This window comes from Pelodiscus sinensis, chromosome 7, assembly GCF_049634645.1.
Source record: "Pelodiscus sinensis isolate JC-2024 chromosome 7, ASM4963464v1, whole genome shotgun sequence".
Taxonomy (NCBI): Eukaryota; Metazoa; Chordata; order Testudines; family Trionychidae; genus Pelodiscus; species Pelodiscus sinensis.
Genome location: NC_134717.1, coordinates 27,269,197 through 27,413,375, shown reverse-complemented (window position 1 = coordinate 27,413,375; position 144,179 = coordinate 27,269,197). Strand labels below are relative to the sequence as shown.

The 144,179-nt window shown below is 41.6% G+C and overlaps 1 long non-coding RNA gene across 1 annotated transcript; it reads right to left on the bottom strand.

The window, feature by feature from the left end:
- Positions 1-54,221: 54,221 nt before the first annotated feature.
- On the bottom strand, positions 54,222-118,615 carry LOC112546223 (uncharacterized). The gene is made up of 3 exons (XR_003089869.2): positions 118,123-118,615; positions 72,353-72,485; positions 54,222-55,972 (listed from the first exon to the last, which is right to left on the bottom strand). It is a non-coding gene; the product is annotated as an uncharacterized LOC112546223 (long non-coding RNA).
- Between the last annotated feature and the right edge of the window lie 25,564 nt (positions 118,616-144,179).

Below are 144,179 nucleotides of genomic sequence, written 5' to 3'. Positions count from 1 at the left end.
CTCTATTTTCATAGAATTAATCTTTGATAAACCTGATTCAGATGAAGTTTTATGACTCAGACCAAAAATGTTCAGTCACAATTCAAGCCTTGTTTTCAGCAAAAGAATAATTGCTGTTTCACCAGACAATCTTCATCCCTTTATCTAAGTGGATTCACTTGCAGTATTTCAAACTGTTTGTTCTCATAAATATTAGGCTGGAAACCCTATATTCAAGAATGCAAACACAGCAAATACAAATCCATTGTCAGCAGCAGAATGGAATGCTTTTTACTGGAGCACTTCTCAGTAGTAGAGAGACGTTCCCCTTCTCTCCCGATTTTGAAGGTGGTGCATGTAAATGTAGATTTCTCATTGATATTAAATGGAATTATGTAGTTAAATGCCTCTCCTCAATAGACCACAGGTCATTAATGTCTAAACTCTCATTTTTCCGAGGTTTCATTTCACTTGTAATTCAAATAATAATGCAACATAAAGTCTACATTAAGCTTCCTCCTTCATCTTTCCTGACACTAGGGCTTCCTTCTAGCACTTTCTGTCCTAGCACTCTCATTTCTTCTCCCCTCTGACTTATATCTCAATGGCGTCAATGAGTTTAACAGCTTTATGCTGCATCCTTTCCTTCTCCAGGGCAACACCAAAAACATGTTCACCTTTCCATTCCTCAGGTGGAGCCCAATTCCAGAAGACTGTCTCCTTAATGGTCCATGACCTCCAAGGCATTCTGTTGAGCCCAACAAGGCAGGAAAGTGCTCACAGTCTTTTCTCAAGGCATCTATGGCACTTTATAGCATACAATCCTGGGTAACGTGAGGGACACTTCCTTAAACCTAGCTCACATGTCCCCTTGCTCACAGCAGGCCTGTAGCTGAGGGATATGACTCCATGGATATAGGGAATCTGAACAGATGCTGCAGTCTGTACCAGTGGAACTCTGAATAAACTCTCCTGTGGACAGAGCCCTAATGCTATAGTTCAGACATTATTTCTCCTAATGGCATGGGTACAGAGCATGATTTGTGCACTCTGGACTTTCTGTCGTGGCCCACAAATCTCCCCATAGTCACACAGTTTATACAGGGACTACATTTCTTCACGTGCCCAAATTGCCCCCTGTGAAAAACTGGAGGCTGGGGAGGGGGGAGGTTGGCTCCACATCTAGTTTAAGAGGGCACCTTTGTGGCTTCCCTGGTGATGCATCCAATTCTCTTTATTATTTCCAGATGGACTCACTACTCATTGTCCTTCAGATTTAGGATGCAGCTGTGGCCATGGTCATTGCTCTTACAGCCCAGATAGTCCTCTAGCTGTCACACAGCTCAGATGTCTGGGCCAGCACACCTGAAATGCATCCTGCCCAGTAGGCTTTATTTGTTCTGCTCAGATACTATAATGTTCTTTAGCTTCCTGGTATTTGGGTCTCAGATTTGAATCAATCCATCTAGCACTGACCTAAGGGCATTGCCACAAACCTAGTGGGGATTTTTTTAAAAAAGGCCTCTCATTAAAAAGCTTCCAGTGTTTCCGCTCCCCCCACTCCCCCACAACTTCAACTGGTCCAAAGATACTGGTTTTCATGACTTCATAGCCTGTGGCTGATTCCTCACCAAGGACCTTGTGTGATCTTCTTCTCTCTCCTGCCAGAAAAGGGGAGAAACAAGAAACCCAGGATATATCCTCAAATGGACCTGCAGCATCTTCTTATTCAAAATTGACAAGGAAAGACTTTGTGTCATCTTTTGGACTAGGAAATGCTACTAGCCACCTGGCAGGTGCAACCAGGTTAATGAAGCTCTCAAGATGCCGCTTCTTGGTCTCTGGCTGCTGTGCTGCATGCCAGACTTGTTCACATTTATGGAATTGTCACTGGTGTGGCTAGTAACCAATTGTCACTGGTAAGTTGGACCTGCTGCTGTTTTGTTGGACTCTGTCTTGGGTTCAGTGCTTCCCCACAAACTGGGTCTTCAGGTTGGGCAGCTGACTGGTGAACATTGTCCTTTGCTAGTGGCTCTAGCATAGGACTAAAGTATGCATTTGTTGTTGCTTCAATTGTTCCTCCAGTCTTTTCAGGACTTTTCCTATTTTTTCTCTTTTAGTCCAGAGACCCACATTCCCTATGGCTGTGTCTAGACTGGCAAGTTTTTCCGCAAAAGCAGTTGCTTTTGCGGAAAAACTTGCCAGCTGTCTACACTGGCTGCTTGAATTTCCGCAAGAAAACTGATGATCTCATATAAGAAATCAGTGCTTCTTGTGGAAATACTATGCTGCTCCCATTTGGGCAAAAGTCCTTTTGCGCAAAAGGGCCAGTGTAGACAGTTCAGATTTGTTTTGCGCAAAAAAACCCAGATAGCGAAAATGGCGATCGGGGCTTTTTTGCGGAAAAGCGCATCTAGATTATCATGGACGCTTTTCTGCAAAAAGTGCTTTTGCGGAAAAGCATCCATGCCAATGTAGATGCTCTTTTCCGCAAATGCTTTTAACGGAAAACTTTTCTGTTAAAAGCATTTGCAGAAAATCATGCCAGTCTAGATGTAGCCCATGTGTTTGGTACCAATTGTGAATAATCTGAGTCCAAATCATTCAAATTTTAAATAAAGTGACATTGTTTTGAAAGGATGATGCCTACATGGACTCTATGGGTATATCTACACTGCACTGTAAACAAACAAAAGGAAGTTTTTCTTCACGCAGTGCACAGTCAACCTGTGGAACTCCTTGCCAGAGGATGTAGTGAAGGTTAGGACTTTAACAGGGTTCAAAAAGACCTAGATAGATTTATGGAGGTTGGGTCCATCAATGGCTATTAGCCAGGATGGGTAGGAATGGAGTCCCTAGCCTCTGTTTGTCTGGAAATGGGTGACAGGAGTGGGATCACGTGAGGATTATCTGTTGTGATCCCTCTGTCTGGGGCATCTGGTATTGGCCACTGTTGGCAGACAATATACTGGGCTAGACAGACCTTTGGTTTGACCTAGTATGGCTGTTCTTATGTTCATGCTTATTTCAGAATAAGCTATTCCCGAAGAAATTCTCTGAAATAGCTTATATTGAAAGAGCATGGCTACACTACAGGGAAGCCTCAAAATTAATCTGAGGCAGGCTCCCTAATGTGCCCATGCAACCTCGATTTAGAGCACTAGGAAGCACTGGGGAGTAATTACTTAGAATGGTGCTGGTGAGGAGCTATTTCGAAAAATAGCAGGGGAGCGTCTACACAACTGCTATTTTGAAATAGCTATTTTGGAAGAGGAGTTATTCTTCATGGAATGAGGTTTACAGAAGTCGGAATAAGCCGTCCATTATTTTGAATTCATTTTGAAATAAAGGAATTTCTGTGGAGATGCCCACATTTTTATTGCAGAATAACGCTAGTTATTCCAAAATAAGGCTGCTGTGTAGATGTACCCTATAACAAAATTGCAAACAGACAGTGTAAAAAGTGTGAAAGGCTTATTTATTTCATTTGACATCTCTTCATATTTTAATAATCAATTATTTCTCTCTGTTTTCTAAAGGTAGCTTCTTTCTTTTTCTTTCTTTCTATCAGGAAGTTTCTTGATGCAATATTTAACATCATGGTCTTAAGGGACTTCATTTGATTGAAGACAGGAGCTTCATTTTGACAGCTTAATGCATTGTGCATTATGATGCCACTGCATCCTTCAATTTGTATAGAGAAATCTGACACTAGATCTGCCTTTCAAATCCTCAATATGACATAAAAATGATGCCCCTGTACCTCTTGCCCCAGTCTCTTTTGCTATATGAGATTTTGGTCCTCTGAAATCTTTTAGGGTTTCGGTTAATGTAATCTGGTGATAAAGAAGAGAATAAAACAGGCATTTGGCTTTCACTGATAACTACTTTTTTGACATATGGTTACTGGATTATTGTGAAAAGCGCATTTAGTTGAAGTAGATTACACCTAAGCTTGTGCCTTTGATATCCAGTGAAGGCAGCAAATCTTTCATAGGATACCTTTTTAATATTCTGGTTAAATTATTTTAAGCTGTTGAATAAATAATAGCTAGCACATTTGGGAATCATAATTATGTTATGAAAAGAAACGCTGTGCTGTAATGACTATAGGCACTTGCAAAATATTTGGTAAGTTAGTTACAGAGGAAAGCTGATAACATTTTTAGCTCTATAATGAGAACATATTGTAGTTAGAATATTTTGATGTCATTAATAAGGACTTCAGGACCAGAGGTTGCATATATAATGGATTACTTGTCAGCACAATATAATATGTGCTCCAGCAAAAAATTTCATATGACATTTATGAGGCATCATGAAAAAGAGATGGCAAAGCACTCATTTTTTTGCATTGTTATTTATGTTAGCAGTTATTTGGGAAAGAATATTAACTAGTTTATGTTAGTGCAATCAAACTAACTGTTGTGAAGGCCAAGACTACAACCGGGTTCAAAAAAGAATAAGGTCAATTCGTGGAGGATAGGTCCGTCAATGGCTATTAGCCAGGGTGAACCGCGATGGTGTCTCTAGCTTCTGTTTACCAAAAGCTGAGAATGAGTGATAGGGAAGATATCATCCTTCAGTTAATTCCCTCTATAAAACAGGAGACTGGGCTATGTGGTCCTTTGGTCTGACCCAATATGGCCGTTCTTATGTACATGCAATCTCCCCAGGAAAGAGCTGACTACTGAGATGGGGACATTTTTAGAGAGACCTACAAAACTTCCACAAACTCACAAGGCAGGAGATATCATAATATATGCGCTGGTCAGATTAAAGGACCTGGAAGTGTCTTGGAAACATACTTCCTTTATTAGAAAGTTCAGCAAATAGGGGAATAGGCCTCACTTCCTCTAACTAAACATTTAAAATATATTTTTCCAGCATAACCTTTAAAAAGAGGCACCCCAGAGTCTTGCAGGCCACTTGAGCCAGGAAAAAGGCTCTGCCGGATTTGAAGATTTATTACCAAATCATGGTGAAGGGAGAATGTGCTGCGGAGAGAAGTATCTTCATCCATTATTCAATAGAGACATTCCATAGCCATCAGCTATTCAAGCACTCAATTGTATGGATGATCCCTCCTCCCCCAAGTTTTGCTGTCAGGAATTCTTTATGGTTTTCATAATTTACCTTCAAAAAATGGAGGGCTGAGCCCATCCAGAGTAACCCAGAGGAGGCTTGTCAGCTTTTGACTGGGAAAACATTTATGGTTTTTCAAACTTTCAAAGTGACTGCAGAAGACAGTAAAGAGAGATGATATCCTTTTTCTTTCCCTTCTGAGTTGATTGCAACTTCTCAGTTTGGTGCTGCATGGGTGTGTGTGTGTGTGTGTGTGTGTGTTTTTAAACAAGAGTTTCTGTAACAAGCTGACCTCTCTGTTGTACAGGCTAGCTTGCCTCAAAGCAAGCATCTGTGATGATCCATGGCTGGAATGATAACTCATAAATCAAACCTAGGTTTAATTAAATGGAAGTCAAAACAATGAAAAACGCTTGTAAGTTTTTACAGAGTATGTGAAACATAGTGTACTGCAGTCCAAGGGAAAATGAGATGCTGTCACAGACAGTGTTGGAGCCATGCAAAATCATTTATCCGACTGTCCTCTCAAATGCAGGGTGTAAAATTTTAAGGATCAGGATGAAGTCTGAGGCAGACTGCTGTACTGAAGACTAATGAGAGGACACTAGTATTACTGGCCCTAGACAGACCAACATAATGCCAATGTTAAATCTCATTGGTATGTAGTGAGTATCAAATGGTGGATGCCTCCACAGTGGCACTGAAGGCAGCCCCCAGCCTCATTTTTTCTCTTCTAGGCATTTGCAAATCCCTTCTTTACTATGGGCTGATCATTCACCCACAGTCTCCACCCCATGTGAAAAGGTGCTGTGACAAAGCCCCTTGTTAGCTCCCATGGGTTCTGCACTTCTTGATGGTTTCTTGTGTGCCTTAGAGACTCACAGTGACCCCTTTGTTTCCTTGGGACTTCCCCAGAGGCAAGGATCATTCTCATCACAGGCAAGTCCTGAGTTGGGGAGAGGGGGGCCAGGGAAAGACAAACTCTCTTTTCCTGGCATTTGGTGTGTTCCCATTTCCCCAGTGGGGTAATCCTCCAAGAGAAGGGGGATGGGAGTCCAGGCCTGCCCACTCCACTGTGGTTCAGGGGCCCTACAGGAGAGGCAGCTGGCAGGGCTTCTTGCCCCCACCCTAATACAGCTACCTCTCACCTGGGCCACTTCACTCACCACTGCCTTTTATTATCTTCTGCCTTTTTACCATAGGGTAGGACTCTATGCACCTCTCAAAACTCTCCCACCTTTGCCCAGGAGGAAACCTTTTATAGGGACCCAAAGGCCTTAACTAGCAACAGGTGCTTAATTAACCCCTGTTGCAGGCTGACTCCTAATTAGGCCTCCATTGTCTGCCCTGATTGCCAGGCTGTGTTCAGATGAGATTAATTGGGAAACAAGAAGGCATTAACCCACCTCCCAATATAGCTGCCTTCTATAAGATTTTTGTAGTTCACAGGCAGTTGTCTGCCACAGTATCCATGCCTGCAATATCATCCCATGGCTGACTGCAGCATAATGTGTGCACCTGCCTCAGTTACCCTCCTTCAAAGTCTCCAGTAACTTCATTGAAACATATCCACTGGTCCAGGGGTGGCCAACCTATTCCAGACAAATTGCCATGAGAGCAGTGGAGACAGCGTGAAGAGCCAGGGCAAAGTTGTTGAGCAAAAAAAAAAAAATATACCAATTGTGGCTCACAAAAAAAGAGCATTGGGAAGGGGTGCAAGCTCAGGCTTGTGGCTGTGAGGGTGCAGGAGTTTGGGCTGGGGTGCATGAGGAGCTCAGAGCAGGGAGGCTGGGAGTATGATGGGCTCAGGACACAGATTTTAAGTGTGTGGATGGTGCAGGATTTTTGTGGCAGAAGACTGGGGCTGTGCGGGTGTAGGAATTTGGGGATGTGAGAGGCTCAGGACAGGGGGTTCCAGTGTATGATAGGCTCAGGTTTGAGGTCTGGGGGATGCAGGAGTGTTATGATGCTGCAGCCAGATGGGGGCTTGGCCCCAATTGGGGGCTTGTTGGCCAGGCTTCATTTTTAAATAAAATATTATGTGAAATACAAAATGTTTCAGTGTTGTCTTTATTGATGAGAGGGGTGGGGAACCCGTTTTGAGTCAGGGGTCACTGACCCACAGAAAAGTCAGTCGGGGCCACACAAGAGAGATGCAAAAAAAAAAAACTGCTTCAACCCCCCCCCCCCAAGCCTCACTAATGTGGCCCCAACTGTGCTGGTGAGGACAGGGTGCTGGGGCAGGGTGCTGGTGGCTGCTGGGGCTGGGTACTCATGGGGGGTCTGGCCAGGAGACAGCTGGGACCAGTACCTGGGGATCCTGGGTCTCAGGAAGTGCGCAGACTGCTCTTCCCTTCCCCTAAACAGCTGGTGCACTTCCTGAAATGCCCAGTCTGTCACTCAGCCAGGGACTTCCTTCCCCACTGCTGCTTGCCTGCGCAGGGTGTGTGTGTGTAGGAGTCCCAGGACTGCGTGCCAGCTCCAACTTCTCAGGAGGCGTGCACTCTTCCTTTGCTCCCCACAACAACCACGTGCTTCCTGAGAAGTTGGAGCTGGCAGTCCCCCCCACCCCTGCCACCCATGCAGGCAGGCAGCAGGGGGAAAAGTCCCTGGTGGTGCGACAGACCCAGCATTTCAGGAAGCGTACCAGCTGTTTAGGGGAGGGGAAGAGCAGTGTTCTAACCCAGTCCCCCGCCCCTTCCCCAGAGCCAGGAACCCCCCCACTCTACCCCAATCCCTCCCTCTTTCCCTTCCCCAAAGCCCAGCACACACCCCCAACCCAATCCCACTCTCCTCCCTTTCCCCAAAACCAGGCACACATCTCCCCCATCCCAATCCCCCTCCCCCCGCTCTAACCTAATTCTCGGTGCTGCCGCTGCCACTACAGCCATGCGTCTCCCTCCAGGCACTGGGGCACATGCACTGAGCAGCTGGCTTTGAGCACGAGCTGACCGGGAAGCCATGCGCAGACCCATCCTCCTTCTCTTCCCTTCCCTTCCACTCTTCTTCCTGCCCTGCTGTAAACCAATCCCCCATTCCCCCAACCTTATGCTCGGGTCCCAGAGCCAGAGCCACTGTGCTGCATCCAGGATGCCATGTGCACCACCCTCACCCGATCCCTCTTCTCCTCTCCCTTCCCCAACCAACCTTATGCCGGGGTCCCGCAGCTGCTGCCTGTGCTCAGCGGCTGGCTGCTCGCACGTGCAGGCTGGGACGCTGTGTGTGACATGGCCTGCACATGCAGGATATGACGTAGTGCTCAGGGGGCCATGAGCAGAATGGCGCGGGCTGTGAGCACTCATGCGGCTCCCAGCGGCCCAGCTGTGAGAGCGGCTGAACCTGAGCGGTTCCACGTTCTGTCCTGGTTCCATCAGAAGCCGCAATTTTTTTCTTCATGAGCTACAAGTGGCTTGCAAGCCTCGGCTTGGCCACCCCTGCACTAGTCCATCAACATGGCTCATTCAAATATAAGAATGGCCATCCTAGGTCAGAAAAAAGGTCCATATCGGCCGATATCTTGTTCTCCAGCAGTGACCAATGCCAGGTGCTTCAGAAGGAACGAATAGAACAGGTAATCACCATGTGAACCAACCCTTCTCATCCATTTCTAGCTTCAGGAAGCCAGAGGCTAGGGCTGCTCAGAGAATGGGGCTGCATCCCTGATTGTCTTCCCTAATAGCCAAATAACAGACCTGTCCTTCATGGATGTATCCAATTATTTTTTGGATCCTGTGATGGGGAAGACACTCCCCGCACTGGCACCAGCGCCCCTAATGAGGCGCCGGGTGGCACGGCTGAAGAGGGCGCGGGGTTAAGCGCTCGGCGGGATGGGACGCCACCGAGATGGGAGACAGGGGCCGGGCAGCGTGTGGTGGCGGGTGCGCCGCCCGCGGCAGACGCTAAGACCCGGGAGGAGGAGGCCGGGGGGTAAAGGGCGAACTGGCACGTCTTGGACGTGCAGGCACATAAAGGGGGCAGGCGTCAAGGGAACAGGGCTGGCGGCATTCGCTCTGCACCCGCAGTTAACGCCGGGGGTGACGTCGGTGGACCGGGGAAGGAGCGCTGGACCCCCACAGCCCCGACCGACCACGGGGCAACCCACCCCGAGAGCCGGAGGACGGAGGCAGTTGGTGGTTGACCCCGCCTTCCCAGCCCAAGGAGCACAGGTGGACGGGCCCGCCAGAGGACCCGAGCCCGGCAACGGCGCGTGAGTGGGGCCGCAGGCAGCGAGCCCTCCACACCCCTGGCTGAGGGCAAGCCAGGGCGCAGCGGCGCCGGCCTGAGGGCAGAGACACCAAGGGAGATAGAGGCACAGACATGCAGAGTTGCGGGGTGCCCCCACACTCCCACCTGAGGGACCTTGCCACAGATCCCATTGTAGTTTTGGTTTTTGCAACATCCCCCAGCAACATATTCCACAAGGCGACTGTTCATTGTGTGAAGAAGTACTTCCTTTTGCTTGTTTTAAACCTGTTGCCTATTCATTTCACTGGGTGACCTCTGGTTCTTGTGTTATGTGAAGGCAAAGGTGCCAACTTCTGTTCTAGCTGTGGGGGGATGGGGTGGCGAATGCTCAAAACCCTCTGCCCCTTTCCAACACCTCTCCCATGGGTGTCACATCTGCCTTTGCCCTCCCTCATGGAGCCTCTGAACAGTGAGAGAGAGCTGTTTCTCAGCAGGCGAGAGATGCTGAGATGGAGGAGGAGGCATCACCAGTGGCATCACCAGTGGACAAGAGGCACTGAGGGGAGGGTGTTCTGCGGGAAGCGTGGCTGCTGGGGGATACTGAGCACTAGCTAATTTCCCCTCCTGGGTGCTCCAGCCCTGGAACACTGATGGTCTGTGTCTAGACTTGCAAGTTTTTCCGCAAAAGCAGATGCTTTTGTGGAAAAACTTGCCAGCTGTCTACACTGGCCGCTTGAATTTCTACAAGAACACTGACTTCCTACTGTCTGAAATCAGTGCTTCTTGCGGAAATACTATGCTGCTCCTGTTCGGGCAAAAGTTCCTTTTGCACAAAGCTTTTCCGCAAAAGGGCCAGTGTAGACAGCTCAGATTTGTTTTGCGCAAAAAAGCCCCGATCGCAAAAATGGTGATCGGGGCTTTTTTGCACATAAGTGCATCTAGATTGGCATGGACACTTTTTTGCAAAAAGTGCTTTTGCGGAAAAGCGTCCGTGCCAATCTAGACGCTCTTTTCCGCAAATGCTTTTAACGGAAAACTCTTCCATTAAAAGCATTTGCGGAAAATCATGCCGGTCTAGATGTAGTCTCTGTGAAGGAGAAAATAACGCTTCCCCCTTCATTTTCTCGACACTATCCACGATTTTACAGATCTCTGTCATCTATCCCGTCATCTCTAAGCCAAACAGTCCCAGTTTTTTTAATTTCTCCCCACGCAGAATCTGTTCTATGCCCTTAATCATTTTTGTTGCCCTTCTCAGTACCTTTTCCATTACTAATGCATCTTTTTTGAGATGGGGTAGCCAGAACTGCATATATCCGAAGGGTGGGTGTACTATAGATGTATTCTGATATTTTCTGTTTTATTATCCATTTTTTCCCCTAATCATTGCTAACATTTTGAGCATTTTTGACTGCTGCTGCGGATTGAGCAAATGTTTTCTGAGAACTATTTACAATAACTCCAAGGTCTCTTTCGAGTGGTAACAGCTAATATACATCCCATTATTACCAACACATAGTTGAAACAATCCACAAAAGTCCCAAACATAGTCCATTTCACATCTCAATGCATACATAATCTTTCCCATTATACGATACTCCACCTACCACACTCAAGCATCTTCTGCCACACTTATGCTCCTTGTCAGTCCTTCTCTGACTTTGCCATGACAGGCACTTCAGCCCTTCCCACAGGCATGCAAACCTCTACTCCCAGCAGGAACCCACACAACCTCTTCAGGAACCTCCCTTACTCCCCCTGGTCCTCTTCGTACTCTCCTGGGTCCAGCTCTCTGTTATGTAGACATAAACAGGCAAGCCCCTATGCTGCTCCCTGTTTACAATCCTCTCCATCTTTGGGTTTTGCTTTTCAGCTTAGACATCAACAAGCAATTCTCTCTCTTGCTCTCTGGCCTTCAGTCCTCTGATCCTGCTTTGCTGGCTTAGAGATGTCAGCCAGTAAACTCTTCTTGATGCTCTCTTGCCTTCAGCCTTCCCCTGTACCATCCTGAGTCAGGCAGTTCTCCTTTGTCCCTCCTTGAATCTTTCAGTTAGTGCTTTCAGGCAAGTCTAACTCAGCAAGCTTCTCTAGATGTCTGACTCACCTGATCTCCTTCTTCTTTTATATAGGTCAAGTTTCTTTCTTTAAAACCCTATTCAGAGGTAACCGATGAGTCACAGGTGCACTAGGCTATTCCCTCATAAAATACCAATGCCACTTTGTAGGATAAAAATGAGTATCATAACTTTGTGACTTTGAAATATTTTCCAAGAGACTCATGTTTGATATCCCGTACTAAAGTGCATCAAATGGTTATGACTGGAGACAGACAGTTGGTTCAGATTTAGATTAAGTTCCTAGCAAACTGGGGGAATGCGAGTCAGTCTGACCTAATATTATGTTGATTCCAAATTAATTACATTTGTTATTTGCAGGATCTGTAGTAAATTGAGTTGTGGCAGTTATGTGGCTCTTTCGCAGAAGCAATTTCAGAGATCATTAAATATATCTTATGTTGGCTACACATTACATTAACCCCTCCAGTGCCTCAAGACAATATGGCATACATATTGTCAATTGGACAAGCAATTTTATGGACCTAGATGGTAAAGGCAATCCAGTGAAGATAAATTCAGGAAATGTATGATTTTACTGAACAGGTCTGTTGTGCAGTATAAAAACAGGAGGATTAAAAAGTCTGTGTCAGGCTTATAGGAACATAAATACTGTTCTAATGGAATAGGCCAATAGTCCATCTATACCAGCAACCTTATATATAGTATAGAGTGGCCAATGCCAGATGCTTGAGAGGAAAAGAAAAAATAATAATGCACATAAATGTGCCATTCTATACCACAGGAGAAAATTGCTTCTTGTGCTCAGCTGGTGAACAGGTCAGGTCATGAAGCACAATGCTTGATAGGCTTTTTAAATGTGTCTAGCTAATGCAACTGCTGGTGCTAGTTTTATGCATGTGAATGACTGGTTCTTATTTTTGGAAAGTACTTAGCTATTTCCTTCACGGTTAGAGAAAAATGACACATCACAAGCCTATCAAATTCTAGGCTTGCCATCCTAGAATCTGCACATTATAAAGGATAGTTTTGCAGCTGGTGCATGTGCATAATTCCCAGTAATGCTAATCTTCTAACATACCATGGTTCTAGTTTGAAACAAAATAATTTTCCCAGGAGGTTCAGCACAGATCATTGACAGAAAAGAAGAAACTGAGATGAGTGGTCAAAGCAAATGTAAACAAGAGAGTCTGCTTATGATCAAACCCGAGTCTCTTGAAAAACATCACTAGTGCATGCAAGTTGTCCACTAATATAGGATTGTGCTTTTATGCGTTGCCCTGCAATGGGGTATTGCAATGGAAAACCACCTTTTGGGAGGCATTATGCTTCAGGTAGGTACAAAGGCTTTCCAGACTGTGCTTGATCTGCCAAGGGCCACCACCATTCTCCTAGATATGTGCTATCTTGAGAGGAGCACTATATAGCTTTTCATGAAGACAGAGTTATGTTTCCACATCCCTTGACTTTGCCAAGGGACAGAAACTATAACAACGATTGGAAAGCCAGGAAGGTTACATTTTAACAATACTAAACCTAACAAATCAAAGAAAAGCTGTAGAAACCCCAACAATTTTAACCAGGCTGCTCCATGTGCACATCTATGATCATCACTAGATCTGGTTTAAATGTTTCGCATATGTTTTTTAGGGTAAAAAGAAATATCTAGTATATTTATATCACTTCCGCTTCAGACCCTGCTTGTTATAGACCCTGGACTCTGGCCTCTGATACTCATTTGCTGTCTATAACCTGGCATCTGATTCTGATCATCTGAACCTGGTTCAGCCCAACACTCTATTTACTTGCCACTTGGGGGCTGACCATGACCTTCCACTCAACTCGACCATTACTCTGTTATCTGGCTGCCACTTGCAATCTGGTGCCTGACCCTAACTTCCAGGCATTCTGACCCAGCTTGTTCCCAGTCCTGCTTCTTCCCTCCTGACTACAACTTAGCAGTTCACCAGTGTACCCAGGCTGCCGATGGCCTGGCTCTGACCTGAAATAAAGGTCCCCTGGTGTGTTCTTTTAATAACAATACTATGTTAAAGACCACCAGAAGAGTTGACATGGGCATCACATGCATATAGACTAGCTTTACTGTTTCTGTGCTTCAGCTCCCCCTCTGTAAAATGGGGATCATAATCCTTCCCTACCCTAGAAGGATATTGTGAGAATAAATACATTAACGTTCGTGAGGTGCTAAAATACTATGGTATTGGTTACCATGTAAGTACCTGAGATGGTTATTTTAGATGTATGTAGACGATTTATATCAGGGATCAGGGAGATGGAACTTTCTTCATGTATGGCATCAATAAGACCACAGTTCAATACTGGAAAGATGCCAATAAACTGTGGGGCATTTGGAAAAGTCCAGTAAACATCTGATTTATTCTTGTGGGACAGACTATTTTGATAATCTGTCCCAAACTTTAGACAGTTTGGTGGTATTTATTAAATTGTGGAAGAATATCCCAAATGAAGTGATGGGAAGTCTTAATTAAAAACAGTTGGGTCTGGGTAAAGAACTATATTGAGGAGCAATTCTGCATTGGAAGGGGATGGAGGAACAATTTTCCCCACTCTAATTGTAAGTGACTTACGTGTAAAACACAGAATGATAAAGGAATCAGAAGAGCAGAATCACATACTGAAAAATCATATTCACTATTGTCTGAATAATATGTAGTGCCAATAACTTGATCATAGGCTGGCTAAATGTTCTTGTATGAAGCAGTGGTTCTTTAGCACTTTAGAGACTAACAATCCACTTCTTCAGATAACAAATATGGAGCAAGAAGCACAGAGGGTCAAATATAAAGCAGAAAAAGAGGGGAGAAGAGGAGGAGAAGGAGAAAAAACAACCAGTCATTTAGAGTATTCATGGTAAATGAGGCTAATAGAGTGGGCTTTAAGTGTCCAATACTTAGCTTTTGATGTAATTTGGGTGTTGAATATAATGGCCTATCCAACAGATGTCTTTGTTCAGCCCCTGGCTAAATATGTCAAATTTGTATATGAAGGCCAGTTCTACAGTTTCTTTCTAGTTGGTTCCTGAAATTATTCTGTAAGAGGATGGCCACTGTTAGATCCATTAGTGAGTGTCCAGCAAGTTAAAATGTTCTCCAACAGGTTTCTGTGTGTTACCATTTCAAATATCTGATTTGTATCAATTAATCCTTTATCACAGAGACTATCTAGTTTAGCCAGTATACATGGCAGCAATATACACTGCTAGCACTTGATGGCATATATCACATTAGAGGACGTGCAGATGTATGAGCCTCTGATGTGGTGGCTTATGTGGTTAGGTCCTGTGATGATATTGATTGTATAAATGTGTGGACATAGCCAGCAACAGAGTGTATTGTAGATGTAGGTTCCTAGGTTGCTACAGGACTACTCATTGTTTTTAAAGCTTTTTTAAAAGTTATAGACTAACATGGCTACCCCTCTAAGTCTTGTATGAAGCAGGCACACAACTAGTCTTTCTAAGCACACACCTAAAACTAGCAAGGAAATTGAAGGGAATTTGGTATTGAACTCCCATTAACGTTCAATTCTAGGTATATTTTTCAATTGTTTTGGTTAAAGAAAGTTTAATTCATGGCATTTTAACTTTTTTTATTTGAAAGAGAAAGTATTGATAATATGGCTATGCAGGTTACCCCACTGTTCGTATGAAATTATTTGGATTTACACTAATGTAAACTGAGAGCTGGACTTGACCTATTACTCCCATACCTGACAAAGAGGAAAATAAAGAGTTTTGAAAGATTAGCCCCCTCAAATTACATTACAACCATCAGCAATGAAGGTCACATGAGGATTTCCATCTTGTAGAAGCATCAGATAAATGTTCACCAACCTATTAGCATGAAATCCTGGGAAATGCATTAGCAAAATAGGATTAATGGCATCAGGGCAGATGTTGATGATTGTAGATATGACTATCCGAGGCTCCATGCCAAAAAGAGAAACTGCGGTCTTTTTGTGTCTGTTGAGAAATAAACTGTTACAAACACTGTTCATACAGGTGGATGCTGAATTTTACATTAAATCTTAGTTCCGTGGCATGAGGGGCTCAGTTTATCCATTTCAGTCATTAGCCAGAACTTAGCAACTGCAGACTGTATAATTCCATTGTACTGTCCAGCTGGTTTTTGCTAGGTGACCGAGAAGCCAGGGTATTATCATTTGGGAAAGAGGATTTGAGGTGATAATTGGAAATACAAACTGTCACGGTAGCTAAATAATTGGGTCTGCTGAAACTTCCTTTAATTGAGAAGGATGTGTGGAGGCACCCCTCCTGACTGACTGATATAACATGTGGCACAGTGAGGATTGCTCAACTTGTGTGTTAGATTTTTTTTTCAATGTCAGTGTGCATGTCTGAATGAATGTGCCCATCTACATGCTTCTGCCAAAATACACTGTATACCTGTGTGACAAATAATTATCAGAACAAAGCAAATTGTACACTACCGGATTGTCGTGTTGTCAAAAGAAAATACTTTATCTCCTGTGCAGGGCTTGGGCACTATCAGGTTCAGATTGGAACAAATGCTTCAGTGAGCAACTTTATCTAATCCTTAAAAAGAGGTTTGGATTGTCTCGGTAGAAATAAACCTTTTTAAGAACCTAAGAACAGCCATACTGGGTCAGACCAATGGTCCATCTAGCTCAGTGTCATTTCTTCTGGCAGTAGCCAGTGCCAAGTGCTTCAGAGGGAATGAACAGAAAAGGTAATTTATCAAGTGATCCATATTTTGAGTCAATTGGCTATTCATCCAATGCTCAGTATTACTGAAATATTTCATCACAGAAATTTCAGAAGCATGTACATTACTCTGCTCTTCAGTGTGATCTTCCCTACTGACTGCTCCTTACGAAAGGATTAACCGGAAATAAAAACTGTAAAAGATGAAGTAATCAGGCATAGATTACAACTCAGTCACAGAGTAACACTACTAATCTGTACTTTGCTAATCCACAACCTCCATAATTCACTTGCAAATTTATTCAATAAAATATATTGTGAATTTGGTTTGCTCTTTGGCTTCCTGCTATATGAATGGGGCTTCTAGTTGTGATTAGTCATATAAGGATTAATACTATTCCCCATGTGAATGAGAAATCTCTTTAGTATGATCATTTGCTCTGTTAAATCTTACTGCATGCACACTACAGCTTGACACACCAAAGACAGCTCTTCACCCCAAATGCCTGAAGCTCAAGGCCCCATCCCACATATACTATGCATGTGGCTAGTTTTGCACATGTAAATAGTTCTACTAAACTCAGTGAGTGAAACCACAGGATCTGTTTTAAAATATGTGCAGCCTTGCAAGATTTGAGTTGCCTTTAGGCAGTCATTTTTATTGTTGAGAAAGTAAATTATATGTATTCCCCCCCTCCCTCCCCACTACCATCTATCATTATGATAAAGGGTGAACCAGTAGATTTCATATTTGGTCTAGTACCTTTCCCTGACAATTGTGCAAAGTCTATATGGCTGCTGAACACTCGCTTCCTGGAAGCATCTGTGCTAGTAAAACTCAAGTCTCATGAATATTCATGCAAAGCAAACACAAAATGGCAGCAAATGCCGCAAAACTGAAGTCATTAAAAGATTTGCATAAATATTCATGGATAAATATTTGCAGTCTCTGCCCATCCTGCCTCTAATATTAAATAGACTACCACACATTTACTAATGTACTAGACAGTAAGTAGATTTTCTGAGTAATTAAAACCAAGCTAACCATGTCAAGGTAACATTCTTTTTTTCTTTTTTCACCCTGATCTGAAGCCTAGTGGAGTCAAAGGCATATTTCCATTGACTCAGGCCCCCACTTTCTTGCTAGCTGGCAAAATTCACTCTTTCACAATGGCTCCTGTCATTAGTGCAAATTAAAAATGTTATGTTGTATTCCTTTATTAAAGCCCTCCAACTACTGTATTAGCTGGTGTTCTGCCTGGCAAGCTTTTCACATACTTCCTTTCACTGCTCTTTGCAAACAACATTGTGAGATGTTCTTTCATGAAATTCAGTTAGGGAAATTTTTTCCCTTTTAGGAGCTTATGTGCGTTTCATATAAAAAGCTAGCATATTGAATACAAACCTTTCTCTGTGTGGGGAGAAAATGTTTTGTTAGAATAGGCAACCCCTTTTCTCATAATCAATCTTGCATGATAAATTAGTGTTTAATACTCTGCAAAGCTCCAAACAACTATAATAAAAAGGAAATTTCAGTGACTGAAAACCACCAAAATACATGAATCCTGTATATGCTCATGGATAACTGGAAATTTCTGAGGAATGTTTGATTTTTTTAAAAAAAATTATATTTAATTCAGCTACTACTTCCAAATCCTAATCTGCAGAGAGATGTTAAATTTTATTAATGTCTTGATAGTAGCTGGTAAATAAATACATCTTTCCATCAGTGACAATAGCCCCAAAAGAACAATACAGTTGCATAGTACAATATTCATGAATGTCACTATAAAGTGTCTGAAAGGTTACTCTAATTATTCCTTGTAGATCTCTATGATTTGGCACAAAAATAATAAAGGGCAAATTAAATGTCACTCCAGCTAGTCACTCATTATTCAGACATAAAGGGATAAATCCTAAGTCCTTTGTGAGGCAAGAAATCCTGTAAGTCAATGAGCCAGGATTTGGCCCATTGTGTTTATTCTCAGGAGCTACAAATGATCTAAATTATCAACATGCATATTCCAATGTGGCACATTCCATTTTTGCAGCACTGAAAAAGAGCTCTTTTCTTTACATAATGAGGTTGTCAATATAACCACTTTTTACATATTGACTTATTTCTTCTGGCAGTGCTTTGTTTCCTTATATCATTTTCCTTATGGATTTGTTAAATGATTTTATTCTGTAAAATATTTACATCAGTGATGGACAACCCGCATCATGGGCCGCACACCGTTCATCAGAGTAAGCCACTGGCAGGCTGCCAGAAAAGTTAGTTACTTTGCATCTGCAGGAACAACTGCCTATAGCTCCCATTGGCTGTGGTTCACCCTTCCTTGCCAATGGGAAGCAGTGCAGGGCACAAAAATCCTATTTCACACATTGGCTGCTACTTCACACATGGGCTGGGAACTGAGTGACCAGTGGAAGCTATGGGCAGCCACACCTGCAGATTGAAGGTCAGCAACCTGTCTGAAGGTTACCAGTACTTTATCCTGATGAGCGCAGGTTGCCCATCACTGGTCTATATTGTCTTAGGCTCCTTCCAGCCACTTTCCAGGATAGGAGTACAGAGGCACCCTGCACCAGCGATGGCTTTTTGATGTTTTGTGCTAGATTCTGATCTTACATTAGTGTAAATAAGAATTAATTTCACCGAAAGAAATGTTAAACTAAGGCAAAATCTGAATAATGTCCATTGTACACAATAAATAGCATCCTGACCCCATAGAAGTCACTTGGAAAACTTCTATTGACCAGGATTTGGCTTGAGTAGTCACTACTGTGACTTTTAAAAGCTTTCTATTTACTGGTTCCACCTCACTGCCTGATGTAGAGGAATGTGTGGCAATATTCCAACCCTTGCTCCAGCCCCATTGGCTAATCAAGCAGTCCTTACATACTGGGAGTGCAACTGTAACTAGCCCACTGCAGGGGCACAAGGTTGGGTGATGGCTTATTACTCCTCCTTGGAAAAAAACTAGTGTCTGTCTTGCCTTGTGACTTTTATTCTGGCTTCATTGTGATCAGCTGACAGTAACTTCCTATTGTGCTATCTTATGTAAGGGTGTACAGGAGTACAAAGTAATAAATGAAATAAATTCATGAAAACATTGCATCATGAGCTAATCTTATTGTGTGGGAGATTCATTATTGGCTTCTTCAGGTAACCAATTGACTTTTGAGACACAAAGCAGACAGGTTTATTTTGGCACTGGACTGTGTTGTCAAATAAAAATATAGGGAGCAAGAGCTAGAGTAATGTGATGATTACTCTAGTGAATTTGGGAATTGGCCTCTTTGTGTGTTGTTTTGTAGGTTTGTTTACATTTTTCCCTACATTCTCCGTCACTTCAGAATCTTTGTTCTGTCTCACTAGCCAGACGTTGTTAGAACTACCAATCCTTCTTCAGGAGAACTTGCTTGCATTGCTCCAGGTCACTCTGCCTCCTGTTCTTGGAGAAAAATAGAAGGATGCAGGATTTGAAATTATGTCAGCTCCTTTAGGACTATAATAATATGAAAAAATATGCAGGGGCTGTGGCTATGTATCTTCCAGCCTCTGTACACACATTAAAAATCCCTCCCCCCCAACTCCTCTCCATAGATTCTACGGTGCCCACATGAGAGACTGGGTAAGAGACAAGAGATTCAATGACTTGCCCAAGACCACTCAGCAAGATTGGCTCCTAGCTCTTAATCCTATGTTCAGTCTACCAGGGTTATGACACTCTCAGACTCTGAAGCCCCACCCCCACTTGATATGCTGAGAAAAGGTGCTCAAAATAATTATTGTCAACTCGTCTGTTGAGGCACTACTAAAGGAACTATGTCTCCTAACATGACGTGCTCAACACCTAATTCAGTGAGGGGAATTGATCCCACTTGGGGCTTTTCACAACACAAGCAAGAGTAATAAGATCCTCCCAAGGTTTCTGTTTGCAGACTAGCAATGTACAAATGCTTTTCAGTTTCTGCTCATGAGACTGTGCCCTTCTGATCAGCTGGGCCCGCATTTTCAAGCCTCAGCCTCCATTTTTTAAAGCATTAGTAACTGTGGACATAGAATCATAGAATCATAGAATAATAGGACTGGAAGGGACCTCAAAAGGTCATCGAGTCCAGCCCCCCGCCCTCAAGGCAGGACCAAGCTCCGTCTACACCATCCCTGACAGATGTCTATCTAACCTGTTCTTAAATATCTCCAGAGAGGGAGATTCCACCACCTCCCTTGGCAATTTATTCCAATATTTGACCACCCTGACAGTTAGGAATTTTTTCCTAATGTCCAATCTAAACCTCCCCTGCTGCACTTTAAGCCCATTACTCCTTGTCCTGTCCTCAGAAACCAAGAGGAACAAATTTTCTCCTTCCTCCTTGTGACACCCTTTTAGATATTTGAAAACCGCTATCATGTCCCCCCTTAATCTTCTTTTTTCCAAACTAAACAAGCCCAGTTCATGAAGCCTGGCTTCATAGGTCATATTCTCTAGACCTTTAATCATTCTTGTCGCTCTTCTCTGTACCCTTTCCAATTTCTCCACATCTTTCTTGAAATGTGGAGCCCAGAACTGGACACTGTACTCCAGCTGAGGCCTAACTAGTGCAGAGTAGAGTGGCAGAATGACTTCACGAGTTTTGCTTACGACACACCTGTTGATACAAGCTAGAATCATATTTGCTTTTTTTGCAACAGCATCACACTGTTGACTCATATTCAACTTGTGGTCCACTATGACCCCTAGATTCCTTTCTGCCATGCTCCTTCCTAGACAGTCGCTTCCCATCTTGTATGTATGGAACTGATTGTTCCTTCCTAAGTGGAGCACTTTGCATTTCTCTTTATTAAACCTCATCCTGTTTACCTCTGACCATTTCTCTAACTTGCTAAGGTCATTTTGAATTATGTCCCTATCCTCCAAAGAAGTTGCAACCCCACCCAGTTTGGTATCATCTGCAAACTTAATAAGCGTACTCTCTATCCCAATATCTACATCATTGATGAAGATATTGAACAGTACGGGTCCCAAAACAGACCCTTGAGGAACTCCACTTGTTATCCCTTTCCAGCAGGATTTAGAACCGTTAACAACAACTCTCTGACTACGGTTATGACTACGGACATGTTCCTGTGTTTGCCATTATTTGTGCTTTCCAGTATAAGCTATTATATTCGTTAATATGTGGGTGTAATCAGCTGTATTGTCAACCCCCCCAAATCATGAGAGAGTCTGAAAAATCAAGACTTTTCATAAAAATACAAGATGTGCAGTTCTTTTTCTTTGCTTTCCATTTTCTGACCATTTAGGGGGTACTCTGGCCATATTTTCTCTGCTTCACAGGGCTAGACACTTCTTTTTCTAAATGAAAGATGAGATTCTCATACAATCAGGCTACGTCTACACTGCAGCGCTATTTTGGGCTACCGGAGGTATCCTGAAATAACTATTCCACATCTTATGAGCACGCCCATTATTTCGAAATATAACAGGCTCACTATTCTGACGTCCCTGTAAACCTCATTCCATCAGGAGTAAGTGATGTTTCAGAATAGTGATTTATTTAGAAATAAGAGCTGTGTAGACAGTGCCAAATTTCAAAATAAGCTATTTTGAAATTGACTCAAAATAAGCTACACAATTTGCATAGTTCAAATTGTGTAGCTTATTTTGAGCTACGGGTGCAGTGTAGTTACACCCGCATTTATCACCAGGAACCGGGGGCACAGATGTCATGAGACTTTTGCTAAAATTACAAGTGTGTAACAACAAATCAGGGACTTGGCTGTCTAAGTGGCCCACATTCAGGTCATAAGATCAACCCTACAGACATAGAGACTCACTTAAGGCTAGAGCAAAAATGCCCTTTTGTATAAGTGATTTCTTTCATCACCATTAAAATGTGTTCCTGTGTTACCATCATCACTCACATCACAGTGAAGTTCCAGACATTTGCTGCATGTATCAAATATTGTTTCCAGCAATCAGCTGCAATGGACTACCTGTCTGAATCAAAGTAGATCTAAGCAGCTCTGCATTGTTTTATTTTTTTTAGGCTGGTAAATAAACTTTCCACAAGAATTTTCTTTGTCAGTGCTAGAGACAGATTGTTTTCCCCCATCACTTATTTACAATGCTGAAAGATAGTTCAGAAAATGACTTGGATTTAAGGAGCAATACAACTGGCTAACACTTTCTTATGGGCTGTGTCTACACTGGCATCCCTTCCGGAAAAGGGATGCTAATGTAGCACTTTGGAATAGGCAAATCCACAGGGGATTTAAATATCTCCCGTGGTATTTGAATTAACACGGCTGCCGCTTTTTTCCGGTTTGGAGATAAGCCGGAGAAAAGCGCCAGTCTAGACGTGATTCTCCGGAAAATAAAGCCTTTTCCGGAGGATCTCTTATTCCTACTTTCAAGATCCTTTCAAGTAGGAATAAGAGATCGTCTGGAAAAGGCTTTATTTTCCGGAGAATCACGTCTAGACTGGCGCTTTTCTCCGGCTTATCTCCAAACCGGAAAAAAGCAGCAGCCGTGTTAATGCAAATACCACGGGGGATTATTTAAATATCCCCTGCAGATTTGCCTATTCCAAAGTGCTACATTAGCATCCCTTTTCCGGAAGGGATGCCAGTGTAGACACAGTCATGGAGTATAGCTTTTAGGATATCTTTTTACAGGTCAGAATGAGACAATCAGATGAATTAAAATAGTAGTTTCATAAACACAATAATATATTAATGTGTTTCCACTTACACACATTTTCCAGGCAATCAGCCTTCAACCTAGAGAAAAAGCATGTGTTTATCCACATTCTGCCAACATTATCACTGAGATTGCTCAAGGAAACATCAAACACCTGTTTAGTTAGCAGCCTCTGACTCATGAGTAGAGAGACATAGAGGATGCCAACCACTGGGAATGTTATTTTATTGGTAGCTCTTGAAGGGAAGGATGGATTGTACAAGAAATAGCTGAAATGACCTCTGACTTTGTGTACTGTAGACAGCATGTTTCCAACATTTTTGGAATTGTACAGAATCATATTACTGTGGTCGGACCCCTTTGTCAGGAACCCATACTAAAACTCCAGCAAACCCTGAAATCTTAAGATCAAAAAAGAAACAAAAACAGATTTTCTTTAAATGTTCCATATTTCTTTTAAAGTTTTCTTTATTTTTTTCTCCATATTTTTTAAGGCCCTTGTTCAACACAGCACTGAAGCACATGTTTAAATCCATCTTTATTTGGGCAAAACACGTCAGTGTAGCTGCTTCTAGACTGGCAAGTTTTTCCGAAGTGTACCGGTAGTTCGGAATAGGAAGCCTAATCCGAACTACCTAGTTCGTGCCGCGTGTAGCCGCGGGCATGGAGTGTGAACTAGCAGACATTTAAAAATGGCGGCACCCGGCAATATGCAAATGAAGCCCGGGAAATTCAAATCCCGGGCTTCATTTGCACCTCCGGTTGCCTACATTAACCACCCTAGTTCGAACTAGGGTGGTAGTGTAGACATACCCTTATTTAGTTACCTAAATATGGACTGAGGAGACTAACTTTAGGCCACCATTTTATATAATTTTGACATGCTATATGTCCTATTTATGCTGTTTACCGTAATTTAGCGAATATAACCCATGGGTTATATTTGTTTTTACAAACCCAGAATCCCCTCCCCTCACAGGGTATAATCGGGTGCAGGGTATACAATTTTTTTTTACACACCACCTGGTTCCTGCGCAGCCTCCAGCCTCCGGGCGGTGAGCGCTCCCCCGGTGCGGGGTATATTCGCTAAAAGACGGTACATATACACACACGTGTGCACACACACACTATTTATGCCCACATGTGGTACAAGGGGATAGGGCTAAAAACCCATATGGTTGCTATTTGCTGTAAGTGATGCTGGAAAAGGTACTTGAATTACAGATCCCTCCTTTCCTCTCCACTGGCAATAGGATTCAATATTTTACAGCCTTTTATAACCCTAAAGTAAACTAAGTATGTGTCAACTGTATGCCAAAAAGAACACATTTGGGGCACCCTGGGACAGTCCTTATTTCTATGCTCAGTTCTTGTATTCTTCTACTTTGGCACTGTTTTAATGAGGCTTTTTAATGTCTTCTTTCTTGAGCCATCATGCTAAATAACTGTTGTGTTGTATAGCAGTCTTTTTATTAGCAAATCAGTGTCAGAGAAACCCTGACACATTTCACTAGATGCATTGGGTAATTCTGACACCAAACTAATTCTACACATGTAGGCTTGAGTTTCATCTAGCTTAGCAGCAAATGCATTAAAGAGAACTTATATAAAGCAAAAAGAAAAATGCTTCCTCAATACAAAATTGCAACGTAAGTTGGAAAAAGTATCAGTGAGACCCAACATGCTAGAGACTATGAAAAGAAAAGGAAATGGAATACACAGCACATTTTATATGCCTTTTTTGGCAAATCTTTGGATATCTCACACCTACAGAGTTGAGGTATTGCCAGTCTTCGGGCTGTAAAGATATTCCCTTAACCTGGCAAATTTTGCCATCTACATACCGCTTTGGGTCATGAAGATTTGAAGGCAGAGGGTAGCTGGATAATAACCAAGCAATAACAATAATAAGATTTTTTCTCCCTTAAACCACATCTGGTTTTCGTTTCCTCAACTGACACATCCTTTGAGATGCATTCCTTCTAGCTAAATTAGTCATACTGTAAGATTAAAAAAGTTTAGTATATTTTCAGTTTAAATCAGCCTGTGGCAAGTGCAGCCGGTCTGATGGCCGAGTGCTGTGATGTGCCCAGTGTGGGCACTCAGGGCACTCCAAGACAGGACTGCTTTGCAAGCGGGGCACCCCTGAGAACTGTCTGTCCGGGGTGGGGATCGGGTCCCTTTAAGCACAGCCCTCGGCTAGCCTGAGGCAGCAGCTCCACGCTCTAAGTCCTCATCTGATGCCCTGCCGGCACTGCTTCCGGCCATCCTTAACCCCAGTTCAGGGTCCACTTAATCTACAAGGGAAATATGACTCTTGATACAGTGGTTACAGTAGAAAGAGAATCAGATTCTGGTACTCCCCCAGATATATCAGCAAACAGCCCATTGAATCGTATTCTAACCCAAGTTCTTTCCACTACAATGAACAAATGTTTGTTAGCACATCTGAGCCTCTCAGGGGATCCAAGGGAAGGAATGTGTAAAACTGGAATTCAGTTTTATGTTTGTAGAATATGAAAAATTACTCAGTGGGAAAAAGTTAAGGATTGGTGTTGTCCCATTTATTATCCACAGCCCAATGGGTAAATGGTATATTTTAATCAAGTTTTAAAAAACTACTTAACTAGAAGGAAAATCCCAGGAATAATTTGTAACTGATTTCTTAAAAGATGACCAGCATAATTGTCACCAGCATAATTGTTGCATGGCAGATATGTGCAGATCCAATTAATTAATTTGGGGGCTATAGATCCACATGTGATGAGGGCAGGGTTAGGGCCTTGTTGTACTGGATAATGTATAAACATTGGATGCAGTCCCTCCTCCGGAGGGATTATTACAATAAAAAGGTTAGTAACTTTGAACATGAAATTGATAGATAGAATAGATGCAGTCGTTATTACATTAATATTTGGCTAGAAGTCTGTAAGAATGTCTCTGTTTTGAGTTAATACCAATTCCTCTGGGTATAGAAGCTAATGGATTCCATGGAAAAGGAAACAAGAAGTATTGGGTGATATCAGAGCTAAATGTCATGATTATGAGGTATTTGCTACTTTAAGACTGGAAATCATGGGCCATACTCTTGGCTGGTGTTAAAGTGTCTCTGCTCTTCAAAGTTAATAGTAAAAGCTGATTTACTCTAGATGATTACTTGACTCCAGAGGTAGTAACCTCTTGAACAGAATAGCAGCTGCTTTTTGCAAAGGGGTTTGACAAGGAGAACTACCTGCTAGCTAAATATTATTGAAAATCTCCTGTGGAAGTAGAATGCTAATGTACATGTCACATTAAGTCTGAACCTATCCCTAGCAATTTGCTCCCACTCATAAAAGAAGTAAAGTTCTCTTCTTTGGGTACTAACCTGGGATTTGGCTAGACTTGGTTTCAGTTCCTTACATTGATTTCCTAGATGATTCTTGGCCAGCTCCTTGGTTTCTCAGGATATGTCTACACTACAGAGAAGATTGAAGCTGCCGCTGTCAATCTTCCAGGGTTTGAAATAGCAGGTCTAGTGGAGACCAATAATTTGAACTGAGAGGAGCAATCCAGTAGATGCTGGTAGTCCTGCTTCCATGAGGAGTAAGGGAAGTTGAAATGCGAGTATTTGACTTCCTGCAGTGTGGACAGCCCCAAAGTCGAGTTAAGGTACTTCAGCTACACAATTAAAGTAGCTGAAGTTGAGTATCTTAATTCAAACTTATTCCATAGTGTAGATATACCCTCAATGCCCTCACTATAAAATGTGGATAATAGCATTTTGGCTTTGCAGAGAGTTGTAAGGATAAATTGAGCAATAAGACTTTCAGATACTAAGGTAACAGCATCCTTGATACAGATCAGTTAGATATCTACTCTGATCTATTTTGATAGGTTAGATTGTGCCTTGTAGAGCTCTGAGCAGAGGGGAATGTATAGTCTCATCCTTCTAAAGGTAGTCAGGGACAGACTGTGCTTCAGAAAGGCACAATCCCAACCCAACATGCCCATTGTCCAATGGAGTAGGTGAGCCAAACCATCTTTTGGAAGATACAACCTGCTCTTCCTTGCTCTGCAGGAATAAGCGATCATGGTGTGGGATTGGGATCACAATCTTTGCCTCTTCTCCAGCTCTACCTCCTTTGGATTGATGTGTTCATCTAGGGCCTCGTGGAGGGATCAATCATTGAGCAGGGACACGTGGCTATGACACATATTCTGGGTACGCAGTGTCAGTGGGAAAAGATTTCTACATGCTTCATTACCACCACCATGCAGGAATAGTGCTGGTTCAGATAAGGTTGTGCATGAAAGCATGAGATAAAAATGAAATGGACAGGACAGGGAGCAGAGGGCTAGACCCTGCAGTTAGAAAAATGCAGCAGCATGGTACAAAATGTACTTCTGTCCAGCAGAAAAATGAGAGGGTAGCGTGGAACAAAGCACTCCAGCATCAAGGGATCCACATCCATTTCATATCTGCTCAGTCATGCACACACTGTGTTGATATCCTCCTTTCACCCCATAGGAACAGAGCGGGTGCACACAGAGGCCTGCCTGTCCTATCATAGCACAATCCATCTCCCTGAAATCCTAAGTATGGAAGTTCATCATTCTTTTTCACTGAGCCTTCAATTGAATGAAGTTCCATTACCGGCGTGTGTGGGGAAAGCAAGGCAAGAAGCAGTGCTGGAAATTCATTCTTAAATTTAAGCGAATTGCCAGGCAATAACCGGAGAGGTAGACTAAATATCTCAGCCTGACCTCAGATTTATTCCTCATTCTCCCTTTTAAAAAATTAATCCTATGAGAAGATATTTTCTACAATAGTTTCTGAAGAAAGCACTTGATGATTTAGTAGTTTCTGTGTAATATGCCTGCTGCTGCTGCATATGCAGTCTGATTTCCATCTGAATTTGGACTTGTGATGTATGCTAATGTCATACTGTAAATTTTAAAGAGAAAAATGATACTTATTTTTTATTTTTGAAAAGCTATTTGTTTTATGTGCCCTCACAAGAAATAAACTATTGCTGAATTTTATGACTATTTTGATTTTTTTTCCAGAGAGCAAGTTGAAATTATTCAAACCATAGAAACCCTTTTAGATATATGAATGGAATAAAACAGTGGCACACAAGCCTGAATCAAAGCTCAGTGAAGTCAATTGGAGTCTTTCCATCAACTTTATTCAGTTGTGTACCAGGCCCACAGACAGACAAACTGTTTATTATCATGGTTTAAGGACAGAGTAAATATAGTGAATTTATTGGAGTCATTCTATTTTTACACTAGTATAATTTAGATTAGAATTTGGCCCAGTCATAGGGTATGTCTACACTATAGAGTTTTGTTGGAAAAACGGCCGTTTTTCCGACAAAACTTGAGGAACACCCACATTGCAATTGCATTCTTCTGCAAGAAAATCAAAAGAGCAGAGGGGTTTTTCTGGCATTGGTAATCCTCAATCTACAAGGAAGAAGACTTTTTTTGTGAAAGAGCTCTTTCCCAAAAAGGCATGTGTGGACGAGGAAGAGGGAGTTCTTTCAGAAGAGGAAAGAGGAAAAAGCACAAGTGCCCTGGTAGCCATTCTGTCCATCACAATCACAGCTTACATGCAAGAGAGTGTCCATTCAGTCTGGATGCTCTCTTTCAAAAAAGCAGATCACATTTTTGATGCACTTTTGCAGCGTGGACACTCTTTGTCGGAAGAAGTTTTTCCAGAAGATCTCTTCCAAAAAAAGCTTCTTCCAAAAGAAGCCTATAGTCTAGACATAGCCATAAAGTAGAATACTAGGGTTGTCATGTCAAAATAATGACTCACTGAGTCCAATATCTCACTTCTGGTAATTTCCACAATGCACCTTTCCAATCAAGTATTCATTAACAAGGAGACAGAGCTCTCTGGCCTCAGCTGATGAGCAGTTTCCACACTTACGCCTAAAAAACGAAGATCATATTATCTTTTTTGATCTAGCTTGTTTAAATGAAGATTTTATCCTTGATCATAAAATGTCTAATTTTAAAATAATCTATAAATTATTCACCTTAATCCTGTATTTTACCAGGAATGAGCATGACAGAGGATCAGACACTATTAAAATATATTTCCAACTTCTATTTTAACTGTGTCACATTTTGGTGACAATGCAAGACTTATGAAAGGTACCAGATAAAACTAACAACCTTGGAGAGTGAAGCCCTTCATTTATTTATAGCAATAGCACAGTTTTGACAATATGCCTCAGTTTTCATCCAGGAGGTCTACTCATAAGGTGAATAGATCATTGAGTCTCCATGTCTATTTCCTGCTTTTGATCTCTCTCTTGAGTCCCATCAATGAATCAGCATAGTTCCTGTTTTAATTTTGAGTTTTGAAATGTGGATTTCTTTCCAGAAGTAATAGATGAAGATCACTATCACCTATCCTATATTGCCTTTTAATTTGGGGAGTCAACTTTTGTTTAGTATGAGAGTTAAGATCACCATGCTGAGAAGCCCACAAGACCTGATCATGTAGCTTTCACTGCATTCTCTACTTATCATAGTGGTTAGTCATATTATTTATATTTTTTTGGGTACTTGGGAAACAGTTGCACAATCCATATGAATTTCAGAATGAGAAATTGCACCATTCTACATATTTTTGTTAGTATGTAATTTTTATTCAGCCTGTCCTGTGGTTTGGCTCTGGAAGTTTAAAGATGATGTTGATTGGTTGCAGCAGATTAACAGTGAACCTCTTCTGGTGCCAAAGATTGCTAATTAAGGAAGATTTTTTTGAAACATGAACCCTCATGCCCTAGAGGGTAGACTGAGACTGCCAAATTAACATCAGTCAGACTGGATCCGAACATGTTTTCCATGTGTACCAATGCAGTTTCCTAACCTTTTATTTTCATCTACTCTCTGAATTTTGTGTCCTATTAGATTAGTTCATCGAGACTTTATTGACATTTTCAGAGCCAGCTAGCTTTTCATCTTCCTTTTCTCCTTGAGTCTGCTCATTCATCCCTGTCTTTATATAGCCCCTCATCTGTACAGCATATCAGGGAGTTGACTCACACATCCTTGGTGATGGAAAGATATTTCTGTCACAAGCATTAAGCAGTGAGGCATACTCAGCAGTTAGAATGGAAGCAAAGAAGCCTACGCTGCAGACCAGAAGGAACAAAGAGTCTGAAAGTATTAGTGAATGGGTACTGAAATCTATCAAGTCACTTGAACTAGTGTTTTACTAGGAGAGTTGGTACAGTAAGTACTGCAGGTCCTTTCAATGCAAAAATAAGAAATGTTCTGCAGAGCTCAGAAGCATTTTCTTCTCTTAGTTACATCTCTTTATATCCCAGTAGATGGCTCTTTCACACAGTTTTCTTTGTAAGTGAGAAATAAACTCCCAGCAGCCTCTCAGCCATCCAATAAAACTTTAGTTTGTAGTGCTCAGGCATATAATGAGTTTCTTTGAAAACAGGACATTGCATCTCTCCTTCAATGGATTTTTTGTAAGTTTTCGGCCACATGAATCATGAAAATACATAGACTACTGTGCCCATCAGGCTGGAGCGTGAGACTATGAACACAGAACAATGCATTGTAAGTATCCTTTTCTTTTGTCTCAAAAAATCTTTCCCAGTAAAAAGCCTCCTGTGACTGAGAAATTCTGCACAGAGAAAACTCTAAATTGCAAAATTCAGACATTATTAATAGAGTAATTAGTATACATCCTGTCTTAGAAAGAAGTAAGATGCCTAAATAAATAATTAGGAAGGAAAAATTCAAGAATTCTATTGTAAATGTTGACTTCAGTCTGTTGAAATGATGCCTGATTAGTGTGCATTTGGAAACATAGTACTGTATTTAGATTAGGGTAGCTGTGGAGATATCAGGCACGGTTTGTTAAGGTGACCATCAGAACATGGCAGCAAAGGGAAGTTGCCAAATCATGCATTTCAAGTGAAAATGATTTGAGTTTAGAGTTTAGTGTAGGCCCCATGTCATTGCCCTTGCTTCTTTGCAAGGGAAGGGAGATGGGTGATGGCATTGGCAGGAAGCCATTGAGGTCCCTGAGTCATGGTATACTTAGGACTACAGAATGCCTTAATTCAGCCCTTACCATAATTGAAATTGGTTCCAGTACTATTTTTTACTATTAAATAGGCCAGTACTTCCTATGGCCAAGTCAATTATTATTTTCCTCCACTTTGCTCATGTATATGAACCATAAGCCATCATCTGGAATATATAGGGCAATGGGAACATTGTTTTTGACTTTTTCTTGATGTTTTAAGCATGCTCAGTCAGATCTATAAAACTAAGCCTACAAAGCGGTGAGCCTGGTTTGCATATTCAGTTTAAAACTGCCACAGACTTCATCTAACAGCACAGAATTAGCATCACTGAAAGGCAGATGCTTCTAGAGGAGATTGGCAGACAGGCAGAATACTGACCAAGAAAGCTGGGACAAACCTTAATTCCTACAAATGTCTCACAAGATCCTTGAAGGTGATGCTAACTGGACATAGGTTTATAAAATCCCATCTAAAAGACCCTTATGCGGTAAATTGAACAAGTTTCATTTGTCTCATTAGGAACGATGAAGGGGTCTGAATTCAGACCTATTGTTTCAGGAAGTGTAAGTATGTCAGAACCAATACTCAGAGAACCAAGCCACTTCCATCCCCACCACTTGCTGTGGCTACTGGAGCTGAAAAATAAATAAATAAATAAATAAATAAATAAATAATATTAATAAAAAAAATCTCACACCAAATGTGTGTGTGTGTATGGGGGGAGAGAGATAACAAGAGAAAACACTAAGCCAAAATAATTGCATTCAAATTCTGACTCACTTAAATAGCACTCCAAGCCAGCTTTCTCCCACCACGCTCCAAAAAAAAAAAATTTTTTTTAAATTATGATTTTTGGTATAAACAAAGATTTCCACACAAAATGTTTTTATTTGGTCTGAAAACTAATTTGGAAAGCCTGCACATCTACACTGCAGAGAGGCATGGAAATGTAGCTCACTCTTGCCTGACTTTAAAGGGATTGGCTGCTGAGTCTAAATGAAATGAAAATGTCACGTCAGCCTGAAGCTCTGTAATTCTCCAGAAAGAAGACAATGCAGAAAGACCAAACTAACACAACTGTTACTGCTTCTCCGGTAGGTATTAAACAATAATGGCACTTTCTATAATAAGGGAAAACATCTCCCCTTTCCTACTGCAAAGCAGCAGTCCTATTGTTTTAGTAAAATAGTTTCTCAGAGATGGAACTAATTGGCATTGCCTCCAAGCCTTTCCTTTCTTCTAGCACAAAGTTTTAAAGTACTGAAGGCTTTCTGAGAAATTCACTTTCACTAAAAAGTACTACTCACTGCAATTTTTGAGAAACAATAATTACTATTACTACAAATAACTGTATCCTTGCATGACAAGCAAACTGTAGGCAAGGCAAATATAAGGTGAATGGTGGAGGCCACATCTAAACTTACTGTGGTAGAGGCTGATCTTCTGTAAGGACCTGCTAAGTCAAATGCTGAGGGCACCATAAACTTCAGCACCATACCATACTCCTTGATTTGCAAGGAGTAAGAGAAAACAATGGGAGTGTTTGCTCCCATCAACCTCCCACTGTGGAGACGGTACCAAGCTTGCTTAAGGTATGTTGACTCGTGTTGAGTTATTTACATAGCTGGAGTCACATACCTTAAGCCAACCTTCTGGGTCTAGTATAGACATGGCCTGAGAAAGCCCAGGCAGACTCTGATTGCATTTGTGCTGATTGCATTTGTGCATTTATTGCAGGTAGGGGGGGTTGGGTATCTTTCCCTTTTTCACACTTTTGCAAGAACTAGAGCCAAAATCCTGCTGTTCTTCCTCCCTGAATGTAAGATCATAGTGCCAAGACCCAAACCACACTACCAATACCAGAGGAGGCCTGTCTGGGCAGAAGAGCCTCATCGCTTTCTCTACTGTCTGAAAGGAGCATATGCCATTCCGCTGTAAAGGATGCAGTAACTTCTGTGTGTTCAGCTCAGCACACATGGAAGCACTCTGTCTCCATTTGACCTCAGCAGGCAGAATGCCCCTGGGAACTCTTACAGCTGTTAGCTGGCTATAGTTTTCAGAGCAACAATATAGTCCATTAGATCTCCTGTAAAGCACAGCATTGTGCAATGTTCTGTAGTAAATGGCTCCAGGGTAACACGCTGGGTGGATTAAGATGTTACAAAAGAGAACCAGTTCTGTTAAAGGACTTGACTAGTACCTGATTTTCTTTGTTTCATATTTTTAAAAAATATAGTGACTGCTGCTGGTACTTGTTCAGAAACTCCAGGTGCTTTTTAACGGATGTAAATTAACACCTGAGGACAATGGAGAAATGCCAATTTATAATTGCTGACAAGCTGGCCATCAAGTTTAAAATTATTAGGCAATTTTATTAAACTCTACATTGTATAAGAGACACATAGATCAGTCATAAGAAGGCAACTATTTTATTATGATATTATTAAAAACAAGGACTCCGATTACACCTTAAAGACTGACAGGTGTCACAGGACTACTCGTTGTTTTTGCAGATACAGACTAATACGGCTAGCCCTCTGAGACTATATCATTCACAAGGAAAAAATATTGATTTCATAAAGTTGCCAGTTAAAAACAAAGGTTAAAAAATGGGCTGAATGCTGGTGATCTTCCATGCAGCATTTTGTATAATAATTGGAATGATCTATTTTGTAGAATATCACTGCAGCTATTGTACAGAGAAGAGGGGAGTTGCTGTATTAATTTAGATGGAATAAAGTTATCCAAAAAATCAATGGTGTTAACAAAATTCTATCACTATCCAACTTTAAACAGTTTTCTGCAAGATTTTGGGGGGCTGGTGTACAGAGACCTGAGCCCACTTAATACCATGGAAAACACACCATTTAAATCCTTTTATTAGAGATCCAGAAAAGAATGGTGGGGGAGGCAAAAGCATTTCAAATGTAAAGCATTACATTGGCTTTCATTTTATGTTCCTTTTCCCTTTAGCTGTAGAGAGTATTTAGAAATAACCCCAATTCCCCCTTGTTCCACAGTCTCTTAGACGCTATTTATTAAAGATTGTAATAGTTGCATTTCTGGGGAAATGAGAGGGAGTTAGCTGAGATGGATTGAAGCTGTTGTTGCTGTTGTTAAAATCTGGTCACATTTCTACAGGACCTCACTCCTCCCACACACACACATAAGAGAACAGCAAAAAGAGAATAAGCAGCTTCCCTCTCTAGTGTTGCTTTCACTTGCAACCTCACCATTTCTTGAAAACAGGCACGTCATAGTCTGATCAGTCACTCCAAAGCCTAACAAACTTGTACCAGTATTGGGATGTTTGGGGCATTGTTTTTAGTTGCCTTTCCAGTCACAAGTTCACAGCAGCAGTGTTGGCTGGCTAAGCTATGGTCTGATTAATCAAAAGGAAAAAAAGCGAGGGAGAGATGTCACAAAGAATAAACAAAGTAGGGAAGGAAAAGGGAACACACAGAGGGGTGGGAAGCAGTCTCATAATAAAGAGTCTCAGATCCCGGGTGCTGTTTAGAAGTAGAGATATCATCTGGTTCTCTCTATCTGTCCTGGTTCTACCAGGACATCTCTCAGGATAAGAATGACAAAGGCCTGAGGTCCCTGGAGATGGGGGTTCCAGCCATGATTTTGATGCTCACTTTAGTAGCCAATTTTTCTCTCAAAGTTTCCTCCTTTAAGGATCCAAAAGGGACTGAAGGTTGAAATAGCCCCTCTCATTATTTTGGGCACCGATGGGCCTAGTTTCCAACACACCGATTTTCATTCATTAATTTCTGGTTCCACATTTTTCCTGTTTACCAACCATACTCTTAGCATAGTCCTTGAGTTATATTAGGAGGCCTTTTGTTTGGACTGTAGCAGGGTGTAACATGAAGTTGGCAAGACACCAAGGGCTGTTGTCCATAGTCACATAAATATGTATTCTTGTCAAGCTGCTGGTCATTATGCACAGCATGCACAAATTCTCCATGACGTGTTCAAAAGCACTTGTCATTGGCCTGTGACAATGAAAGATGATGATAAAACTTTCATTGACACCAATAGGATCAGAGTAGGCCAATGATTTTTGAAAAATCAAACCCACCTTTCTAGCCTTGACACAAGTACTGCTGATAAGGGCCTTTGCTCTCAAGCAGGACTATTAATGCTGTTTTTGCAGTGTGTATGTGAACCCATATATAGAGGGGAGATTAAACCACTTGTTGTCTCACTGATCAGAATTTGGCACTATGTAATTAATTGTATAGGTGGCACAGGTAGTGCTGCCTATAAAGTTGCCTGTTTTCAGAATTTTTCCAAAAGTTGGTTGTGAATGCTGAAATGTTCTATGCCAGGAAGTGTCTACCTCAAGTAGAATATTTTTGGGACGTTTTAGCACGAATGGTTCAGTTAGCTCTGGAGAACATGTTTTGGGAGAAAAATTAGTGTATTACTCTTGTCATTCTCTCTAATATGCTGGTGGGCTCTCCACTATCTAAATCCTTTAGAAGATACAAGTTATAAAAAGATTGTAAGTGCTTGGAACAAGCCTGTTTACTCAATAAATAATCCACTGCCTTTTCAGTTTGTGAGGAAGTAGTTGCAGCAAAAGGAATACTGTGAATATGAATGAGGGCCAGAAAGCCTCAGCTGTGAAAAGGAAATTGCTCAGCTTCCGTGTGCTGTCTTCTCACCATGCTTGAGTTATAGTTGTAGTGAAAATTGATGAAATATCCATGTAGAAATATCTGTGCTAGGAGATGTAGGATAGTAATTTGTATAGCGACATGTAGCACTAAGCACATTCTCTAATACAGTAGCTTTTAACCTTTCCAGGCTACTGTACCTCTTTCAGGAGTCTGATTTGTATTGTGAACCCAAGGGTCACCTTACTTAAAAACTATTTGCTTACAAAATCAGTCATAAAAATGCAGAAGTGTCATAGCATGCTATTACTGAAAAATGCCTACTGTCTCATTTTTGTCATGTTATAATAAGATAAATCAACTGGAATATAAATACTGCACCTAATTTCAGTACATAGTATATAGAGCAGTACAAACAAGTCATTGTATGACATTTTAGTTTGTACTGACTTTGCTAGTGCTTTTTAGGTGGTGGTTGTAAAACTAGACTCATGTCTAAATGAGTTGATGCATCATGTGGAAGATGTCTGCATAACCTCAACTGTACATGTATTCCTAGTTGAGAGCCACAGCTCTAACATACAGGATGGAAAGACTCTATTGTTACTGATAATGCCCCATCCTGATTAGTTCAACAATCTCCCATCCTATGCAGCCCTTCCACCATGAATTCCTTCTTCTGTATTACCTGATATATTCATCATATCTCCCACTTTTGTTTGCACAGTAAGCATAAGCTCTTCTTCATTTTTAAGTCATCTAAAATGCTTCTCTACTTTTAGCCCTTCCTTCACCTTCTCTACCCAACCTACTCTCCTTACTTTTCCTTGTATTTTCTTTACACGATTGACTTCATATCTTCATTCGGTATGACACATCAGGCTTTTTCTTCAAAGTGGAGTGATGAAATGTCATAATTTTATAGGGACAGCCCCAATATTTGGAACTTTTTTTTATTGGGGCCTATACCTCCCTACCTCCTCCCAAGTTTTCACACTTGCTCTCTGGTCACTTGATAAGAAACCTGCACAACACTTAAAAAACTTAAATTCATCACGTTTCTAGGCACTAAATATCATAGATTCCATAGAGATACTGGATATATGGCTTAGTACAACAACCCAGAACACACAAGGGCTATGTCTATACTGCTTTCTTCTTGCGCAAAAGCCTGTGCAAATGAAGTGTAGATTAGCATATTGCCGCAACTGTGCCACGGTAAGCTCTCCCACGCAGCTGCTCTATGCCAAAAGGAGAAGGCCCTTCCACTGATATAAATAAATCGCCCCCAGTAACTATATCAGTTGGGGAAGCTTAGTCTGCATCTACACAGCACGCAGTTATTTTGAAATAATGTCAAAATACTGTCAAGCTTGAGGACTTCTTACTCTGACTCCTGTAACCCTCATTGTACAAGGAGTAAGGGAAGTTGGAGGAAGAGTGCTCTATTTTGAAATAAGTGCTATGTAGAAGCTCCCAATTTTGAAATATGCTACGCAATTGACGTAGCTCAATATGCATAGCTTATTTTGAATTAAGCCCTGCTGTGTAGACACACCCTAGTAGACATAGCACTGTGCACATTACAACTTATGCCAGCAAAACGTATGTCACTGAGAAGGTGGTTTTTTCACAGTCCTGAGTAATATAAGTTTTGCCAACATAAGTGGTAGTGTAGACATGACCTTAGTTTTCCAGACCTGAAGAAGTGCTGTGTGTGACTTTGAAGCATTTTTCTCTCACAAACAAAAGTTGGTCTAATAACAGTTATTTCCTCACCTACCTTATCTCTCCATTATCCTGGGATCAGCATGATTACAACCATACTGCATTCATACCTTCAGCTACAGTGCCCCTTATACTTGGCATAGTTCCCTCTCACTCTCTCACCTCTTTCAAAAATATCTGAATAGTCATCTGTTCCAAAAAACACCATTCTGTTTTGCATTGCATCTGTGTCTTTCTTTGAATTATATTTAGGGTAGGAACCATGTTCTTTGTTTTGATCAGTTTACTCCTGACCCCAACTCAAAGTTCCTGATTAGTTGATACCTACAATTGGTGGATCAAAATCATTCAGCCAAGAAAAAGCTATTCACAGACCCTAGGAATAATGTCCTTAGGCTATTTCTATACTACCAGGTTATTTCAAAATAACCAGCCCCTTATTTTGAAATAACAGGCTTAGTAGTGTGGATGCTCTGCTTGTTATTTCAAAATAAGGAGAGTTATTTCAAAATAACTCCCCAGTGTAGACATGCCCACTTCTTCGATCATCAAACCCATTTCACACCTAATGGAGGATTGTTCTCTACATTATATTATCTTGTGCTTATTCCAGCCTAATTTTTAAAAAATCCGATAAATGTCAACTTTGCTAAAAAGTCACATAAATGAATGAGAGTCAAATACAGCTTCTGTGTGTGATACTATATTTTTAAATCAATATAGTTTTCCTTATCTCTAATCAGGCTTCTTGGAGAGATTTTTAGTAAATTGATGTAAATTTCAGACATTACTAAAGTTATGGTACATAATGTACTTTAATAGTTCTAACTTCTGTCACACATTTTTAAGATCATTTTAATTCTAAAAATTCCATGAGCTCATTCAGTTGGCACAAAGCAGAGGCTAACATTCACTGAGCAGAGAGTCACCAAAAGTCCCACAAAAGAAAGTTTTCAAAGGAAAGTGACAAAAAAACACTTCATGGACTTTTTAAAAATGTGTTCATTGTACATGCTACAGAAAATTTCATTATCATGTGAACTACATAATACCATTTTAGAATATTTGAGTATGTGAATAATCCACATTTATTAACTGATTAAAGTGTCAGCTAATCTAGATAGTCTTAAACTTTTTCATGATATGAAGACCACACATTTTAAAAGAAAAATTGTCACATGCATTCCTCTCTCACTCATTTACAATTGCACTGTGTCATTTGTGATCACATAAGAGTCCTGTAGTTGCTACAGTCATTATTTTCAAGGAAAAGTACAGGTGAATGTATTTTTAGGTATCTAGTAATGCAAGTTGGCTGGTGGAAACAAAGAGGAGAGTCAAAACCATATGAACATAGAGCTCTTCCTGTACACTTTGCCAGTTTCTGGAATGTTGGATTGAGCATCTAGGACAGGGGTGGATATGTGGACTGCCAGGGTTAGCTCCTGGTGGACTCTCACCACTATATTTACCTACGTGGCCACAAGTACCAGTGATTGCAGCTCCTGTTGGCTGCAGATCACCATTTCCAGCCAATGGGAGCTGTGGGAAGTGGTGTCCCGGTCCATGCCACTTCTTTGGAAGGGTTTGTGTTGATATACTCTATAGTTTCATAAATCTTTGTCAGTAGTGATGGCATTGTTCATCTCAGGCACAGGGAGAAGTCACCCTGGGATTGAAGCACACACAAAAAAAAAAGCCCAGGACCCAGGCCATGGGTGAAATATGACTCCAAGTACCAAGCATCTGGGATTAGGCTGGAGCCACACCTCAGGGGAAAGACTGCATATAATATGGGAGCCACTGAGCTAAACTAATATATTGTCATCATCATCATCTCCTTATTCCATTGCCAAAGTTGGCTGGGCTCGACGTTATGAGCAGATTCCATCCACATTTGTTTGGAGTCATCATCTGAGCCTTTTGTGGTGTTGTCTGGGTGGTTTTATAGACTGTGCTATACCAGTCTCCTTGGATATGTACAGCCCCTCGCTCCATATACTTCGGCTGTGTCTAGACTGGCCAGTTTTTCCAGAAAATCAGCCACTTTTCCGGAAAAACTTGCCAGCTGTCTACACTGGCCACCTGAATTTCTGCAAAAGCACTGACGATCTCATGTAAGATTGTCAGTGCTTTTGCGGAAATAATATGCTGCTCCCGTTCGGGCAAAAGTCTTTTTCCGAAAAACTCTTGCGCAAAAGGGCCAGTGTAGACAGCTCAGATTTGTTTTCCGCAAAAAAGCCCCGATCACGAAAATGGTGATTGGGGCTTTTTTGCGGAAAAGTGCGTCTAGATTGGCACGGATGCTTTTCCGCAAAAACTGCTTTTGTGGAAAAGCGTCCGTGCCAATTTAGACGCTCTTTTTCGAAAATGCTTTTAATGGAAAACTTTTCCGTTAAAAGCATTTCCGGAAAATCATGCCAGTCTAGACGTAGCCTTCTTCCTTTAAAAACGGCTCCAGGTTGTGGAAATGGGGTCATTTTAGCAACAAGACCAAACCCTTGTAGTCAGCAACTTTTGATGATTGTAGTCATACCCCTCACCATTAATTTTCTATGGATGTTGTCTTTTCTTAGTCTATCGAACCTGGTCGTACCTAGGGCTTGGATACTGATTTAAAGTTCCAAACATTTTTATTCAGGCATATGAATGCTGTGCTCACAGCAGCTATCTGCTTGTTGATGTCATCTTTACAGCTATTGTCATATGTTATAATGGAACCCACGTAGAAGAAATCATCTACTTGTTCAGTTTCTGCATCATTAATGACTAGTTTAGTCTGTTTCTTCATTTGGATGTTACCATTATTTTGAATTTCTGTTCAATTTTAATCCTCATTCTCTGCATATTGTATACAAGTTAGTTGTTTTTTTTTATTATATTCCAACAGAAAAGAGGCTGCAGGGAGAATATCTGCAGTTTAACTCTGGGAATAGAAAGTAACACGATCAGGAAGGTCAAAAAGGAAGCCCAGGGAGAGATTTGGCTTCAGGATCCTCTCCTGAGTGGCATGAGAGTTGTATTGTTGTGTCTGCATGCACAATATAAAGTAAGCTCCTATCCAGAAATGAGGGGTGCTCCATTGAAGTCCACAGACTCTGTGGAAGCAGCAGTCCACCAATACTGAGCTCATTGCAGGATTGAGGAGTCAGAGAGGGAGGTTTACAACATTTCTAGTGCAATCATCGGAATATAGTTAGTAGGCTGAAATCAGACATTACTCTGGGTATTGTGAGACCTAAAGAACTTGCTCTCTAAGACAAAGTTGGCTTTGCAATAAGCCAACCAATACAGTCTGTGGTATTAGACAATAGACTCAAGCTAATTAATATTTAATAGGCTTATAGATCTTCTTCTCAGCAGCTGGGGTTTTAAATAAAGATCAATTTGCAAAAGTGTTAATTAATTCCTATTACACATCAGACTGTAGTTTCTCAGAGGATTTCCTTTTGGGGGATTACAGGAAAATATTCAGTTACTCATCTTGATCACACCATGTCACTAATTATTTGAGAAGCAATTTTTTTTGACTCAAGTCTACATGTTTTTGAAAAAAAATTATCTGAATCTACCGTATTTTAGATACTAGACTGTGCTACAGAATGGTCATATTAAAGGCAGATTCCAAGCTCACACTCTCTCTCACATTATATATAAACAGTATGTCATGCATTCTTAAAAATCCGGTCTCTTTCTCCAGTCCAATGCTCTGTTGGAAGCCAAAGCTGGCATGTTTACAGCTACAGTATATAGAAATCTGAATCTGCCTAAAGTGCTTGAACCATACACATTTTTAAAATTAACGGTGCTCCTTTGGGGATTAACATGCCAGTTGTGTGAGGGACTGTGTAGTCACTGCCCATGGGGAGGGGAAACGCTGGAGGAAAGGAATTATGCAGACAGCAGTCCTGCACATGCACTGGCGCATGTTACTAGATCAAAGGCCAGCACTGACAGAGCTCTGCTCTAGGGAAGCCTGCAGCATTGGCTCATTCTTACTGCCAGAAGATGCTGCTCAAAGCATTTGTATCTAAATGCTCCAGTAGTAGCTGGGAAAGTGCCCCCATTTAGAGTGCTTGTAAAATTAAAAGTAAATCCCCCATCTCTTTGGATATCTAGAATAACATTCACCCCTCCACCCCCAAAAGAAAACCCTTTTACCAATAGGGATCATAATCAGTGTAACCTGTAAGCCATACGCTTAGGTGGCCACCCAGGAGAGATTCAGATGCTGCCCAGCTGATTAGCAGAGCACTCACAGCCATCCACACCTGGCAGCATATGTTTCTACTGGTGGTACACATCTATACAATCATTGGTGCAGATAACAAAATGTATTCTGCAAGTAGATGGAAAAATTAGAGGGAACATTGATCATAATTCAGTTTCCTTCCATTAAATATTTATCACAGGTAGGTTACACCTCTGAGTTGCTTGGACAAAAACATGCAGTTGTGACAGTGAAATGCAGGATTTTTAGAAACTCCTTACTTCAGATAACTGTAGCAATGCAGAATAAACTTAATAAACCAGTTCTTCAATAAGCAGGAGCAGCACTTGCACTCAGCCTGTTAGAAGAAGCCCAGAAACCCAACATTTCTAAGAGTAGTCACTAATTTGGGATCCTCAGGTTTTGGGAGGCTAGTATGTCTGAGGAATTTGTGGTTGTGATCCTGCTGCAAGATATGATGCTCTATCTGGCAGACATCCCTTTCAGATGGACACAGTAACTCATAAATCTAGTTAACAGTGGACAAATAAGTCCTTTTCAGTGAATTGCAGCAAAAAGTCCATTGTACTATTGTACACATTCCTGTAACACTCTGCTGACATTCAAGACATCTTGGGACACTTTGCAATCCCCAACCCAATCTTGAAAACACATTGCTGAAATGTCTATACTACTCAGGGAGTTACAAGAGCTTGACCTCTTCTTTCACAATTACCTTTGATTCCCAGAATCCCTTTCAGAATTTCCCATGAGCTACTCCTTCAGGAAGTAGTGCCAGAAATTCTGCAACAGGCATCCAGATGAGTGTGCAAACACAAAATTTAACTAGTAGGCTATGTGAAGGTATTGAGCAGAGTTGTACCCAAATCAGGGTGGCTACTGTGAAAAGTGTTCTGCTTCTGTTTATACCAGGGAACTGCTGCCAGTTCAATTAGCAATAGCACATTTCTTGGGTATAGAGATCCACACTAAGGGTAGAACTGAGCCTTGCATATAATTATAATTGACAAAAATTAAGTGCAATTCAAAGCAGGAAAATCGATACACAGTGGCTGTGTCTACACTGGCCTCCCTTTCGGAAAAGGGATGCTAATGTAGCACTTTGGAATAGGCAAATCCGCGGGGGATTTAAATATCCCCCGCAGTATTTGCATTAACATGGCTGCCGCTTTTTTCCGGCTTGGAGATAAGCCGGAGAAAAGCGCCAGTCTAGACATGATTCTCCGGAAAATAAAGCCTTTTCCGGAGGATCTCTTATTCCTACTTTCAAGCATCCTCTGTCCACGGCGAGCCTATGCCCATCACGGGCAGAGGCTGCTTCATGGCAGCCTCCCCAACCCTCACTCTACCTCCATGGCTGCTTCTAATAGAGGCAGCAGCATGTGGTAGGGAGAAGCGAATAGTCGAGTTGAGCTTAGGCTTATTGGGTAGTCAACTACTCAACTACTCGCTTATATCCCTAATTAACTCTGCAGCAAATTGCTAAATAATCTATAGAATTTGAAATATCCTACCTCTGTAAGAGCTCAAGTCCAGTATGTGCATACTGAAAATATAGCCCGGGAGAAGCATAACAGCTGTGATGAGCAGAAAATCAATTAGGAATTTTGACACAGTGATGTGCTCAAGCAATTAGTCTTGTCCTTAGCTAGGAGCCTATGGTTGTACTATGACTGTCACTTAAAACTCTTTGGCTACGTCAAGATTGGCATGATTTTCCGCAAATGCTTTTAACAGAAAAGTTTTCCTTTAAAAGCATTTGCGGAAAAGAGTGTCTAGATTGGCACGGACACTTTTCCGCAAAAGCCCTTTTTGCGGAAAAGCATCCGTGCCAATCTAGATGCGCTTTTGCGCAAAAAAGCCCCGATCGCCATTTTCGCGATCAGGGTTTTTTTGCGCAAAACAAATCTGAGCTGTTTATACTGGCCCTTTTGCGCACAAGCTTTTGCGCGAAAGGATTTTTGCCCAAACGGGAGCATAGTATTTCCGTAAGAAGCACTGATTTCTTACATGAGATTGTCAGTGTTCTTGCGGAAATTCAAGTGGCCAGTGTAGACAGCTGGCAATTTTTTCCGCAAAAGCACCTGCTTTTGCGGAAAAACTTGCCAGTCTAGACACAGCCCCTAAGTGTCTTGCCTTAGTGACACAAATATGTGTTTCCTTCCTTTGGAAAACAGACACATATGCTCTCTTTGCTTTGCATAATTTCGATCAACAATAATTATGGATGGGTACTTGTCCTGTTTTTTTAGCATCCTTCCAAAGATGAGCACAAAAGACAATGTAGATTTTCAGCAAGCTGTCTTTTGGATCCAGGGTTATCTGAGATAAAGGAGGAACATCACACCTGTCTGAGAGCAGATTATGCAAAATTCTCCTAACAGATATATATGCCATACCTTCATGCTGCACCTATCAAGCACCTATCAGTAGCACTCAAGCTAGGAGGGGGCCTGAGCCACAGTACATGGCAATAAAAAGACCCACAACTTGTTTGTGGCTGGGTCAACTGATTCAGGATAATCAGGCTCAAGCTCTAGGGCCATAAAACTGCAGTGTAGATGTTCAGGATAAGGCTGGCACTTGGTCTCCGAGGGTACGTCTAGACTACAGGCTTCTGTCGACAGAAGTTTTGTCGATAGATACTGTCGACAAAACTTCTGTCGACATAGAGCGTCCAGACTGCAGGACGCTCTGTCGACAGAAGGAGGCAACCGGAAGTGCTTTTGAAAGGTCACAAGGGCAGCCATAAAGCCCTGGCATTGCTGCAAGCTCTCTGCAGAGACGTGTGCTTAAAGGGATACTCCTGGATAGCCGTTGCTTTGCTCCTGCTTCTAGCTTGCCAACCTTTACAGGGAAAGCAAAGCTGCTGCAGTTTTCCTGGCTCTGGTTGCCTTGCTTTGTTGGACACCACAGCTGTGTATTATCTGGTTTGTCTGTTTTTGTTTGTTTGTTTGTTTGTGTGTTTGTTTGCTTGGGTTTAGACTTTTTGGTTTTTTTTGTTTGTTTGTATTTTTGTTCTTGTGTGTGTTTGTTTGTTTTGGTCTTTTGTTTGTGTGTTATTTTGGCTTCTTTGGGCATGGAACCTGAGCTGCCCCTGTGCAGGCGATGGCCCCACACCATGCTGCTGGAAGCTCTGCTTCATGCTCAGGAGAGCATGCTGACCTTTGCAGAAGAGCTGGATCCAGAGGCCAGCTTTGAGCCCCTCGCTCAGAATCCAGCTGCAGCCCTGCTGCCCCTGCCCCCCAACTTTTTCCTGGAGAGGCGGGTTTGGAGGCTGGACACCAGTTCGGACTGGTGGGACCGGCTAGTGCTGCAGCAGTGGGACGACGATCAGTGGCTCAGAAACTTCTGGATGCGGAAGGCCACCTTCCGAGAGCTCTGTACCTGGCTCGCCCCTGCCCTGCAACACCAGGACACCCACTTGCGGCCCGCCATCCCCCCGGAGAAGCGCGTTGCCATTGCGCTCTGGAAGCTGGCCACCTCCGACAGCTACCGCTCTGTGGGGCATCAGTTTGGTGTGGGGAAGTCTACCGTTGGGGCCGTCTTGATGGAGGTAAGTCACTCTCGGGGGACAGTCCAGGGGGCAGTCAGGACCAGGCACAGGGAATTGGGGATAGGGTGGCACAGGCAGAAGCCCTCTCAGCCTCCCCCTGCCATGGTGCAGGGCCAGGGAAGGGATTGTCTGGGGGACAAAGGGGGAAGCACTTCTCATCAGGTGAGCCAATCCCTCTAAAGTCCTGTGCTGTGTGTTTCTATTTCTCCCGTTCTGCAGGTGGTGACGGCCATCAATGCGGAGCTGCTCCACAGGACTGTTCGCCTCGGAGACCTGCAGACCATCTTGGCTGGATTTGCGGGGCTGGGGTTCCCAAACTGCGGTGGAGCACTGGATGAGACCCACATCCTTATCCGTGCCCCGCCCCATCGAGCGGCACAGTACATCAATAGGAAGGGCTACTTCTCTATGGTGCTGCAGGCTCTGGTCGACCACAGAGGACAGTTCACGGATGTTTGTGTCGGGTGGTCAGGCCGTGCACACGATGCCCGTGTGTTCAGGAACTCCTACCTGTACCGCAGGCTGCAGACTGGGGCATTCTTCCCAGAGAGGAACCTGGCTGTCAGGGATGTGCAGATGCCTACGTGCATTGTGGCCGATGCGGCCTATCCCCTTATGCCCTGGCTCATGAAGCCCTACACCGGCCACCTGGACGCGAGCAGGGAACTGTTCAACTCCCGCCTGAATAGGGCTTGCTTCCAGGTGGAGTGCACCTTCGGCCGTTTGAAGGGCAGGTTTAGGTGCCTGCTGACGCGGCTGGACATGGGAGAACACAACATCCCTGATGTGGTTGCAGCATGCTGTGTGCTGCACAACCTCGTAGAGAGGAAATGGGAGGCCTTCCTCCCTGCATGGAGGACACAGATGGAGATGGAGGGGAGGCAGTTTGGGCAGCCCCGGACAGCTGCCACCCGGCAAGCCCACCAGCTGGGCCTGCGCATTCGGGAAGCCCTGAGGGAGCAATTCTCACAGGGAGGCCCCTGATTGTCCCCAGGGACTTCCACATGTGGGATTGCCCCATATCCCTGGTGCCTTCCTCCCTGCAACCCCTCCCTGCCCCACATTCACCCATTCTACTCAGTCCCCACTCACTGAGAATGGAGACAGGTGATGTTGAAAAATACAGTACACTTTATTTAACTGTTTCTTTGTAACAATTGAAAATAAATAACTCTTCAATTCAGAGACAAAATAAAAATGTTTGCTTTAGAAAATAAAGTGCTTAAAAAAATGCTTCCCTCAGTTTGTGTCACTGGTGGGAAGGGGGAATGTGAACGTGGAAGGGGGGAGAGAGGCTCAGGGCTGAGGGGGCTGCCTGGAGGCCGAGCTCCTCCTGTTTTGGCTCTGGCGGCCTTGTCGCGCCCGGCTGTGCGTGCGGGATGCCACAGAAGGGGGCTGAGCAGGAGGTGGGGCTGGGGCTGAGGAGGGGGCAGGCTGAGGAGGAGGAGGAGGGGCAGGAGCAGGCAAAGGACCGGGGAAGGCCATGGCCCCCTGGATGGCAGCACAGATGTCCCTGCGCTGCTGCCTAAATTCTAGCAGCAACTGCCGGCGCCACTCGGCATCTGCCTCCAGCCTCCTTTCCATGGAGTCCTTCATCTCGTGAAGGACTCCAACATGCTGGTGCACCAGCTCTAGATAGATGCGCCAGTGCCTACAGGTGCCCTGCGGCCGTCTGGGTTGTCGGACAGGTGGGGCGCCCCCCTCCTGGTCAGCTGGTCCGGCTGTGGAGGACTAGAGGGAAAAGTCGTCAGTCATGCATGCTCACCCTTTCCCTGAGAGGACATGCCCTCCTTCTTCTCAGCAGGCAGTGCCTGTGCTAGGGTCAGAGGCTGCTCATGTGTGTCTCAGTAAGGCATGGTGCGGCCTGGCCCAGGCGGTGTGCAGGCCACTGTCATACCCCCCCCCCCCGCCCCCATGCATCCCCCATGGCTGAGCAACACGGATGAGTGTCGGGCCACAGTCAGGGTTCCCACAGAGTGCAGAGAGGCCTGCAGCTGTGAGGCTGTCCCAGCGTCTCCAGCCCATGCCTGCATGTGGCATCCCTGCCTGCAGGAACAAGCGGTGCCTAGCAGCCGTGTGGATGTAGGGGGGTAGCACGGTCCTCCCTGAGGGCAGCCATGGTTGTGCCCTCTCCCTCCCCCCGGCCCTTGCTCAGCATGACATGTTAGAGCACTGCACCGTCCCCTTTGCTCCCGCCTGCCCTGCCCTGCCCTGTGTGTGTTGGACCCTCACAGCACTCACCTGATGTTCCCTTCCCAGGGTCCGAGGTGGTCTGGGAGGCCTCCTGTGTCTCGAGGCCTGGCTCCTGGGTGCTCTGGGTGCCGTCCTCCTCCTCGTCTGCCTCCTCCTGGAGCTCCTGGTCCTCCAGCAGGTGTTCCGGCTGCTGTACAACGGGGGTCTCGAGCACAGACTCCAGCAGTCTCTCAGGAGGCAGAGGATCCCCTGCCCGCAGGATCCTGTCCAGGTCCTTGTAGTAGTCACTGGAGTACGGCTTTTCCCCAGAGCGGGAGCTCTGCTCACGGGCCCGGACATACCCCTGCCTCAGCTCCTTCACTTTCGCCCTGACCTGCTCCAGTGTGCGGGGATGGTGGCCTTGTTTGGCCAGGTCTTCTGCCATTCTGGCAAAGATGTCGGCATTCCATCTCTTGCTGCACTGCATGGCCTGGAGGGACTCCTCCTCAGCCCAGAGGCCCAGGAGGGCTTTTATCTCCGGCCCTGACCAGGAGGGTGCCCGACGCTTCGAGCCACGGGGTTCCCGGGGGGATGATTCCCTGGAAGGACCTGAGGGCTCTTGGGGGGTTTGTCCCTGTGACATAGCTCGACCTGAACTGAGCAGTACAGCCCTGGTCTGCTCTGGAGCTCGCTTGCTGCCAGAGTGCTGCTCCTGGGTGCCTGTGCCTTTTAAAGATGGCTACCGGCAGGAACAATAGAGTTGCAAGCTGTGGCAGGAGTGTCCACCAGGGGTTCTCCCTGGAGGCCTTTTATGTCGACGTAACTTTTCCCCTGCGTCCACACTGCTGTTTTGTCGACAGAACTACGTAGACAAAGGAGTTATTCCTCGTAGAATGAGGTTTACATACGTCGACAAAACTGCTGAGTTCTGTCAACGTTATGTCGACAGAACTCAGCGGTAGTGTGGACGCAGGTATAGTTTTGTCGACAAAAGTCCACTTTTGTCGTCAAAACTCTGTAGTCTAGAGACAGCCCGAGAGCCTGCAAAGGGGGAGGATCACAGTGCCAAAGCCCAAACAGCTCCACTGCTTGAATTTTCGCCCTGCTGCCTCAGTGCTCAGAGACTTGATGCCTCAAGTTTTTTGTTGCTGTGTAAATATACCCATAGAGATGTAGTTGTGTTAGTCTGGTCTGGCTGAAACAAAAGACTTTATGCAGCACTTTAAAGACTAACAAGATGGTTTATTAAATGATGAGCTTTCGTGGGCCAGACCCACTTCCTCAGATCAAGTAGTAGAAGAAAATAGTCACAACCATATATACCAAAGGGATACAATCAAAAAAAGTGAACACATATAAAATAGACAAATCAGATTTTAGAACAAAGGAGGATGAGAGGGAGATATACCCACTGTGACTGACCCCTAGAGAGGAGTATAGGAGGAGGTGAGAGAGTCAGGGGTCTTTTTACCATATATTCTTCCAACACACTAACAATCTCCTCCTCAGTTAGCAAGTGCACCTCATGTGATCCATTTTTAAATGAATCATTAATCTCATTAATATAATCTGTGATTTACAGCAATCTTAATATAGCAGCCTTGGAAGCAAAGCCAAACTGCAGCTCAGGCTAAAGTTAGCATTTCCATTATAAACTTGAATGATCAAGATTTAAATACGATGACAAAGCAAAAGTTCATCTGGCTGAAACTTAATAAGTATTGCATGTCTTTTCACTTCACTACCTAATTTTATTTAAAAGGGTAACTGAAAAATCTGGTTTTGGAGAGTACAGTCTATACAGTCTATATAACAGGAGTGTTGTGAGCAAGACACGAGAAGTAATTCTTCCACAATACTCTGCACTGATTAGGCCTCAACTGGAGTACTGGAGTATTTTTTTAGACAGCACATTTCAGGAAAGCTGTGGAGAGATTGGAGTGGGCCCAGAGAAGAACAACTAAAATGATTAAAGGGCTAGAAAATATTGCCTATTAGTAGACTGAAATAACTGGGTTTGTTTAGTTTGGAAAAGAAAAGAATGAGCGGGGACATGATAGCAGCTTTTAAGTACCTAAAAGGGTGTCACAAGGAGGAGAGGGAAAAATTGTTCTCCTTGACTTCTGGTAATAGGACAAGAAGCAATGGGGTTAAACTGTAGCAAGGTAGGTTTAGGTTGGATAGTAGGAAAAACTTCCTAACTGGCAGGGTGGTTAAGCACTGGAATAAATTGCCTATGGAGATTGTGGAATCTCCATCATTGAAGATATTTAAGAAAAGATTTGACAAATATCTATCGGGATGATCTAGACGGTGCATAAAGTCCATAAAGGCAGGGAACTGGACTTGATGACCTCTCGAGGTCCTTTCCAGTTCTAGTATTCTATGATTCTAAGATTCTAAAACTTACTGCAAAGTTACAAAAGTATTGCACAGAAACTCCTTTAGGTGCATGAGAAATGCCTCAATGTTATCTATTCTAGGATTTTTTTTTTAATGAGCAGATGTATTATTATATGCTTCAGTTGTTTCTGCAGTTATTTCTTCAGGTTATTCAAGATCAGGGTCTCAGTGCCCTAGGCACTGTAAAACAGAGCAAGAGACAGTCCTTCCCTAGAAGAGTTCACAATTCAATTAGACGTGACAGACAAAGGATGAGGAGCAAGAGATGTAACACAGAAAAAAGAAAGATGGTTTAGAATTGGAGATTTGTAAATGTTTATAGTGGGTGCAGGGTTGTTTGGGGGTGCTTTTAAAAGCCTGAGCCTCTAAATGTTACTCATGTGACTAATCCTCACTTCAGTGAGTAGCCCCATGAAACGGTTGGATTTCCCATGATTACTTATATTCTTGAAGAGGTGATATGGCATAAAGTAATTACAAACATTCCTTGGAATAATGTAATAGGGGGTGTGTAATCCAGGAACTAGCAGGTACAACCTGAAGTGCATAAGCATCAATGTGGAGAACATCTGCAATAGCACCTGTATATTCAGTGGCTGACTATTGTGCACCAACATGGAGCAGATGCATTCACATGTGATTTGTGGATACAAGGTATTACAGGAACCCTTACAATGACTCCAACACTAGGACTACCTGTCCTGTCTAACATTGCTCCCCTGACGATATGCTGAACTGCCACAACATTCTGTGAAGCCACGGAAATAGATGTCTTCCTAACCACTAAGACCTTGACAATGCCCCAGTCTCATACAATCGGGCTATGATAAGAAAGAGGCTTGGGAAGTAGATTGGGCTAAACAAGACTTAAAAAAGTAAGGACCTTGTCCAGAATCCCATGCAGAAGGTTCCTGGATTTGATGACCTTCCACAGGCATCTCGCTTAATTTGACCAAATTTGAATCAATCATGACATCTAATGCACAAATGGAAAATCAAGGACTTCCCATTGGCTGTGTCTACATTGGAATCCCTTTTTGGAAAAGGGATGCTAATGAGACACTTCGGAATTGCAAATTCCGCGGGGGATTTAAATATCCCCCGCGGCATTTGCATTTACATGGCTGCCGCTTTTTTCCGGCTTGGGGTTATTCAAGTAGTACTTGAAAGTAGGAATAAGGGATCTTCCGGAAAAGGGTTTATTTTCCGGAAAATCGCGTCTAGACTGGCGTTTTTCTCCAGCATAACCCCGAGCCAGAAAAAAGCGGCAGCCATGTAAATGCAAATGCCACGGGGGATATTTAAATCCCCCGCGGAATTTGCAATTCCGAAGTGTCTCATTAGCATCCCTTTTCCGGAAAGGGGTGCCAATGTAGACACAGCCATTGTGTGAGTGTGGTTCCCTATGACAGACCATTTAACATAACATTGCCTACTGCAATAAATTCTGCTACTCCTGATATAGCTATTTGGCTTGATCATCTTCCTATGAAATTCTAGTTGCTGCTCTACACCAGCCATATGAAAGAAGAATTGAGTATGAAAGTGGATGTTTCAAAAGTTATTCAGACAGAGTCTTTGGTGTTGTGGAATGGACAGTAATTAATCTGTTGGTTTTATTGCAAACAAACGATTCCCATGACTCACTTGCTACTTAAAATAATTATTTTAATCATGTAACATTTTCATTGAATCCCCATGGCAAAGGGAATTTTAGTGTTAACTTAAAACAAAACAGTGTATTCGTAATTATAAATGAGGGAGGAAATGAAGACGTTTCCTATTGAATCACATCCTGCAAGAGAGGCTACATTATCACAGCTGTAAGTAACACTGGTTCATGCTTAAGTCCAAGCACAGAGACATGTTAAAACAGGTGGGGAAGACTTTCGTTGATATTGCATGGCACAGTGTTGCATTAAATGACTTTTTAAAGCTTCTTTGGTAAAAATGTATGTACTACTTTTCAACTTTCCAAAAGAAATTCATGAATTGAGAGAGATTCCTGACAGATTAATAATAATAAGTTAATTTCCATGCCATCTGCTAATCAATTTTCTGAGCAGTACTTTGCTTTAACAGAAGGCTTGCTATCTGCCAACAGAAAACAATGATATTCATCTAAACTGTTTTAGAAGACTGTATTTTAATATATTTTTATTGCCACATCAGCATGGACTTGTTGCACAATCTGTGGCTGGCTTTTTAATTCTTTAAGAATAGTGATAAAATTTGTCACCAGAAACAGGTACAAGGAACAGCTGTTGAGGGTTTGCAAATCACATGCTACTCAGTTCTAAAAAAGAGCAAGCGATATTTTTTTTACAATATCCCAAAACATCCTATTGATTTATAACATTTTGGTGAAGGGAAGGGGGAATTCCATGGCTTTAGTCTGGATTTATACCATTGTAAACAACAGCTGTACTGGTCCACTGACTACAATCAATATTTGTGTCTATATATAGAGTGATCTATGTATATATTTATAGGTCATTATGGGGAACGAGGAAATTCATTTTCCCATTGATGTAATTGTCTCAGGGGCACAGATTTGCATATACACCTTCCATTGACCTCCTGACAATACGCTGTTATAGCCAGAGGAAAATCAAATCCAGAACATGGGCATGTTCCTGGCTTCTGTTTGACTGTGAAACTGGAATGGGTGCAGAGCCGGCCCAAGCTACGGGCTGACTGGGCGATAGCCTGGGGTGCCCGATTGTAAGGGGTGCTGCGCGGTGCTGCGGGGCCAGGCGGGGGTGGGACCACGCGCATCCACCGCATGCCCAGGGTCTGGGGCATAACAATGAGCCAAGCACCCGGGGGTGTGCCGCACGCCCGGGGCACAAGAATGGCTCAGGCCAGCTCTGAATGGGTGATAGGGGATGAATCACTTGATGATTACCTGCTCTGTTCATTCCCTCTGAAGCATCTGACATAGGCCACTGTTGGAAGACAGGATACTAGGCTAAGTGGATCTTTGGTGTGATCCAGTATGTCTGTTCTTATATGGTTAGATGGGGGAAACATAAAAGCAAGTGGCATAGCCATCAGGGAGCAAAAACAGAAAACCTTTTACACATATTTCTTGAGTATAAATTTTATCTTTAGGTTTAAATCTTATTCTCATTATTTGACTCAATAAAGGAATTGCCCAATATGAGCATGCTTAGAATAGCCTTTCCTGACATGAATCTAGCATGATAATGTGACAAGGCTGCTGCATACTTCTGGAAGGCTGCTGCATACTTTTTTTTTTAAGGCTATTGCTTTTATTGGGGTAGACTTTGGTGGTCATATGAGCTGATACTTACAAAACATAAGTAAAATAAGGCACACCATGCTTTAAGAAAATCGGTGCGTGGGTTGCCAGGGATAAGTGCCTAAATAAAGAAGTAGTACTGGCTTTATGAAGCACACAGACTGAAATAATAAATACCACCCATTGTTTGTAAGAAGGAGTCAACTTTGTTTTCCTGTCTTTTGAAAGGTCAAAATCATCAGTATGCAAAACACAGAGTTATTCTGAGGCATGAACTATCTTATCTCTAAAAATCATGCACAAGTCATACAGCATGGGAGCTGCAATTACCCTTAACACCAAATAGGAAGGTGTCTTTTCATACTGTTGTTTGAAGCTTTTGCACTGCTGTGATAATGTAGCCTCAGTTGCAGGATTAGTATAGAGAAGGTTCCTCTTGATTTCCTCTCTGGCTGCTGCCCAATATTATGTGGCTACTTCAGAACTTAATGTCAGTCAGTGAATGCACAGGGCACCCCATGTAAGTCTTGGCAAAAGTGACTTTTAGTTCCCTTTGCATTGCCCCGATGCTAGGATTTCTAACTGACATCATCTGCCCCTGGGATAGTGATGCTCCCATGGCTGGCAAATGAATTAAGAGCCACTTTACAGTGTTAGGCTATGTCTACACAGCCAGGTAGGGATGTATTAATGTTGCAAGAGCATTAGGACCTGCAGCCTAAAGCCCTGGGCTAAGGCAGACCCAGCAAAAATATCTGCACTGGCTGGCTACTTCCTTATCGGTAAGGTATTCCAGGGTGCACCAGTCTACTTTCACCTCTGAACTAGTGCCTCATACTGCAGCCTATGGAGATTTTGGATAGATATTGACCCAATGGAAATGACCCTGTCTACACTGTCCTCTTGGGTGCTGACACTGAACATGATCCTGGAGTGAGGCAAGAATATGAAGTCACTGTTCACAGCCTCTCTAGGTAATGCAAGTAAAACAGTTTGGCAAAATATAAGGGGCTGACATATCTGCACGATTGGGGAATGGCACATGCTTTGACCTCCTCAGAAATTTTAGAATCTTATCCTGATCTCACATTGGTATAGATCAGGAGTAATTCTACTGAGTTTTTACAGCAAAATGACTTCAGAATCAATCCATATTTATCCATAAGAACATAACAAAATAAGAACATACGAATGGCCATACTGGAAAGGTCCATCTAGCCCAGTATCCTGTCTTCCAACAGTGGCCAATGCCAGATGCCCCAGAGGGAGTGAACAGACCAGGTAATCATCAAGTAATCCCTCCCCTGTCATCCATTTCCAGCCACTGACAAACAGAGGCTAGGGACACCATTCCTACTAATTCTGGCTAATAGGCACTGATGTACCTAACCTCCATGAATATATCTAGTTCTCTTTTGAACCCTGTTAAAGTCCTGGTCTTCACAACATCCTCTGGCAAGGAGTTCCACAAGTTGACCATGTGCTGCATGAAGAAAAACGTCCTTTTGTTTGTTTTAAACCTGCTGCCTATTAATTTCATTTGGGGACCTCTAGTTCTTATGTTATGGGAACAAGTAAATAACTTTTCCTTATTCACTTTCTCCATATCTGTCATGATTTTATAGATCTCTATCATATCCCCCCTTAGTCTCCTGTTTTCTAAGCTGAAAAGTTCCAGTCTTTTTAATCTCTCCTCATATGGCACCCATTCCAACCCCCCTAATCATTTGTGTTGCCCTTTTCTGAACCTTTTCCAATTCCAATATATCCTTTTTGAGATGAGGTGACCACATCTGTACACAGTATTCAAGATGTGGGCGTACCATCACACAACGAGTATTAATGTCACATGAGCTAGAACCAGAATACGCCATTTCTCCTCATAGGTCCAATCTGTGGGTTTCAATTCTTGTTGTACATGTTAGGAATACCTGGTTCAAAATAATTAAAGCCGAAACCAATGTGCTGATTGAATAAATAGGTGGGACTGTGTAAATAAATCTTGCAGCATTCATTGAATGTATAGTAACTCAGCTAAATCATATAATGCTAAAATGTCTTTCTGTATAGCTCACTGGTTTATCACCTCCTCCCCCCCTTATTACTTTTCTCTCACAGCTGCTAGTTAATAGAAAGCAGCAATATGATTGTTTCCTACTTTTTGACTTATTGTGTGTGTGTGTATTTGTAGACTCAGGATATTATGCTGGGGATCTATGGATTGTTTTATTCAGTTTATTTGAAAGCAGAGCAGGAAACACATTTAACTCTAGTCAGCATGGGAATAGGTCACATAACACATGCAGCCATGAACCTTTCATAACAAATAAATATAGGCAGGTGTGAAAGAAAATGAAGTCCATATGTTTAAAATGAATTGGGCAGGTAGAATTTTACTAACATGGCATAAACGTAATGTGTTTCTACTTTTGCCTGAACATATCATCAAATTATGAGCATGCAGAAACAGAAGCTTTTGTACAAACATAATGTTTTCATACAACACTTTTAAATTATCTTTCCATTTGATTTTCAATTATATAGAAGCATGCATGGATACAAGTGTACAGAAAATTCAATCGGATTTGTGTATACATTTCTGAGAGCAGAATTTTGATCATTATCATTACCATCTCCAGTTTATAAAATGCAAAAAGATCGCAAACACATTACAAATAGAGGAATCACTTCACTCCTTCGTGAAATGCAGTCACAGTTCCATACCTTTTGAAATTCCATGCCTTTTGAACAGCATACCAGGACAATACAGAACAGTTAAAGACCGGAAGTAAATACTGTGTCCACTTGAAATCCAAATTGTCTCTCAACGTTACTCTTCCATTACTTCTTTTTTTCCAATATGGAAAGAATAATGGCAGATGCTTATCTGGATATCTGATTATGTAGTGCACTTCTGAACTTTTTGTCATATCTGAATGGATACATTTTACTTCTATTTTGGGGTCAATAGCTCATTGTGGGGTTGGAAGACACAGCTCGGGCATGATTCGCTATAGGTGCATATTAAGACAATGTTAAGGGCAAAGTCTGCCGTCCTCATTCATGTTGAAAACAACCTTAACTCTCCACAAGTCCTTCTGCTGAAACCACCAAGACTGCTTACCAGAGAGGGGGTGAAAGAGATACGCTTTCAAGCTACATAGAGATTGTTTGAAACCTGTGGAATGAAAATGACATAAAAATGTTGATTTTTTCATGGTTTTCCCCTTCCTTCATTTTCTGACCAGCACTGATACCTGTTTAGTAAGGCACTATTCTAGAGGAATAAAAATGGCAAAAATCAAAAGTGGTATCAAAGGGGATAGCCCATAATGACAATGTCAGAGAAAGGCTACAGAAGTGAGCCAGCATTGGTCCTCGTTGTGGATGTATTGGGCAACAGAAGAAGCCGCAATCCCCCTGGCACCTGCACCTTCCTGGTGCCTCCTTTCCTCACTGCCCCTGCCCTCCTTGCCCTCTTTCTCCCTGGTGCCCAAAAAACTGACATAAGGGATACCAGAGAGAGGCAAAAATGGCTCCTTTATAAAACATACGTGCTTCCCAGAACAAAGGGAACAGCCCCTTGCCTGGCTATGAGACCTGAGCAGGCAGGGAAAAGGCCACACATGTCAGATGCAGAGCCAATGAAAGGAACAATGGCGTTGGAGCGATGATGAAAAGTATCTTCTTGTCATGAACTGATCAGCACTCTCTGTCTGATGACATAAGGGTCTTTTGTGCCCAGCGATATTTTAATCAATAAGTAGTTTGAGGCATTTTTACATTTCATCTTTATTTTGCCGTCCTACGGCATCTTAACAACAAACAGCTTTATTTGGGCATAAGCTTATTTTTGATTGCTGAAAACGGAAAAAAATCAATTTTTCGACGAAAATTTTCAACAAAAACGGACACTTTTTGCTAAAATTTCTCTTTTTTCTATAAGGACATTTTGCACACAGAAAATATTATTATGGAATGTTGTGACCAGCTTTAGCCAACATCCTGTTTTCATCAGTGGTCTTCAGATAAGAGAAAGTCAGCACTGACACCTCCTCTGTGTGAAGCAGGGGATGGCCGAAATAAGTCTGCTTTGGCCAAATACAGGCTGAGCCTCTGAAATACAGGTCTCTTTGGTCCAGCAACATCTGAGGTCTGACACAACCACAGATCTTGCTGGACAAGAGAGCCCCAATGGCTGGAATCCGGGGCTAGCTAGGAGTCTGATGATATTGGGACTGGCCAGGGCTGGGAGTGCAACTGGGCGGGTGGCAGGAGGGCTGGCAGCAAGGGAACCAGTGGTCATGAGCTCCAGTCAGGACTGGAAATGCAGGGCCAATGGCCAATAAGAGAGCCCAGGAAAGGGGGCCAGTGGCCAGCAGAACAGCATTGATCTCTCTTGGTTCAGCAAACTCCCTGGTTTGGGACCAGGTCCTGAGGGTGCTAGACCAGGGAGGTCCAACCTGTACTGAGCAAGTGGCCAGAGAACAACCATCTTGGGCATCCTCAAAGAATTTTGGCTTCAGTTGCACCTCTGTATATTACAGTTATTTGTAAGGACAAAACCCACCCCTTCCTTGTATTCCATTCACAGGGCCTAAAGAAATGAACAACACTGCCAGAGACAGAAAATCTGCTGGGAAGGTGATTGTAACAGCAGAATCACAAAATCCCTCCAATGTCTTATCTTCTGGACAGGACTATGCAGAAAGGGGTTTGGCCCCTGTGGTTAGGAGAGGTGAGGAATCAGCTCGTCCCTTCTGCAGCTTGTCTTGATGGGAATCTTCTAAAATCCCCAGTAGAGCTGAAAGCCGATTTCTCCTGACATAACACCTCAGGAATGTGGCACTAGAGATTCCACCTACCCTCTCCTAAGACCAGATCACTCTTGTATTAACAAGACTTGGGTATGGTAGAATTAAACTACATCCACATAATAATCAACATAACCCTATGTTAAATTACACCTACACTTCATTGCCACTGTATTTAATTGAAAAAGTCACTTATTTTTCAGTGACTTATTGTTACTGTGCCAAATGACCAATACACAGACAAATGGATGTATTATTACAATTCTCAAACACATTATTCCAGTGGTACCAAAACATGCACATTATTCTTGCAAACTCAGTCGGTGTAGACCAAATCTTGCCACCAAACCTCATGTGCAACTTTACTCTCAGTTTGGCAGGTCACAGTATGATGGCGGCCAAAAGTGTGGCTGAAGGACAGGAAGCCGTAGCACATGCACATGTAAAATGTAAAAGCACTTTTTCTAATTCCAAGGAAATTCCAGACCTGGCTATAGTGTAAGATTTGTTTTTGCTAGGTGGAGGGGAGTTGATTTCTAACATGGTTTCAGCATTGACTGTTGCATGTGTTCTTGTGTGTAAGGAAAGTGTGAGTGCAGCACCAATTCTCCTGGGCCATGGGTCTTCTCTGCTGAATGACTCTTACCTTAAGACATTTCATTGTCATGGAGAGTAGGAGAAAACGAACTTCCTACCAGAAAATCACTAGAGTAGAAAGATAGATACTGCCAGGTTGTTTTCACTGTTGCATGATATTATTGAGGAGCAAAGTGGTTAGTAAGATTCAAAGTTGAATCAGACAGTTAAGTGGCCATAGATCCACTAGCATGGGTAAAAATTACAAGGCTTATCAGTCTTCATGCTTCAGGGTGCACTGTGCTCACCAGCTGGGCTTAGGAACAAATTCCCTGTCCGTGGCCACAAGGCAATATTTCACAGTGGATTGTTGTTACCTTTCCTGGAAGTGTCAGACATAGGCCACTGCCTAAGGCAGGTTTTTGGGCTTGATGGACCTTTGGTCTGATCTTGTGTGGCAGTTTGTGTATGAATAAAAAATTCATGGATTTGTGGAGCCTAACATTTGGTCATCAGCAGGAAGGAGGAATGACCTTGTAGTTTAACAAATTGCATGTGACATTTCAGGGTTGCACATCACGTGTACCCAATTCAAAGAGTTCACAATCCTGGAGGTACACTATGGGCTAAATTCAGTGCTCAGCTGTTCCAGTACAATGCCAATGCACTCAAAATACCTTGTGAAAAATAATAGTCTGATATTCACAGTAAGTTTCCTGGAAGTTACTCAGTTCTGAAATCAAAATATGTAAGTATTATTGTCCAGCAGAAAGCTCATGTTCTGAATTCTGGCTACAGACAGACACCAGAGAGACACCTTACCTGACACACATCTACTCAGAGAGACATTTTGAAATGGTAAATAAGCATGAATGGTGATGTGCAGTGGTCTTTTTATGTCACAAACTCTATTTCTATTTGCCACCAAAATGATCATTTGTCACTATCAAAGACAACTATCAGAATAGTGTGCGTGACATACATACACATAGAGAAATTTAAAACTTGCAAGTTCAAGCTGTGTCTACAATCCAGCTGTGTTTCTCTTGGTTGTGTTTATGTCTTCAAGCTTTTTAGTCAAAGCAATATTTGAATATATTTTGCTCTGTCTAGAGATGCACAAACACGGGAAACCTTTTATTCATGGAAATTTCAAGAATCAACCATGACTGCTCGGAAAAACCACATGGCATTTTCCTGTATAGCAAATTATGCCACTTTCAGGTCCAACAAGCTCCTGGAGGACATGCCAACTTCAAGCTTGCTCTCAGGTTTGCAATGAGATTTGGACACAAAGGATCATTTAAACCCAAAACTTTTCAAACATTACCTCTTGAGCAGCCACATGATTTAATTCAGATATCCACAGGCAAAGTGACAACCCTTCTTTCAACCAGTTTGGCAAGACTCAGTGTACACTTCCTGCTCTGCCTTTATCCATTCTAATAAAGTAAAGCACCTGCTTGTGACTGCTCCAGCTTTGTACAAAACAGCTTGTTCACCATGCGTGGCATAGGAGAAGGACAGAGCACCACTGAGAGTGCCCCCAGAAAAAAAACAAACATCCTTAAGATTTGCAGTGCCAGAGATGACTTGTTGTGTGGACAAAAACAGTCAAGATACTTGCAAGAAAAACAAGGAAAAAAGCTAAAAATAGAGTTTGATGTTGTTGCATGTATCTTCCCTTTTGCTAATCTCACAGGGCTTCATAAACTTTAGAAACTCTATACATAGTGGTTGCAAAAATAAAACAAAGTGAAGAAATATGTGTTTATTTAAAAGGTGCATGAATGGGAAGTAGGGAATTCGGATTTTGATGCATGCATAATACAGGAAGAATTTATAAATAAACCATGGCATATGGGGATTACTTTAATCTTTCAATCTATAACTTCTGGTTCTTTTATTATAATATAGTACCTGGGAAATACCACATGAAGAAAATATTGTTATGAATTTTAAACTACTAGATTTGGAAGCTAATAGATGGTCTAAACTATGCCACAGTAAATCCCGTAGCACAATATATGTGTTTATGAAAGCTTCTGTGTGCCATCATTGCACAAAGGTATGACAGATACTAAACTTAAGCAGCTTATATATTCTTTTCTTTGTGTTAAGTTGTGCTAGTGACTACGGAATACTTCTGCAAACATTTTCTTGCTCTCTAATTAAGCCTCACATCTAATTTTAATACAAACACAGATATTGACATATCATCAGGAATTTCTTACTGCTTCTTTTGTCTACATTTTGATCAAATGGAGAACCACATGATATGATAGTAATATTTGGACTGACCTTGTTACATGCGTGTTAGTAGTAAAGCTTAGGAAATTTCCTTTGGGAAAGAAAGAACTATTCCAGAAAAAAATTGTTAAATATAAAATGGTTTCAGGAAAAGATTATTAACTCACAATTGCCCCACAGACATGTATAACTTTTGAGGAAGTCTGAATTCCATTGTGATTTTCATCACTTAGTCTGTACTGTTAGCAACACAGCCTGAGATCTCTCCATTAGCCTCCAGAGTGGCTACAAAGGAAATATAAAACAGATGAGGTATGTTTCCTCAGACCATGAGCTGAACCAGTCCGTGAGGTCCTGTACTCAGGGGGAACTGAGCACATGCAGCAACACTTAGATCAGTCTAAACTTACAAAGCTTTGACACCAAGAAAAATGAGTGTTATTTACACTGGCGACCATTTGGCTGACAGCATTTATAAGGTCAACCAGCTGGGCTGGAAACCTAATTTAGTATCTTCTATAGTCACATTGCATTTATTCAAGAACAAACGCCATTTTTTATTTCTTTAGAACCTCTTTATTTTCTGATATACAGTTAGACCAGAATGAAACCTGGAAACCAATAAAAAGACACCACTTCCTTTGTGATTGTGTAGCTCTATTACAGGGCTGAGATTAAGTTGGTAATTGTGGTAGCTGTTCAGATGTGAACAAAATGTGCAGTATATAAAGCAGGTGTCAGATTGCAGCATGAATCCGGCTCCAAAACTCTGAATGTAAGGTAAGGAAGAGAGAAAATGACATGAGGGAAAAGGGACAGGAACCAGAGATGTTTGCTTAAGAAATGTTTTTATTCAAAATGATAAATGTTTCAATCCCTCACTGGAAGATTTCTGATGCAATGCATGAAAGGCCCTGTTGAAAAGAAAGCAGGGTAACTTATGGTATCTCAATCAAGGTGCACTATACAGCTGCCTCATAGCAGATGTCAGAAGGGCACTGCTATGAAATACCCTCCAAAGGCATTTGAAAATGCTTGATGTGCTCATGCTTACACAGATGTCAGATGTTCAACATGCTTCCACAGAGAGAATGATGGCACACACAGGATTTCTGAAGAGAAAGGCAGAGATGATAAGGTACTTTTCCAATGTGGTGCCTGGCTAAACATAGAGACACACATTCAGCCCTCCAATTTTTGAGAATAAAGAGTGCAAGCCAGTGTTCCCTCTAATTTTTCCATGCATGTACAGAATACATTTTGCTATATGCACTGAGGCATGTGCAGATGTGCACCAGCAGTAGGAACACATGCTGCTGGCTGCTGCCAGCTGTGGGCATTCTGCTAATCAGCTGGGCAGCATTTGAATTTGTCCTGGGTGGTTGTCCAAGGGCTCAGTTTACAAGGAACGCCAGCCGGGGTAATCTTAAGGACTGGCAAAGAGGTGTGGCTTTTTCATGTCTAGGTCACTGGTCTGAATCTAGTTCGGTTCTGAAAATTGCTGCCACATGCCAATTATTCAGTGATTTTGATGAAAGAAAGTTTATGGCTTCAGGCCATATCCTATTGAACAACTTTCTACATCACAAAAGCTACTATTCCTTGGTGTTAGTCTCAGCAGAAAGGTCAAGGACTCAATTTGCATGAAATCTGATCTGCCTTTCTAGCTTGTAACCACAGTGCTTTGAGGGCAGCACTATGGAACAATGATAAGCTAATGTAAGAAAACTAAGGGTATGTCTACACTACAGTGCTAATTCGAACTCACTTAGTTCGAATTAGTTAATTTGAACTAAGCTAATTCGAACTAATGCATCTAGAACTAAATACTAGTTTGAATTAGCGTTTTGCTAATTCGAACTAGCGCGTGCACATTAAGTGGACCCTGAAGCGGGGTTAAGGATGGCCGGAAGCAGTGCCGGCAGGGCATCAGAGGAGGACTTAGAGCGTGGAGATGCTGTCTCAGGCTAGCCGAGGGCTGTGCTTAAAGGGTCCAGACCCCCACCCCGGACAGACAGTTCTCAGGGATGCCACGCTTGCAAAGCAGTCCTGGCTTGGAGTGCCCTGAGTGCCCACACTGGGCACATCACAGCACTCGGCCATCAGACCGGCTGCACTTGCCGCAGGCTGCCATCTGGGGAGAGGGGGCAATTGCGGGGGCTGCAGGAGAGGTTCCACCCCAGAAGCCCGCAGAGCCAGCCCAGTCCTCCCCATTGGGGGCTCGTGCCCCATTCCTCCCTCACCTCCTTCCACTTACCCTTCCCTAGCCCCCCTGCCTGATGTACAAAATAAAGATAACGTTTCTTCCAACATTGACTCTGTCTTTATTGAACAAAACTGGGGGAGACTGGGAAAAGGAGGTGGGAGAGGGGAAGAGAAAGGCTGGGAGAGGGAAGGGCAACTAAAATGATCAGGGGTTGGGAACAGGTCCCATATGAAGAGAGGCTAAAGAGACTGGGACTTTTCAGCTTAGAAAAGAGGAGACGGAGAGGGGACAGGATAGAGGTCTCTAAAAGCAGGAGTTGGGTGGAGACGGTGCATACAGAAAAGTTCTTCATGAGTTCCCATAAAGAAGGACTAGAGGACACCAAAGGAAAGGAATGGGTAGCAGGCTTCAAACTAGTAACAGAAAATTGTTCTTCACAAAGCAAAGAGTCAACCTGTGGAACTCCTTGTTGCAGGAGGCTGTGAAGGCTACAACTAGAACAGAGTTTAAAGGGAAGTGAGATCAAGTCATGGAGGTTGGGTCCATAGAGTGCTATTAGCCAGGGGGTAGGAGTGGTGTCCCTGCCCAAGGTTTGTGGAAGGCTGGAGAGGGATGGCACGAGACAAATCGCTCGGTCACTGTCTTTGGTCCATCCTCTCCAGGGTACCTAGGGTTGGCCGCTGTCAGCAGACAGGCTACTGGGCTAAATGGACCTTTGATCTGACCCAGTACGGCCATTGTAAGCTCAGGGCTCAGGGTCGGGGGTCTCAGTGGACCCCCTTGATTTTCATGCACACCTGCTCCTGGGTGGCCAGGCTGGCAGCTCTCCTGCCCAAGCCGGCCACTTTCCTGTGCCTAGTGCGGAGATCGTGGCTCGAGCCATGCCAGGTGCAGGGTCTGCTGGCTGGGTGCTGGCAGGCTTGCACCTGGCACGGGCACTGTAGCCAGCCCGTGCCCCTTTAGGAGGTCCGGGGCCGGGAGGGAGGCAGTAGAGTTTCCCTGGTGTTGGCCAGAGTGGCCACCAGGGAAACCTGGGGAGGGCTAGCCTCCCACTAGTTCGAATTAAGGGGCTACACACCCCTTAATTCGAACTAGTAAATTCGAACTAGGCTTAATCCTCGTGGAATGAGGATTACCTAGTTCGAACTAAGCACTAGTGTAGCGCCTATGAAAGTTAGTTCGAACTAACGTCCGTTAGTTCGAATTAACTTTGTAGTGTAGACATACCCTAAGGGTCTAGACAGCAGGGGTATTTCGGGATACTGGAGGTATCCCGAAATAGCTACCCCACGTCTTTTAAACATCACCATTATTCTGAAATATTTTTTGAAATAACGGGTGTGCTATTTCGGCATCCCTGTAACTCTTGTTCCACGAGGGTTAAGGGATGTCTCAAAATAGCACATTATTTCGATATTTGGCACCGGGTAGACGTGCCAAATTTTGAAATAAACTATTTCTAAATAAGATATGCAATTTGCATAGACAAATTGCATATCTTATTTGGAGTTTAGGATGCTGTGCAGATGCATCTTAATACTGCTTCTAAACTTGTGTAAGTAACTGGGACAAACCCTAGTCATTTGCAGGCAGAATTGAACCTGGGATCTCTCGAGTGTATGAGCCTCTACTGCATCAACTAAATGCCAATTGCCTCATAGGAAAGGCTGTAGAGATGACTCATTAGTCTCTTTGTAATGGAGTCAGTGCCTAGGAGGTATGTTGTTGTACATGCCACACCTGTATATGAGGACAGATTCTTAAATCTCCAGAACAACCCTTATCCATGATGTTCAAAAAATGCACTGAACATTAAAAGAGAGAGAGAGCACATATAGCTCTGTGCCTCAAGCAGAAAATTCACCAAAATATGAAGCTGGGCTGATCACTTAAACAGAAATTTGTATCTCTTGACTTCAAAATACTTTACAAAGGTGGATAAGTATCATTACCCTCATTTTATAGCTTAGGAAACTGAGGAAGAAGGAGTTTTTAGTGACTTGTCCTTGACCAGACAATGAATCAATGAAACAGCTGGGCAGAAAGTTACACTCCCAATAAGATTCACAATACAATATTTCTTTTGGGAAAGACTATATATTATATATATATATAGTCTTTCCCAAAAGACATATTGTAAATATATATAGAGAGAAATATAGAAATATATAAATAAAATAAAGAATATATATAAAGAAAACCAAATTGACTTGGATATGTTCTTGGATATGTTCTCCTTGGCATATTTTCCGTTCGCATTGGCATATATGTTCATATTTCTCTTACAGCAGCAATGATATCAATGTTAAGAAGTTCAATCTATTCATGTGGTATATTTAGAACTCAATATCTTTCATAGGAGTTATGAGCCCTTTTAAGAGGGGAATGGATTCCTCCTGTGATCACAAAGGGAACCCAAAAGTGCCACATACAAGCACTGACAGAAAAAAAAAGAACTGCTATGTTGCATGCTTGGACAGCAAGCTGAATGTGGTTGACACAGGGAAAAAAATCTGAGCACATCTCTATTGTGACTCACATAGCCAAAGGGGTGCCCTGACAGACACTGACATGGATTAGCATTCATGTTTTATATCCAGGAGGGTTTTCTGGAAGGAAATCCCTCCACCCCTGCCCAGGGCACAAGCTGAACAACAGCTAGGTTCATGAACTGAAAATTTAAGATTATCCAGCCCTGACTCCACCCACAGCCTGGGATTTCCTGTTGATTTCATAACACTGGAAATATCAAATAAGCATAAATGACAGGCTGTAACCCAGATGACGGAAGCCAAATCCCAAGCTGCAGGCAGGTAAAACAGAAAGTTTTAGGGTGACTGTGGCAAAAAAACTGGTACAGACTCTTGAGCACCTAAGTAGAACAAAATATTGCCATGAAAGTCAGATACTGTACAGGAAATAATTATCACTCCACCAAATGGAATGCTGAACAGGGGAAAAATCAATCACAAACAGCTGTATTCTGTTTTACAGAAATGTGGAGCACAAAAGCCCTGGGAGCCATTGTTCATTCAGTTGCCCAACAGACTAAACCCTGTTATAGTCTTCCCTGGCTCCAACCTAGTCTCTCTGCTAGCTGCCAGCAAGTCACACAAAGTAATTAAGAATGGAACCCTGAGAAATATAAAATCTCCTTTAGCCTAGTTGAAAAAAATGCATATAAAAAGAATTAAGATTTTGTCCAACAATTACCTAGAGCTTTCTGCACAGCTTTCTACTTTCTATACTTGGAACAGACATGGCTGAAACTTTTGGCTCCTAGAAAGCACAAATAAGCTGTAAAAAGAAGCCAAACCATGTAACCTAACTGTGCTGAAAAAGAGAAGGATCATAAATGCCTGGCAGAGAGTAAAGATTTCCATACTCCATTGTGTAATATCTTTTTGGGCATGTCTCTCCTAGCCCTTCCCATATGGGCAGATTCTCTATTTACACTAACACCTCTTCTTTTATGCCACTCAGGACTTTTGGGGACTTCAAGGCTATCCCAGCTTAGTGCAATGAAAATCTGGCCCATAAAATTTGCTTTTGCAAAACAATAAATGACTGGACTGACACTGCAGAGACAGATTCTGAGTTCCTCAAGAGTATCTATCATTCCCCCAAAGTGCTATATTCTTCAGCAGTGCTTTCAGAAATGTCTGCATAGCACATTTGTAGGAATAGATGAATATCTGTATATTCTCCTAACAGAAGAGTTTTCTAATTTATCCACCGCAAGCATGGAGAAACCTGTGCCCACAAATGTTATGCTCAAAACAACTGAGACTGCTGTGCACATTTGCCTGGCTTAAATAAAAGCAATCTATTCTGCAGAGCTTCTCTACAGTGCCATAAGGAAGCTGGAAGGCTCAGCATCCCAAGAGAGGCCAAGAATGGAGAGTCATCCCAGCACCCAAAATGAAGCAACCATCAAGCAGAAATCTGTAAGCCTTCTAAGTTAAAAGGAGGAAGCTGTGGGGACGCTAACACACATTGAGGATGATCAATAATTAACATTCTCAAAAATCTCTTAAAATCATTCAAAATACCAGGCCCCATAAGATTTGTGCAGCCAGCAGCAATTGCAGCAGCTCTGCTTTACTGGGTAGCATTAGCGTCTGGAATCAGATTCCAAACACTAATAACAACAACCATAGACTGCATTTTAGTCAGTAACAAATTAATCCTTAAAATATTCCTGGGAGGGAGGCATTTTTGTCCCTTTTTTCCAGATGAGGACACCATGCCCTGGTCTACAGTAGGGATTTATTTCAAACTAACTCCCCTTAGATCAAATTTATAAGCGGAGCATACACACTATCAAGCCCGTTATTTCAGAATAACAGACCACTTATTTCATAATCTGTACAATTGCTTTTCTCAGGGAATAATGCTAATTTTGAAATAGTTATTTCGAAATAGCGGTCGTATGGATGGTGTGATGCCGCTATTTCAAAATAACTACTCCCCAGAGTAATTTGAACTAATTACTCCACAGTGCTTCCTGAGGCTCTCATTTGAGGTAGCTCATCCATATTAATGACGCCTGCCTTGGACTAATTTTGAGGCTCCCCAATAGTGGGGACATACTATTTCAATTTTGTAAAATAAGGAGTTATAAAGTCGAATTTAGTTATTCCTGCTAAAGAGGAAAATCTTGTCAGAGTTTAGGTACTGTACTGAAGGGTGTTTTAGAGAAAGACAAGATGGAGAGTAGGGATTGGAATTTAGAAGTTTTCTAGCTCAGATCACTAGACCACATGTCATTCTCATTAAATTTTGCTTTCAGTCAAGAGCAATGAGCTATAGAAGAACTGCATTTTTCATGAAGCACATGCTTTGCTGATGGTTACCTTCTGATAGTGGACTATTGAGACTGTGAAATTCCCCCATAAAGTAAATTTCTTTTTGACTTTTTGTGTTGCCACAATAAGCTTATTAGCCTGTTTCTCTCTCTCTCTCTCTCTCTCTATACACAGTTTCATATATAATTTAGGAAACTGTGCATAGCCATAAAGCAGCTTTAATGTAGTCTGAAATACTCACTTAAGTTACATATTAAGATTCATGATATGAAGGCGTCTGTGCTGGGTCTGAAAAGGTTTTGGGGAACTTTTTAAGCTAAGTTTGTTAGGGTATGTGTACACTAGCCCCCTAGTTCGAACTAAGGAGGCTAATGTAGGCTTTCGAAGTTGCAAATGAAGCCCGGGATTTAAATATTTCGGGCTTTATTTGCATGTTCCTGTCTGATCGCCATTTTGAAATTCCACTAGCCCGAAGTAACTGCCCATGGCCACACGCGGCAGTGAAACGGCAATTCAAACTAAGTCCTTAGTTCAACTTAACTGTTACTCCTCCTAGAATGAGGTGTAACAGTTAATTCAAACTAAGGACTTAGTTGCCGCAGAGAGTTACTTCGGGCTAGTGGAATTTCAAAATGGCAACCGGACGGGAACATGCAAATAAAGCCCGGGATATTTAAATCCCAGACTTCATTTGCAACTTCGAATGCCTACATTAGCCTCCCTAGTTTGAACTAGGGGCTAGGGTAGACATACCCTTATGTTGTTAAACTTTGTGCTGTTAAAACAGTAATCTGCTGAGACTGGCTTTGTGGAAACCTCATCAAAGTTTAAATAAACAAGTATTTAAACAATGTTAGAAATTGGGGTGATGCCTGAAAGATTACCCTGGACTTCAGCATTTACTCTGGTAATATTTTTTCTCCATGAATAGGCAGGGGGCAAATGGAATTTATTGTAGCTTCTGCTGCTATTTAATTTATACCACCTACAATTTGTGTACATATCTAAACTCCACTAAATCATTTTTTTTGCTGTTACCCCTTCTCCCTTACCCCTGTCCTTTTGTCTTAGTTCATCCAACAATTATATCCTGACTTTTAGATGTTAAGTTCTTTGGGCCAAAGACTGCCATTTACTCTTGGCTGAGGTCTCTAGATGCTGCTATAATAAAGAAAACAACACCAATGACAACATCAATAAAATTAGACAATTAATCCTGGGACCAAGTGAGCCTAAAAAAGTTCAGCTCCTAAATCAGCCTTCATTACAAGTCAAGGGGGGTTGGGCTCCTAACTCAGATTTTTTAAAAATTCCAGGCTCAATAAATAATAAACAGATGTTAAAAAAAAAAAAAAAAAAAAAGAGAGAGAGACTGTTTTCAAGACTATCTTTGGCTTCAGCATTAGATCTTTTGGGACAATTTTTCCTGGAAGAGTTTTCCGTTGGAAATTGTAGTTTTGTCAAAGTCTAAATGTTTTGCAGCCATGTTTTGATTTCAATGAAATCTGAAACAGGAAAAAGTCAAGACAAATAATTGTCACTTTGTTGTTTGGATTCTTTCCATTTTGACTTTTCTATTATATTAAAATATTATTCAGATATATTGAATTATATCAAACACACATGCCATACATGTAAAGTGTATGTATTATATTTTAATATGTTATGACATTATCAACATGAAATGTTTTGATAGTGCTGGAGAAAAAGTAACTTTTGTTTTGAAGGAACTCTGGACTTTTCATTCTAATTGAGAAGTAAAGCAAAATTTTTAAATATCGGAATTTTGGTTTCCAGCAAACTCTGTATAGTATTTATTCTGTGCTAAATTCCCCATCCAATTTATCTTTAATAATATGGACACCATAATTTTACCCAAGAGCCCTCTTCATCCATTTTAGCTAGTCTCAAACACACCAACCAAAGCATTAAATTTATAATCCTCAGTAATATCTTGTTTTGGAGGTAAACATAACTTACATATGTGAATAAGACACATTAATGCTCATGATTTTCAAATATGCTAATGGTATATTTTTCAAAAATAATTATAACCTTGCCCATTGTGTGAAAGCAAAAAATACACAACCCACCGTATTTACATTATCCATCTTCATAGTTCAAATTCCACAATAGTTCCCACAATTGCAACTTAGTAAGTATTTCCTAAGCACCGCTAAGCAGTTTGTGGGATGCATGCCTGTGTGTGTGGTCATGGGGAGAGTCTGCTTTGAATGAGAAGGTAGATTTCCCCCAAGACATATATGAATTGATTGTTTATAAAGAAGAAATATTTGAGAGACTCTATCTGCTCACATATTCCATTGAACAGGAGTCAGAGGAAAGTAAAAGTTCTCAGATATTCACTGCATAATTCTTTTTTTCTTTAAAAATGCATTCCCATTTATTGTTGGCAGATTCTCCTTGTGCTTTTTGTAGCCCAGTCTCTGTCCCCATCCCCGATTGGAAGATAACAATATTCTCTTAATTTGAAGGACCTCAGTCACCTTAACATCCAAGATGTGCTCGAGATGGTCTATAAAGCCCTTCTAATTCCCAAAGCCCTATGAGGATAACATGAGAATAAATGATATATGCTTGTTTTTCTCACACTCAGCCTTTAATGGAATTGTGAACTTGATGTAACTTTAGAAAAATCAATAGTGGAAAATTGATTATTAAAAACAAAAAATTTTCAGAGAGCTACAGTTTCATACAACAAATTCACATGACAACTTACATAAAAATATATCATTATATTTGTAATTTGAGCATGTGGAGTTATGTATTCATAGTGATAAGAATATAAACCCAATAATATGGCTTTTTTAAGGTGTCTTAATTTCACTTATGCACCATTCCTATTCTGGTTTTCATATATGTGCAGGAGTCCATTCAAATGGAGCTCATTAAGAAGGTTTGGGAGCTGTAATATGTTGAATAATACTATTTACATATTTCAAGTTGCAGAATTATTCATAGATTCCAACAGAATATGAGAGAAATCATTGCTGGCATATGAAAATACACTCCATTAGGAGTCTGTTTTTAACGTATATGTAGTATACATTAAGGCACATATTTTAAAGAAGATCTGATGTGAAGAACAGGTTATTACATGAAAAAATTGTACAATTAATTCAAGTGGTAATACAATAAGATAGATTCCTTGTTTTATGATGCTATAAAAAGGCAAAGAAAATACTCTTAAGGAAATGTATAAAAATTCAGATTTTTAAAAAAATTGTCGTTTTAATCCAGTGCTGAAGTAATTGGGTTTTAAGAGAAAAAAAGAGTAAAATTTTAGTCTTGGATTATATATTCACATTGCTCATTGAAGTCAGCTGAAAGCCTGCATGTGTCTGAGCCTGGATGAAAGGATGGCTAATAATTTTAAGTTTTGCCATAGAACAGCAAATCAATGAGATTGAGTGTACCACCACCACACAGAAACACAATTAATGCAAGTCATCACTGTATATATTAAAGAGACCCTTTAAAAGTCAGATTATAATATTGTAGAAGGCTGTATTTATGAACTCTGACAGTGTTGTAAAAAATCTATGTCCAGCTAGAATTTCATGGCTTTGTGTCGCAGAGCCATGCTTAGAATGTCACAGCAGTAGAAAGGTGATCTCAAAACCTCCTCTTCCAAAAGTGAAAATCCCTAACACTTGAAAACATTCTGTAGCTCTAACAATACCATCATCTCTGAAACCCAGTTAAGTAATTCTGAATCCATCCATGTACTCATACATACGCCAACCAGTCTGCTATGGGGATGCCAATCAGCGGCTCTTTGACATTTAATGTGTGGCTTGCGAAGTCCTTCATGAACCACCATTCTCCGCCAATCAGATTTGTGGGAGGGGGAGAGTTGGGGCTTCTGCCCTGCAGCAGGCTGGTGGCTAGGGGCCTCTACTAGAGATGACTTGTCCTTGCTGAATGTAAGGGGACCCAATTTAAAGGTTCACCCTCCCAAGTGCTTTAGACATGCCTCCCTCCTTTTACCATTAGCAACCCCTCCCTGCAGCTGCTAGCTGTTTGCTGCTGCCTCTCCCCATGGCTGCAGCTCCCAACTTGCTGGCTCCAGTGGCTGCCATGCAGGGAAGGGGCTAGAAAGAAACACGTGCCTCAACAGGGCCAGCAAACCCTGGTAAAATCTGGAGAGGCAAATGCATGCAATGCCATGTGATCCCACCACGTGTCACTTCTGCCTTCTGTTCAATGGGGAGGGGTGTCTTGGGGGGCTGAAGTCCTGAGCCCTAACTTTCAAACTTTTGAAGGTTGTCATATGTGGCTCAGAGGGTCAGTAAGTATGGGCATCTTTCAATTCCATCATCATTCAAACATATAAGGACTTTTAAAAAGTGCGCTACACACCAAACAGAATTTGACAATAGCTTTGGCGTTGTTAAGATTTAATGCATTAATAGTACACCCATGAGATTTTATAAGTGTTGAGCACTTATTGATCCATTATAATGGCTCTCAATAACCCCTGAAATTTTACTGTATTATAGAGTACTTAAGGACTCTTCAATATATGTGTTAATCACAAAATAAATACTAAAATTGCCTGGAATAATCAGCATGAAAATTCTCAGTGAAAAATATTAGTGCAGAAAAGAAGTTATTGAAAATGCAACCTTTAAAAAGAATGTCAGTTACTTGAAGAAACGTGACTATATTATATATTAAAGATTTCTCAAGTCTTCATGCAGAGCATATGTTTGGGTCAGTGAACAGTTATAATGAATAGGAATAACTATTTGGCAGATATACATACAACTAACAATTAGAAATGACCAAAAGTGTAATATGTTTTTGAAATCAGGTTCTAGCACCAAAAAAAACAACAACAACAACAACAAAAAAAACCACTTTCTGAGGAGGGTACTTACATAATTTCTCTTCATATCTTAAACTGGCTCCATGATTCCTGCTCATCCTTGCTGGCCAGAAATACTTAGGAAGTAGATTTACTCAGTGGAATATATGAGGGCCTTGTCCTTCGTTGGCACTATTATGGGGATGCTGATGAAAGATAGGGAGTGAAAAGGAAGATGGAGAATGAGTAACATGAAAGGAACAAGAAGCACCCCAATATTCCAAATAAATAATTCCTATCTTGACTTTCCAAGTCTGAAACTTTTTCAAAGCCCACCGAAGTCAACAAGAGCTGTTAACTTAAATGGCTTTTGGCCTAGACCTATGGCAAGCAAACTGAAAACAGAAGAGGGACAGGTATTCTATTTTACTGAGCCCTGTATGTCTCAGCTTGAGCCTTTTAAGGCATCTAGATATGATGCTTGCTGATCTCAAATAAAATGCAAGTAGTAATAAGAAATTAATAATACATAAATGCCAAGTGGCCTCTCTTCGAATTAAGAATTTCACAATGAACTTATTATAAAAGACTTATTTATCCTCTTTCTTCGATAGGCTGTAAGTCTCAGTAATTAAGAATCATTAAACACTGATTATGATGACTACTACCTGACCTTTCAATTAATAACAGTAATTTTTTTAAAAGAGAAAGAAAGAAAGAAAGAAAGAAAGAAAGAAAGAAAGAAAGAAAGAAAGAAAGAAAGAAAGAAAGAAAGAAAGAAAGAAAGAAAGAAAGAAAGAAAGAAAGAAAGAAAGAAAGAAAGAAGATAGGGATTCAGGTCAACATCAGTTGCCTGGGAAAGGATTTCTGTAGAATCAAGCTAAAAAGTGAATGATTTGGGGTTTTTTTCTAGTCAGACAAATCCTGTTAGAGTTCTTGACCACACATTCCAAGTAGAACATTGTCAGCTGCTAAGTATTTTGTGGTTGTTTTTATCACAGTTAGTTTGTGGGCGAGTAGGTTAGAAAATGGCAGCTTGCCAATAAAGGCTGCAAAGTGAAGCAACGAGTTCATTTTATGAGAACTCAGATGCCTTCAGAGGGCCATTGAAGTGCATGAAGTCATTTTTGTTAATGAAGTTATAGATTAGCTGAGCATAAAAACATATACAATAGCTCCTAAGGCCATGTCTACATGAAAAAACTATTTTGAACTAACTCTTGATTTTACAAAATTGAAATAGCGTGTCCCCACTACAGGGAAGCCTAGAAATTAATCTGAAGCAGGCTCCATTAATGTGTACATGCTATCTCGACTTAGAGCCCAGCAAGCTCTGGGGTGTAATTAGTTTAAATTACTCTGGGGAGTAGTTATTTCGAAATAACTACCAGAGTGTCCACACTAACGCTATTTTGAAATAACTATTTTGAAATAAAAGTTATTCCCCAGAAAAGTAGGAGTACAGATTTCAGAATAAACGGCCTCTTATTTTGAAATAATGCACTTGGTAATGTGGATGCTTTGTTTATAAATTTGACCTAAGGGAGTTATTTTGAAATAAAGCCTTTATGTAGATGAGGGCTAACATAGCAGCCATAATTAAAGATAAATTAACAAAGCAGAATAGATTGGGTCTAGTTGCATACCTGTGCCACCACCCATATACTAGCTGAGAGGGGAGCAACTACCATGAAAAACTTTCTAGATCCCAGGAGCATTCTTGAGAAATTGACATTATCCTAATTCTATCTCAGGATAGATTTGGAGGGTTTGATAAGTAAATTCAGTCCTGACACGAAATGTTCACTCTTTCATGCAACATAATTTACAGTGACAGAACTGCTCTTCGAAATTCACTATGGCCAAATACTAGCAATATACAATGTTCTCAAGAGAGTTTTTCCTCAAAGAGAAATCTAGGCAGTAGCCCACTACAACAGACTATAAGCACAAAACACTAACTAGTTCTTTATATCTGCCCAGCGTTTCTCTTCTCTGATGCCTAATCCATTTGGAAAGCTGGGTCTGCATACCCTTATCTGATGGCTACAGGATCTGTCAAACAAAGTTGGATTTAAACCATTTGTGCTTCAGAAAATTTGTGTTGCACAGCTAGTAAAAGCCAACTTGTTATTCACAGCTGAAAACGTCACTGTACTATGCTGAAAGAGCTGTTACTATTTTCAAGGCATACTCTCTATAAGTTTCAAATCATACATTTGATGCAATTTCCATGTACAGAGTGGAGAGTATCCAGTCTTTGACTGGAACAGTCACCTCTCCCCCATCACTACAGTATATATGGAAGTTAGACGTCTGTGGAATCCTTCACTGATTTGAGTGTACACCAATAGTGCTGATTAATTTAAGTGGAATGTCTAAGACTTACTGATTCCCAGATTCACTGCCATTAAATGGAGACACATATTGCCTAGGGAGGTTGTGGAATCTCCATCACTGGAGATATTTAAGAATAGGTTAGACAGACAACTATCAGGCAGATGGTGCTTGGTCGTGCCATGAGGGCAGGGGACTCAATTTGATGATCTCTCAAGGTTCCTTCCAGTTCTAGTATTCTATGATTCACATGCATATGTCTGGTTAACAGGTACTACCAGGTTCTGAATACTCCAACTCAAACTAACCATGCAGTGTTGTAGCTGAAGAAGTGTTGCTGGATATAAAGAAGAGCTCTGTATAAGCATAAAAGCTTGTTTCTCTCACCAACAGAAGTTGGTCCAATAAAAGATGAAGGACTTGACTACACTACAGAGTTTTGTTAACAAAAGACAGGTTTTGTTGACAAAATAGTGAAGGTGTTTACACTGCAATGTGACTTTTGCCAGCAAAAATGCCCTATTTTGGTGACAAAATAATATAACCCCCATTGAAACATAAGGCTTTTTGCACACAAATTTTGTTGACAAAGTGGCAGTATAGACACCAGACTTGATTTTATTTCTTTAATTGGATTCTAGAATGTGTCCCACAATGCCCATCCTGACTGCTCTGATCAGCAATTTGAATTCAACTGTCCTGAAGCCAAGTAAACCACCATCCACCCCTCCCCTTTAGAAGCCCCAGGAATTTTTGAAATTCTTGAAATTCGGCATGGAGAAGTCTCACTGCATATCCCATTTGACCATAGTGGATTATTGTAGTAAATGCTCTCCTGCTAGGATCCCTGAGGAGGTTGTGTAGTCCCAGCTGTGCTTGATCCATATGAATTTTGATATTTATGAATAGATTCCTCAAGGTTTGTGTGAAAAGGGCTATGATTGAGACACACTGCAGTGCAGAATGAAAATAAAGGAGTGAAGGCAGGCATGCCATAAGGTGAGGGAGGCAAACCATCATGCTGGTGCTGCACCTAAGACCTATTAGCTCTATAAGGAGCTGGATACTATCCTCAATGGCAACTTGACTGCCACCACCAAAAGCTCTATAGGTACTTGGACAGGCCTGGAGGTGGTGGAAAGAGGACCTTGACCTTATCCAAAGGATGAAGTCATTGATGAAGAGGTGGAGTTAGACAACAACGTGGATCTTCTGGTGGAGTCACCCAGTGGGGCAGGCAACTAGGAACGGTTCATTACTCTGGAAGAGACTAGCCAGTCTCAGCAGTTGCTCTCTGGTGAGCAAGATGCAGGAGAGGAGATACCTGGTAAGTGGATGTGGTCTGTGTAGTACAGAGGAAGGTTCAGGGGATACAAAGGTACAAAGCTGTGTTTCTGTGTGCTGGACATTTTCCTGTGCAGCTAATCAGTAGAGAGGAATAGGACGTTGATGAGACCAGGATTTCATAGGAATCCTCCAGAGAGATCTTTAGGAAAGTTTTCTGAAGATCCTCTGCTGATGGCTCCTTGGAAGATCTCCTTTGTTCCTTCCCCCATTGTAGGATACTTTCCTGCTCCATTTGGCTATTACGTACTGGGTACTGCCGTGGGGGTAGGGGACTGGATTCAATGACCTTTCAAGGTTACTTCCAGTTCTAGTGTTCTACGATTCTATGATTCTACGTGTACAGGGACCAAAGCAGCACACAGGTGAGCATCATAGGTATCAAGGCAGAAGTCACAAGTATGTAGTAGATATACCCTTTCTTCCCTGCTTACCCTCAGCAACAATGACCTCCAGCTGTGGAAAAGTGTGGGAGAATTTTAGAATTTTTCCCTAGTCAGCTTCACCTCATTACTGCACCCTTGCAGACTAGTCTTTTCTCCATGTGAAGCACACACTCCTCACCCGTCTCCCCAGCAAACACTTGCCATGCTTTGGGTGGTCATTGAGATGTGTGCTTGCCAAGAGACAGTGAGAAAGTGATTATTATGTTACCAGAGATGTATTTCTCTGAAATGTTTCAATGCTGGGCATGAACTTAACAACCATCCTTCTGTGCATTGTTCCTTGTGCTTTGGCAGATATGGCCTTGAGGAACACATCAGCCACGCATCTCTTTTAGATAAGAAAGCACATAAGATGGAGTAAAGAAGACATGTACCAGGAGGTACTGCACTTCTTCACTGCAGAGAAAAGGGAACACAGGGAATGCTGGGAAGACGAAAGGCAGAGCAGAAAAGAAAATCAGGACTTTGTTAAGGTGATTAAAGTCATAGAGGAGAAAATGCAGATACTGAATTCAATTGTGCAAGCAGAGGCATGCCTGCCCTCACCTGCAGCACATTCACAACTCTTTTTTGCACCCTATCCCACCAAGCACTGCCACACAGCCCTTTCCACTATCTGGGACTTCTCAGTTTCCCTTTAACTTCATCTCCTTGGACAACTTTCAGAATGATAGCAGGACCTACACACAGCTTTAAAAGTGTTAGTCTTTAAAGTGCTACATAGTCCTGTATTTTGCTTTCCATGGTACTTCTTTTCCCAGAAAACCTCTTTGTGTGTGTGTGTGTGTGTGTGGTTTCTTGTGCAATAAAAGCAAAGGTTTTGAACAGTAGTGAATCTTTATTTGTTTACTACAAATTGAGATAGCCGGCACTACCAGTATGTACATATTTTAATCCTGTTCTTACTGGAGTGTAAGCCCCCAAATTTCACCATTGCTTCCTAGGAAAACTACATGTAATATTAATTGCAGTACCAATCACAGATATACATTACTGGTTCTCATTTTCAAAGTGTTGCATCAAAGTCTCCCTGATTCAAATTGCCCTCCTCAGTGCTCCTCTGATAGCCCTGGTATCTAGCTGTTTAAAAGCAGTCTTTCTTGACCACTTTACCCCTGAGCAAAGATTATGCAACATACAATATGCAACTATAACCATGGGAATATTATCCTCATTAGGGCCTAACCTGCCATAAAATCATCACCAGTGCACTTTTAATCTGCCAAAGGCACATTCCACTGTCATCTGGCACCTACTCAGCCTGTTACTGGACCAGTCCTTACTGCTGTTCAGGTTTCCCAGGTAAGGTTTCATGAGCTATGGCTATAATGGATACATTGGGCCTCCCAGGATCACCATGGGCATTTCAACATCCCCCACTGTAATCCCGTGGGCTGTAAAGAAAGTCCCCATTTATAGCTTTCTATAGAGGCCAGTGTTCCTGAAGATGTGTGCATAATACGTGCACCTGCAATACCATGAAGCAGTTCCTCTTCCTGTTGAGGTACTCCACCACAAGGTGGTCTGGTGTCAAAATTAGAATGTGGGTATCATCTATCATCCTTCCACAGTGAGGGAAATCCATTTCTGCTAAAGTATCCACTATTTCACACACATTTTCCAGGGTCATGGTCCTTCATAACATGATGTGATTAATTGCCCTGCACACGTACATTAACACTGCCCTAGTTGTCAATTTCCTGACTCCAAATTGATTTGCAGCCAACCAGTACCAGGCTGGAGTAATCAGCTTCCACACAGATATTGCCATGCACTTCTTTTCCAATGAGGTAGCTTTCCTTCTGGTGTACTTGCATCATAGTATTTGCATCAAGCTCCACATACTGCTCATCATCCCAGACCTTCATGACAATGCGATCCCACCATTCAGAGCTTGAGCCCAAACATGACGGTCCAATGCCAGATTTTTCATGAATGCCAAAAGCAATCTAAAGTTGCTCCTAAACATAGCATACAGCATGTCAGCTAAATAGGAATCTTCTTCAGTTAGGAACTTTGTGATTAACTTTAATACCATCCTCAGTGTCTTAATGACAGTTACCAGGGAATAGAAGAAAAGTGAAGGATGCATTCCTTCTGATAGAGATGCTGGGGTACACAGGAAACAAGGACCACTGAAAAATGCTATGAAAGAAAACTGGAAGCCCATGCAATGCGAGACAGACAACAATTCATTGTGGGACACTGAGCCTGGTCACAAGGGGTATGTCTACACTACATGGCTCCGTCGACGGAGCCATGTAGATGAGCTTTGTAGATTTAGCAGAATGAAGCAGCGATTTAAATAATTACCACTTCATTTACATCATAATGGCTGCCACGCTGTGCGGATCAGCTGTTTGTCGGCACAGCGCGGATGTCTGGACGCTCCGTGGTCGACATCAAAAGCCTTTGTCAACCACCCCGTTATACCTCATGGGATGAGGTTTACCGGGGCGGTCGACAAAGGGTTTTGATGTCGACCGCCGAGTGTCCAGACTACCGCGCTGTGCCGACAAACAGCTGATCCGCACAGCGTGGCAGTCATTTTGATGTAAAAGAAGCGGTGATTTAAATAATCGCCGCTTCATTTTCCTATGTCTACAAAGCTTATCTACGTGGCTCCGTTAGTGTAGTGTAGACAACCCATGTAGTGCATGTAGTGTAGACAACCCAAGATGTGCTGTGATCAGTTGTGCCTTCCCATAAGACCTAGCAGCAGAAGGTATTAAGCTGGACTGTGGGATAGGTACCCACAATGGTAGTTGATACTTTTTCCTTTATATACTCATTCTTGCATACATTATATAATGGTAAATTATTTTGATGAGACTTGTAGTCAGGACTTTAACAGTAGCCTGCTTGATTACTTTACAGAGTGAGAAGTTCATTACATCACCCATTTTGCACATATATAGTAGATATTGTAGATAAGATTGTTTAGATATTTACTGAGAGCTGGATGTGAATTAGAATTTCCATTCTATGGGAAATGCCAACATATCAAATTAAAAATTGTTCCACATTAGAACAATGAATTATTTTTTTAAAATCTTCCACACAACCAAAACTTTAAACAATTTCAATTTGGGAGCACAGAAATGTTTTATTTTCATACTGACCCAATATTTTATTTCAATTCATTTTGCTTTGACTTTTATATTGTTATAAATACAGACATTTATATGACATACATAACTAATGCAGCCTTAATATAAAACAATGTAAAGGATTTTGTTTTGACTTTTGAAATAAATAAATTTAGACTTTTTCCCATGAAAAATTTTATCAAAACCTAAACATTTTTTTCAAATTTAATATTTCCTCTAATCTAACAAATTAGGGACCATCCAAAAACTTGAAAGACCACATCCTACAGATGAGTTGTTGATAATGAAACCCTTTTCAGGATGACACTGATGCTATCAAAATCATCAGCACACTTTTTAGGAACAATACAAATGTTTCCAGTAAGGATTTAATTTGTGACGTGCATCACCTCTTTCCTTGTTTCTCATTATAAAAAAGAATTCTTGTTTACATGGGGGAGGGGGGAGAGGAAAAAATGTCCGTCCCCAATGTCTCAGACATCCTTAACTCTTATGCTATGAAAGAACCATATTTTTTCTATAATATTCCTTATCTACTCTAGGTCAATTTGTATTTCCAAAGAGAAATTATATATTTTGTCTTCTGACAGTGGCCAGTGCTAGATCCGTCAGAAGGAATGAATAAAACAGAGCAATTTCAGGTGATCCATCCCCTGTCATCCAGCCCTAGCTTCTGGTAGACAGTCATAGGGACAGAGCATGACTATCTGGGCTATTAGCTGCTGATGGACCTATCCGACATTAATTCATTTACCTCTCTTTGAACCCAGTTATAATTTTGGCCTTCACAACATCCCATGGCAACAAGTTCTGCATGTTCACTGTGTGTGGTTCTAAGCAGTGTTTCTTTTTATTTGTTTAAAAGTTGCTGCCTATTAATTTCATTGGGTGTGTTATGTGGAGGGGTAAAGAACACTTCCTTATTCATTTTCCCTGCATCATTTGTGATTTTATAGACTTCTGTCATATTCCCTCCACCCCATTAGTGTCTTTTTTCTAAGCTGAACAGACCCAGTCTTTTTCTAAGCTGAACAGTTTCCTCATGTGGAAACTGTTCTATATCCCTAATAATTTTGTTTCCGTTTTCTGTTTTTTTCCCCTACATTCTAATATATCTTTTTTAACATGGGGCAATTAGAACTGCGCCCACCACTCAAAGGGTGGGCATACCATGAATTTATAGAGCAGCATTGTGCTGGGGCATCATTTCAGATCTTGGGTTGGGGGAAGGGCAACTTTAACCATGATTCTAGGGGCTACTTAGGCACTAGAAAACTCTAGATTTTTGCTAGATAAGGCAGCAATTAGCTGACAGGCACCCTGAATCAAATTCCTATGTAAAAGAAAGACAAATAAACATTAAACCCACTCAGCTCTAAAAACAACAGATTCTGACATCTTGTGATAAGTCACTTATGGAACACTCTTAGGTTTAAAATTTAATTATATATTCTTACTTTGTTACTAACTCTGTGGAGAGAGAAAGAGATCTCATCAGGACTCCTGGGTTCTATCTCAGCTCTGGGAGAGGGGGGGGGGTCAGATAATCTGAGTTCTGTGTAAGAACATCAGAATGGCCACTCTGGGTCAGACCAAAGGCCTATCTAGCTCAGTATCTTATCTCTTGACAGCGGCCAATAGAAGCTAATCTGATTGGTCAGGCATGACTTGCCCTTCGTGAATCCATGTTGACTATTTCTGATCACTTTCCTCTCTTCCAAGTGCTTCAAAATAGATTAGTTGAGGATCCCCTCCATGATTTTTCCAGGGACTGAGTTAAAGCCGACTGGTCTATAGTTCCCTGGATCGTCCTTCTTCTTTGCCTTTTCCCAATCATCCAGGATCTCTCCTGATCTCCACGAGTTTTCAAAGATAATGGCCAAAGGCTCCGCAATGACATTTGCCAACTCCCTCAGTACTCTTGGATGCATTAAATCTGGGCTCATGGATTTGTGTATGTTTACCTTTTCTAAATAGGTCCTAACTTGTTCTTTCCCCACCAAAGGCTGTCCACCTCCTTTCCATACTGCATTACCTAGTGCATTTGTCTGGGAGCTGACCTTGTCTGTGAAGACAGAGTCAAAGAAAGCATTGAGTACTTCAGCTTTTCCCACATCATCTGTCACTAGGTTACTTCCTTCATCCAGTTAGAGCCCCACACCCTCTCTGATCACTCTCTTATTGCTAACATGCCTGTAGAAATCTTTCTGGTTACTCTTCACATTCCTTGCCAGCTGCAATTCCAATTCCGCTTTTGCCTTCCTGATAACTCTCTTGCATTCTCAAGCAATATATTTATACTCCTCCCTAGTCATCTGTCCAAGTGTCCACTTCTTGTAAACTTCCTTTTTGTGTTTAAGCTCACCAATGATGTTTCCGGTAAGCCAATCTGGTCACCTACCATATTTGCTTTTCTTGCTGCGCATTGGGATGGTTTCATCTTGTGCCTTTAATAAAGCTTCTATAAAATATTGCCAGCTCTCCTGGATGCCTTTCCCATTCATGTAAGCATCCCAGGGAATCCTGTCCATCAATTCTCTTTTCTGAAGAGTAAAAATCTGCTTTTCTGAAGTCCAGGGTGTGTATTTTGCTACTCTTCTTTCTTGCTTTGGTCAGGATCCTGAAATCTACCATCTCATGATCACTGCTTCCCAGGTTGTCACCCACCTCTACTTCTCTTACTAGTTCCTCCCTGTTTATGAGCAGCAGGTCAAGCTGCGCATGGCCCCTGGTCAGTTCCTTCAGCACTTGTACCAAAAAGTTATCTCCAGCATTCTCCAAAAACTTCCTAGATTGTCTGTGTACTGCTGTATTGGTCTCCCAACAGATGTCAGGGTGATTAAAGTCCCCCATGAGAACTGGGGTCTGTGATCTGGAAACTTCTCTCAGTTGTCTGAAGAAATCTTTGTCTACTTCATCCACCTGATCCAGCAGTCTACAGCAGACATCAATGACAACATCACTCCTGTTGCTTCCACCTCTAAACTTAACCCATAGACTCTCAATAGTCTTTTCTTTCTCTAAATACTGGAGCTCCGAGCAATCATACTGCTCACCTAGGTGGTGGCTAAAGCATTGAAATCACTAGGAGATGAAGTCACTGATTTGGCCTGGAGCCAGACCCATTGCGGCCAACAGGACTGCTGACGGGAGTGACCAGTGGGTAGCCAGTAGGAGCAGTGGAAAGTGGCCAGCAGAGTGGCTGGTGGGAGTGACTGGCAGGTGGCTGGTAGGAGCAGCGGTAGGCAGCCAGCAGGGGATTGGTGGGAGTGACCAGCCAGGAGGGGCAGCACACAGATGGCATCACATCAGGCTCTATGAGGGAGGTCATCAGGGTGATGTGTCTGGGTCTGCACTGAATGGACAGAGCTGAAAGTGGGGTGTTTGAAGCGGGGTTGTACTAAAAATCTCTAGACAAAAGACTTCACCCTGCAGACCCTGTGTATGGTACCTTGCTCACAGGTTGTTTGTGTTATGGGTTTTCACTGTTTGTGTGTGGTCCTGTAGCTTGCCTACTATGATTAAACAGACTGTTTCTATCTCTGACTCAGTGCTTGCAAGAGGGAAAGAATTGCCTCTAAAGGCACCCAATAGGTAGGCTGGAATTTTCCCAGTTTTACTCGGTGGGGGCTTGAGCCAGTTTTAGTCACCTTGTTGAAGGGACCCTCCCTAGACATTGAACCCGGCCCTTCTGGTTGTCGACTGGTACTGGCAAAAGGGTTACAATTGATTAGGGTAAAAGAGAAAAGGAAAATCTTTTGCTTTTAAAAAGAATTATAGAGAGGATCCACCAAGATATTGGAACATTAATACTGTGCAAGATGTGCACAGCTAAAGTATCCTATCCTACTTCCAAGTTAGTTATTATCAGTTTGACAATGACTTCAATGGGAGCAGAATCAGGCCCAATTCATTGTTTTTTCCAGGTATTCTCAATGGCTCTCACTTAATGAATTGTTTCTTTTCAACCAGTTGTCCTTCATCTGACCCCACTCTGCACTTAGATCCTGTTCTGCAACCCAAACATACACAGATTCTGATGTGATTCAGATTCTGATACCCATGGATATCTGATGGAACAGTACAGAAATCACCACTGAAAAACTTACCTGGGGGAGCTTTACACCGGTGTACATGAGAACACAGTTCAGCCCCTTTTAAATATCCAAGTAACACGAGCAAGATAAAATGCATTAGGATATTTTGAGGATGAGTTCTCCTCTGATCAGTGTGAAAGTAGTGCTCTCTCACTGATGTTTGCTGATTGATGCAACACATTTATTTTACCTCTTTTTACTCCTGTTAGCACTCCAGAGCCAACATAGCTTCTCTATGCCGCTCCTCTGCAGCCCCAACCAGCCTCAGCTTTTGGGTAGTGTAAAGGTGACTTTAAAGGCACCTATTCTTCCCATTTCTGGTTTCGTGCTAAGCACATCTTGATAACTGTCTTCATAATAAACAAAATCCCAGAGTGATTAAATTAATGGGCTAGTCTTTCTAGAGCAATTAAGCCATGATACCTTGGTGAGGTAAGGAGGAAGTAACGCTCTGCTCCCAGTGCCCTATGCCTGTCAATCCATGTTAACATAGCCCTTGTCTACACTAGGGAGTTATTTTGAAATAACAAGCACAGCTTCCACATTACCAAGCCTGTTATTTTGAAATAAGGGACTGGTTATTTTGAAATAATAACACCTGCTTTCCACAAGGAATAATACTTATTATGCTCCACTGCTGCTATTTTGAAATAACTACTCCCCAGAGTCATTCAAAGTAATTGCTCTCAGTGCTTCCTGAGGCTCTAAGTTGAAGTAGTGCTTCCACATTAAGGGTATGTCTACACTGCCACCCTAGTTCGAACTAGGGTGGCTAATGTAGGCATTCAAAGTTGCAAATGAAGCCCGGGATTTAAATATCCTGGGCTTCATTTGCATCTTGCCAGGTGCTGCCATTTTTAAATCCCCGTTAGTGCGGACTCCGTGCCCATGGCTACACGCGGCACGGAGAAGGTAGTTCGAATTAGGCTCTCTAAGGGAAGTGGAAGGTAGAGTGTTCTTCCTTTGACTTCCTGAAGTGTAGACAGCACCAAAATTCGAGTTAAGGTACTTTGACTTGAGCTATGCAATTAATGTAGCTAATGAGAGTATCTTAATTCGACCTTATCCCATAGTTAGACATATCCCTAGTGAAGACATGCCGTAAGGGTGATGAAGGCAGGTCCTTGTATGATAGCACATGGGACATGAGCACTACATAGGAATGGAGTGTCGATTGACTCATACATTCCACATGACTGCTGTATCTTTTTCCTCTGAATAAGTCCCATCATACTGCCCTCCAACAGAGGCACAAACATATCCACTTGGTATGAACAAGTGCACTTTGTAGCCACTTCCAACCCTGTATTTTGAAGCATATAAAATCAAATAGTAAATGATGGCAAGCGATGACAAATTACAGTGCTGTGTTTAAGAGATGCATTGCTGACAATGCAAAGTTTTTTATACTAATATTAGTTTCAAGCTGATTACTATTAATCACTGTCTAGAGTAAATGTAAGCTGAAAAGCTATAAGAAATTAAAACCCCACCAACTGTAGATGGCATGTTAGGCTGAAAACAAATCTGCTTGGTTGTGATCAAGAATTAAAATACTGTGCAATTTGAAATAAAATTGACAGGATGCATAGTAATACTAATACTAAGGTAGTGTTTGCATAGGCGTTGGAACATGGAAAACATGACCTAATTCATAATTTATTCTTAAAAAATAATTCAGAGTTCTGTTTAGGTTTCTTACCTTTATGGTTCTGGGGTGGCGGGGGGGGGGGGGGGAGGGGTTGAGGGAGGGGAGAGGTGAAATGGGGCCTAGAGAGCTTTGATAATTTCGCTGAGGACTATTCTCCTGGACTGATTCAGAATGAAGCACAAACACTTCAGTAACAGCCATAGACCCAGTTCTGTTAGTGACCTAGTTTCTATCCCCATCATCCTGCTGTATACCCAGTATTTGAGCTGAGGAAAGGATTTACCTATATGGTGTTAAACATAACTCCAACACTGTCAGTGAGTAACATGTGTCTAATTTGTGGTTATTGTTTCATAGTGCTCTATTTCCAAAGAATGTCTAATAATAAAAATTTAGCTGTTGCACCAAGCTCTGGGTAATGGATGTCCAAGCAATGGATGTTAAGAATTTATGAACAAGGTGCAAATCAGTCACAAATGTATCCAACAGCCTCTAAATTACCATGTACTGTAGTCAGTCAAGGCAGTTACAGTGGTTAGGCACTTGGTTCACAGCACTAATAGCCATAACTTGCAATAAGATTCCTCCTAGAACTGAGGAAATTAGGACTAAGGGTATGTCTACACTACTACCCTCGTTTGAACTAGGGTGGTTAATGTAGGCAACCGGAGTTGCAAATGAAGCCCGGGATTTGAATTTCCCGGGCTTCATTTGCATATTGCCGGGCGCTGCCATTTTTAAATGTCCGCTAGTTCGGACTCCGTGCCCGCGGCTACACACGGCATGAACTAGGTAGTTCGGATTAGGCTTCCTATTCCGAACTACCGGTACACCTCATTCCTAATCCGAACTACCTAGTTCGTGCCGCGTGTAGCCGCGGGCATGGAGTCCGAACTAGCAGACATTTAAAAATGGCGGCGCCCGGCAATATGCAAATGAAGTCCGGGAAATTCAAATCCCGGGCTTCATTTGCAACTCCAGTTGCCTACATTAACCACCCTAGTTCGAACTAGGGTGGTAGTGTAGACATACCCTTCGAGAGGTGTTGTGGCATGACCTAATCTGAAGCCAGCCAAGTTAATTGTACACAGAATCTCAGATCCTCTGAGCAGAAAATATGCAGAATTATAATCAACTGATATTTCTGACTTTGATATGGATATTTGGAAATGTTACTACAGGTTGTGGATATGCAGAACGATGCAAGAGAAAGAGTGAATTACAGCACATCTAACATCATGCTGATTAAAAAAAGGATATGTTTGCTAAACAAGATTTGCACTCTGCTTCCAACCATTGTTGAAGTTAAACTGAATTGGAGGAACTGAAAGAGCCAAAGGAGAATGTAGCTGATCCAAGGTTCTTCGGGAAATATAGAAAAACATAAGCAAGCTAAGAAATAATGATATATACTTGGACAAGTCTAACAGAAATGAAGTAAAATCTTGCCCTAATAAATATGGAAAAGGCTGTGCTGGTAATTTTCTGAGATGTGCAGTTAAATCTGTATGTCACAGCAAATCTCATTTGAGACATTAAAAAGAAATGAATGTGTATTGATCAGGAAATGATTTGTAGAAAAACAGGGCCAAATCTTGACCCGACAGTGCTTAGTGGCATAGACCGAGTTTCCCACAGCTGCACAGCTCAGTTTAGTTCTGCAGCCACTGTGTCTACTCACATTCTGGGGCCTGTGTGTGTGAGGGGTGTTCCCACTGCAGGGATAGACACAGGGAGCTTAAAACAGATATCTGACACCACGGAAGAATCCATGACTGTACTTCCAGACTTCTTTGCATGGCAGCTGGACACAAGGAGTTATGTGAGGAGAGACAATGATTCCCTCAATTTTCCACAAGCCACAGAAGTAGTTTTCTTCTGGACCAAGTGGGTGGTGGCCTGAGGGGGTGAAAAAATTCTGACTAAGACCCTGTCTATACTAGGCCCTGCTGTCGATCTAATCTACATTACGTCAGCAATGTAATTAGGGTAGCTGAAGTTGACGTACTCACCACGGGGTTTTTGTGTGGCGTAAGATAACTGGGGCTGCTCTCCTATCAATGCCAGCTACTCTTCTTATCCTGGTTGAGTACCGGCATTGATGGGAGAGTGCTCAGAGATCTAAGTGGACATGCTAAATCGACAGCTGGTGGATTGATCATTGATGCGTCAATCCTCAGCATAATGGAGCCCTAACTTCTTAAACAGAAATGCTTGCTGGGTGAGTGGGGAAACAAACCCTCCTTCAACTCCTTAGTACTTTGAGTCCAACCATGTGGTGGCAGCACTTGTTGCACTGATGGATTAAAGTGGTCATTTTACAGAAACAATACCTGGATTTGACACAAATGCTGCCTATCTCAATACAATAGCTAAACACTTAGGCTACATCTACACTGGCCCCTTCTCCGGAAGAGGCATGCTAATTTTGAACTTTGGAATAGGGAAATAGCCCCCGCGGGATTTAAATAAACATGGCCACCGCTTTTTTTCCGGCTTGGGGAAAAGCCGGAAAAGAGCGTCTAGACTGGCGCGATCCTCCGGAATAAAGCCCTTTTCCAGAGGATCTCTTATTCCTACTTCAAAGGAATACTACTTCAAAGAGATCCTCTGGAAAAGGGCTTTATTCCGGAGGATCGCGCCAGTCTAGACGCTCTTTTCCGGCTTTTCCCCAAGCCGGAAAAAAAGCAGCGGCCATGTTTATTTAAATCCCGCGGGGGATATTTAAATATCCCCCGCGGATTTCCCTATTCCAAAGTTCGAAATTAGCATGCCTCTTCCGGAGAAGGGACCAGTGTAGACATAGCCTTAAAGCTGTTCCAGGTTGCTCTAGATACTGGCTAACCAAGTCTGACTGTCAGCCAGCCATTTGTACAATTGGTACTTTCCTACCTGAAATGCAGATTTTTTTAATAAAATCATTATAGATGCCGAACATGCTGCTGTACAACTTGTTCAGAAGGAGCAGTCAAAACACTTATTAACACTAATTGCAGACTCATTATTTCACAATGTGACATGTCATGTCATGTACGGTAATGTCATAACAGAACGTAACCAGATGCCGCATAATACAATATGGCAGAATGTGCACAAGGTCTGGAAGAAAATTGCTAATATAAAATGCATTTAAACTGCTAATGTAAAGATCAACCGCTGTCACACCAGAAGATGGGTGTTTTATGCCTAAAGCATTTTAGAGATATGTTGAAAATGAAAACTCCCCAGCTGATTTCTAACAGCTAAGAGTTTTCTGGTATATGTAGTATTGTTGTAGTATGCCAGTTCCAGGATGTTAGAGGAATGGTGAGTGAGGTAATATCTTTTATTAGACCGACTTCCTTTGGTGGGACAGAAGCATTTGAGCTACATGGGCATTTCTTCAGGTATGGGTAGGGTACTAGGAGTGTCACACCAAAACCAAAATCAAACAGGTAAGTTAGCATAAGTAGTTACTCTTAGGATATAAACTAACTGCTTATGCTAACCTATATGGTCTTGTATTTAGTTAGCTGTAACAGTCTTAGTACCCTTCTCAGACCTGAAGAACAGCTCTGTGTAGCTTGAAAGTTTGTTTTTCTCTCACCAAAAAAAGTTCAAGAAAATATATTATTTATCTCATGCATCTTTTTTCTTTTTCTGGTATGAGATTTTTTTCTGTCATTTCACTTCTGTATTTCCAATCTTCATTCACAGGCACTTGGTACAAGATTTTCATATATGTGTTTAGAAATTAATTGGAAACCATAGAAATACTTCTGATTTTTGTTTCTTTGGGGATGGGTTAGTGCAGTGTTTCTTAAACCTTTTAAAACCGAGTAACACCAAACAATAATTTTGTTTTATGAGAAACACCAGGGAAGAGTGGCCAATTTCAACTCTGTTGTTCTCCACAGCACGCCTCTGACTGCCTCGCAGCACACAGTTTAAGAAACACTGGGTTAGTGCATGTGTTTTGATTCTAGTCATCAACCTAGTTTTGGGATTCAAAATGCATCCTGCAAGAGTTCTGTTCAACCCACTTGAGCACTGAGAAACATAGCCAATCAGCAAGGCAGTCCTTGTTAGGAATGCTGGATTTTATTAGCAGGTACAGACACAATGAGCTTAAATGACTATTTAGAAACCATTTTTTTTTACAGATATCTAGGCACTGATCCTTATAGCTGAGGTCTGACTTGACAGGAGTAGTTAACACAGGGAGGGAGGCCTCATTTTTTTTGGAAGATAGAATTAGGGAAGTAAATGAATCATTAGGTTGAAAACAGAATGTTTGTGCTAAATAAGATAAGTAAATAGCTCAGTAGGCTAAGATGATAGTGTGTCAGAGCCAAATAAGATAAGAGGGAGAACACTCAGGCTATGTCTAGACTGCAGGCTTCTTTCGAAAGAGGCTCTTTCGAAAGCATCTTTCGAAAGAGCCTCTTTCGAAAGCATCTTTCGAAAGAGCCTCTTTCGAAAGAGCGCGTCTAGACTGCAGGCGGATCTTTCGAAAGAGAAATCCGCTTTTTCGAAAGAGAGCACCCAGCGAGTCTGGATGCTCTCTTTCGAAGACGGCCTCTTTACATTGAAGAACGCCTTCTTTCGAAAGAGGAACTTTCGAAGGAAGGCGTTCTTCCTCGTGAAACGAGGTTTACCGCCATCGAAAGAAAAGCCGCGTTCTTTCGAAATAATTTCAAAAGAACGCGGCTTGAGTCTGGACGCAGGGGAAGTTTTTTCGGGAAAAGGCTACTTTTCCCGAAAAAAACCCTGAGTCTGGACACGGCCTCAGTGAACTATTTATTATGAACTGGATAACATGGGACCAAATAAGTTAGGAATATAGAGATGAGGTAAAGAGGAAGCTGAACCATAGGAAGCACATTCTGTACAACACATGCTGCATACGACTGGTTCCTGCAAAGTAACCAAAGCAATCAAAAAGTGTGCAATTCGGTATGTAGTAATGCAATTAATTGTGTAATGCAGGGGTGGCCAACCCAGAAAATGAAGAGAACTGAAACAACGTCGGAAAAAATGTGAAGAGTCACATCAGAAATTTTTTTGAGTAATTTTTGTTGAGAGAGAGAGAAAAAAATGCTGCCACTTTAAAAGACAAGGCTTTTTGGCCACATCAGGCTCCCGTCAGCCGATGCCATCTTGGTGATACCATTTTGAATCGCTGCACCGGACAGCTCCCTTGCCCCGGTGAGCACAGGGAGCCGGGGACCATTTCTAGAGGTTCAGGGGCAGCTTCGCAAGCCGGGGGGAGGCTTCATAAGCTGCACTTTAAGGGGGGGAAGAGCCGCATGAGGCTTGCAAGCCACGGGTTGGCCAAACCTGGTGTAATGCATATAAGGGAAGAGGTTTCTGTTTAACTTTGAAGTGTGAGGTACCCATTTTCTCAAGTGATTTAGGTACTTTAAAGGACCGTATTTAAAGAAGAGCTCATCTAATTTAGCCATTTAAATCTGAGATGAGTGAGACAATGGATGCTGATGGGTTATAAATGCTTTTGAAAGTCTGATCCTTATTTAGATGCTAAAATGGTAGGCAAGCTCTTTTGACAAATCTGGTTCCAATTGTGAATTTCTGGTCCTTAATCTCATTGAAATCAAGGGGTCTTACAGTCTTAGGTGTCTAAGTCACTTTTGAAATTTACTTAGACACTTAAGGAAAGCTTACCTTACATATACGAGACACATAGATATATAGGACATCATGCCTTCAACTACCCATAGAACAGGATTAACAATGGAGCTATGTGAAACTATAGTTTTGTTTAAAAAAAACTTCATGCAATCCCTTGTCTTCAATTTTGATCTGTGTAGTGTCTGATAAATGAAGACAATGACAAAGCAAAATTCCAAAAACTGCAGTTTCATTTAATTTTTCTGTGTAATGGACACAACACACACATTTCACATGACTTGATGTGAAATTATATATCACACTACATTATATCCACTCAAAATGGGCTCCGAGTTCTCTATAAAGCACTGCTTTTGTTTTCATTCAGATTATTTGAATTAGAGCTGTGTGAAGAAGAGATCTTTTTGGCTTGCTAGTAATTAAAAAAAGAAAAAAAAAAGAAAATGCTGTGTTAAAGTAAAAACACTTTTTTTTTTTTTTTTTTTTACATTTTCAACCAAACAAAATTATATGGGAAAATTTTAGGCCAAGTGAAATGTTCTATTTGTATATTTTTAAATTTAAATTTTGTTAAAATATAATTAAAGGAAATTTTTCAATAAAATTGTTTCAAATTGAAAATCAAAATATTTCATTTAAAATATTGAAAAAATGTTTTTTACTTTTAGGGTTTGTTTGTTTACTTGTTTGTTTGTTGAATGAAACAATTTGGTGAAACTGACAGACATTTTTTAAATGTTTTGGTATCACTGAATCCTCAAGGCTGTTCCCCACTCCCCAAACTTTGATCACCTGATTTCCCTTTTCTTTATTTGATATATGAAAACTTTTATGTGAAACATTTCAAAATCTTGACAGCATCCTTGAATCCCGAATAAACTATCCTTGCATAGGATACGCATTAGTAAACATCTAGGACTGGAGTCTGAGCTCATTACAGTTCATAGAAAGACTCCTACTGGCTTCAGGGGGTTTTGAATCAGGCCCTTGACTTTGTTCTTAATCACATTTTCCTTTCACTTGAAGATGGTTGTGTAAAATAAAGGGTAAAGTGTTGTCCTTCCTTTACAAATACTAATATTATGCTTTTGAATGCCTGTATAAATGTCTAACATGAACAGTTTTCAAACCCTAATAATGTCCAAAGGACACTCAGACAGCTAAGATAGACACAAGTACTGCCATTTACCTTTCCAAATGCATAGGGGGAAAAGTGTATATTCATTACAGATGTTTTGAGTTTTTTGGATGGAAATTATCAGCTGCACTCAAGCAAAGCAATGCGTGACTTTTGTAAAGGGACAGCTCAGTGCACAAACAGCACTCTTTATTTACAATACTGTAGGTTAGGAACATGCTGCTTTATTCATCTATATACAGAGTGGGAGAAACACACATACAGATCAAACAGGTTGTAAGGAAGGGGTGGAGCATGGTGTGAAGGGGTGGAGCATAATCCGTGGAGTAGCCCAGTTAACTGCTTGATGATCACCATACTATATACTTCCCCTCTTAATTTACAGCCTGGGTATAGGGGTTTTTTTTTTCAAATAACTTGAGGCTCTTCCACTCCATATTGGTTAGCACCTCTCTGAGGCAACCAGGGCTGCCTCCAGAGCAATAGATCCACTTTCCCCACTGACTTCTTGTACAGAAATTCTATAGGTGCCTATATCTCAGGTGTTCCTATTGAAACTGCTTTCTCTCTTAACCTTCCTCCAGAGCAAAGGCTCTGGTTCTTGCACATCATTGCACAAGTGGACATGATCCTGATGTCATCTTACGACTGGCCCATCACTTAAATAGACTTTAAAAGATGAGGATCCAGTTTGCTTCACGTTAATAACCCAAATCATAACATCATAAGAAGGGCCATACTGGGTCAGACCAAATGTCCATCTAGCCCAGTATCCTCTTTTGACAGTGTCCAATGCCAGGTGCCCCACAGGGCGTGAACAGAACAGGTAATCATCAAGTGATCCCTCCCCTGTCACCCATTTCTAGCTTCTGACAGAGTCTAGGGACACCAGAAGTCCGTGTGTGGTACTGGTCTGGCTGAACTTGTCACAAGTGCAATTGAGGTCATTACGTGTACTTCTAGCAATTTCAGACTGAGCATCCTCTATGATTAGGAACATTTTCTCAAAATATGGACTGCAAAGTCTATACACAGAATCTGGGGATCCTGGCCATTCGTAGTGCCAGTGCTGGGGTCTGCTGGTGTAACTGATATTGGTGTCATTACATTACATGTCCTCATCCATGTCTGTCCACTAAAAATAACTCCAAGCCAAAGATTTCTTGTGGAAATCCCAGGATGTTCTTCATGTAGCTCAATCTGGACTTGATCTTGTCCTTATAGGGAAATAACAACTAATGCCCCACAGTATATGTCCGTTCTCTTTACTCCCTCTGGGTATGTCTACACTGCAAAGTTAATTCGAAATAACAGCCGTTATTTTGAATTAACTTTAATAGCGTCTATACATGCAAACCACTATTTCTAATTAAATTTGAAATAGCAGAGCCCTTAATTCAAATTTGGTGAACCTCATTCTACAAGGAGTAACGCCAAATTCGAAATAGCTATTTTTAATTAAGTGCTGTGTAGACACTTAATTCGAAATAGGGGGCCTCCAGCCCTTCCCCGGGAGCCCTGGTGGCCTCTCTAGGCACAACCAGAAAAACTTACTCTCCTCTCCCCCAGTCCTGGAGCTATTAAAGGGTAGACCCTGGCCACAGTGCCTGTGCCAGCTCCAAGCCAGCCCAGAGCCAGCAGTGGCCACCAGGGCCCCTGATCCAGTGGCCCCAAAACATGAGCCAGCAAGCCACTGGCAGCCAGCCCTCCACCGCTCCTCAGGAGCAGTCTGCCAGCTCCCAGGAGCCTGACACGGGCTGGAGAAGGCAGGCGCCTTCCTGGTCCAGGGTGGAGATCATGGACCTTATTCAGGTTTGGGGGGATGCCCTCAACTTCCATGATCTCCACACTAAAGGGAAGAACGCGGCTGTCTATGGCAGGATAGCTACCAGCCTGGCCACCAATGCAACCCAGGAGCAGATTTGCCTGAAAGTTAGGTTGGTCCGGTGAGACCCCCAACCCTGAGCTTTTCCTCCCGCTTCTTCCCCTTGCTTCCCCCTTCCAGCTCCCTCCTCCCAGGTTTCCCCCTTCCCTCTCACACCTCCTTTTCCCAGTCTCCCCAGAGGTTCATCCCTCCCCCCAGTCTTGTTCAATAAACCCAGTATCTATTTTTGAACAGACGTGTCTTTTATTTGACATCAGGAAGGGGGGCTAGGGAGAGGTAAGTGGAAGGATGTGAGGGAGGAATGGGGCACGAGCCCCCAGAGGGGAGGACCAGGGAGGCTCTGAGGGCTCCTCGGGGTGGACGCTCTCCCTCAGGGCCTCCCCCGATGGATCCCTCGGATGGCAGCCTGCAGCAAGTGCAGCCAGGATGATAGCAACGACCCCACAAGATGCACCGGCGTGCCCAGGGGCACCTCTGGCTCCATGTGGCTGAGTGCTGTGGTGTCCAGAGTTCAGGCACTCAGAGCACTCCAAGACAGGACTGCTTTGCTGTCCCTCATCAAGGTAGACAAGCAAGTGGGGAACCCTGAGAACTGTCTGTCCGGGGTGAGGGTAGGGTCCCTTTAAGCACGGAGCTCAGTTAGCCTCAGGCAGCAGCCCCACACACTAAGTCCTAACCTGATGCTCTGCCAGCACTGGTTCCGGCCAGCCTTAACTTCAGTTTAAGGTCCACTCATTGTGACGTGCTATTTTGAAATAGCAAAACGCTATTTCGAAATAGTTTTTGTGTATAGATGCATTATTTTGAATTAGCTTAATTCTAATTAACTATTTCAAATTAAGTTAATTCGAAATAGCACTGTAGTGTAGACATACCCTCTCATACTTCTGGCCTACACACACTCCTGCTGTATCTGTGACATGTCCAGCTTCCTACATACTTCACCCCCACCAACAGCTGTCAGCAATGCCTACATCCATAGAATGGGGCATTTTCCCATCAGAGAGGCTTGATTCAGAATGATTTTCTCAGATGCAGGTGATCTTATTTGGTTTAACCATGGACTGCCCTCCTTTTACATCCTGTATCTCAGTCTCAGTCAGTCCACTGAGGACATAAGGAATTCTTGCTTTAAAAGTATTTTGACATGACCCTATCCTCAATAGAAAGAATGGCTGTAACAGTCTCCAAGGTCCCTAATCATCTTTAAAAATGGCTGGGTGAACTTTCTGCATAGCTGGGCTTTTGCTAGGCTTTAATTTCCACCCACTTCCATTATAGAGCTTTCAACACAAAATGCAAGATCTACTTTGACATATACCCATCCAACCTCTCTATCACACTCCCAGAACACTGTGCCCACAAAAGTTTGCTCCACTTCAACATTGCTGATCCCATTACCTCTTGATTCCTAAATTCTAGTCATGCATCTGAAAACTTTGCATTGCATGCCTAATTAATTAATTAATGGGATCAGACCACAGCACTCTGAGATGATGAAAGCAATAGTCCTGGGTTGCCCCAAGAGGAAAGATTTGGATTAAACTTGCACAGCATGCAGGACAGAGGTTTGCCAAAGTAGGCAAACAGCAATGAGCTTGGTAGCCTAAGCTTGTGAGACACAATCTCTGGTGAACAAGTTAATGCAGCTTTACTATTGATTTAGCAATTTGTTCTGGCTTCACGGCTCAATATCATGAAGGTTTGCCTTGCATGCTTTCCATGCCTGCTGTGTTTGAGGTCTGGTATCCTAATGAGTTTTTTCTTTCTTGGTCTGTTGCACTCTAAAATACTACTGGGGGTAGAATTCCTGACTTACTCAACAGTATTTGGAATGAGCTAGTAAGGGCAGTAGAATCAATACACTGGTGTTTGAGTTCACTGAGCCTTTACTCGGGCACATGTCTTGACACCAGAATAATGATGTTGCATTTTAAGAACTGATTAATGGACTTTAAAAAAAAACCTGTCCTGTTCCAAGTTTTAGCACATGTAAGATGAATTTACTGCACCTGTCCAAACAAGAATGTGCTTCTATTCCATCTGCATTATTTTCTGTCTTGGAGCATGATCTACTGTGTTAGGTATGCATATGCTTGAAATAACCTCAATGTATGCTGAACTTTCACCCTAGTCTGCTCACAAGATGCCTATTGAGATACACACCTGCCTTTAGCCTTACTTGTGTCACTTTCCCAGTGGGGTAGGCAATGCATGCTGAGAAAAACAAAGTGAGAACATGTATTTATATTTGTTTCATTCATGGAAAGCTCAGGTGTGCAAGTTCAAAGATCACTTACTTTAAGACCACAGAAAGATCCCCCTCTATTACACACCATGACTTTGGTAAAAAGTAGAATCAGTGCATGAAAAATTCACCCCAGGTTTTTCACAAGACTCTGTGCAATGGAAACAAGATGATGGGAATTTTAGTCATATTTGTATAGACCTCCTGCCAGAATTAACATATTCTATAAAGTTACTAGTTTTTCATATTAACACTGAGTATTGGTGCATTAATTTCAAAGATACATGAGACACAATAGCAAATGAAATTGCTCAGATTAGAGAAGTTATACCAGGGGAAGAGTCTGGAGGATTCCTGTTACACAGGAAAATTTAAATGAGCAGCAAGTTATTACTTGAGATTTAAATTTGAAATTTTTCCCTTAGCAAAGCAGTTCATAGTTTGTTAATGGCAGAAGAATGATTTGATGTAGAATATCTTAACTCACTATACATTGTAGCAATTAAGGGACACATGGTTTTCACTGAAGCAAATACGAGCAATATACATAAACCCAAGAGAAGAATTTTCTTTACCCACTCACTTTTCTAAGAACCACGAGAAAGCATCTGACCCAATATATCTGAGTGGGCTTATGAGCAAAAAACCCCCAAAACCTAACAAAAAACAAACAAACAAACAAACCAACCAAATAAACAAACAAAAAAAGGAACCCACAGTTTTTACTGAGTTCTGTGGGATTTTTGCCTGAGTAAAGAGTAAAGCTTTAGTCTTAACTCTGATTTGTCTGGTTTTTGTATAGCAGGCTCATTACACTTACCCTAGGTTTTGTGGGGAAAAAATCCATTTTCTTTTCAGAGTGGAGCTTTTCTTTTGAAAAGGAAAACTAACTTAATCCTCCTGAGTCACAGGAGGGGAGATATGCTGGGCCAGGTTCTGATTTTTAATTTATTTGAATCTGGATTAACACTGTCTATTTCAGTCAGGCTACTCCATATTTATAGCACTGCAACTGAGATCAGAAACTGGCTCGCTACCACCAATTTCTGGATGAGAGGTGAGTTTTCTTGTGCTATCAAAAGATGATTATCTGAGTGCCTGGTTGATTTTTGCTCTGTGCTATCACTCTTGCTTTCAAGTAAAAGATGAAAGGTTAGGTCCTCATTTCCGGTTGAGCTCTGCACACCATAAGCATTGAAGGGGTACAAAGGTACCTTATGCTAACTTGGTAGTTCTCCTGATACAGGAGACAGCTAGGGAATGGTTTTGCTCTCAGTGCAACTCAGAGCAGACTCAGGGCTGCTCTAAATTATGCTCAGCCAAAAGGTCTTGAAATAGCTTTGCTGGAGGTTCCTAAAGTGCAGCAGCATTCCAACCATATCCCCTTTACCCAATCTGAGCCATACCCCATTTTGCTTTTTTGGCCAGTGACTATTGGGGTGATGGTGTAGGATTGACTATGCAATCTTTATATTACACAAGGATTTCATTATATAAAGAAACTCATCGCCTGCCTATTAAAAGAATTCTACGTTTGATTTGGGCTACCAGTGTGGTGCAGAGCAGATTTAATTTGGGACAGGAGTAGATAAGATTAAAATAAAATAAATTTAAGAAACTTGAGTCCAGAAATGCATGAGAATTCTTAGTACAGGCAGTCCCCGAGTTACGTGGATCCAACTTATGTTGGATCCGCAGTTACGAATGGGGCTTTTCCCGCCCCGGAGGATGGGAGCGGTGGGATGCCCAGATGAGCCACGGTCCCACCACCCGCGTCCTCCAGGACGAGAAGAGCTGCTCCCCGTCTCCCTGGTCTGCTGGTCAGACCAGGGAGACACGGAGCAAAGCCGCGGAGGACGCCCGCAGTGGGACAGCCCAGTCGCTGACCAGCAGACCAGGGAGACGGGGAGCAAAGCCTCGGAGGCCGCCCGCAGCGGGACAGCCACGGCGCGTCTGGGCTGTCCCGCTGCAGGCGTCCTCCGTGGCTTTGCTCCGTGTCTCCCTGGTCTGCTGGGGGGGGGGGGGGGGCGCAGCTAGTGCCCCCTCCCCCCCAGCAGACCAGGCTTTTCTGCCCACGACGCCTGGGGTAGAGTAGCTGGGGTGCTGCTGGGTTGGTCCCGCAGCGCCGCTCCTCGGCGCTTCCGGACCAACCCGGCAGCACCTCAGCTGCTCTGCCCCAGGTGTCCTGATTCAGCCGCTGCTGGTCAGTTTCAGCAGCGGCTGAATCAGGACGCCTGGGGCAGAGCAGCTGGGGTGCTGCTGGGCTGCTCTGCCCCAGGCGTCCCCAAGTCAGCCGCTGCTGAAACTGACCAGCGTCTGACTACAGGAAGCCCGAGGCAGAGTTGCTCTGCGCCCGGCTTCCTGGAATCAGCCGCTGATCAGTTTCAGCAGCAGCTGACTTGGGGACGCCTGGGGTTCTTAAGTTGAATCTGTATGTAAGTCAGAACTGGCATCCAGATTCAGCCGCTGTTGAAACTGATCAGTTTCAGCAGCGGCTGAATCTGGACGCCAGTTCCGACTTACATACAGATTCAACTTAAGAACAAACCTACAGTCCCTATCTTGTTTGTAACCCGGGGACTGCCTTCAATTATAATTTTGTCATACTTTCCACATCTCGTAGCGATCATACACAGAAATAATGATAATTTTGTAGCAAAGTGAGACCAGAAAGGTGGTGAATTAACTTCTGTACTTGAAGATCAAATATTCCCCCACAAAGCAGAAAATGAATGAGGTCCCTTTGAGTTATATTCAGGCTCAGTTAAAATATCAACAAGCTTGCAGGAAAATTATATAACCTCCAAGATGACATCTCTTATCAAAAACACTCTTGAAGAGAAAAAACTGCTATGGAAATGGAAAATTTAGAAAATTAAGCAACTTGGAAAAAAGCTATCACAGTGAGACATCAAATGAAAGACTGAGGAAAATGAAATATAATCATAATTAAATTTTTAACATGAAAGCAGAGCAGGGTTTGTTTACACTAAGCAAAGCAAAAATATTATGAATGTGGCAATGAGGCTGACAAATTAATGGTTTGCCAAGTCAAGAAATTAGAAAGTTCAACTGGAATTTCAAATGTAGAAGTAACTACAGTAATGCAAACTTCTGACCCTACAACAACAAATGCATCCTCTGAGGCCTCTTGTAAGAAGCACTATAAATGTGATCTTCTTAACAAAGATAAGTATGATCTATTCATCTCAAAAAATTACATTAGCAAATTTATTAAGAAAGGAAATAAATTGCCTGATGCATCTCATGAAATGATGGAAGCTATAAAGTGTCTAATGGTAAATATTCTGGCAAAGTCAGCCTGAGGAAAAATTGTAAAATATACAGTGATATATTACTGTCACCACATACATAACTAGGGGCATGTCTACACTGCCACCCTAGTTCGAACTAGGGTAGCTAATGTAGGCATTCGAAGTTGCAAATGAAGCCCGGGATTTAAATATCCCGGGCTTCATTTGCATCTTGCCCAGTGCTGCCATTTTTAAATCCTCGTTAGTGCGGACTCCGTGCCCGTGGCTACACACGACACGGAGTAGGTAGTTCGAATTAGGCTCTCTAATTCGAACTACCGTTACTCCTCGTGGAACTAGGTGTACCGGTAATTCGAATTAGAGAGCCTAATTCGAACTACCTACTCCATGCAGCGTGTAGCCTCAGGCACGGAGTCCGCACTAAAGGGGATTTAAAAATGGTGGCGCCAGGCAAGATGCAAATGAAGCCCGGGATATTTAAATCCCGGGCTTCATTTGCAACTTCGAATATCTACATTAGCCACCCTAGTTCGAACTAGGGTGGCAGTGTAGACATACCCTAGGATAATAGTGTACACGGCTCCCAAATTTGGTTAGGACCCAGCAAACTGTAGATGCTCTCTGTTAAATGTTCACTATGAAATACCAATGTACTTTCTGAGGTACTGTAGCACCCCAGCTCTATTTGTAGACAGTGGAAGCTGTAGGCTCATAGCACTACATAGCAATGAAAATCAGGTAATAAGGCTCAAGCATTAGCTGGATTTGCTAGTCTTACAGTAAACCAATAGCAAGGAATATGCAGGAAAAGAAAATTTTCCTCATTAAATTTTCAGACTCTTTTGCCCCTGGGTTCTCCCTAGTCCCCAGGGAACAAACAATTGTTTGTCCCCAAAACAATAGATCTGCCAGTATTTGAGGCTCTATGCTCCAGGGTTTCTGATCATCCCTCAGCTCCTTGACATTGTGGTTCCATTACTTTCTCAGTCTCATTTTCTGGTGGTAAAAGGAGTTTTGCCTCAGTGAGAACATAGAAGTTAGTGACAAGGTTCAGGGCACTTGTATTTGTATTTCCCCATGTGATCTATTATGTACACCTGCTCTAGGTTCTTGGCTCCTTCTCCTTCACCTCTCTTGGGTGGAGACATACATCTCTCTTCTTCCTGACCAGGGCACTTCCAGGCTTACAGTTTATTGGTATGTGTGATATCCCCAGAAAAAGACAGTCTGGCTAAGTGGGCCTGCTTTGCTCCTTTCCACAGAGATGGTACACGATGTAATTACTATAGTTAAGTTTCTACACAGCACTTTCTAAGGCAACTCTTTTATTCTTGATGTGAAAAGATTACAGAGAAAACAATAGAAGAGCCTACACACATGGCGACAAGCTTACCAGAGTTCACCCCCTTATTCCAGCAAGGGCTCTACTGGTGATTAGTCCTTGAAACCAACACAAGGGCTTTTCCTGTGGTCATAAGCTCATCAGGCTTTTCCTGTGGTCATGAGCTCAGGCCCTCCAGTCCTTCCCAGGAAGGATCAGGGTCCTCTTTGGACAGAAGATCCTGTCCATTTGTTGGCTCAGGAAGAAGATCTTGAGTCCATTTATACTCAAGCTATTTTTCCAAAAATGCTCTTTGTTGGTTTCTGGAGAATCATGTTTAAGCCATTATATGCAATCCTTTCTCCTGGTTGTGGTAGCTCTCTATGGCCTGGTCTACACTATAGGGTTAAGTCAACTTAATTTACGCAATTCCAGCTCTGTTAATTACATAGCTGGAATTGAAATATTTTAAATCATGTTTTGGCACTGTTCACATAGTGGAAGGTCAACAGGAGCACAAACTCCCATCAACTTCCCTTACTCCTCATGAGGAGCAGGACTACTGGCACCAATGGGAGTGCCCTCTCATTTCGAATTAGCAAGTCTTCACTAGACCTACTAATTCAAACCCCAGAAGATCAACTGCAGCAGTGCCAGTCTTCTCTGTAGTGTAGCCAGTCGATCTTCTGGGGTTTAAATTAGTGGGTCTATTTTGGCAGGCAATGATAATTGTAAACATCATTTGTTTTGTAGGTTTGCATGATCTCTACATAATAAAAATGACTTAGAAATGTTTTAGTATTTTTAAGGACACAGATTCCCTGCTTTCGAGCAGATTTTCTTGAGTTCTTGGGACAGAAAGGAAAATATTTCATATAAAATCTTTCTTATTAGAAAATGAAAGCAAACACCATGTCCGCAATACAGATGGGTAAGAAGAGCTGTTTCTGCTTTTTCTAACAGGAAAGTATAGATCAAATATAGTCAAACTACAGATTATATCCATTTATTTATAATGTAATAGTGAAATTAACATATCAAAGTTATGTACCATGTGCTAGATAGTGAAAAAAAAACCCAAACAAGAGATGGCTAGAATACAGTAGAACAGAGCTCACTGCAGCTGTCTGGTTAATTCAAAGAAAATGGGGATCAAGGTGTCCTAAGGCATTTGTCAAGGAAACAAGGTGCACTGATGATGGTAGGCAGGAGAGAAATAGAAATAGGGAGGGTGCAGAGGAGGCTAAGGAGCTAAGAGGTCACATGAAAGCAGAGGGGTTCTGGGAGAGATGCTGTCCTATTGTAAAAACAAAATAGGGGGTAGCGGCAGCGGCTGGGAAAACTCATGCACTTTCCCAAAACAATACTTCCTTGATGCCAGACATGCCAACTGAGTGTGTGCGCATGCATGTGCACGTGTGTGTATGAGAGAGAGAACACATGAGAAACATTATGAAGCATGCACAATTCTAAGCCTCTTTAAAAAAAAAGACTGCAAGCAGTACTCTTCCTCCTTTGTACAGTATGATATCATCTAATGTGATCATTTTAAAATCAATTGCTTCAACTGTGATGCAAATATGAAGGAAAACGAAGCCCTTTAATTAACTCCAAAGCCATTTACAGTATATATACACTAAAAAGCAATAGAGATTGCTATTAAATCACTTGTCATAGTGCATCTTTCTTACAAATCGTATTTCCACTGGAGGAAACATCAGCCAGTGGTATCTCTGTGGAAGAAAACTAAAAAAAGTAACAGTTTTTGTGTCTTCCTCCCCCAAAGCTTTCTCTAAATTATTCCTTGAATTCCAGTCTGAGGCTGGTACAATATTCCCACTCTATTCCATTAATATTAAGTACAACACAACAAATATTTAAAGTTATGAGGCAAATTTGTCTTTGGTTTAACTCCATCTACTTCAGTCAAGTAACACAAGGGATACATCTGGATTATGCTGGCTGGGATTTGGAGCAGTCCTTCTATCTGTGTGCATGTTAGTGTAGAGCAGGTCTGGTTATGCAGCAGGGTGGACAGCCTCAATGGGCCTCTGGGCACAGCAGGGGAGTGGCCTTGTTCCACACCCCTGGAAGGGAGGCGTCAGGTGGAAGGGATCGGGCTCGGGTACCTTTCCCCAGGCAGCCCTCAGTGCCACAGAGAGTTCCAGCTGCATTTTAAAGGGTCTGGGGCTCTGGCTGCAATTACCGATGCAGTAGAAGTGGCAGTGGCTACTGAATTTAGTGGGTATTGCTGAGCCTGAGTGTTGTGCCAGATTTGTCACTGGTATCAGTCAGAGCAAGATTGGGCCTGTGAACCCTAATATTAATGGATTCCATGACAGACATTCACTCTCTCAAAACTTTTTTTTTTGGCTTCAGACTGAACACAGAAAAACCATGTTAATTCAACTTCTATGAATGTATAATTTTATATTTGCATAACATCCTGTATAACCCCTTTTTTGCATGATGTAACATTGGTAATGTTTGCAAATCCATGACCTGATCTGAGACAACAAATCGACTGGCATATTATTTGAGACTTAACATATAGGCAGAAATACCATGTCTCGTGTTGTAGATTTAGTTACCACTGAAAAGCACAACTGAATGTACAAGCTTATGGGACCTACGCTGTGACTATGGATCACATTAGGTTGTACTGTCCCTTACTCCTAACTTAGTCCTGGTCTAAACCAGGGAGTTACTTCAAAATAACGCCCCTTATTTCAAAATAATAAGCGGAACATACACACTACGAAGCTTGCTATTTCCAAATAACAGGCTGGTTATTTAGGAATCTGTATCCCTGCTTTCCTCAGGGAATATTTCAAAATAGGTATTTTGGGAGTTATTATTTCAAATATTTCAAATTTAGTTATTTCAAAGTAATTTCCTAGTATAGACTTGATGTTAGTATGCTTAACTTTGTATTCAGTGTTAAACTGAGGTTGCTTTATAAGTAGAAGAACTTTAGCATTACAGGCATTTACAGCATTCTCAGGCACATGTATTTCTTTTTTATTTGGTGTTGTTTATCAGTGAAATTAAGATTCCTGGCTATAGAATAAAGGAATCTTTCAGATTTATTTCTTTCAGAACATGTGGAGTACATTTGTGTCCTAGCAGGCAACTACATTGTTCATGTGCTTAATGTAAGTCTTAGTGCCAAGAGAATGTAGCAAGATACAGATCTCTTGGCATAAATTTGTAACCTTATTGCAAGGAATAAAAACATTTTTTCCAGCATTTTGTTCCTATATTTTGTCTGGAAGATTCTTCCTGTTTGTTCCTCCAAAGTTATTAGCCAATTTCTCTGGCAGTTTTGGAATAACAGATACACTGCAAAAACCTGGGACCAGATCTTCTACTGGTATAGATCAGCTTTACAGGGTATCTGGTTCATGGTCCGGACAAATTTCAGTCTGAATCACAAAACATTTGTCCATATCTAATCATCACAGTATTTGAGCTTTTCGTTTGTCACATCTTGTATTTATCTTGTATTTATACTTTCTCAGACATGAAGAAGAGCTCTGTGGAGCTTGAAAGTTTGTTTCTTTCACCAGCAGAAGTTGGTCCAATAAAACATGTTACGTCACCCACATTTGCTCTCCTCACCCATATTTGTCATACCAAAATAACCAGTAGAAAATGTAACAATTTTTCAACATACTGAGAACCTGGAAGATCCAAGCCTGCAAAATGGCATAAAAGCATGTATATGATGGATGTATAGAGATGTTAAAAGAATTCAATATTAATTTTTATGGAGGCTTTTAACATTACTGATTTACTTGTATAGGAGCTTGATCTTGCTCCCATTGAACTGAAAGGCAAAACTCTCATATGGTTCAGAGGCATTCTAGCTGCTTTATATCACAGAGAAGGCTTTAATTGCAAAATACCATGTTAGAACGAAATTCGTTGGTGATTTGCTGAGCTAAATATGTGTTGTGTTTTAATTACTGTTCCGCGACCCCCCCAAACTGAATATTACTGAAGTAAAAGAGGAGTTTATGTTTTCTTAGGCACCATACAGTAATACTAAGAAATGGCCAGAAAAATCTAATGGTGAGAACAACTGGGAAAATCTTCATTAGTCTTATTTTCATAGGTTCTAGTTTTCACTTAGGATGTGTCTTCTGGGTGTGAATAAGTAGAAGGTGGCTTTAGTGTTTCCTGTTAAAGGTTTGGGCCTCTCATCTCAGGGTACGTCTAGACTACAGGCTTTTGTCGACAGAAGTTTTGTCGACAGATACTGTCGACAAAGCTTCTGTCGACAAAGAGCGTCTAATCTACATTCAGTTCTGTCTACAAAGCAAGCTGCTTTGTCGACATGGCAGTGTAGACATAAAGGACAGTTTAGATGCAATAACGCCTTCTGTCAACAGAACTCTGTTGACAAAAGGCGTTATTCCTCGTAAAGTGAGGTTTACCAGCGTCGACAAAACTGCTGAGTTCTGTCTACGTTATGTCAACAGAACTCAGCGGTAGTGTAGATGCAGGTTTAGTTTTGTCAACAAAAGTGGACTTTTGTCGACAAAACCCTGTAGTCTAGACACACCCTCACTTAACAGGTACATTAAAGATCAGGAATAGAAAACTAAAGTTCCGAAGATCACAATGTAGCATGGAGCTATTGAAATGCAGGAAATATTCAGAGAGTCAGATCCTACATCTTGAGGTCAAAGGAATAATCTGATTTGATTATTTTTATTTGTAAATATAAATGTGGGCTATTTCAAGTGATATGTAAGTAATGAAAACATGACTATGCGATGAGAAATCAAAGTTTCATCAGCGTGCTTTTGAAATAGATACATAAACACATAGATCTTAAAGCCAGAAGGGACTATTGTTTGTTTCAACAGACAACTTTGTTCTTGTAGCTGAGGTACTGGAGTGGAAGTCATAATCTCTGGATTCAGTTCCAGACTTGTGCAACCCAGGAAAATCACTTAACGTCTCAGTCACATTTCTCTAACTGCAAAAATTGGGGTGCTAGTAATGCTCCTTTTTACTTATCTTTTGTCAGTATATGTACTTAGACTACAAACTGTTTAGGAAGGAACTGACTTTACTGTGTGTCTGCATAGTTCCTAGGACAATGAAACCCTAGGAAGTTTCATTAGATAAATAATAACACTTTTTCCAGCATAAAAGCAACGAACAAGAGCATCTAACAATGACTGGTTGACATTGAATTGCTATAGCCAGAAGTGCCATATCTCCTAGTTAAACATTAGAGTCATGTGAAACCCTTATGTTAACTCAACATCTCCAGAGATTTTGTCACAAACATTTGAGATTTTGATCATATCCTTTGTAAGGGTTTTCTCAGATTTGCAGGCCTATTCAGTGAACTTGGGATACTTTATAGTTTTGCATTTAAATCATGCAATATTCAATGTTCAGTTGAAGCCACATCAAAGTTAGCAATTTCAAATGAGTTTACATTGACTGGAACTCAAAGCAAAACTTAGGGCTGCAAACTCATGAGGATTAGAGCCAAAGGACATTTTTTAAAAGCCTGAGCTATGCAGATAGCATCCAAAAGGGAGTAGGAGCATAAAACTAGGCAGATCCCTGCTCAAGAGTTCACCGTGACTATGTCTAGACTGCACGCCTTTTTCGACAGAGGCTTTGTTGACAGATACTGTTGACAAAGCCTCTGTCGAAAAAGAGCATCTAGACTGCCAGACGCTCTGTCGAAAAAAGAAGGTACCCGGAAGTGCTTCTGACAGGGCACGGGGACAGCCTTTATTTCCAGGTGCTGCTGCATGCCCTTTGCAGAGACGTGTGCTTAAAGGGATCCTCCTGGACAGCCGTTGCTCTGCTCTTGCTTCTGGCTTGCCTACCTCCTAGAGGGAAAGCAAAGCTGCTGCAGTGCTTGCTCTGGTTGTCCTGCTTCCTCGGACACCACAGTAGTTTATCTTCAGGGCTTTTTTTGCTGCTTTTCACTGTTTTTGACCATGGAGCCTGAGCTGCCCCTGGGCAGGCAATGGCCCCACGCTGCCATGCTGCAGCTTCTGCTGCATCTGCATGACTCTGTCATGAACTTCTTGCCCCATATGGACCTGGACCGCACTGAGGAGACCCTCCTTCGGGATGCAGGACCTCTGTCCTTGCCCCCAAATGTTTTTGGGTATAGGCAGATTTGGAGGCATGAGACAAGTTCAGACTGGTGGGACCAACTTGTCATGCAGCTCTGGGACGACGACCACTGGCTCCGCAACTTCTGGATGCAGATGGCCACATTCCTGGAGCTTTGTGCTTGGCTTACCCCTGCTCTGGAACACCAGGACACCCACCTGCAGCCCACCATCCCCCTGCAGAAGCAGGTAGTAATCGCCCTGTGGAAGCTGGCCACCCCCGAAAGCTACCGCTCCGTGGGACACCAGTTTGGCATAGGGAGGTCTACCATCGGGGCCATCTTGATGGAGGTAAGTCACTTTTGGGGGAAAGGATCTGCTGAGTGTGTGGGGGGAGGGAACTGAGAAAGGGGGACTGCCAGACAAGGGCAAGAGGGAGTGGGGATGGAGTGGCACTTGGAGGCTGCTCCTCGGCCACCCCTGCACTGATGCGGGGGAGGGAGACGTCCTGACAAGCTTAGGTAACCTGTCTAACTCCCTGGTTTCTGTCTGACTATTTGTCTCGTGCTGCAGGTGGTGAGGACCATCAATGCGGAGCTGCTGAAGAGGCTCGTCCGTCTTGGGGATCTGGACAACATCATTGCCGGGGTTACTGCCCTTGGCTTCCCAAACTGCGGAGTAGCCCTCGATGGGACACACATCACAATTCACACCCTCCATAACCTGGTGGAGAGGAAAGGGGAGGCCTTCCTGCCGGGGAGGCCTTCCTGCTGATTGCGAGAAGAGGCAATTTCAGTAGCCCCAGACGGCTGCCATCCACCAGGCTGGTGTCCAAATCCGAGAGGCCCTGAGGGAGAGATTCTCACAAGGAATCCACTGACTCTCCCCAGTGCCTCCCCCATGAGGGGGGGGGGGTTGGTCTGGCCCACCCCTTCATTTCCCTCCACAACCCTCATTTTCTTCCCATTAAGAAGACATATAAGACCCAGTTTTCTTTGTAAACAGAAATTTGTTTTATTAGACACACTAGCAGTGAAGACAATGTGTGAACTGTTTAACTAAACTTTCTCTTTTTGCTGTTGAACTGTTTATAAACAAAGTAAATCTGTCAGTCAATGATAAACATTTTGTAACATAACTGAAATGTCCTTTAACTGGAGTGATAGGGTATTAGAAACCTGGAGTGGGAAGGGGGTTGGAAACCTAAGGAGGGAGGGAGGCTGAAAAGCTGGAGGCGGGAGAGGGCTCAGGAGGGCCGCTGCTTCCCTGATCACAGGGTCTTGCCATCTTCCCGCGTCCTGGCTCTGCCGTGGCCTTGGGATTGGGTGGAGTGAGAGTCAGTCCTGGCCTGAGCAGGAAGGGGGGAGAGTGGGCAGCTGTTGGGCCTGTGAGGGCTTGGAAGTATGAGGGGCTGGAGGCACAGTAGGGGCTGGAGAAGCAGGGGGAGCAGGGCCCTGGCGTGCAGGAAGAGTGGTGCCCGTGACAGGGGCAGGCAAGGCGAAGACCTCCTGCATCGTGGCACAGATGTCAGTGTGCTGCTGGACCAGCTCGTTCAGCAGCCTGGTGTACCACTCGGCCTCTGCCTCCATCCTCTGCTGGAGGGTCCTGTTCAGGTCTTGCAGGGCCACTACGTGCTCCCTTAGCAGGTCTGTGTAGACCTGCCAGTGCCTGTGGGTACCACGGGCCCAGGATGGTGGTGGGACAGGTGTGGTGCTCCACTGTTGGATAGAGGGTCTGGCTGTGGAGTACAAGAAGAGGAGACAATCAATGTCTGTGTGCACCCCTACTGTCCCCAAGGGCATGCTGAGGCTGTCAGGGGCTCTCCTTTGAACAGCAGACTCAGGGGTGCTACATGTGACACCGTGTGCAAGTTGGGCAGCGGCCTGAAAGCCTCACAGGGCCCCACATTGGCAATGAGGGTACATCTAGACTACATGGCTCTGTCGACGGAGCCATGTAGATTTGTTGTTTTGGCAAAGGCAAATGAAGTCGCAATTTAAATGATTGCGGCTTCATTTACATTTACATGGCTGCCGCGCTGAGCCGACAAACAGCTGATCAGCTGTTTGTCAGCTCACGCGCTAGTCTGGACGTTCCCCCTGTCGACATCAAAGCCCTTTGTCGGCAGCCCCGGTAAATCTCATTCCACGAGGAATAACGGGGCTGCCGACAAAGGGCTTTGATGTCGGCAGGGGAGCGTCCAGACTAGTGTGCGAGCCGACAAACAGCTGATCAGCTGTTTGTCGGCTCAGCGCAGCAGCCATGTAAATGTAAATGAAGCCGCGATCATTTAAATCGCGGCTTCATTTGCCTTTGCCTATGTGTATTCATTTGCCTTTGCCTATGCCGACAGAGGCATGTAGTCTAGACACAGCCTGAGAGTAGGAATAAGGGATCTTCTGGAAAAGGGCTTATTTTCCGCAAGATCCCGTCTAGACTGGCGCTTTTCTCCGGCAAAACCCCTAACTGGAAAAAAGCGGCAGCCATGTTTATGCAAATGCCGCGGGGGATATTTAAATCCCCCGCGGAATTTGCAATTCTGAAGTGTCTCATTAGCATCCCTTTTACGGAAAAGGGTGCCAGTGTAGACACAGCCATGTAGTAATTGTCCAAAGCCAACATAATGAATACTGTTCAGAACTGTTAGCTTTTCAATTTTTGTCTTTGTATTAAGCTTACACTTTTTTCCTGAATCAATCTGAGACAGGTACAGTGAAAGAATATTCATCTTACTGAGTTCATTATTGTATCCTTTTGGATGTACAACAAACACATGTACAGTTGATGTATTCTCTCTTCCCTTTCCCCCAGTTTAGAGGCAAAGTGACTGGAGGTGGGCCCATACCAAACCCCTGGATCAGAACACTTCAGCTTCATAGGAGGGATTTCTAAAAATCTGAATCAGAATTTTGTGGTGGTCACTCTCAGGTAGGGGTGAGATTTATCAGCACCTGAATTAGCCTAAACCTAGATGAATAGAAAATTTGCATCAAAACTAGCAAATCAGGCCATCTTTAAAAGAAATTAGAGCAGACACTAAGATCAGCAGCACCATTAAATTATGTACAAGAACTCCAGTCAGATACCATCACACAAAGCGCTGATGTATGCATCATGGAAACCATGCTGTTCCTGGATAAGAGCTGTGCAAATACTGAAAAAGAGCAGGGAAAATTGCTACAGGAAATATACACTTGCTAAACAGATCAGCTTCTATGAGTGATGGGTTTCTGGGAGTAAAGCAAGTTGAAATATCAATTCAAATATATTTTTCCACATTTTTCAATGAAAGAGGCTTCTGCACAAAAGCTTTCATAGCCAATTTCTTATTTTTCTATTAGCTTTAACTGTGAATAAGCTAAAGTTGTGACTATTTTTTTTACATTTCAAGTATGTACCTAATAGCTCTGGAGATGCATACAAGTAGGTCCTTAAAAAACCCAATTGTTCTCCAGTTAGCTATGCAGAATTCTCAAAAATGTTGGAAGATTGGCCAGCCTGGGATCTTTAACAGTAGATCCTGACTGATATGACCCCAAAGGTAGGTAAAGAGATTTCAGAACTAAGCTTGTTGCTTGCACTTTTGTAGCGTGGCTTGATTTTCAAAATTTTTAATCCAGAGCATATTCTTGATTGCCAAAGTAGGATACCATGTTCTAGTTTTAGCCCATCTTTTCATATCTATAACAATAACAAAAACATTAATGACCTCAGAATGCCCTGATGTAACTTTGGCATCCAGTTGATTTTTATAGTATTGAAAGAGTCATCATGATTGGTTTATTTACACCACTTCATCCTGATAGCAGCTCTGTTTCTGGCATTCACTAGAAAAATACATTTCAACCACTTAAGTGGAAGCAACATCAATAATATATTTCCAAATCCTAAAATTTGTTGATGCATTCAGTTTTGTCATGGGCCCTGACAAACCATTCCATCTGCCATTTTTAAACCTGACCTTCAACATTCCAGCTACATGTTGAAGTGCATCCTGCAATGAAATCTAGATAACTTTTAAAGCATCTGATTTTTGTCAGTGGAGCCGATGTATTCCTTCCATTAAAGTTGACCTGGAATGGAAGCCAGGGTCCTATCCAATAGTGTCTGAACTTCATTAGGGAAAAGAGCAGTTCATGAGCCCTAATTCTCCTCTTTCTTTGACTCTTTAAGACTTGTGTAACTCCAGTGAACAAGTTGATTTCTCCAGATATAGAATTATTCATACATTATAGGGTGGGAAATGACAGTTGGCTCCCATACTTTCCAAAAGCAATTTTTTTAAAACTATTGTGTTTGTACTCCAAGAACGTTAAGCAGAACATCATGGTTTTCCCTTGAAATTGGAATGAACCAACAAGAGAACATTTCTAAACCTTGCCAAAATACAACAAAGTGCCTCCGAGTAAGAACAGCTGAAAAACACATTACTTCTCTGAAGCACCAGATTCTGTCCTCTTCTAGTGATCTGACCGGGACTTTCAATCCTGTTCAATTCTGTTTCTGTGTGGGTAGGGCCTGATCCAAAGCTCACAGAAGTCCACAGATAGACTTTCCACAGCACTCATTGTCATCATCACAACCATGGGCTCAACCCCCGTTGATGTCCGATGCCTCCTTCACTATTTCCTTCCATCTTTCCCTGTCCAGTGCAGAGTAGCTTAGTTTCTGTAGACTAGCTCCACACCAATCTACTATATCATCTACCCATTCTCTGTGGGGTCTGCCTCTCCTATTCAGACCCTCCATTATGCCGAATACCAGGGTCTTAACTTTTCGCTTGTCGTTCATTCTGCAGATATGCCCGAATAGTTGTAACTTCCCTTGTATAACCTTCTGCAGTAGGCTCACTTTCTGCTGTATCTTCCTATATAATTCCTTGCTGGTGACCTTCTGCCTCCATCCTATTCTCAGGACCTTTCTACGCAACTCCTCTTGAACGCCAATAACCTTCTCTTTGAATCTTTCATTTTATCACTCATGTGTCACATCCGTATAACATGCTGCTAAATGCACACGTTTGTGCACTGTACATCAGTTGCATACTGTCCACTGTTGAGATACAGATAGTGGTGTCTAGCCCTTAAAAGTGTGCATCAGGGAAAGAATCATCAGGGCTATGAGTATCTAGGACCAGCTGCTGGCCTGCTTCATGTCTAACTTCATTGCTAGGCAATCATTGAGCCCAGCTGCTCTGCCTTACAACTGAATGTGGTGGCAGTCCAGTTTGTTGGACAGACTGGATGTCCAAGGGAACAGTCTGACTGCCCTGGTAAGACTGATTTAGTTTTTTGGGGAATTTACAGTTTTTACAGGATTGGTAAAACTTAACTGTACACTATATAATCATTTTGGGGCCTCTGCCCTCAGTTTGGCATTCATGGTCATGAACCACTCCAGACTGTGTGATGTGGGGTATATATCAATTCAGAATGAGATGCAGAAAGAAGCTTTCTACTCACCATTCATGACACAAGGGAAGACACAACTCTGGATTTATTCCTAACTAGAGGTTTTGGTCTACAACATGAGTAAAGTTGAATTGTTCAGTAATAGAAACCATCATGTAATTACATTTAATGTCCTTGTTGGAGTTGTAGGGGAGGGATACTAAAGAAATCCACAATAGTATCATTAACCTTCAAAAAAAAAGGGAACCGAGGGCACTAATTAAACAGAAATTAAAAGAAACAATCACAAGAGTTATGCCAGCAAATTTCATGGAGTATTCAAAACCACCATAATAAAGGCTCAAACCAAATGTATGCCTCAAATGACAAACAAAACAAAACAAAACAAAAAACAGCCAAAAGCTAAGAGGCAGTTCCTCTAAAAATTGGAAGTCAAATCCTACTGGAGAAAATAGAAAGGAACAAAAGCTGGCATGTCCAAGGCAAAAGTATAATTACACTGGCCGGAAAAGGAATTCAAACTAGCAAAAGATACTGTATAAAATAACAGCAAGTATCTTTTTAAAGTATATCAGACTCAGGAAGCCAGCCAGTAAGTGGTACTGGTGGATGAACAAGCTGTTTAAGGAACAGTCAAGGAAAACAAGGCCATAACAGAGAAACCAAATGAATTATTTGCATCAGTCTTCACAGCAGAGGATGTGAAGGAGAGTCCCATTCTTTTTAGGTGACAAATCTGAGAATTCCAGACTGAGGTGTCAGAAGAGGTTTTGGAACAAATTGATAAATTACACAGTAATAACTCACTAGGACCAGATAATATACACCCAAAAGTTCTGAAGGAACTCAAATATGACAGTGCAGAAATACCATGGTATATATGCTTTTGCTTAAATCAACCACTATACCTGATGATTGGTGATTAGCTAATGTGATGGCATTTTTTTTAAAGGCTCCAGAAATGATCTTGGCAGTTTCAGCCTAGTAAGCCTAACTTCAGGACAAAGCAAATTGATTCAAATCATACTAAAGAAAAGGATTATACACACAGATGAAAATGTATTGGGGACCAGCCAACAGCTTTTGTAAATGGAAATCATGCCTTACCAATCTGTTAGAATTCCCTAACAGATTGTCATGTGTCAGTCATGTGGACAAGAGCATTCCAATAGATAATGTGTACTTGGACTTTCAGAAAGCCATTGAAAAGGTTCTACATCAAAGGCCTTGAAACAAATTAAGCAGTTGTGGAATAAGAGTGAAGGTTCTCTCATGGATTAGTAGTTGGTTATAAGATATAAAACAAAAGTTAGGAATAAATGCTTAGTTTTCCACAGTGGAGCATGATAAAATAGCAGCATCAAGCATTTGTACTAAGATCAGTGCTGTTCAACTTTTTCACAGATGTTTTGGAAAAGGAAGTGAACAGTGAAGTGACAAAATGTGCCGATGATACAAAATTATATTAATCCAATCCAGACTCTAAAGAGTTATAAAGGGATCTCACAAAATTGGATGACAAAATGGCAGATGAAAGTCAATGGTAATAAGTACAAAGAAATGCACACTAGAAAAGATCATCCCAACTATGTGTATAAATTGATTGGATTTAAATTCTTTCAGAGGCCTCTCAAGAAGGAACTGGGAGTTATCATGGATAGTATTCTGAAAACATTTGCTCTATGTGCAATAAAGCTAATGCTGTTAGAAACAATTAGAAAAGCAATAGTAAGACAGTCAACAACATAATGCAACTATGCAAATCCATTGTATGCCCACGCTTTAAATGCTGCATGCAGTTCTGGTCTCATCATCTCAAAAAAGGTATTAGAATTGGAATAGGTACCAAAAAGGTAATAAAAATGATTTAGGGCATGGAACAGCTTCCATATGAGGAGAACTTAAAAACACTGGGATGGTCAGTTTAGAAGAGTCAACTAAGAAAGCATATGAGAGGGGTCTAATGCAGTCATGAATTGTGTGGAGAAAGTGACTGGTATTATTTGCCCCTTCACTTAATACAAGATCCAAGGATCACCCAATTAAATTAATAGGCAGTGGGCTTAAAAACAAAAGGAAGAACTTCCACATGCAATGGAACCTGTGTAACTTGTTGCCAGGGTTGCTGGGAAGGGCACAAGTATAACTAGGTTAAAAAAAATAGAAAAGTTCACAGAGGACAGGTCAATCAATGGCCATTATCGAAGATGGTTAGGAATATAATCACACATTCTGGGTGTCCCTAAGGCCCTGGAAGGCAGAAACTAGATCTGGATGACAGAAGATTGATCACACTATAATTGTCCTGTTCTGTTCTTTCCCTCTGAAGCATCTAGCATTGACCACTGGCAGAAGACAGGATACTGGGTTAAACTACTCAGTTTGGCAGTTCTTATTTTCTTAAGTCTTATCAGTGCAAAATCTATTACTGCAAAAATATCAATAATATGAAAGAAACAAGTTATCACTGCAGTATAATTAGAGTTTCTCCTAAATAGAAACTCATTCTAATTTATCTGAATATTGCTCATGTTACTGAAAATAAGGGAAGCTGAAAAGAAGTTCTGGTTGAACTTTGTTGAAAAAAGAGACCATGCAGTCAATAAAGCAACTTTTAATTGTTATGCGTATGCTTGTAATAAAGGAAGCATAGTAAACTCAGAGTTGAGTAATGTAGCTATGGTAACAGAAGTTTTCAGTCAATACTCTTTGATCTTGAACATTAGATGGTCATGTCAGATTGCTGCTCACACTCTCTTGCCAAAAAGAGGTCAATATGTTCTTGCTGAAGTACTTCAAAGTGAGGCCTCAGAAATGCCTAAGGGTCCCAATACTAGCAACTCCCATCTTTGATCAAATTGAACAATCCCGGCTGCTTGCAAAGTTACTTAACTAAAGCTGTTTTGAGGTCTTGTTGCTAAAGTAATGTTACTTGAGCCATTGTATTAAAGCATGCATCAGATTTTCTATTATAAACCTCTCTTAGGGGTATAATTGGCTACTAAGAATTTAACCTGAATTGCAATAGGACATACAAAGGCAGTAATTTTATATTTTTGAATTAGAGGCTTTTGTTGCTTTGTAATTAAATTTATAGTAATAGGTGACAGATACATTGGAGGTGTGTGTGTGTGTGTACCTAGCCATCCACCCATCCCTGTTCCTCTGGTAAGTCACATATTTGTATTTAATGTTCATATTATAGGAGCATGTAGAGGAATCAGTCAGACACAGTCCTTGCTCTGAAGAGTTTATGATGTAAACATAGAAGACAAAAAATGGGATTAAAAAAATCCCCATTTTACAGATGGGAATCTGAGACACCAAGTAATTTAGCTCTGGTTTACAATAGGAAGTTGTTTCAAAATAACTCCACAAATTTCTAAACAACAAGCGGACCATCCATACTACTAAGCCCATTATTTTGAAATAAGGAGCTAGTTATTTTGAAATAATGACTCCTGTTTTCCTCAAGGAATAATACTTATTTCTAAATAGTTAATTCAAAATAGCGGTAATGTGGACGCTTCACTGCTGCTATTTTGAAATAACGACCCCCAGAGTCATTCAGAGTAATTACTCCCCAATGCTTTCTGGGGCTCTAAGTTAACGTAGTGCATCCACATTAGGGGAGCCTGCTTCAGACTAATTTCAAGGCTTTCCTGTAGTGTGGACATGCTATTTTGAAATAGTTATATTGGGAGTTATTTTGAAATAACTTATTTCTAAATAATTTCCTATAGTAAGTGAATTGCCAAAGATTACAATAAAGTTGTGACAGATCCTGGAATTTAACCCAGATCTCCTGAACTCCAGTCTATTAGATTAGTCACAAGGCAATACTTGATTTCATGAATGATTTTAATGTGAAAATCTTACCACCTGTTTCACTATTTCTTTTGATAAGGAATTACAAAACATCGTAATTTATCAGTTGTCTGCCATGCTAAGTTTTTCAAGACCTTTTCTAGATATAGGATAAAAATATCATAGTTCCTCTGCCAGTACTGAGTTCTGAAGTTTCAACCTCTTATTCCAAACCTACCCATTTCCCATTAGATTCATGCAGTTAACATGGACATCAAAGCCACATGTGATTAAATTACATATTGCCATGTCAATCTGACTACATTCTATCCCCTTCAAAAAGCTATTTTTGTATGTAAAAAAAGCTCATATTCCACTAGTCTTTATGATAATTTTAGTAGATCCTAAGTACTGACTGTAGCTGTCTTTATCTAGGTAGGATGGTTTAGTTCTTTCTATAGCATGCAGTACTTGAGTTATGTAAGAAGGAAACCAACCCTATCGCCACTAGAGGTAGCTTTTGTGCTCACAATATAAAACACTACTTATAGCATGAAGCAGGAGCTTCCAATTTTACTGACTAAGCAGGTTAATTTATATTCTAGACAGTCACGCAGTTTAAAAAAAACTTCCAAAGGCCAATATTTTTAAATTTGAAATTTGAATTAGAATGAGAATGGCCTGAGTTTTTAAAGTTGTTGATTAATCAGTCTCTCAGTTGAAGACACCCACATTTTAATAATTTTAGCTTTGTAGTGTTACTGTCTTCAAGGCCTGAGGGGAGGTAAAGGAGAGACAAAACTCATATTTTCCTTCTGTGAAGTCAATGACAAGAATAGCCATATTGATTTCAGTAAGAGCAGGGTCATGCCAGAAGGATTATTTAGAATCTTAAAAATAAACACTTCCCCCTTTTAGCAGTTTCAATTCCCTGTTTGTGTTTTGGCTTTCTTTGGTTTCTTGTATATTCTGGAGTATTTCTGCTTTAGCAGAGAAGAGCGTGGAGCTCAGATGGCATCTAGGAAGCAGCTTGAAAATTCTGACTGCAGGAAACAATTCAAGGCAAGAATAGCCAGAGTAAAGGTATTTGCATATTTACAGGAGAGTAATTGAGAAATTCCTGTGTGGTATTTTTTCCTCCCACCTCAGATCAGCTGATTACAACTAACTAACCTGCTAAAATGGTCCTCTCATGCCTTTTCTACTGCAATTACTGCTGTTGATAAACAAAACAGGAGATTAAATATAGAAAAGCAATTACAGATCATACTGCGCAGTTGATAAGAACAGACTCTTAAGGCACCTCCAGCACAGAATTCTGGGAATGCTATCAAGCCACACAAAGACTGCCAGTTCTTCAGTTCTGAACAGTATGCAGAGATACAACACGCAGCAGTAATTGCACTGCACTTTGAGCTCTGAGGTTATTCTATGTCTTGACCTAAACCATGCATAACTTGCAGCTTTGACTCATGGAGGTCAGCACATATTTACCAAAGGGAGAATGATTTACACATGTGCCTTTTCCTTGCTAGCCTGGAAATACATCAAACACACACCTATAATCCTTTTCTTCATACAAAATTGAATCAGTTTAATCAAAAGTGTGTTTTAAAATGAATGTAACAAGTCAACTTTGAGTAGACATGCTTTAATCAGCAAACAGATGTGCTAATTTGAGCTATAGGGAAATCCAATCCCATCCCCTCTCCCAGAAAAAGAAAAAAAGGACCCAGCAATATTTTTTAGTTTGCCAAAAAAATCTTCAATACTAGTTTTCATAATTATTGAAAAAGCATATGGTGTGCAGCAATCAAAAAGCAATAAATAAATAAAATTCAGCAATCCAAAACTAAAAATTTCACTTAAATATAATTTTCTATATTTTCAGGGATAGTATGAAAATGGATTTTTTTTCAAAACTTTCCATTTAATTAAAATGTCATTTGCCTTGGAAAATAAGTTTTATAGAATACTTTCTACGTGTTCTACCACTTTCTCCTACTCCTGGATATAAAACCTAAAATTAGAGTAGATCATTTCTTACCTTTATATACTGGTTAGTCGCTTGCTACACTCTTCTGACCCTTTGGCAGGTGAGTTACACCAGCTTACATTTCCTTTTCACTTTTCAAGTCAAGGTAGTCCTTTTCAGAAGGTGTACGTAGGGAGAATTGGGTTTTAAGGTACACGTTCGTAAGTGGCAGGAGCATTTAAGACCACAGTCCTGAAAGCAATTTACTGAGAGCAAACCATGCACCTACACAAAATATTGAAGTTAATGGGGCTTCAGACAGGCACACATTCTTGCTAGGGCTCATTGAGGATCAGGGTTGATCAGCTCTACTGTCTTGTTTGCATGGTGCTGCAGTTTGGATTATGTGGCTGTGAACTGCAGCTATGTGCTCTAGCATACTGAATTGCATCTCTTCTGTGTGGATGCTTCTGGAGAGCTAAAAGGTACTTAGTTTGCATTAACAAGTCCTGATTGAAAGTGTACTCTATTCACATGAACAAGGTACTTTTCTTTCACACCAGCAATGTTCACACAGGGGAGTTACAGCACAGAGTACTAGTGTTCTCAGCAGTTATCACTTCCTTCCCCCACCCCAACGCCTAACCACAATCATAACTGTGAGCCAGGGAAACACCACTAAGTAAGAGTAAATACAGATAAGGGAATTTATGTCAATGAAGAGTGTAGGTGTGTCTAACTCAGCCTCACTTGTTGTTCATATATCCCATGTGTTTTGATTGACAAAATGATCACCTTTTTCTCACTAAACAATCACATTTAAAACACCACAAAAAGAGGATCCTCACTAAAGTTGTATCATTACATGAGCAGCTATTTTTGAAAACAAATATACTACATGTCTACATCAAGAATAATTAATAAAGAATACATCAGAACACCAAATTAGAAGTAACTGGGTTACTAATAATAATATCTGTAGATAATCTTAATTATTTTAATTTTCATACTATGGACTTTGAAATTAGGTCCTCAGTTTAAATAGATATATCTATATCATATAATTTCTTGCTGACAAAGTTTATTGAATAAATCTCAAGGAACAAAATGGGAGTTTTTTGTGTATGGAAGAAACATGTATTTGGTTTCTCTCATAAGGCTGCATTCCCCAGGAGTACCTGTAAGAGAAATTTATTTCCTGTCTTGGTTCAGGATTTCGAAGGCTAATCTGTGACATGACCAGAGTCAATTGGTATCCACTGGATTCTGGATAATTGGTATCACTGTTATCCATGGCATTCTTAACACTTGACAAATGCTTAGAAATATTAAGGGTATTGTAACATACTTTAAAATGGCAGGAAGATTTAAACCTCAAAATAGTTCAGTTCTACGTTGCCCTAAGATACTTTCAGATAATTGATTAAAAATATAATCTTGAAGAACAGACTTTAAAAAAACCCTAATATTCTTTGCAAGATATTTTTTACAAATAGCATTCTGTATTGCTGACGAATCAAACTGGATGCTAGATAACTTGCTCTGGTTCAAGAATCAAGCTAATAACATTACAGTACATTTTTGAGATATGGACAATCTTTTAATATAAGAATTTCAGTATATACCACAAAGTCAGATTTTAAAGGGGACAATGAATTAAAAGAAAGTGTTCTCCTCAATGAGGCTATAAAAAAGTTGGAAGAAAATTATTTTGGGCATTTCTTTATAGAATACCAGAGTGAGTTCAGTGGAATGTCTAGTTTCTTATGGCAGATGGTTTGAGAAACCCGTCAAACTTGGTATTTGTCTACTAATTTGTTAGCAACCAAAATTTATAGCATGCACAAAAAAGTGGAATCATCTTATAAAGTTCCATGAAATGTATAGCATGCATGAAAGAGTGGAACTATAAGAGAGTGGAACTATCACAATTCTTCTGTGAACATGTGGTCTGTTCCCTAAATTTTCCACAGAAAACACCAAGCATGAAGGGGGATTTGTGTGTGTACCTAGAGATGAGCAGACAGACTTTTTTATCCTACATTAAAGGTCTCCATTTCTTCCTTTCCTCATTCCATATTAAATGAAACTGATAGACCAGAGCCACTTCCCAAAGAGGAATTTCCTTCAAGTTTCACTCTCTTCCATTTCCTTTAACTTTTGTCAATTCTCACCAACTCCTGGCTTTGATGATCTCTAGCTAAGTAACAGTCCTCTGCAATGTATAACATTTGTGATCATGTGTAGTAATGATTTAGTTGGGCTTGCAATAAAATCCAAGACAGTTTTATGTAGGGCAAAAGCCTTAGAGTGATAGGTTGCTACAAACTAGAGAAACTCACACCAAGGAAGTAGGATAGTCATGAAAGAGGGTCAGAGGAAGATGCCAGGAAAGGGAAATTCAGCTATGATAGTGAGGGCAGGGAATTTTTCAAAAAGTGATAGATAATGTATACGTACACAACTCTAATATCACTCTCAGTAGCATATTTATTTTAAAAAGTCAGTAGATGCTGAAAATAAAGAGAATTTGGAGAATGTTTTATGGAGGCATTAACTCTGCATAAGTAAAGAACTTTAACCAGTACACATTAGTCTTGAGGTTCACATTTACTTGTTGAATCAAAAGTTCTATGATGATCAGATTTTTGTATTGCTTTTAAATTAATAGAAGGACCATATATCGTTATTCAGACTCGCTAGCAGAAACTTACTGCAAGAGAGATCTCATTAGAATGTAACAGCTGCCACAATGAGTCAGACCATACTCCTTCTTTCCCCAGTACCTTGTCTCAGCGTGGCCCATACTACAGCTTCAAGAGGACTTCACAGAATAATCCACTCTATCTTCTATCCTGGCTGCTAGAAGTTGTAGCTTTAGAGTAGCATAGACCATGGGGTTGCATCTCTCACTTTCCTGGCTAATAGTCACTGATGGACCTATCCTCCATGAACATATCTATTTTTTTGTTTAAACTCAGTTATACCTTTGGCCATTAAAACAGCAATGAGTTCCACAGGTTAGTTGAGCAATGTATGAAACAGCACTTTATCTTGCTTGCACTAAACCCCCATACCTATTAATTTCATTGAGTGATCCATAGTTTTTATGTTGTGTGAAAACACAAACAACACTTCACCTTTTCACTACTCATGATTTTACACACCTCTATCATAATCACCCTCTATTTTGTCTTTTCTCTAAACTGAGCAGTCTTAATCATTTTAGTCTCTCCTCATATGGAAGTCACTCCATACCTTTGCTCATCTTTGCTGTCCTTTCTCAGAACTTTTTCCAGTTCTACTAGATCTTTGTGAGATAGTGTAATCAAAACTGGACAGAGTATTCAAGGTGTGGACACAACATAGATTTACTGAGTGGAATTAAGAATTTGTTGTCCTATTTCCCATCCATTTCCTAATCGTTTCTAACATATTGTTAGCTCTTTATATTGTTATTGGGCACTGAGCACAGAACTATCCATAGTGCTTCCAAGATCTCTTTCTTGAGTAGGAACATCTAATTTAGAACTAAGGGTATGTCTAAACTACATGGCTCCGTCGACGGAGCCATGTAGATTTGTTTGTTCAGCAAAGGGAAATGAAGCCGCAATTTAAATAATTGCAGCTTCATTTAAATTTACATGGCTGCCGTGCTGAGCCGACACAGCTGATCAGCTGTTTGTCGGCTCAACGCGCTAGTCTGGACGCTCCCCTGCCGTCATGAAAGCCCTTTATTGACCTCCCTGGTAAATCTCATCCTACGAGGCATAACGGGGAGGTCGATAAAGGGCTTTCAGGTCGGCGCGGGAGCGTCCAGACTAGCGCGTTGAGCCGACAAACAGCTGATTAGCTGTTTGTTGGCTCAGCGTGGCAGCCATGTAAATTTAAATGAAGCCGCGATTATTTAAATCGCGGCTTCATTTTCCTTTGCCAATCAGCCTAACCTACATGGCTCCATCGATGGAGCCATGTAGTTTAGACACACCCTGACTGTATAGTCATGTAATGTACATGTATAGTTGGAATTAGGTTTTCCAATGTGCATTACTTTGCACTTGTCAACATTGAGTTTCACCTGCCAATTGTTGCCCAGTCACCCTCTTTGGTGAAGTCCCTTTGTAATTCTTTGCAGTCTGCTTTGGACTTAACTATCTTGGGTGATTTTGTATTGTCTGCAGACTTTGCCCTTTCACTGACAATCTCTTTTCCAGATCATTAATGAATATTATGAACACAGGTCCTGTAAACTCTCTCCATTGTGAAAACTAAGCATTTATTCCCACAGTTTGCTTTTTATCTTTCAGTCCATTATTGATGCATGAGAAGAACTTCCCTCCTCTTCCATTACTACTGTGCTTAAGTGTCTTTAGTAAGGGATATTGTCATAGATGTTCTGACAATCCAAGTACACTATATGAACTGGATCATCCTTATTCACAAGCTTGATATCTCCCTCCGAGAATTCTAATAGACTGGTATGGCACGATTTCCCTTTATCAAAATCACATTGACAACACCTCAGCACATCATGTTTCCATATATATATGATAATTCTGTTCTTTATTATAGTTTTGACCAATTCGCCCTGCAGTTAGTCACTTATAGCTCAGTGAACTAGGATCTTCTCTGGAGTCATTTTTAAAAATTGGCAGTTTGTCTCATCTGGTTCAGAGGCTGATTTAAGTGATCCATACCACTGTTGATAATTCTCCGTGTTCTTGTCTGAGTTCCTTCAGAACTCTTGGGTGAATACCATCTGGTCCTGGTGACATGTTACTGTTTATGTTATAAGTTTATTTTAAAACCTCTTCTACTGAAGCATCAGTTTGGGACAGATCTTCAAAATTGCCATATAGAAAGAAAATTTCACTTTGGCAACAATAAGACTCTCAAGTTGCAAATTCCTGCTGCAGGATAACTGCCACCAGAATGTCCCATTTATTTAAAGAACCTAATCTACCCCAATGAAATAAAATGTAAGAAACCTGAGATATCTAACTTGGGCATCCTTTTTGTTATATTGTATCATGATGGTTGTTTAATACTACATATATTATAAAATACATATATAAAAATTGGAACTGGGATACAAACACATCCAAGAAAGAATATATGTCTGCAGACTGTAATCCTGAAAAGGATTCCAAATGTTTCCTTGCCTTCATTTTGAAGAAGTACTAGGATCAGAATCGTGTCCCAGCTCTGAAATATGCCTGTCTAATTTGTTTAAGGACTTGTGGAATCTGAGTCATAGCCGTTGGCTAGTCCAAAAATCTCTCCATTCTTACTCTGGTCCAACAATTTTCCCTACACCGCCTTCATCCCAGAATATAGAATACTTTGCTTGGAAATAGGCAGTAATTTGTCAGAACTGAAGGGCCATGGTTATTTCCGAATGAAGAGAATATAAATAGTGAAGATGCTACCCATGTTAATGCAGAAGGCTCAGAAAAAAGTATTGAAAACACTTCTGACATTGTAAATACATTAGCAAGAATAAGGGATTATCTGACATAATGCCAAATTGAAATTATTTACAAGCAAACAGAACAAATGCTGAACAGACACTATATACTAAACAAATGTTAGTTAGTGACATGAGGGTGCAGAAGAAGTGCTCAGTGAATAACTTACTGAATTTAAAATTACAGATCCAAGAAGTTTTTGCTCAATCACCAGGCAGTGTATTTAACATCTGGGCTGCTCTGAGAGACAGGTATACAAACAGCAACATATGTTGAAAAAGATGAAGCAAAATGTCTTGCCCCCAAACATTCATTGAGAAAACAATACCTGTACTCTTTATGAAGTGGCAAGCCGCAGAGAGAACATGTTCTAAAAATTGCATTTGCTTTTTTAAAAAAATAGCTACAAACTATTTGCAAATGTGGGGGCCTACTTGTGTCAGTGTAAGCAAAGTAAATGACTTTCTTGCAATACCTCATTTCTGTTTAGTGATTCTGGTGAAAATAGTACAGATTAAATCTCTAGTGTAAAACTAGCAAGCCCCAGCACAAAGGTTGCCAGCAGTTGGGAGCACAGCGTATGTCTACACTACCACCCTAGTTTGACCTAGGGTGGTTAATGTAGGCAACCGGAGTTGCAAATGAAGCCCGGGATTTGAATTTCCCGGGCTTCATTTGCATATTACCGGGTGCCGCCATTTTAAAATGTCCGCTAGTTCGGACTCCGTGCCCGTGGCTACACGCGGCACGGACTAGGTAGTTCGGATTAGGCTTCCTATTCCGAACTACCGTTACTCCTCATGGAACGAGGTGTACCGGTAGTTCGGAATAGGAAGCCTAATCCGAACTACCTCATTCGTGCTGCGTGTAGCCGCGGGCACGGAGTCCGAACTAGTGGATATTCAAAAATGGCGGCGCCTGGCAATATGCAAATGAAGCCTGGGAAATTCAAATCCCGGGCTTCATTTGCAACTCGGATTGCCTACATTAACCACCCTAGTTCAAACTAAGGTGATAGTGTAGACATACCCACAGCCAGTTGGTAGGACTAGTGGGGCAGCAAAGCCCACAGGGCACCAGAGCCGGCAGCCAGCCAGGCTGGGAAGATGGAGGGGTTACCGGAGCCTGCGGGTTGAAAGGGACCACGAAGACCACAGTCAGTGGGGCCATGAAGGAGGAGGACTGCAGAGCTTGCAGTTGGTGGGGTTGCCAGGGCCATTGGAGCTCATGAAGCTGCAGAGCCCATAGGGCTGCTGTAGTCAGGGGGCTGGGGCAACAGTGGCAGGTAGCTGGGAAGATGAGCCCAGTGGAAAGGCTGCCTTCCCACCCCGACTGGTCTTGGTCTGGAAAACGACCTTGTTCAGGACCGATTGGCAAGTGATGGAGTCTGTATCAAGGAATATGTTATGGTTCTCATGCAAGGGGATAAGAAGTTTGTACATCCAACATATCGCACATCTCTCTCTTTTTATAAATCTCCGATACCGCCCATTGCTGTTCCTGTCATCGCCACAACAGATTTTATTCTTGGGATCCAGTGTGTTAGTATCACAGGAGACATTAGTAAGCACATCATGCCTGTGTATTATAATAACTCATTAGATATCATTTGACTAACTTATTACTAGGGATGCGCTCCTATACTCATGAGGATTTGCTTTTTTTTACGCTAATCAGTGTAATCAAGGATGGGGTGTTCTATCTCTATGTCAGCTGAGCTTTCTGGTAACTCATTATACAGCTGGCAGTTAATTCCAAATGCAGCTGTCTGACTCCTGACACTGACACTGACTAATAATGCTCAGCAAATTACTTGTATGGAAGCCTCTTTATACTAAACCCACAGTATTATATTTAGAATAAATAATATGCCCTTGTTTTTAAACTTACAAACTATTGACTGTATTAGTCTCACTGTAGCTCAGTTAACTGTCCTTATCTTAGCAAGTTCCTTATAGTGTTATAATTTCTGATGCATTTTTAATCCTCTGGAATGCTGTGTTATAACTCTAAGCTAGAAGTGTGCTGAAAGTTCATTATTCAGTATATTTGCAAATATATTTTGTATAGCCCATGTCACAAAAACATTAACCCAAATACTTTAAAGTAAATACTCAGACAAGGAAAGAGAAGTCAGCATGCATTGGCAGAAGAAATAGATTTCAAATAAGATGGTTAGGGAGAAAAAATACAAGATCTTTAGGGGGAAGGCGGCTATAACATAGTTATCAGGCTATAGAAAGGCAAAGAGAAGGTAAGTACATATTTAGGAATATAAGAGCTTTGAGACACCATCTTTTTGTTGTATACTTGCAGACTTCCTAGCACAATGAAGTCCCATCTGTGATCGGAACTCCTAGGTGACATAACAATACAAATGAATAATAAGTGCTAGTTGAATGGAGGAAGCCAGAATGAGATGCAGAGGGACACAAGCTCTGTGAAATCTGTTACAGAAAGTGCATGGATGGCTAGGAAAAAAAGGGGGCTTGGTTTTGTGATACTTACATAGTCAAAATGCATAGTAGTGTCACAGTGAAGGTTGCTTCTCACTGTACTGGATCTAAAGAGACCCCATTCTGAATTCGATCCTGCAGTGAATGATGACCAGTCAAGTACATTATATCAGGAATATTTGCAATGTGGAATAATATAGTGGCTAGATGGGTTATGTAGTCTAGATAAAGAATTTACAACATTGATTCCTAATAAAGTGTTTTCTTTCAGAGCAGTTTCAGAAGTGAAGGTCTTAAATTTCAGAGTGGTGTGTTGTAACATCCTCCTTGCTCATATGCTGAAATTTACAGTTGTATGAAATTTACTTTTAAGGAAGGTGGTACAAAAATCTTTAAAGTGCTAATGGGAAGTGAGTCACAGAATTGGGGCTTGGAGTTATCTTCCTGGCACAGAATTTTTATGTGACCTCAGGCACAGATGGTAGAAGCAGAAATAAGGCCAACTTGCTTCCTTTCCTGATCTCCTCTGCAGGTGCCTGCCTATTATTTTCTCCTTCTTCATGTAAGTGGGCAGAGACTGGACCTGGTCAGGGCCAATCTATAGTCCCATTCTGACATGCAATGCTGTGATGCGGACTTGCTCGGCCAGTCTGACATCTCTTGCTGCAGGGGCTGATGTGGTCTCTCTCACACATGACTTGACTACTCCCTCTGTGTGCCTTTGCCCTCTGGCCAGCTCACTGTAGTTTTCCCATTCCAGGGCAATGCGTACCAAAGTGTCTCTGTACCAGTCACCTCAGGCACTCTTCCAAATCTCTGCCCCCCCTATGGTGCCACTTCCCCAGTGGCTGGCAGGGGAACCCAAGCCCACCCTCTTCTCCAGGGGGCAAAGAGGGCAGCTGCTCCATGGCCTGAAGTTTCAAACGGGCCTGTAGCTTCTGGTTGCTGTCACTGCCGGGGCCCTTTTTAATTGCCACCAGAGCACTGCTTTGCCGTTCCATGCTGTTGTGAGGGCTGGAGTGGGGAGTGCTCTCGGACCCACCCCTCCACCCTCAGGCCCGCCCTCTCCAGGGGAGCAGAGCCACACCCCTCATACCTTCCTCCAGGGCCTGTGGTGCTATTGGCTCTGTGGTACTCAAGTCATGCACGAGAAAGACCACATCAGACCCTGTAGCAAGAGATGTCAGACTGGCCGAGCAAGTCAACAAGTTTCCAGCCCACAAACCCTACAGCTAACAGTTGAAGTCTGAACTGTTCTCCACCGTACTGCTTCTTACACAATCACCGTCAGGCTATTACTGCACCAGGTATGAACTTCCCTTCTCTTCCTAGCCTCAGAAAGAGTGACTATCATCCTTTTCTGTCCTCAGCTACCTGGCTTTGTACAAGCCTTGCCCATTCCTCTGCAGGGGAACTTCACCTTTTAATTAGCCCTCCTAGCTTCCTGCCTTTTCTGCCAAGTGCAGTCTAGGCAGTTAATTGGCCCCTAAATCCCCTTGGGATGAACACCTCCTCACTCGTCCTTTTTCTGTGGCTGCAGAGGACGGCTGCAAGAGCCTCTTTATCCTGTGTGCCTCATGCAAGCGCTTGTCAGAAATTGAGAAAGGAATGCTGGGACGGCTCCCTTGAGCACTCCCAAAGGCATGTAGCTCTATGTGGAATGGGAAGGAGACAGGCTCTCACCTTTTCCTCCAGCATGTCTACACATATGCCAGCTCGTGAAGCAGAGCTGGTGTATGGAGGGGAAACAAAATGCATCCAATAAAGGGTTGGGGCATGGGATACATTTCTGAGCACTGAGAACTCTTTCCCATAATGTATTTGTGTGCCTGTTCCTGTATTGCGTTGAATACCAAACCTTTCACATCTGGTAGTTTTTTACTCCAGAACTACTTAAAGGCAGACTGTCTGCCGGTACATTTTGTATGCTCCATGGTAGGATTATTATTAACTTATGATTTGGTCCATTTTCCTTTCCTTTCTTGTATGAAACAGTAAAGCAGTGGTCATTAGTTTTCATTCATCAAAGAAATGCCTGATAGCATGCATTTAACACTTTCCTGCAATAGCATAAGTACCCTGTGCACACCACTTGGGACCAAATTTCTACCACCTGGCAAGATAATTGTATCTGCCAAAATATGCATGCACATTCCAGAAACACTCATACTTGTTCATGAGTTGAGGGTTTGTGTATTTCAACTACATAACTACCTGAGGGTCAGTTTAAATATGGAAATTAGAGGGCAGGGGGGTATTTGAATACATTTGCAAAGAGATGCCTAATGTAGCTAAAGGAGAAATAAAACAAATAATACCTGACATGTTTTGTTATCACCCTGGTTGCCCTTTAAAACTTCCTGATATTACTGCAGATGAGTAAATTACTGCAGGTATTTGCTGAGAGCATAAGGAACCACAGTATATAGCACAAATACCGAGGTAATATTATTTGATTATCAAAGGCAATTAAAAAGCGTACACTGTATTCATAGATTGTTGGTGAATAGTTTGTATCCCATACATTGTATTTAGGCTAGAGGAGAAAATAAATGTCTCCTTACTGTTGTATCTAAGGTTGCATTTCACATACATTTTTTTAGGAAATAAAATCTGCTAAAATTCCACTGTGTTTGCAAATTTTAATGTAGCTGAGCAAGGAAGTTCAGTCACTTGTGGCGACTCAGGCGAAGAGGGTTATGTAAATGTTATTTTTAGATGTGATCAAAAATGCTGTTTAAAACTATAGCTATCACAATTTCCCTGCTAGCTTTTTCTAGCTGAAAGGCCATTTTGTACAGAAAGATTTCATTTTGCCTGTGGCATAAATTTACAGCTGGCCTAATTGTGTATGCATTAACACCCTTCCTAGGTACTGATGTTAGAAATTAGACTAAGAATCATAGAAATGAAGGACCGAAAGGGACATCAATGGTTCATCTTCTAGTGTGGTCCCCTGTACAAAGTTAAGACAAATTACCTACCGTCAGCAGGAATTTGTCTAACCTTTTCTTTAAAATCTCCACTGACAGAGGTTCCACAAGCTCCACAGTTTTTTTTTTTTGCAGTGAGTAACTGCCCTGGTTGAAGTATGGAAGGGAGGGACAAAACCACCCCAGTTGTTTTCTGTCTCTGTCAACTTTGCTCCTGAGAAAACAAAGAACTCTCTAGATGGGGTTCTTGCCTGAGAATTTGGTCTGCCCTATTGCTGGGAACACATGGTAAGGATTTTACCTTGGACCAAATCTAACTTATTAAGGTTTACCTACTAGAAAATGTTTTATCTTTGTCTTGTAACATTTCACATGTGAATACCTAATACTTGTACTCAAAACCTATTTTGGTAGTTAAATAAACTAGTTTTACTATTATTAAAAACTTATCCAGTGTTGAGTTTAAACTGCATGGTTTGGTATCTCCTAGTAAGGGTGCAAACTGTTGTACTTATAGGGACAATAGACCGATAATAACTGGGCTGTCCAGGAGAGGGGTGAATGCAGAATACAAGATTTTGGAGGAAAAGCTGGGACTGGGAGTGTATTGGGGTCATCCTGAAAGTGTTAATGAAAACTGTTAGAAGCCAGAGTATGACTGGAGGTTGCTGGCAGGCTGCAGCTTGGGGAGTGATGCTGAATGCTGGTTGAGGGGCCCATGTTGGGAATTACAACACTAATGCATTATGAGTTACCCATGTTGGAAGGGCAGACAGTAACACAGCTTCTCAATAGTCTGTTACCCAAGTATATCATAGTCTTATGTCTTCATTACCATTATGCCACATGCATACAGACTTACTGCAAGTAGATCTGCATGGACTCCACTCAGGTATTGGGGTCTATCTGTGAAGAGTCAATTGTAGGGTCTGGGCCCGGAAAAAGTCAAGGTTTACAAATTCTTGATAGTTTTTGGCAAATAAAATCCTTAGTTTGGAACATACAACATGAAATCCCATCTCACATACAATGGGGACAAACAGTAAATAATAGTTTACTGGGTAGTTACAGCCATTTCTTATTGCAACATATTGAAAGACTCACAGCTCTGTCTGTCCCATAAACCTTTGCAAACTTGCCACAGTCTTGACTCCTCACCCAGCTGCATGTGATGCTGTAGCAGACTGTTTTCTAGAGCTCTCTAGCTGGCTTCACTTCATTAGTGGGTTTGGAACATGGCTCTGAGATGTTGAGCCTCTTTCATATTTTCCATCTGAATAATAGGAGACGAGTGGGCCCATGGGATAATAACTCAGCAAGGATCTGGCTTAGCATACCCTTCCTCTGTAGCGGCCTGCAGTAATCCATGAATACAGCCCATTGTTAGTACTAGTCCAGTGTGATATCATAACAAAACCCCATGGATGACCTTTTGAATTTAGAATTTGGGGTTTAGATTACACTTCTCAGTATGCACTAATTACTCTGATTTCTGCTGAATGTATATTCTCTGGTTATAGTGTGTGTGTGTCAAATTTTCCTTCTAATTTACATGGCCCAAATCTGGAGCAGCTTCACTGAAAACAGAGGAATTTCTTCCAGATTACTGACACTATTCAGAATAATGAGGGGTAATTTGTCATGAAAAAGGACTCCCATTTGGTCATGACAGCAAATCCCTGTCCCAACTCACATGCTATCTACTCTTATGGGTGTTAGCACAGTACGTCCCAGAGCTGCCATATGGAGAACATCCACTGGTACACCTTGGGAACACCACGGAGACCTAGTTGACTCCAGTGTCTGACTACAGCATATGTGCAGATTTCTACTTGCCTTGCATTCCCATACAGGAACCAGGCACATCCTGTGCCTAAAATGGCACTTACAAAAGCAAAAAACAGTAACAAAAAAACAAAAAATCCAAGCCCTCATTTTTGTACAGAGCCATAAATAAGTAACAAGCTTACAGTCTTTATTCAGGGTATTATGAATTATTCTGACTTGAATATTCTACTTCCTTGCACTTAATGTAAAATAGCCATCAGTGTTAAGATTGATAAATTCCAATTTTTATTAATTTTGACAGATTGTGTAAACTCACTGTTTTAAATCAAAATGAAATATCTCTGTTACATTCAAAGATCATATATTGAGAGAGTTGCCAACTGGCTAACTGTAGCATGCTTGTGTGCCTGGTTCTCCCCAGTGCTATCTTTCAGTTCAAGGAGAACTACAATGTACTACAGAATCACTAACAAGTTGTACAGTTTTGAACTTATAAAAGGGTATTCAAAGAGGAATCAGTATAATTCCAGTTTTTGCTTTAAATGACATGAATATTGTCTGGGGCCTTTATTACACATTTTCTATATTTCTTTTCACTCCTTTCATAAAAGGTTCTTAAGCATTAAACTTCTTTAAACTCATTAAACTCGTTCTGATTTTCTTATCTCACTAGGTGAGATTACATTCTTTTTGAAACAGTGCTGGTAAAAGTGAGTACGTACTATATCTGAAAATCAAAGCCTCTATAATGAAATAATTTAGTGTCAATAATACACTCCTAAAGCAGAATGAGAGTCATTACCTACCAAACAAGATTGCCTCAAGAATGTTATTACCAGCCATAACTGGAGTATGGGGTTATACCCTGGATCATCTTGGCCAATGTTCCTTCTAATCTTTTCCATCCATGTGTGGAATAAATGTTTTATGTGCACCATTTAATGTATCAAACATCTCCTAATGAAATCTGAGAAAGTTCCTCACATTAGTCATCTAGAAACAATGGCTTTCATGTGGCAATTCCCTCACATCCTCTGCAGTGAAGATCATGGCAAACAGTTTATTTAGTTTCTCCATGGCAGCCTTGTCTTCCTTGAGCTCTCCTTTAGCATCTTGTTTGCCCAGTAGCCCCTAATTACTTTACAGGCTTCTTGCTCCTGATGAACATTTAAAAAAACACACTGTTAATTTTGGGTGGTTTTGCTAGTTGCTCTTCAAATTCTGTTCTGGACTGCCTCATTATAATTTTACACATGATTTGCCAGAGTTTATGTTCCTCCCTATTTTTCTCAGTAGGATTTGAATTCCAAGTTTTAAAGGGTCCTTCTGCTTCTAATCGCTGTTTAATCATGGTGGCATTTTTATCTTGTTACTTTTCCTTTGATTTTTGGTATACATTTATTTTGACCCACTGTTATAATGGTTTTCTCACACAACAGGTAATTATTAAATATACTAAATTAAATTTATAGCTGCCTGGAAAATTAATAAAACAAATTAAAAACACAAAGTTTTGTTAAAAAACTCATCTATTTTTCTGATTTTAAGATTTTTTTTAAAATTTGAATGAAAACAAAAATTTTCCATGAAAGTTTATTAAAAAACACAATTTTTACACCAAAAAGAAAGTTTTGTGGAAATGTTTTTATCAGCCCTAATTGCACAGAACTGTCTTATTCCATTAGCAATCCCACTGAAGTGAATGAGACTATTTATGGAGTAAAGTACTACTACATGTGCATTAAGGGTATGACAAATTGATGCGTAGCTGTTTTAATATCAATTTTATTTCCCACTTTTATATTTACTTATTGCTCCTTTATATATGCTTAGAAGGCAAAGGTTAAATCACTGTCTTTCTGGATACCAATACTTTTCTTTTCAGATTATCTTCATATAAGCACAGGGCAAGCAAATGGATTTTACAGTTGTTAAATAAGCTTTAATGAGGTGTCAAGAGCCAGCAAATATTCTCATCACAGCAAGGTCTTCAAGTAATGAAATATTGATTTTTTTTCTCCCACCAAAGGCATTTCTCTTTCTCTAAGTATAGTAAATGAAAATAGTGATTCATTTCCAAGAGCAGAATCCATTGTCTGCAACTTAATTTACTATTTAAAATTTTGTATGCGATCAATACATTTACTTCTTGGTACAGGTATTGTGCTTGATGTGTGTACAGTATGCATAATCTACACAAAATTCCTGGTCAAAAAAAAAAAAAAATCATGTGAGGAGTATGGGATGCAATGTAAATAGCTTCAAAATACCTTACAAAGAAGCGGATAGTTATTTGCAAACAAAACAAATATTTAAACATCGAGACATTTGAGGTTACAGTGAACATGCTAGTATGTGAAAGTCAGTAGAATTAAAGAAATGTAAATATCCCCAAAATCTGGAAATGCTCAGCTTCCAATGCATGGTTAAAGCATATTGAAACAGAAGCTGGAGCTCTTACCACACTGGCTGAGGTAGGATGGTGCATGGCGATAGAGGAAGGGAGGCTGTGCTCCTGACTGGTCCCGCTTACTCCAATGCCATCCTTAACTTTGCTTTCTTATTTTTACTATCACCCCCTGTCTATTAACCCAACGTTCCACTATAGACCCCAGGCCTCCACTAGCCCCAAAAAACCTCTACACCAGGGAAGGGGGAACCTTCAATGCACCAGCTGCACATGGATCACTAGGGTTAGCTGTTGTTCTACTGCCAGATGATTTGTTTACCTGGGAGTCCACAAGCATGGCTGCTTGTAACTCCCAGTGACCACAGTTCACCATTTCCAGCTATCAGGAGCTGTGGGAAGTGGCCTGGGCTGGGCCATTACTTCTTGCAGCTCCCATTGGCTAGAAATGGCGAACTGTGGCTACTGGGAGTTGTGGGGTTCCTTGCCTGTGGATGCTCAGGCAAAGAAACCATAGGGTCAGCAGCTAACCTTGGTGAACTGTGTGTGTCCTGCAGGCCAGAGGTTCCCCACCGCTGCTCTACATGCTATAAATTTGAAGCTACTGAGTCTGACATCCTGTCTCATGTCTTAACTTTACCTTGGAACTAACTTGAACACTTAAGTACTATTCAGTGAGTAAATTAACGGTGGGTATGTCTACACTAGTCCCTAGATCAATCTAGGGAGGCTAATGAGGGCTAGCCCGAAGTAACTGCCCACGTCTACATGTGGCAGTGAAACGGGATTCTGATTTAAAGCCCCGATTTTGAATTAGCTGGTAAACCTCATAGTCAATTTCTAAAATGGCAACCGGCCGGGAACATGTAAATCAAGCGTGGGATATTTAAATCCCAGGCTTGATTTGCAATTCCGGTCGCCCTCATTAGCCTCCCTAAATCAATCTAGGGGGCTATTGTAGACGTACCCGGTGTTAGAAAATAGTTCCACTTGAGAGAGTGGATGATTTCCTGTCCTCACAAAATGAGTTGGAGACCACAACTTTTCATTGACAATAAAACCACAACTTCAGAATGGAGGTTATTAATAGCTCTAAAATGTCCATAAATGAACAAAACATTATAGTTGTTCTTACAAAAATTTACAACTGAACATTGAATAAATACAGCTTTGAAACTTTACTATGCACAAGAAGTGCTGCTTTCCTTTTTTAATAGTAGTTTAGATTTAACACAGTACTGTACTATATTTGTTTTTTGTCTGTTTATTTTTGTCTCTGTGGCTGCTTGATTGTATATTTCTGGTTTCAAATAAGATGTGTGGTCAGTTTGTAGTTCTGTAGTTTGTAGTTTGTGAGTAAACAAGGAGCAAGCAATGAGAATTAAAGCTGATGTTGAAATTTAATAATTAGAGATTTTTGAAGTACAAACATTTGATTGTTTATTTTTATGAGTGTATGAATTCTAAGCATACTCAGAGAGTAGTTATTAATGGTTCTCAATCCTGCTGGAAAGCTATAACAAGTGGGGTTCCACAGGGGTCTGTTTTGGGACCGGCTCTGTTCAATATCTTCATCAATGATTTAGATACTGGCATTGAAAGTACGCTTATTAAGTTTGCGGATGATACCAAGCTGGGAGGGGTTGCAACTGCTTTGGATGATAGGGTCATAATTCAAAATGATCTGGACAAATTGGAGAAATGGTCTGAGGTAAACAGGATGAAGTTTAATAAAGACAAATGCAAAGTGCTCCACTTAGGAAGGCACAATCAATTTCACACATACAGAATGGGAAGCGATTGTCTAGGAAGGAGTATGGCAGAAAGGAATTTAGGGGTTATAGTGGACCATAAGCTGAATATGAGTCAGCAGTGTGATGCTGTGGCAAAAAAAGCAAACATGATTCTGGGATGCTTTAACAGGTGTGTTGTGAGCAAGACACGAGAAGTCATTCTTCTGCTCTACTCTGCACTGGTTAGGCCTCAGTTGGAGTATTGTGTCCAGTTCTGGGCACCGCATTTTAAGAAAGATATGGAGAAATTGAAGAGGGTCCAGAGAAGAGCAACAAGAATGATTAAAGGTCTAGAGAACATGACCTATGAAGGAAGGCTGAAAGAATTGGGCTTGTTTAGTTTGGAAAAGAGAAGATTAAGGGAGGACATTATAGTGATTTTCAGGTATCTAAAAGGGTGTCATAAGGAGGAGGGAGAAAATTCATTCATCTTGGCCTCTGAGGATAGAACAAGAAGCAATGGGCTTAAACTGCAAGGGAGATTTAGGTTGGACATTTGGAAAAAGTTCCTAACTGTCAGGGTAGTCAAACACTGGAATAAATTGCCCAGGGAGGTTGTGGAATCTCCATCTCTGGAGATATTTAAGAGTAGGTCAGATAAATGTCTATCAGGGATGGTCTAGACAGTATTTGGTCCTGCCATGAGGGCAGGGAACTGGACTCAATGGCCTCTCAAGGTTCCTTCCAGTCCTAGTATTCTATGATTCTATGATTTTATGATTTAGTACTTGTTGCAAATATATGCTTAAAATGCCTTGAAGTGGGTCAAATTCTGAAGTCCCTATTAAGTTGGTACTCCCATTGGTTCTATTCTGTTCTGTGGACTGCTTTACTGCACCCCTCACTATGCTATCTGAGCACCTGGAGTCAATGGGAGTTTTGGTGTCAAAGAGAGTTTTGTCCATGTAAAATCACTGGCCTAAGGAATGGTCTCTGAGGCTGTGTCTACACTGCAAGCTTTTTACTGAAGAAGCTTTTCCTGAAGAGATCTTTCAGAAAAACCGTTTTTGAAAGAGAGCGTCTGCACAGCAAAAGTGCAATGAAAATGCGATCTGCTTTTTCGAAAGATAGAGTCCACCTTGCTTGGTCACTATCTTGCATTTCAGTTGTAATTACTGTGGACAGAGTGGCCACCGGGACACCTGTGCTTTTTCTTGGAGGCCTCTTCTTTTGAAAAAACACTCTCTTCCGCATCCACACATGCCTTTTTCTGAAAAAGCTTTTTCGGAAAAAGGCTTCTTCCTCGTAGAAAGAGGTTTATCGCTGTCGGAAAAACCCCTCCATTCTTTCAACTTTCTGTCGCAAGAATGCAATAGCAGTGTGAATGGAAGTGTAGACCAGTGGTCTCCAACATTTTTAAGCACGAGATCACTTTTTGAATTTAAGTGTACTCCAAGATCTACCTCAAACCCAAATACCCTTGCCCCACCTCCTTTATGCCCCCTTTCTGAGGCCTCACACTTGATCACTCTGTCCTCCCCCCTCATTTTCACCAGGTTGGGGCAGAGGTTGGGGTGCAGGCTCTGTCCTTGAATTAAGGGATTTGGAGTGTGAGAGGGGCCCTGAACTGAGCTTGGGGCAGGCAGTTGGGGTGTCAGAGGGGATTCTAAGTGCAGGCTGTGGAAGGGTGTTTGGATGCAGGGGTGGGGTTCATGACTGGGGCAGAGGCTTGAGGTGTGGGTGGGGGGGGGACGGTTCATGACTGGGGTTGGGTTTCAGGATGTGGGCTCCAACTGGGCACTGCTTACGTCAGGCTGCTCCTGGGTGGTGGTGCAGTGAGGCTTAGGCAGGCTCACCATTGCCCTGGCCCTGCACCACTCCTAAAAGCAGTCAGCAAACTCCTGTTGTTCCCCCTCTCTGTGGAGATAGGATACAGGGTGAGAGAGGGGGCACCTTGACATCAGTGCTCCTCTTCTCCCTCCCCTGCCCTCAGCAAGCAGGAGACTCCCAGGGATAGGGCAAGGCAGCTCCAAGGCAAAGGGCAGGAGATGTGCAGCAGTTGGGGGAAGGGCAGTTGAAGTACCTGCACCTGATAGCCTCTTGGCCAAACCTGTCAGGATCACCTGTCAGAAGCTCCAAGATCTACCAGTAGATCCCAATCAATTGCTTGGTAACCACTGGTGTAGACATAACCCCTGGCTATGTCTACATTGCACATTCTTGTGCAAGAAGATATGCAAATGAAGTGTGGCGATGAACATCGCCACGCCTCATTTGCATGCCTAATGAGCCGCCATTTTGCACAAGGGGCTTTGCGCAAGACTGCTCCTTCTTGTGCAAAAACCCCCACTTGCACAAGAGCCGTTCTGCCTGAAAATAAGCGGCAGAATGGCTCTTGTGCAAGAGGGAGTTTTTGCACAAGAAGGAGAAATGTACATTGCTCCTTCTTGCGCAAAAGCCCCTACTGCAAAAATGGTGGCTCATTAGGTATGCAGATATTCATCGCCAAGCCTCATTTGCGTATCTTCTTGCGCAAGAATGCACAATGTAGATGTAGCCCCTGAGTACTCAGGACTGCGGGTCCTTTCATTCCCCCTCTTCCCCTGCCTAAGTGAGAGAGACTTGCTGGTGCTATAATGGGAATCAGCTCCCTGACACGACCAATCTGCTAGCCACCTACAACTACCTCACGCCTCTTGCCATCCCTCTCATTGCCTAGCAATACATGCACCCTGAGCCCCACAAGCTGAGTGGCCTGGCATGGGTCAGTTGCAGGTATTTCTTTGCTGTGCAGACATACTGTTAGAACGGGGTGGGCCAACTTTATAGCCAAAGGGCCACATCTGGGTATGGAAATTGTATGGAGGCTCACAAAATTGGGGTTGGGGAGTAGGAGGGAGTCAGGGCTCTGGCTGGGGGTGCAGGCTCTGGGGTGGGACAAGAAATGAGGAATGTAGGGTGCAGTTTAGTGTTTAAATGAAGGGTGTGCGGTGCTGGAGAGTGCTCTGGACAAGGGACCGAGGGCTTTGGAGGAGGGGAGGGGACTCTGGGTTGGGAGAGCAAGTTAGAATCTGGAGTGTGTGTGTGCATGTGTGCACACTGGCTGGGGGTGCAGGCTCTGGAGAGAGGTTGGAGTGAGGAGTTTGAGTGCAAGGGGTGTTCTGGGCTGGAACTAAGCAGTTTGGAGAATGGGAAGAGAATCAAGCCTGGGGCAAGAGGCTGGAGTTAAGGGATGAGGGGAGGAGACCTCAGGGATACAGGCTCTGGGCTGCGCTTACCTTCTCAAGCAGCTCCCGGAAGCAGTGGCTGCCCCCCATCCCTTCCACAAGTGTCACCCCTGAGGCTCCCATTGACTGTACTTTCCAGCCAATAGGAGCTGCAGGGACACTGCTTGGGGCAGAAACAGTGCATGGAGAACTCTGGCTGCCCCTATGAGTAGGAATCAGAGAGGGACATGCTGCTGCTTCTGAGAGCCATGGAGAGCAGGACAAGCCACAGACCCCACACCTCAGGGGGAGCTCCAGGGCTGGATTAGGATGGGTGACAGGACAGATGCAGACTGCAGGCTGTAATTTGCCCACCCCTGCCTCAGAGTCTGAACTTAACTTCAACAAGCTAAATTCATTGTTTGTCTCACCCAAAGCAGTCTCCCAGCCTGGCTAGGATCCAGCATTCTTGAATGCAAAAAGTGCTGTCTTTTGATTTCTCAACGAAGGATAAAAAGCTATCTCTTTTTGTCTCTGTCTTTTACCCCAAAGTCCATTGTTTTTGTCCCCAGAGTCAAGATGACCTCTTTGATTCATTTCCTGGAATGCTGGCTCCAACTTGTCTTCACAGGCTCTTGTTTACTCCTTGTGCAGATTTGGCTTCAGTTGTGTTAGCTTATAATGCTTAAGTGACATAGCTGAGACAGAGTGAGGTGAATCAGCTGTCTTTGCCTCAAAACATGCTTGTCACCCTGCCTTCATTTAGAATGTAAATAATATATTTAGTACATATATGCACAGACAGCTTCTTAAATATCTTTGACACATACAGACCACAATAATTATGAAGATCAAATTTTTTATTAGACACCTTCCATTGTGCTTTTCACATGAATACTATGAAAGCAGCATGATAGATGTAATATATTTGTCAGGCCTGGTAAGAATTGCTGTTAAAGAACAGTGAACCCTTTGCCAGTTGATTTTTAGGGTCACAGCCTAATTCTTCAGCCCTTGCTTTAGATAGCATTTTATACACTTCAATGAGCTATTCATGTAAACTTTATCGCGGGAAAAAGTTATTTGCTTAGCAAATGTCATTTATATTAGAGATGGAACCATATGCCTAATGTAGCTCCAAATCTCAAATTTAGCAGTCCATACTCATTTCTACAAGCGTAATCTAAATCCCGTATATGAAGAAAGTCTAAACTTTGTGACTTTGTCATTCTCAACATTTAATCTTTCATGTATATTGTTTTTATGTTAGACAATGGCATAGATGTGTATGGATTCAACATTCTGCACCTTTACCTACATATGCAGGGGAGACAACAGATTTTGCCCGTCTCTGGGCAAAGTGTATGGGGGAGCCAGGCCCTTTTGAAATGCTGGACTCTGGGGCAACTTGTCCCTGTGCCCCGCCCCAGGCCTTCTTCAGTGGGCATGTACATACAAACGTGGTTTCAGATAGTCCTGTCCCTACTGGGGCCACTGGAGGGGTATGGGAACTGTGAACAGCAAAAGGGGTTATGGTCTTTGCTGGAAGAGTTGAGGCAGGGAAAGTTTCACCTTCCACCCATGAAAAAGTGATATCATAATTGAACTAGTCTCATTGACAGTCTTCACTGAATTCAGGGAACAAAATGGCCACTGGACTGTGCATGCAAAGAGAGTATCAAAAAACTGGAAGGTGCAGTCACAGAATCCAATCACGGTTACATTCTATTGATTGTAGTGATAAAAAGTATTGAACTAGACAGTTATTTGGGTGAGGGGAGAGAATGTAGTTTAAGAGATAAAAGTAAATTTTATCTAAGTGCCGAGACCCTGACACTAGCAGCTTTGTGTCTAGAGGAATTCTTTTTTTAACTAATAGGTTACAGACATGTGAAAATAGGAGTTTTTAAGTTGAATAACAAAAAGAACCTGAGGGACAATAGCATAATATGCCACTATAACAAACAAGGACCCATTGCTCATAACTGAGTTGAAAAGGTTCTGTGAGCGCAGAATCCAACTGTGCAACTGCCAGGCTGAAATATGTACAATCTCAGCTGTAAGTATTTTTGAGAAATTATTTTTATTCATGCTGCCTCCGAAACATTTGTAGCCCTCCTAAGTAGGTTTCAGTTCAGTTAAAGGAGACTGTTCATGTTTAATTGCTCCAATGTTAATGTAGTCCCTCAGGGCATGTCTACACTAGGAAATAATTTTGAAATAACTAAATTTGAAATAATAAATAAATCCTGAAATAACTATTTTGAAATAAGCTTTTTCCCCAAGAAAAGCAGGAGTGCAGATTTCGAAATAACCAGCCTGTACTTTCGAAATAATGGGCTTGGTAGTGTGGACGCTCCACTTATTATTTTGAAATAAGGAGGGTTATTTTGAAATAACTCCCTAGTGTAGATCAGGGCTCAATATTAGTAAATAAATGGAAGTTTTACATAAACTGCAGCTTTCAAACAAACAAAATATACGCTATACACCGGCTCTCCTCTACCATGTGCTCAAACCACATGGAAAAATAAGACACAATGCCCTCAGAAGTTATGATTTGCTCTTCAGGGTGCTGGGCACCATTAGATATAATTGCCTCATGGTCACTTAGCATCTTGACCGAAGTGGGCCTACATTATAGAGATTTCTTAATAGCATAATTCTAATGTTTGTTTCATATTAAAATTACTCTGACACTGCCTTCTCATACTTACCTTTTACACATCAAATAGTTTTTCCATGTGCTTGGGATTATGTGTCATCCACAGTACTCCATGTAATTGTTGTGGTTGTTAGTTCTTTTATTATGTTACATGCAGATTACTCACATGTAATAAGTGTGATTGGAGAGGTTTTTTTGTACTTGCCTAAATGACACTTTTCACCAAGCTATCAGTTTCTGCTGCACCTTGCTTTACACAGTGTAACAGGGCATACAAACTCAACACAAGACAGAAAGGAATTGAGGAGGTGCTCTGGGCTGAAGTGTGCCCACCACACCTGCAAGTCATGCCAAGAACAGAGGGCGAGTACAAGCAAGGGAGGCCCAGCTTGGCTGCAGGCAGTCCAGCTCCCAAGGAAGGGCCTGGTGGAGGGGACAGCCTGCTGCATTGCCTAAAACAAGGCTCAAGTCCAATGCTCCTCTACTAGTTAATCAACACATTCTTACAGACGGTAGCCCATCCAGTGCCCCACTGAAGGAAGAGAAGCCAATGGTCCAGCTGTGATAGACTATATGTTTTCCTTTTCTTCATTTATTTTCCTGCTCCTCATTTGTTTTTCCTTCTGTGACCCAGCACAGAGTTAAGCCCCAGAGGGACTCAGCCAAAAGTCTGAGACTCTGTCCCTGCACAGTGTTATGGAGTGCCTTCACTCAAGCAACTGGATATGGAGTGAGTGTACTGCCCTGTCAACACTCCTAAAGGATCAGGACCTTGACACACATGTTTTGACAATGTAGAAGTAAAACAAAGAGAAATCATTAATTTGACAGGAGCGAGATGAACATTGATTCTGATCTGAGTAAATTGTAAAATGTATTTTTTTTTAATAAATAAAATTGAATAAACCACTTAGTGTGGTTTTAAGCAAAGAAATAAAGAAGAGGCTTCAGGAAAAGAGCATAATCAACATAGTGGTGTAAAGTGTTTGCAAATCTGAAGGCACAGAGACTCTGATGCAAAGTCTCTTTAGGTTAATTGGAGGAGCCTCTCCATTGTTTTCACTGAGCTTTGGATCAGGCCCAGAAAGTTAATCTAGTTTCATGCTTTATTAACATTTGAAATTAAGAACCATATTAATCAAATTGTTGACTGATTAAAAAGAAAAGGAAACAAAAAATGAAGCTTAGTTTTTTTTACACCCCTCACCCGGTTACATACAACTGAAGAAAATGTACAGATGATTTCTAGAACACTCAAAACAGAAATGATGATGCTGTTATAGAAGCTATTTATTTCAGAGGACAATCTAATACTGAGTCCAGTACTGGGCTCTACATCATGGAAGAATATTATCGCCAGTGAGAAAGTACTGAGAAGAGTGACAAAGATGGTAGAAGGTTACTTGAACTTAGATCATGAAAATAGTTTAAGAAAACTGGGCCCCAGTGGACAAATTCAGTTTTTGAAATCACCTAATACAGAATTAAAAAAATTATTACAAAAGGAACCAAGATAGCATAGAGCGAACAATTAGTCTCCGTGGGTACATCTAGACAGTAGTGTTATTTCGGGATACATCCAGTATCCCAAAATAGCATTTTCCGCATCTTAACAGCACGCTCGTTATTTTGAAATGCAATTGAAATAACATGCTTGCTATTCTTACATCCTGGTAAACTTCATTCCACGAGGATTAAGGGATCGTCAGAATAGCAGTCTATTTTGAAATTTGGCGCGGTGTAGAAATAGACCATCTTGAAATAAGCTACACAATTTGCATAGCTCAAATTGAGTAACTAATTTCGAGCTAGTGCCACTGTGTAGATGCACCCTGTCAGAGATAGGAGTAGGCCTAAAAAGCTTTTGGATACAATTTACATGTTAAAAAGTAATTTGTGAGCATAGGCAGAACTATTTTATACAGAGGATAATGAACATTCAGAGTAAATTAATAAGGAAATAAGCTAAATTAAATAAGACCCTGATGAAGTGGGAAAAAATAAGAATATAGTGAAGAACCACAAAAGGTGAAATTAAGATCAACTAAACAAGGAAAGAGCAAATTAACTGAGCCAGAGTCACATTTCCAGTTTTTAACATTTCTTATCTTTTTCTTAACCATAGTCACAAAATAATTTATTTGTAAGCGTGTTGTAGCATGCTAGCAATATATAGGCACTTATGCAGTTGCCAAAGCAAACTATTCAAAGATTATCAAAATGATCAAATGTTTGTGGTTAAACTCAGCAAGTAACTGTCCTCAACAATTTTGTTTAAAATGTTTGATAATTAGACGTTTATTTGCCATGGAAAACCCCTTGTAGCAACATTTACTTTAGGTAACCAGGAAATGGGTTCAAAATTAATAAATACAACAGAAAACAGCACAACTGGTATGCTTGTAACTTTAATTAAGTAGTAATGTTTTAAACCATCAAATCTAATGACACTAGCAAAGTGAAGGAGAGATATAAATGCACAAAAGGAAAAAGAAAGAGTCCTGAAAGAGTCCAACCTAAACTACTTCTTGCTATCTTTTATGGCGCTTGCGCTATGCGCAGCTAACATGGTACGGTATGGTTTTTCCTCCATCATCTACTCTAAGCCACTCTTGACATGTCTACACTAGGAAATTATTTTGAAATAATTTATTTCAAAATAATAACTTCTAAAATAACTGTTTCAAAATAGCATGTACACACTACAGGGAAGCTTCAAAATTAGTCTGAGGCAGGAACCCTTAATGTGGAAACGTTGACTCGACTAGAGCCTCACGAAGCACTGTGGAGTAATTACTTTGAATGACTCTAGGGAGCAGTTATTTTGAAATAGCAGCAGTGGAACAGCCACATTACTGCTATTTCAAAATAACTATTTCAAAATAAGCATTATTCCTCATGGAAAGCAGGAATTATTATTTCACAATGAGACTAGTTCAATTATGATATCACATTTTTTGAGGCGTAACGTTAGTTCGACCAAGGGATTTGATTCGAACGAACGTGTCCCGGAGCGCACTTTCACTTTCGAATCAGCTGGGTTCCGAAACAGTGCATAGCCGAGATTATGCTAATAAAGTGTAGGATATTTAAATCCTGGCTTCATTTACTATTTCGAGTGCCTACATTTGCATCCCTAGTTTGCACTAGGGTGCAAGTGTAGACATTCCCTTAGGGTATGTCTACACTGCACCCTTAGCTCGAAATAAGCTACACAATTTGAGCTACACAAATTGCGTATTTTATTTCGTAATTTGGAGCTGTCTACACAGTGCCAAATTCTGAAATAAACTGCTATTCCAAAACATCCCTTAATCCTCATGGATTTAGAAAATGAAATAAAAAATAATTGCCACTAGAGAAAGATGTGGGAGAAGATTAAAAAATATGAGAGAAAGTTGAGGAAAAACACTTCCTCTCAAAACATTTGAGTGGCAAAAAAGGAGTGGGGAGAGGAAAACTTTTTTAAAAAG